The sequence below is a fragment of the Epinephelus lanceolatus genome, chromosome 12, assembly GCF_041903045.1.
Source record: "Epinephelus lanceolatus isolate andai-2023 chromosome 12, ASM4190304v1, whole genome shotgun sequence".
In the NCBI taxonomy this organism is placed as follows: Eukaryota; Metazoa; Chordata; class Actinopteri; order Perciformes; family Serranidae; genus Epinephelus; species Epinephelus lanceolatus.
The window spans coordinates 22,614,310-22,730,901 of NC_135745.1; the positions used below are offsets into that span (position 1 = coordinate 22,614,310).

Sequence of the window (116,592 nt, forward strand, 5' to 3'; positions counted from 1 at the left end):
AAGTGTTAAACACACAAGGCCTCTCCCATTTTCCAATTTCGCGTCAGCTCAACTCCTTAATCTGCAATTCTTCAGCTTGTGACCGTGAAATTGATCTTAGTGCTCCATCTTGAAGAATGTCTCAATTCCTAAATGCACCATGAAGATCAAGGAGGCCTGCTGGAGGAGCAATGAGTGAGGATCCATTGGCAAATCCTTTGTGAGAGAAAGAGAGAATGAAAACTTGTACAGATAGATGGACATGAGTGTGGTTGTGTGTGTGTGTGTGTGTGTGTGTGGGGGGGGGGGGGGTCAAACCTTGGGGAATGGGGAGCCCTTGCATGTTCTCCCCATGTCAGCATGTTTTCTCAGGGTACTCCGGCTTCCCCCCACAGTCCAAAGACATGCAGGTTATTTTGTGACTCTAAATGAGAAGTACTATATATAAAATGGAATATATAAGGCTATATACTAGGGATGAGCTTTTACTATTACTTGAATCTGTGTCTGTTCAACCAGCTACATTATCTATTATATTATTATTATATTATTATTATCTATTATACCGTATTCTGAGGGGCACTGGACAGATGACGCAGCCCTGCCCCACCTCATATTTAATTGACATCGCTCCAAAATGAAGGCTTCGATGCAAGGATGTCTTATTTTGTTAAATGCATGTTGCCTTGACTCCTCTCTCCTCGTGTCTCTTCCTTGAATCGTCCACTCACATCTCCAGTGGGCAGGACTAAGACACAAGGAGAGTAGCCGAGGAGGGGAATCAAACTGAGAGATCAGAAAGCTTTCCCGTATCTCTGTCTCAAACCAGAATGACTCAGAGTTTTATGAGCCCTCCCTCCTCTTCCTGCTCTCACACACAGCGAGCTCCACTTTGTCCACACATTTCCTTGTTCCCTCCCCTTCAAATCTACAGTTTGAAGATGGGTGTAACCAACATGTGGTGACATGACAGAGCTGACAGGCTCCATTCACTGCAGGAACACATGATGTTCAGTTCAGAGCTCAAACTAGTTTCACTTTTAAGGAAGTGAGAGTCAGACAGGAGTTGTCACTGAGAGGTGAAATGGCGCAGAAAGGAGTTGAGCTGGACCGGGAAACCATCTCTTGTTCCATCTGTCTGGATCTACTGAAGGATCCGGTGACTATTCCCTGTGGACACAGCTACTGCATGAACTGTATTAAAACCCACTGGGATGAAGAGGATGGGAAGAAAATCTACAGCTGCCCTCAGTGTAGGCAGAGCTTCACACCGAGGCCTGTCCTGGTGAGAAACACCATGTTAGCAGTTTTAGTGGAGGAACTGAAGAAGACTGGACTCCAAGCTGCTCCTGCTGATCACTGCTATGCTGGAGTTGAAGATGTGGCCTGTGATGTCTGCACTGGGAGAAAACTGAAAGCCCTCAAGTCCTGTTTTGTGTGTCTGGTCTCTTTCTGTGAGAATCACCTCCAGCCTCATTATGAATCCTCTGCCTTTGAAAAACACAAGCTGGTGGAGCCCTCCAAGAAGCTGCAGGAGAACATCTGTTCTCGTCATGATGAGGTGATGAAGCTGTTCTGTCGCACTGATCAGCAGTGTCTCTGTTATCTCTGCTCGATGGATGAACATAAAGGCCATGACATAGTCTCAGCTGCAGCAGAAAGGACTGAGAGGCAGAGAGAGCTGGAGGTGAGTCGACAAAACATCCAGCAGAGAATCCAGGACAGAGAGAAAGATGTGAAGCTGCTCCAACAGGAGGTGGAGGCTATCAGTCGCTCTGCAGATAAAGCAGTGGAGGACAGTGAGAAGATCTTCACTGAGCTGATCCGTCTCATGGAGGAAAGACGCTCTGATGTGGAGCAGCAGGTCAGATCACAGCAGGAAACTGAAGTGAGTCGAGTCAAAGAGCTTCAGGAGAAGCTGGAGCAGGAGATCACTGAGCTGAAGAGGAAAGACGCTGAGCTGGAGGAGCTCTCACACACAGAGGATCACACCCAGTTTCTACACAACTACCCCTCACTGTCAGCACTCAGTGAATCCACACACTCATCCAGCTTTAATATCCGTCCTCTGCGTTACTTTGAGGATGTGACAGCAGCTGTGTCAGAAGTCAGAGATAAACTACAGGACGTTCTGAGGGAGACATGGACAAACTTCTCACGGACAGTGACTGACGTGGATGTTTTACTGACAGATTCAAAACCACAGCCCAAGACCAGAGCTGAGTTCTTAAAATATTCACGTGAAATCACACTGGATCCAAACACAGCACACAAACTGGTGGTTTTATCTGAGGGGAACAGAAAAGCAACATTCGTTACAAAATACCAGTCTTATCCCAGTCACCCAGACAGATTCACTGAATATCGTCAGGTCCTGAGTAGAGACAGTCTGACTGGACGTTGTTACTGGGAGGTGGAGTGGAGCGGGAGAGAAGCTTATGTAGCAGTCGCATACAAGTCTATCAGCAGAGAAGGGTGGTCGAAAGAATGCGAATTTGGACAAAATGACAAATCTTGGGCACTAAATTTTTACAAAAACCATTACCCCAGAGTAGGGGTGTACCTGGATCACAGAGCAGGTATTCTGTCCTTCTACAGTGTCTCTGAAACCATGACTCTCCTCCGCAGAGTCCAGACCACATTCACTCAGCCTCTCTATGCTGGACTTTGGCTTCTTCTCTCATCTGCTGAGTTCTGTAAACTCACATAGGCAGAAGTCATTTAATGGAGCAATGGTTTACACAAGGCCACATGCTCACGAAGGGGGGGGGGGGGTATTTCACTGGTCTACCACTGGGTCCATTCAATCTAAATGTACAGTCATCAATTATTAGAAACAGAAATAAGGAACTAATTAACAGGGCAACAACTCGTAGCTGAAACTGTCGGTGCAGGTCAAAATAACACTGTTACATCAGTGCATAGATAGGGTCTATACTGCCTTAGAAACGAGAGTTTGAATGTAGTATCTTTTTGGCTCACTCCAAAGTGTTTGATGCTGTCAACCATGATGTATTACTTGAGATGGTTCTATCCTCAAATTAATTTTTAATAATTTATTATAGACAGCAATATGTTAATGTTAATGTTTGTGGTATAGAGTCTGAGAGAGCTGTGATACAGTGTGGGGTACCACAAGGGTCTGTCTTAGGACTCCTTTTGTTTCTCATCTCTCGATTAGAAGCCTGGTCTGGTTGCCAAGCAAGTATTTTAGAAGGTCTTTGGATGTATAAAAGTGAATTATTGGCTACAAATTAATGCTTTAGACTGCATATACAGATATAAATGTTTAAACTTTTGTCATTATGAAGATGCTACACATTGTTAGCTTGGTTGATTTCATTTTGACTCCCTACATTACCTCTGAAGCTGTCATAAAATCAGAATATGTGTCCATCCCTTGATTACCCTGTAAGTTATTCATATTCCTTTGCTTTGTAAGGGTCCACTGATAAAAAGAATTCAAAGTGTTTTTCATGAAAATTAATCCAAGTTGTGAGTATTGTTTTAACAGGATAAAGTGGTGTTGTGTCGGCTGCTGTAGTCCTTGAGTTTCATAATGTAACACATAACTGATATGTTATTTGAAGCCTAATTTTTACACAAGTAATATTTGTACTGGTTTAAATAGACAATTTGATTGTATTTCCCAATCTTTGCTGAGCAACAGTTTCATGTGAAAGGAATTAAAGGCCTGTCCCAAATGTAAGCTTATTGAGTTCAGTGAGTTAAGCAAATAATAGCCCAGGCTAATTGAAGTTTTACGGTACATACTGATGGTGAAGAAATTTCTTAAGTTACATCAACAAGATTTCTTGGAATCAAGAAACTCACTTCCTTTTGTTGCCTAAACCTAACCACTTCCTTTTGTTTGTCTGTTTATTTTAAAAGAGACTGTATGTAACTGTGAAATTACATACATACTGTGAAATTACATATGGACTGAGCTACTGGGGCGGCAGCAGCTTAGTCCATAGGGACTTGGGTTGGGAACCGGAGGGTCCCCTGTTCGAGTCCCCATCCGGACTAAATATGGAGCGTGGACTGGTGGCTGGAGAGGTGCCAGTTCACCTCCTGGGCACTGCCGAGGTGCCCTTGAGCAAGGCAGCCCCCTCACTCTGACATCTCTCCACTTTGTGCATGTATAGGTCCTGTTTGTGCATGTGTGTCTTTCAGACTTGTGTGTTAATGACAAAAAGAGTGAAAAAAATGAATTTCCCCTCAGGGGGATTAATAAAGTATATTAAATTAAATTTAAAAAAAAAAATTCCCGTGAAAACGGAAGTGTATTTTGAAAGAAGAGAACTTGACACAGTGTCCCAGAACATCAACAACCAACACACCCAGAGTACCTTGCACGTCATATGTGACCGTGGAAAGTCCATGACCAAACGTCTATATGTGACGAGGTCGGAGTGCGAATGTGTTGCCAAGTCATGTGCTGCAGCCTCTCCTCTTTAATTAGAATATAATACATTGACTATTTCTGATATTAACATTCTTCAAACATGTACTTTTATTTTCAAAATGAAGTATATGAAAGTTAATTTTTATCCGACCAGACAAACCGATAACCTTTATCTACCAATGCATCGCAAGAGGGCAGTATTCATCGAAATACGATACGAAGTCCAACTAAGGAACATGAACTTGAGCTTTTTAACTGGCTCTATGTCTTTGTCCCAGTACAAAAAGAGACTTAAAGCTGATTTGATGACAAAAACATTTGGTACTGTATTAATCATCACTGTGTTATGTGGCTGCTGTGTTTCTGCATAGTCCTGATTTATTTGATGTTCTGTTTATTTCTCCTCAGTATGTGTTCACTGTGTGGAAGATATGTGTATTTTATTCTTCCCTTGAGGCGAGGCACCAAGAAAAGCCTTTTCTTGGTTTCCCTCATCTGCACATGTAAACTGTTTTGGTATTGTTTTACTTTTTCTCAGTTATTTTACATCTAAATGTGCAAATAAACTTGTAGTTTGTGTTACAGCTCGCTTTGCCTAGTGTCATTTGATAAACAGACAAACACATGCAACTTTTAAACTCATGTAAAGTGCACGCACTCAGGCAAAAAATGAGGTAGTTTACAGTGTCTGGGTTTGTGAGTGGAGGTCATGCATCAGGGTCTGTAATCCAGGCTTGAGCTGCTGAGTCACATGGATCTATGTTATTTATCAGTTTGTCCAGATACTGTTGTTTGGCACTGCAGTTGAATTTCTCTTTCCATTTCTCCATCTGATTTGACCAATGTAGCAACTATTTAGCCAAACAAACAAAAGATAAACAGGCACCAGAGCACATGTAGCAGAGCATGTTCCTCACAAGATGGCGCCCTCGTCCCAGGAAGCAACACAGCACTAAGTACCTCAACGTTCCCTTCACTGCTCCATGTTGCTTTGGTGATGTTTTATTCTACTGGTAATTCTATAAGACTTGTCGGGTTACTTAATTTATGTGATGTCACAGTGCTTGTTGCACCCACCATGGTATCATATATACGTCTTATTTATTGTCCATTATTTTTGTTTAACTGTCTGAGTTTTGTCGTGTTTCTGGTGACTACTAGTGAGACAGCACTGGAGAGGGTAGTTGTATATTTGTCATTGATAATCCGCTTTTGCACTAGTGTGTACATTGACATTTAATGCAATGTATTTTGTTGCCTAAAGGTGTTCTTTAATATAACACTAGTAGCATATATCAACATGTCATTTTTCAAAATATAACATTTACTGTTAAGGGAGTATGATATGCTAGGACTCTTTTCATCTCAGTTACTTAATTAGTTTTAGTTACTTTTTGCTCTTTATATTTAATTCATATTTCTCACTTTGTTGTCTCTGAGACTTTCCTGTAATTTCACAAGCTGCTCTTATTACTGTCTGTGATTTCAAATCATTTCTGTCATTCAGATTTTGACACCATGTGACCATGGTGAAAAATAAAATACTTCACTAAATAACTCTAAAATCATTCAACTTTCTGAGTAGATACAATTTCTGTGTGGTTTCATTAAATATACAGTCAGCTCTGATTGTACATTCAAACACGGTTTCACAACACATTTTAAATTACTGACAGTTTCTACAGAGGATCCAGTGATGGCCAAAGGTTGAAATGGATCAGGAGTGCGTCATGTTGTTGGATAAGATAAGCTCGTTAGGCTCACCTACATTTATTACATAAAGACGCAGTATGCAGTTCTGGAGAGAGATCGTTAGTTGTTAGTCTCATTCCCAGGTTGTCAAATACAAACGTTTTAGGCTGGTAGTTGGACCGAACCAGCAACCCAAAGCGACCTGGGAGTGAGACAGAATTGCATCCTGCACTTTTTAACACACTCTGCTCACACCACTGCTGCAGAGACATTATATGATTAAAACATGTGAGCTTTACAGAGTCCCCCTCACACTGAAGACAGAGCTGTGCCACATCGTCAGCACACTGTAGGAAGGTCAGGTGTGAGTGCTGGACTTTAAACTCACAGGCGCACAAAGAAAATAACAAAGGTGATAAAATGTGGTGCACCTGTGTTCAGAGCTCTCGTCTCTAACACCTCACTTTATACACACGTTCCAGCATTTCACCATTTAAAATAAAAGAGCTGAAATCATTGTCTCCTTTGATTCAACTTTAACTCAACCATGTTTCACAAAAGTGTTTCTTATGGACTCATTTTACTTCATGCTCACCTGTTGAAGTTCAGGTTGACCTCAATATGTTTGAAGCCTTTTTAATTCAAAGTGATACTTTAATATGAAAAGCTTTCTGTCGGTGAAACTTGAGGTTATAGTGGCTGAAGTTTAACCAGAGCATCAAGTTTTATTACCTGAGAATACAGGCTGATAACGAAGTTGAAAGAGTGCCCAAAACAATAAAAAGACTGATGAAACTTTTGAGGTGTCTGTTGGGATCTAGGCCTTGACATGGGGCACCATTTCTTGTATCAAAATGGTTATAGGAAATAATTAATAATAATAATTATTTATGTCAAATAATGTGACTTAATTAACATTAAATCACCTCGTGGGGTACCATTCCCGAAAAGGAAAAATGTTAGCCAGTTGATATCAGTCTCATAAAATACGCTAAACTACTAATTTGGAATTTTGATTAATAATTAAATGTGTGTGTGTGTGTGTGTGTGTGTGTGTGTGTGTGTGTGTGCAAGAGAAAGAGAGAGAGAGAGAGAGACAAAAGGTGAATGTGTGAAACAAAGGGCCGAATCAAGGCTGGTGTCAGATCGGGGGTGGTCTGCCTGACCGTGTGATTAGGACAAAGACAAGGGGAAAGAAGCTTTGAGATGCCTCTTTGGGTGTAGCTATGTTGAAAGCCAATTTGTGAGTGAGTATGTGTGTGTGATATGTGTTGCAAAGGGTCTGGATTAGTGCAGAGATTGTTTAGTTGCATGCAAGACTCTGTCTGTGTGAAGCATTAGCAAACTAACATCACTTTTCTTTGGTGAAGCCAACTAACCAATAACCTAACTGCAAACAATCACAACAAATACTCAATAAACAGCATTAAATCACAACTGACAAAGTTAAACAGTCTTGCTTAGCCTGTACAGCTGTGATAAAGCTATGCCCAGTTGTTACTTAACCAATCTTTGAATGGATGGAGGGAAGAGTTGCTTTGCGGTGTGCTGCTTTTGTTAGCCGGCAGATGAAGGCTGTAAAAAACTGGAGTTCCAGGTGCAGTCTTTGCTGTGTCCTTGTTCTGAAGGTGCAAACCCCCGGAGGATGGTCACTCGGTGTCCTTGCAGAGTTAGACGCTGGGGTGCTAACTCAAATTGGTTCTCCTTGTTGCTGGAAAGTTAGTTGCAAACCTTTTGTTTGGCACACTAACTTTTCTGGTCTCCAGGTTCTGCTCCTGCTGTGAGAGAATGGGGAAAGGGCATGGCAGGTCCTCCTGTGCGATGTCCTAACTCTGCAGAGGTTTAGGAGCAGGAGCCGGCTGGAGCTCTGGGGAAAGAGCAGCAAGAGTCTTAGGAGTGAAAGTCGATCAGCGGCTCAGGAGGAAGAGCAGCAATAGTCTGTGAGCAAGTGCCCCCATCAATGGTAAAGATCAGAGCTTCTCCTAAAGTTTTCTTGGTGACTTCACAGAGTGACATGTCACTGTATCAGTAGTACCCAATCAGTTTTGAAGACTGGGGTCTCATTTAGATGTGAGAATGACAAATAATCTGTGGTCCAGTGAATCCCAACACTGCGTTTTGTCAATTTCTGAAGCCGCAAGTCACTGCCCAAGCACGATGACTTCGGACCGGGCTCAACAGGAAGAAAATGTTAGTGGTGACATTGAGATCGGAGCGCCGTCTCCAGTAAATAGTCCACCAGGATGTTTGGCTACACTCACGCAGGAGCAGTGTCAGCCGTTGGTGCGAGTTGTGAGCTGTAATTCAACAGCAAAAAATCAGCCCTGTGTGTCTGACTGTGGACGGTGGAGCGGCTGAAAACATTTGTGGAGTTTGTTAGTTGCAGTGGTGGCTGTTAGCAGCTACTTCCACTTGTCAGCTGGTGAACAGCTGCTGAGCAAGCAGTGTCCAGCCGCCAATGTTGTGTCAAAGTCTGTTTCCCTGTTGATATGTGTTTCCCCCGTCATGACTTTTCATCAACTAAAATTAGAGTAAAACTGTCAAGAATAAAAATGACCAAAATGTGACTAAAACGAATGAATGTCTTTGTCTAAAGACTGACACTAAATCTAAAACTACTGCCAAAATTAACACTGACTTCAAATGCTGGTTTGCTTCAGGGTGATATTCTGATATTTAAATGTTTTGTCACAAATGCTTCAAAGTGAATGACAAAACATGTAAGAAAATTTTACAGCAGGTAAAGTATTTTATGGTAGATTAGTGTGACAACTCTCTATTGTCAGTCATGGAACCATGACGTAAACCTGAAGAAGAAACAAGTACTTTACAACTAAAAACTTAAATGCTATCACACAGGGAGCAGGTTTTAAATGAGGCTTTATTGTAAATATGGAAACAAGGTTCAAATTCAAAGTGCTGCCCTTCTTCCTGGAATGACTCAAAGTTTTATGAGCCCTTCCTCCTCCTCCTGCTCTCACACACAGCGAGCTTCTCGCTGTCCACAGGTTTCCTTGTTCCCTCCCCTTTAGATCTACAGCTTGTTTAGTTCACAGCTCAAACTAGTTTCACTTTTAAGGAAGTGAGAGTCAGACAGGAGTTGTCACTGAGAGGTGAAATGGCGCAGAAAGGAGTTGAGCTGGACCAGGAAACCTTCTCTTGTTCCATCTGTCTGGATCTACTGAGGGATCCAGTGGCTATTCCCTGTGGACACAGCTACTGCATGAACTGTATTAAAACCCACTGGGATGAAGAGGATGAGAAGAAAATCTACAGCTGCCCTCAGTGTAGGCAGAGCTTCACACCGAGGCCTGTCCTGGTGAAAAACACCATGTTAGCAGTTTTAGTGGAGGAACTGAAGAAGACTGGACTCCAAGCTGCTCCTGCTGATCACTGCTATGCTGGAGCTGAAGATGTGGCCTGTGATGTCTGCACTGGGAGAAAACTGAAAGCCCTCAAGTCCTGTTTGGTGTGTGTGGCCTCTTTCTGTGAGAAACACCTTCAATTTCATTATGACTCAGCTCCGTTCAGGAAACACAAGCTGGTGGAGCCCTCCAAGAAGCTGCAGGAGAACATCTGCTCTCGTCATGATGAGGTGATGAAGATGTTCTGCCGCACTGATCAGCAGAGTATCTGTTATCTCTGCTCGATGGATGAACATAAAGGCCACGACACAGTGTCAGCTGCAGCAGAAAGGACTGAGAGGCAGAGAGAGCTGGAGGTGAGTCGACAAAACATCCAGCAGATAATCCAGGACAGAGAGAAAGATGTGAAGCTGCTCCAACAGGAGGTGGAGGCTATCAGTCGCTCTGCTGATAAAGCAGTGGAGGACAGTGAGAAGATCTTCACTGAGCTGATCCGTCTCATGGAGGAAAGACGCTCTGATGTGGAGCAACAGGTCAGATCACAGCAGGAAACTGAAGTGAGTCGAGTCAAAGAGCTTCAGGAGAAGCTGGAGCAGGAGATCACTGAGCTGAAGAGGAAAGACGCTGAGCTGGAGGAGCTCTCACACACAGAGGATCACACCCAGTTTCTGCACAACTACCCCTCACTGTCAGCACTCAGTGAATCCACACAGTCATCCAGCACCAACATCCGTCCTCTGAGCTACTTTGAGGATGTGACAGCAGCTGTGTCAGAAGTCAGAGATAAACTACAGGAATTTCTGAGGGAGACATGGGCAAACGTCTCACTGACAGTGACTGACGTGGATGTTTTACTGTCAGACCCAGAGCCCAAGCCCAGAGCTTGGTTCTTAAAATATTCACGTGAAATCACACTGGATCCAAACACAGCACACACATGTCTGTTATTATCTGAAGGGAACAGAAGAGCAACCGTAATGACTGAAGAACAGTCTTATCCCAGTCATATAAACAGATTTACTGAATGTTTTCAGGTCCTGAGTAGAGAGAGTCTGACTGGACGTTGTTAATGGGAGGTGGAGTGGTATGGGGAAGGAATTTACATAGCGGTTGCATACAAGAGCATCAGAAGAGCAGGGGGCTGGTATGAATGTAGATTTGGACTCAATGACAAATCTTGGACATTACAATGTCATGAAAGAAGCTATACATTTTTTTACAACAATGCTGAAACTCCCGTCTCAGGTCCTCGGTCCTCCAGAGTAGGAGTGTACCTGGATCACAGAGCAGGTATTCTGTCCTTCTACAGCATCTCTGTAACCATGACTCTCCTCCACAGAGTCCAGACCACATTCACTCAGCCTCTCTATGCTGGACTTCGGTTTTATCATGAATATGGAGGCACTGCCGAGTTGTGTGAACTCAGTTAGACAGAAGCCATTTTAGGGACAGTGGCTTAAATTTTTGCTCTCTATTAACCTCATGCTGTCATGTTTGTTGCTGAGAGCTGATTGTTGTGGCGTCTCTTCACTGCACTGAGATCAGTTGTCAGTCAAACATTATGGGCGGTACTTTGACGTCTTCTCCTGAGTTGTTGTGTAAATGTTTTTTTGGGTGGCTCTCCTTCCTGTGTGTGTTTAGTCATGGAGGCTGTCACTGCTCATCATGATGTTTGTTTAGCTGAACTGAAATTTCTCTGCAAGAAATTTGTAGTTTCAAATGTGTTTTATTAGAGCATGTCAACAAATAGCGTCATAAATAGATGGGCAATGTGTCAGTATCTAGATATAGTACATATAAGCAGTTGTCTTGGAAGATGCTCCTTTTCAGTTTTTCTGAACATATATTGAACAGACATATACATACTGTACATACATATACATAAGATGAAAATAAAAAACACAATGAAAAATGATTAAAAAAAATATGTTTGTTTGTTGTTGTTTTTTAAAAAGAAGAAGAAAGATCACTAAGCCACATCTTTGCCGGGGGGACTTTTTTCTTTTTTTCTTTGCTTAATTTCCTGACATCATCAGACATTCCTAGAATAATAATAATAATGAGGGGTTCGAGTTCTAGCTGGATTTGCAGTATTCTAGATATTACTTTGAAAATGGTGATCCAGTAGGTCTTAATTTTGGGACACACAGCAAAACTGTGGAGTAGAGTATCATTTGTTAGAAGGAATCTGTCACTAGCAGGAGAATTTTCAGGGTATATTCTGTGTAATCAGTCCTTGGAGTAATGAAGGCGGTGTCGAATTTTAAGTTTAATTATACAGTGCCTTGTGTTGTTAGAACAGCAATAGATGTGCTCCAGGCTCTCCTTCCACAAGGTGTTCGGGGATCTCAACTCCCATGTCCTCCTCCCATTTAGTTTTTACTACAGTGTGATCAACTGGGCTGACAGATTGTAAAATGTCAAACACATAAGATATTAATTTTCCTGAGTCTGATGTGCACTGAAGGCATCTGTCAAGACTGGAGCCTCTGAAAGTCGAGAAATTTTGCAGGTATTTCCTAACATAGTGTCTTATTTGCAAGTATCTGAAGAAGTGACTTCCTGGTAGTTCATATTTACTCTGTATTTGAGCAAAAGGAGCAAAGGTGCAAAGCATTATCTAGATTAGCTGGTGCAAAGGTTGGGATTCCAACAATGGGTAAAGCGTGGGATATGGGTTTCAGATTAAAACGTGATTTAATGTGTTTCCAGATTTGTTGTGTAGTGTGAATCACTACATTACAATTATAAAGAGATTTTTCAACAGTGTAAGGTGACAGAAGAATGCCAACTATAGAGTGAGGTTTACAAGCTTCTCGTTCCATTTTAAGCCAGCTTGGTGTCATCTAGCCAATATGTCATAATCCTCATATTTGAGGCCCAATAATATGATAGGAAATTTGGAAGTGCCAGACCCCCTTCGTTTTTAGATTTGCAGAGGTGTTTCTTGCCAATTCGATGTGTTTCGTAGTTCCATAAAAAAAGGGACCACAATTGAGTCTAAATGTTTGAAGAAGGATTTAGCGAGAAACACAGGTATATTCTGCTCTGCAAGAAATTATAAACTTCTCTGTCCTCTGAGTGTTTGAATATTTGTATGTTGTTGTTTCTCTTCTGCTGAATGGCTCTGAAGAGAGAAATCACCAGAACTCCTTTAGTGAAGACATTTTGTTTTCATCACTTTGCACAGTTTTAAAGAAATCTATAATTAAATTTTCATGTACTGATGTGGCAGACCTGTGAGCTATATAATTACTATAATATATGCACTATAATTATCCTGGTCATAGTCCATTTGGAGAGTTTGGACATGTCTTCCTGCAGTGAACATCACAGCAGGTTAACAAGTGAAATGTGGAAAGTGATGCACAACACAAGAGGGCGCCTTCATCCTGCTAACCAGGGATGTAGTGGAGGTTAAAGCACCTTAACTCATTTTGTCCACTGTTTTAGTTCAGAACGGACATTTAGAATATGGTTTGATTTAAGAGGGAGGATATGAAGAAAATAATATGTAGTTTGTAAAAACCTGAACAAAATAAATAAGAAAAATAAATATGTCTCTCACTGAACTGCAGAGTCAAATGATGTGGTGCATTCAGGTCCTGGGGGATTCAGAGAAGCAACAATTAACTCGTCATTTATTGGTTTAAATGCATCAAAAATTAGAATACACATTTTATTCAAATTTACATTTTGAATGTAACCAGTTTTCTTCAAAAGTACTTAAAGGACTTTATGAAATGAGTTGAAACAGTTTGATAATATTATTACAGCAGTGATTAAATTTTCTATTTTTTTTTTGTATCCACTGTATGTAAATTATTATAATCATGAAAAACTTTATTCAAACTGTAGTTTTGGTAAATGAGAAGAGCCCATTTTAAGGACTGAAGAGCCGTCTCCAAACCCTCTGATTCTGAGTTTACCTCCTAAAAGTTGAAGTGATCAGTGTTTTTAAATGAGAAATGAGCTTTACTTGAAACAAGTGTGAAACACACAGTATCTCTGTCTCAAACTGCTCCTCCTCCTGGAATGAAGCAAAGCTGGATGAGCCCTCCCTCCTCCTCCTGCTCTCACACACAGCGAGCTCCACTCTGTTCACACATTTCCTTGATTCCTACCATTCAGATCTACAGTTTGAAGATGGGTGTAACCAACATGTGGTGATGTGAGAGAGCTGACAGGCTCCATTCACTGCAGGAACACATGATGTTCAGTTCAGAGCTCAAACTAGTTTCACTGTTCAGGAAGTGAGAGTCAGACAGGCGTTGTCACTGAGAGGTGAAATGGCGCAGAAAGGAGTTGAGCTGGACCGAGAATCCTTCTCTTGTTCCATCTGTCTGGATCTACTGAAGGATCCGGTGACTATTCCCTGTGGACACAGCTACTGCATGAACTGTATTAAAACCCACTGGGATGAAGAGGATGGGAAGAAAATCTACAGCTGCCCTCAGTGTAGGCAGAGCTTCACACCGAGGCCTGTCCTGGTGAGAAACACCATGTTAGCAGTTTTAGTGGAGGAACTGAAGAAGACTGGACTCCAAGCTGCTCCTGCTGATCACTGCTATGCTGGAGCTGAAGATGTGGCCTGTGATGTCTGCACTGGGAGAAAACTGAAAGCCCTCAAGTCCTGTTTGGTGTGTCTGGTCTCTTACTGTGAGAATCACCTCCAACTTCATTATGATTTGGCGCAATTCAAGAAACACAAGCTGGTGGAGCCCTCCAAGAAGCTGCAGGAGAACATCTGCTCTCGTCATGATGAGGTGATGAAGATTTTTTGCCGCACTGATCAGCAGTGTATCTGTTATCTCTGCTCGATGGATGAACATAAAGGCCACGACACAGTGTCAGCTGCAGCGGAAAGGACTGAGAGGCAGAGAGAGCTGGAGGTGAGTCGACAAAACATCCAGCAGATAATCCAGGACAGAGAGAAAGATGTGAAGCTGCTCCAGCAGGAGGTGGAGGCTATCAGTCGCTCTGCTGATAAAGCAGTGGAGGACAGTGAGAAGATCTTCACTGAGCTGATCCGTCTCATGGAGGAAAGACGCTCTGATGTGGAGCAGCAGGTCAGATCACAGCAGGAAACTGAAGTGAGTCGAGTCAAAGAGCTTCAGGAGAAGCTGGAGCAGGAGATCACTGAGCTGAAGAGGAAAGACGCTGAGCTGGAGGAGCTCTCACACACAGAGGATCACAACCAGTTTCTGCACAACTACCCCTCACTGTCAGCACTCAGTGAATCCACACACTCATCCAGCATCAACATCCGTCCTCTGAGCTACTTTGAGGATGTGACAGCAGCTGTGTCAGAAGTCAGAGATAAACTACAGGACGTTCTGAGGGAGACATGGACAAACGTCTCACTGACAGTGACTGACGTGGATGTTTTACTGTCAGACCCAGAGCCCAAGACCAGAGCTGAGCTCTTTAAATATTCATGTGAAATCACACTGGATCCAAACACAGCAAACACACATCTGTTTTTATCTGAAGGAAACAGAAGAGCAACATACATCAGTCGACAACAGTCTTATCCCAGTCACCCAGACAGATTCACTGAATGTTGGCAGGTCCTGAGTAGAGAGAGTCTGACTGGACGTTGTTACTGGGAGGTGGAGTGGAGGGGGAGAGGAGTTAACGTCGCAGTGGCGTACAAGAACATCAACAGAGCGGGGAGCCCGAATTACTTTGGATTTGGACGAAATAACAAAACTTGGGCGTTAGATACAAATAAAAAATGTTATCACTTTTGGTACAACAATGTTGAAACTCCCGTCTCAGGTCCTCAGTCTTCCAGAGTAGGAGTGTACCTGGATCACAGTGCAGGTATTCTGTCCTTCTACAGCGTCTCTGAAACCATGACTCTCCTCCACAGAGTCCAGACCACATTCACTCAGCCTCTCTATGCTGGACTCTGGCTTCGTTATGCCGATGGGAACACAGCTGAGTTGTGTGAGCTCAAATAGACAGAAGTCATTTAAGAGTAAAATCCTGTGTATTAATTCTTATTCACTCTCCATGTTTGTTGCTGAGAGCTGATTGTTGTGGCGTCTCTTCACTGCACTGAGATCAGCTGTCAGTCAAACATTATGGGCGGTACTTTGTCGTCTTCTCCTGAGTTGTTGTGTAAATATTTCTTGCGGTGGCGCTCCTTCCTGTGTGTGTTTAGCCGTGGAGGCTGTCACTGCTCATCATGATGTGTTGTAAACTTCTTTGTGCTCTGAATGTTTAATGAACATTTCAGTGGATGTATTTGTATGTTGTTGTTTCTCTCCCACTGCATGAGTCTGAAGAGAGAAATCAGCAGACCTCCTTTATCTCAGATATTGTGCTTGTAAATTTGTACAGAAACGTATAATTAGCTTTTAATGTGTTGGTGTGGCAGATTAGTTAGCTACTAGAAACTGTAATGATCCTGATCATAATCAATAAGGAGATCATTCATTAATGTCTTTTACACAAACTGAAGGTTTACATGATGAATAAACAAACATGAACAAAGTATTTTCTTCTTGTCTTCATTCCAGGGTATCAAACAAAGCTGATGGAGAAACTGTGACACTGATATGAGAGTATAACTGAGGCAGTTTTCCTCCTGAAACACCACAAAGTCCAGTGTTCATGTTCAGAGCAGAGGAGCGTTTGTCAGTCAGTCTCTGTCCTTTAACTTTCCTCACTCAAACAGTTTTGTCACAGAGAAATGAGCAGAGTTTTCTATCATGTGTTGCTTTTTACAAGGAACATTTTCTTTGTGCACTGAGTCAAGAAAGAGGATTTATTACAGAGAGATATTTAGAGTTGATTCGGTTAAGTTCAGGTGTGAAGAGGGTTTTTTTTGTCCTGAAACACACAAGAGACAACAGATATGATGCAAAATACTTTTTACAACCTGAGAGCTGATGTGAATCACATTTGTAAAGTGGAAACTCTCCTCTCCCCTCTTTTCTCCTGGGAGGTCTCAGATGACCTATTTGGAAAGCTCCAGGAGGTCACATGTCAGATGTACCTGCCTTCCACAAACACAACTAAGGTTAACATGCTTCACTACCAGCTATTTTGTACAAGGCGTGGAGAAATAGACTCCAGTCAGCTTCCACCCTGTGAAGGTTGTCTCTACATGCATGCCTTACGAGCAAACTATCAGGCTGCTATATGGCGGAGGAGTCTGGAGAGCAATCCAAGTGTACCAAATCCAAAGGGTCATGGATGGAAGATCCATGATGGGGATCTGGCCATTGAGTTAGTGCGGGGGAACGCCTGCACCAGAGGCTGTATTGGACCTACTATCATGCTCCTGCTCACGAACATGTAAACTTTCAGAATGGCCATGCCTGCAAAACGGTCTGCATTGCACAGATATGTGTGAACTACAAACCTGCAGCAACCAGGCAAATGAGCTGGAATATTTTCCGGAGCTGAATGACAGTGATGTGGACGGTGAATGATGTGACAGAGTAAATGCTACACAATATAATGGCTCTAGATGGCCTAAATTCTAATTTGTGTTCCTAGCGTTGACATTATCTCTGTGCTCTGCCTTATGCCATCTCTCTGTTTTAAGGACTCACCAGCCACAGCTTCTGTTTCTTCTCACCTGATTCGAAATCTGCCATTGCTGTACTCTCCGATGACATTCAATTTCAGTATAGTAGCTCTGAGTGTTAGCTAGGATGAGGGCAGCAGGTGGGCCCTCCTATTTTAGGACGGCCTACAATGGAGAAATAAGGCACCTCCTTCCCTCTGCTAAGCTGGGAGTCCGCCTTAGGCAAGCAGTAGCACTCCCTTTGCCTCCTAGTTATGGGTCAAATAGCAACTGGGCAGCTCTGAGTGCTAGTAGGCCTACGGTAGGCTACAGTAACACTGAGTGTTAGCACAGTAACTGAGTAATCAATTTCCCCTCCTTGTGATTGTCCTCATTAACAAAATTGGTGCATATTTAAATAAAATATTTCAGAAAATTTATAATACAAAAAATGCTTGTCTTAATATGAGTGATCAACTGGGCAAGTTACATGGGGATATCTATTAGTTAATTTTTCATCCTATTTGTAGTGTTTTGCCTACACGGGTGTAAGTTTGTTTACAGAGTGATAACTGTAATTAAGCTACTAGATAGGCGGGGCTATCATATCAAAATATAAACTAGAGTAGAGATAAAAATGCCAAAATTCTTTGGTCCCCGTGGGTGATAGGGGCCTACTAAATTGTGAAAACTATCCCTTTAGCCCCTGTACTAATAGGGCCCCATTCTATTTGTCTGTTTGAAGTTCTGGCTGTACTAGTTACCTGTCAGTGGCTGGTGACATCAGATGGTGAGGTGAATAATCTAATAACCTACTTTTATGATAAGATGACATTCTTTGGTACATATAAATGCAATTTTGGGGTGATTGGCTTATTTACATTAATAATGGCAAACATGTATACATGCCTTTTGGATTTTTTATTCCTTATTCCATGTCCGCCTATAGTTCATGTGTGTTTAGATGTATACATGTTTTTTAAAAGGAGCAATGTACTGATAGAATATTTGCTGCATTGTGTGCAGCAACTGTCTGTGAACATTCAGTCCAAATTTGGTGACATTCTGATAATTATTTCCCGAGATTCATGTGATAAGGCAGACACCGTCCCTTTTGGAGAAGTTTCAATATTGACTGTTTTCAATTTTGGGGAGGACCCAAAGATCATCCGATTTTTTTTTTATTAAGCTACTACATAGTCAGGTCTATCATATCAAAATGTAAACTAGAGACATAGAGGAAGTCAAAAAATACCAAAATTGTTTGGTCCCTTTAAGTGATACCAATTTGTGAAAAATAGCCCCTTGGCCCCTGGACTATTGCTATCACTGGGAGGAAGTGCTATAGTGTTCAAAGGTATGTTGGTGATCCAAGACCTATAACTAGATCAAGTCAAGAGGAAGACATTATCTCTAGGATGAGATTTGGGCATACTGGTTTAGGCAGTATATTACTTATTTTAAAGAAACATGCTGATGGTAAATGTAGTGTATGTAATACTGCTGAGACTGTAGAGCATGTTATTGAGTACTGTTCCAAATTTGACCAGGAGAGACAGCAACTCATTCGGGAGCTGGAGTTAGAAAGTGTGCCTTTAAACATAAAGACTATCCTCCAGAAAAATTCAGGCGAGGTTTGCTTCAGGTTTTTGTTTTATTTCTTGAGTAGAACTGGTCTGATCAGAAGAATTTCGTTTTTGTTTGTTTTGTTTTGTTAATATTAATTTATCCAGACCCAGACTCCATTTCGGTAGGTGGCGGTAATGCTTCCATACGTTGTTTGCCAACCGCCATAAAATTAGAAGAAGAAGAAGAAGAAGAAGAGGAGGAGAAGAGAAGAAGGAGAGTAGAAAATTTGTTACAAAATTGACAAAAGTCACTAGTCACTAGTTTTTTCACCGTCACCACCAGCAACAATCAACCGGCAGCAACGACGTCGACATCCGTTCAGGAGGGTCCGTCGTGTGGAGATCGAGATGAACAACCAGTGAGTAACGTTATCAAAACTGTCCAAGGGGTCAATTTTTTCTATATTTATAAGTATTCCTTTACGTTATGCATTCAAAACATTACAGAGTATCTAAGTAAATTATAAACAACTACTCAATCTGCATTAAAATGATCCCTGTCAGTGTTAAAGCTTTGTATTATATATATATGTTATCTTTATTGACAGACTCAAGGTCCAGATATAAAAGACACATACAGACAAACATAAGATAGACATGTGTCCTCAATGGTTAAAATACATACAGATGATGGTTCCAATATTTACAAAGGCTGGAGGAATATCTTGTCTCACTTTTGGTAGGGTCAGTTAAAGACATAATAATCCCATTCCTGGACTCAATCTGCCGACACCTAAATTTATACTTAAAATTCCTGAGTAGTGCTTGATAGTGTTGTCACGATACCAAAATTTTGACTTCGATATCAATACAAAATTGAGTATCACAATACTCGATACCAAAATGATACTTTAAACCAAAACGATACTGAAACAATACGATTCAATACTCGATACCTAAAGGATCAGACACAGACTGTCCACATTGGTTGATCATATTTTCAAATCAGACTAAAAAACACCCTAAAAATCTCATATGTTAATATATATCGAAGCAAATTGCTATAGTTATATTTATTACATTATCATAGTAGCCTATTTCATATTGTCCTGCGCAGTGCGGACAATGAATGCATAGACTATTGTTCTACTGTTCCAAAACAACAAACCGTGATTATACAAACAGCTCATTCCCACTTAAACAGTAGTCTACTCCAGCAACCTAATCACATATTTTAGTCAGGCAGGGAGTTATTGTTCTTTATGCGCCATATGTGTTCACTAGATTAACAGTAGGAGACTAGGAATGTGCCTTGTTTTACTGTCCATTCTGGCTGCCTGCCACCGTAACATTATAGCCTGGCTAAGGCTATTACTCTAACAAGGCATAGCTAGATAGCTTAGGCTAGCTGACATTAATATGCTGTTCAGCTAAGCATTTTGAAAAGCACCACAGTGACACCCTCAGACAAGTGCAGTTTAATAATTTGTTGTTTTGGAACTCATATTTTTAAATAAAAGCTGCTACTTGACATAATTTAACTAGCCAGCTCATCTGCTAAGCTGACGTTTCATGTAGGTACTCCGTGTGCAAGTCGGTGTCTGTCACTCAGATGCAATCGCTTGTCTTGGCTAGTGCTGCCACCCAGTGGCCATTCAGAAAAACTAGTGTCGAAAGTAAAGAGCCATTAGTATTGAACCGTTTTCAACGTAAAAGTATTGAAAAAAGTATTGGATTTCAGTATATCGTGCAACACTGGTGCTTGAAAAGTGGGAACATTACGGTTCACAAACATCTTGCTGGCTCCTTCCCACCTTGGGTACTTTAACAAGATTCTAAGAGCATCATTATGCCACCTTAATCTTGGCTTTGGACGCATCTAAAAAACACATAAACATTGTTGTGTTGTGCCTCTTATAGTTAGAGACAAGTTCTTTAAATTCTTTCTTAATATCGCTTTAATGTGTGTTATAATTTACTGCTGTAGATGTTTAAGTTTGAGGAAAAAGGAAAAAACGAGAGAAAAGGAGAGGAAGATAACGAGAAAAAGGGACAGAAGAAAAAGGAGAGGGAGACAATGAGAAAAAGGGACAGAAGAAAAAAGAAAAAAGGGAGAGGAAGACAATGACTGCGGTCGAATAGTCTTTTTTGCTTAGGAAGGTTCCTAACTAAGTGAAATGACCCAGAAGTATCTAAGTGGCAGCCATGATAAGAGCTGGTCGAATTCTCTAAATTTTAAGGAAAGGTTCTTCAATGCTTCCTTTCTCATCTCCTTTAGCATAGGGTACACTGGACCATCCTTTACGGAGATAAAGGATATAGGAGATAATTCCGTCCCTTGCGGCGGCATTATTTAAAGCGTCCAAGTGACGCACCATTCACAAGCTCAAATGATTAGGAAAGAAATAGATCAACATGACTAAGAAAGGAAGGAGATCACCATGTAAGTTACCATTGTTTATGAAACATTATACATCTCAGTCCATAACTTGTTCATATGTTATATGTTTATGAAACATTAAACATCTCATGCCATAACTTGTCCATATGCTATATGTTTTCAACTTTCAACATTATGTTAAACTTAGATGTGACCTATGAAGGTTTCGCTACTATTGGTGTACCCTCCGTCCACAGCTTTGTTGAACTTGTTTTATAACAGGATAAACAAATATACAATGCATCATTTTAATTTTCCGAGTTTGGTGTGAATGAGAAAAAAACGGAAATCCACGTGCTTTTCCCGTTTTCGTCTTCAAATGGCTAATTGAAATAGAAATTAAACCAAAATCAGAAACCTACTTGTTTTTTGCCTTTATTGTTATATCTATATTATCTGCCCCTACTGGATCTCAAAACATTGGCATCGGCTATGCTTATGGCCTAGATAGATAGATAGATAGATAGATAGATTCAAGAGCATTATCTAGACCTGCTTTATGTGAAAAGTGCCCTGAGATAACTTTGTTGTGATTTGGCACTAGGGCTGGGCAATATGGCCTAAAAAAAAATCTCTGATTTTTTCACAAAAAATCCGATTCACGATTTAAATCTATTTTTTCCCCTCCTAGTTAAAAAAAAATATATATTTGCGGCCTGGTAGCACATACCTGGGGTCCAAAACTTTCAGCATGTGAATAAACCCTGACTTTTCCACGGTAGCTTATATATGGGCACCATATCTCTTGAAATATACATGGCAACTGCATCTGTGATCGCTTTCCACCAGACCCCCTTCTTATCATACGGCAGTGTTTCCCCTACCATCATATTGGATCACAACAGAAGTCATTTAAGGTTACCTTTCCTATAGAACAGGTCTCTACCTTGTCCTTTTATTAAACAAACTAAATAGCCTTATGTTACAGGCTGAGCCTGATGTGTCTGGCTTGTGTGTGTGTGTGGCTTGTGTGTGTGTGTGTGTGTGTGTGTGTGTGTGTGTGGAGCTGTATATGTGTGTAGTTGATGTAGGAGGTATGAGACGTTAGCGGGCCGGGTGTGGTGTGTGACGTCAGACGGATGCGCCCCAGGAAGAAAGTGAGGCATGTGCTATGTTGTTTACATCAAGCAGCCACAGTGAAGAAGCCTACGCAGTTCTGCATGCTGTTTTTGAGTTATTTCCCTCTATGTAAAAGTCAGACACTGATGACAGAGGCTGTGCATCATCCCTGCAGTGCTGAAAATAAAGTGCCGTTCTTTAACGCAGACGAAGTCCCGTTGTTTATGTGTTGTTGCCACAACGAGCTAACACAAGCTAAAGGAGCTAATGGTCTTCAGAGGTCCCTTCACTACGGTTCGGGGGTCTGCCAGCTTGGCGTTGGTAACACTTATTATCTTATTTACACAACGGCATGTCATTTATGTCCCTACATGGTGCGCGTCTAAAATCCTCCTCTGCTCTCTGTGTTGCGCACGGCGGAGTTCGGCCCTGATGCGCGCGCACACACACACACACACAGGTGAGCACACAAAAGCGCTGAAGAACTCGTTCCCTTTCTTAAGGAGATCTTCCTCGCTCGCTGCCATGTTGTTTGTGTATCAAGTGCGCGGGGGGGAGGGGTGAGCCCACTCTGAACTACGGGAGCCCAGCGTGGAGCTGCAGTGGCGGATTTTAAATAGAAACTCGATTTTCATTAAAACAAATTGGCCTAAACTACAAATTCGAATTAATCGATAAAATCAATTTATCGCCCAGCCCTATTTGGCACTATATAAATAAAATTGAATTGGAAAAAAAAATAGATCAATAATCAATGAAGTAACATTGCTGTGCCTCATGCATAAATTCAAGTCAAGTCAACTTTATTTATAGAGCACATTTAAAAACGACAACCAAAGTGCTTTACAATGGATACAAATTATGCACAACAAGAAAATATTCGACAAAGACAATAGAGTTTGCCTTGAGCAAATTCAGTGAAAAAGATGTGTAACAAACAATATGTTCTCATGATGAATCACCAAAAGCTAAGGCAAAGAGATCGTTTTTTAGCCAGGCTTTGAATATATTTAAAGAGGGTGAGTCTAACTGTGTGTGGCAGGCTGTTCCACAGTTTTGGACCAACAACTGAGAAAGCTCTGTCACCTCTGGTTTTTAACTTTGTAAGTGGGATAGAAAGGAGTGATTTGTCAGTGGATCTGAGGGGACAAGAGGTGGAATAGGGAGTGAGGAGTTCTGAAATATAATCTGGTGCTGGTCCATGGAGTGCTTTAAAAACAAATAAAAGAGTCTTCAAATCAATCCTATACTTTACAGGTAACCAGTGAAGCGAGGCCAATACAGGGGCAATGTGATCACTTCTCCTGGTACCAGTAATAAGTCTTGCTGCTGAATTCTGAACAAGCTGCAAGCGTGAGAGAGCTGACTGGTTGATGCCGGCATAGAGGGAATTACTATAATCTAATCGCAAGGAGATGAAAGCATGAACCAGAATTTCTAAATCTTTTATGGACAGAAATACTGAAGCCTGGAGTTTGTTTAACAGTGACGGATGGGGAGTCGATAATAATGGCAGACAATTTAGTCTCAAAAAAATCAAAGAATGCGGCAATATGGCAACACTTTGGCTTTGAGGCAGATGAAGGAGGCAACTCTACAGACTTAGATAATTCGAAATGCAAACATTGCATGAAAAAAGTTTCGGCTTCAGGTGGCAACACTTCTAACTTGAAGAAACACCTGGAAAAACAGCATGCCCTCATCGCTGCACGGCTCGGTCCGATAGGGTCTTCGTCCTCTGCAGGGACTTCATCAGCACAGCTCTCCATTGAAGGGTCCTTTGCAAAGGGCACAAAGCACAAGCGTGACAGTCGCAGATGGAGGGAGTGCACTGCAGTCGCCACGTACCTTGCTGCAGATATGGTTTCCTTACGAACTGTTGAGAAACCAGCTTTTAAAAGACTGCTACGTACACTCGACCCTCAGTATGAGCGCCCCTGTCGAAAGTACTTCTCAGAAACTGCCATTCCAAACTTGTACAATCGAGTGAGAAATTAAGTCCAAGCTGTACTGTCTTCAAATAGCCACTTTGCGCTGACGAAGGACATGTGGTCCAGTCACAGTATGACACCGTACATGTCACTTACAGTCCATTAAATTGACAAAGACTGGAAGATGGTGTCAAAGTGTGCCCAGACACACTTCGTTCCCAAAGACCACAACGCAGAAAACTTGGCTGACGCACTTGAAGAGCTTCTGAGTTGTTGGCAACTGGATCCGAAAAAACTGTCAGCAGTAACAACCGACAACGGATTGAATATCAAGAATGCGATCAGGGATCTGAAATGGCCGTGGGTCAATTGTTTTGGCCACAACCTCCACCTTGCCGTGAACAATACACTGAATAATCCACCGTTAAAGAACTCCATAGATAACACTATGCAAGCCTGTCACAGCATCACTAGCCAGTTTTCTCACAGCTGGAAGAGGAAGAGGGAGCTGATGAAGGCACAGAAAGAACTCAGCCTGCCAGAGCACCAGCTTGTTACGGTGAGATATAATTTAATGAAACAATACACGTATATACGCTAGGGCTGCACGGAATATGCGGTAGACGGTAGAAATGATATAAATTTGGCCCATGGTAGAGATTTGCGCTCTACCGTCCTATCGTCAATGACATCATCGCACCTGCCTCAGTGTGAAAATGGCTGCGAGGACAGAGACAGCGGAGCAAGAGGAGCTGGTTCATGTCCGTGATTTAGCGTAGCACGTGCAACATGTGTTGCTGGAGAACTTGTGAGTGAGTGAGTGACTCCTCAGACTCTTTTAGCGACTTACCACTCAGAGGGAACTCATTCAGCGGCTCCTCTGGCAGCAGCACAGCGTCTCTCCCTCTCCTCTCTCGCCGTGCGCACGCGGGAGTTGGTTTTTCGGCAAGAGAGTTTGTCATAAACCTTTGGTAATGTAAACCTATGTGACGCTAGGGGCTCCACAAAAAACTCCATATGTGAATGTGTGATAGTTGTGGTATCATAGCAGCCTGTCACAGGTTACAGCGTGATGATTAGAGGAGAAATGGCAGAGCATAAAGGTCCAGGTGGAAAAAACACAACTCAGTCATTTAGGATTTTGCTAAAAGAAGGGAATTACCTTTTGATATAGATCCCAGGGGACATTTTGCACCATAGAGTACTGGGTTTTAATTTTGAGTTTTGAGATCTGCATTCTGCACAATAAATGATCTAAAAATTACATTATATCGTTGCTTTTGTTGTTGTTTTTTTATCAATTCAGCTTTGCTAAGGGACTACAAAACCCATTCAGAAACACTTCTATTATAACTTTTACACTTAAATTTATACCGCGATATATACTGTTACCGTGAAGGGATTCGATTTATACCGTGATATAAATTTTAGGTCATACCGCCCAGCCCTAGTATACGCACGGGCACACAGGCGTTCGTACACACACACACATTATTATCAACGTTATTCATACATAATGTATTATTGCTATTATACTATTGCTACTATTATAGCCCATTATGTATTATCATCCAACAGGATTGTCCAACTCGTTGGGGGTCCAAGCACAAAATGATGGAGCAGCAAGACGCAGTAAATCGTGTTCTAGAGAACGACAGAAAGGCCATCACCAAGCTCAACTGGCAACACAAGGATGTGTAAGCCTCCCTCGACAAAGCCCTCAAGCCAGTCAGTGATTTCACTGACATTCTCGGGGGGGGAAAATATGTCACCATATCGTCACTCATCCCAGTGCTCAAACTCATGGAGACTGATACTTTGTGTGCTGCTGAGGGGGACGTAGATCTCACCAGGGGTGTGAAAGCTGTCATCTTAACGCGACTGAAGGGTAAGTACAACGACGACAAAGTCAGGGAGATTATGCGCATGGTCTGTTTCATTGATCCACGGTATCGTGGGACTCGTTTCTCCGGTGCGGAGTTGGAGGACACTGTGCGTAAAGTGGAGGAGGAGGCCGTCACCCTGGCCAAAAATGGAGCGACCGGAGGACGAGGTGCTGGTGGAGGAGAGCAACGCAGCGGCAGCAAGTGCACCGTCGCCACCTAAAAAGAGAAGAAGTTTGAGGAGTCTTCTCAGCGACACAGCAGCGGCCGCTCCTGCCATTCCAAAAACTACACAGCAGAGGATTTCAGATGAGATGCTCATCTACAAGCAAGAGGCAGTGGCTCACGGAGAAGAAAATCCGTTTGGATGGTGGAGGAAGAGCCAGTTTCGCTTTCCACTGTTGGCAAACGTAGCATGCAAGTACCTTTGCATTTGTGCAACCAGCACTGCATCTGAGAGATTGTTTAGCAAAGCAGGGAATGTTGTTACAGCTCAAAGGTGTCATTTGAAGCCGGAAAAGGTAGACATGCTGGTGTTTCTGGCTAAGAATCTTGAGTTTGATGAGTTTGAGTCTGACAACGACGAGTAAGCTATGCCAGTCAGAGAGACAGGCTTTAAAGGGCATTTAATTTGCAGTGTTTTATATATTATTTGATGTTCAGTGCAATTCTTTTATTGATACAATTGTCCTACATGATGTTTACAGGTTGTTTTCATGTGGACTTGCACTCACTGTGTAGTCTAGGCCAGCCGATTTATGCCCTGGTGAAATGGAAATTTTCTGAGGCTGCTGATTTGTATTTTTTTGTTATTATTATTATTATTATTATTATTATTTGTATACAGTTTACAATTATATGTTCATTTGCACTCATTGAGTAGGCTGGGCCTGCCGATTTATGTCATATTTTAAATGGTTTTTGTTGAGGCAATTTTCTATTTTGTACATGTGCATGTCATAGAGACATTTCGTTTTTATGTGTTCATTTGCATTCATTCAGTAGGCTAGGCCTGCAAATTTATGCCATTTGCTGTACAGTATTTACATGTTGTACATGTTAGAATACAAAGAGCACTGAGCAAAGAGGCACTGTTCATAAACAAAAGGATAACAATTTTTTTTATTTTCCTAGAGATGTTCATGTTTGTACTGACTGAGTAAGCTAAACCTGAAAATTTATTTGTAAGGAAGGAATAAAAGAAACGAGGTGTTACTGACACTCTGTTGTCCTATGGTCGTTTTTTATTTTAAATGAGTCAATTGCGCCCCCAAGTGGCGAAAATCCGGTATTACCGACTTAATCCAGTTTTTCACAAAAACCGGACCGCGCATTTACACACGAGGCACAGCAATGTCCCTTTTATTATTAATATTATTTATTATTTATCTGTCTATCTATGCAGTAGGGGCACATAATATTGATATAACAATAAAGGCCAAACACAAGTTGGTTACTGGTTGTGGTCTAATTTCTATTCCAATTCCCCATTTGAAGAAGAAAATGGAAAAAGCACGTGGATTTCCATTATTTTTTTATTCACACGGAAAAACAAAATAATGCATTTAATATTTGTTTATCCTGTTATAAAACAAGTTGAACACAGCTGCGGGTGGAGGGGACACGCACCCGTAACATAAGCTCAGTTTGCATCAGTCATTTATTCATTTGAGCGTTGTTGTATTGCCAGCCTTTAGTAATATCATTAATTAATTTCACTACTTGGGATTCAGATGGGTGAGAGTGAGCAAACATTCTCAATGTGACAATTTCGTTTCAGTTTGTGGCTGGCAGCCTATATTCCTTTTTTTAATTCAATTCCGATCTTAGTAATTAAATAATATCTTTCACCGTGTTGTCCACGTTTATATATCCTGCATGAAACAACACGATGAGAACGTACGGGACGCATTATCTAAGATGCGCTAAAATCATCTTTGTCACATACAGTCATGGAAGTACAAATTATCTAGTGAAATCATTTCTCTGTATTTGACCCATCCTAAATATTCTATCAGAGAGCCTGCTGGTAAAAATAATATGTGAATATTCTGTTAAAATGTATGTATCTGTATAATTAATCTGTTGTTGTTTTGTGTGTTATCTTCTCATTTCAGCACCACAGCAATAAAAGGATCAATAAAAGGATGTGGAGGGCCCCAAGTCTGTCTTCGCCTTGGGCCCCAATATGACTAAATCCGCCCCTGCTTGGAAGGAAGCAAAGCTGGATGAGCCCTCCCTCCTCCTCCTGCTCTCACACACAGCGAGTTCCACTCTGTCCACACATTTCCTTGATTCCTACCATTCAGATCTACAGATTGAAGATGGGTGTAACCAACATGTGGTGACGTGAGAGAGCTGACAGGCTCCATTCACTGCAGGAACACATGATGTTCAGTTCAGAGCTCAAAGTAGTTTCACTGTTCAGGAAGTGAGAGTCAGACAGGCGTTGTCACTGAGAGGTGAAATGGCGCAGAAAGGAGTTGAGCTGGACCAAGAAACCTTCTCTTGTTCCATCTGTCTGGATCTACTGAAGGATCCAGTGACTATTCCCTGTGGACACAGCTACTGCATGAACTGTATTAAAACCCACTGGGATGAAGAGGATGGGAAGAAAATCTACAGCTGCCCTCAGTGTAGGCAGAGCTTCACACCGAGGCCTGTCCTGGTGAGAAACACCATGTTAGCAGTTTTAGTGGAGGAACTGAAGAAGACTGGACTCCAAGCTGCTCCTGCTGATCACTGCTATGCTGGAGCTGAAGATGTGGCCTGTGATGTCTGCACTGGGAGAAAACTGAAAGCCCTCAAGTCCTGTTTGGTGTGTGTGGCCTCTTTCTGTGAGAAACACCTTCAATTTCATTATGACTCAGCTCCGTTCAGGAAACACAAGCTGGTGGAGCCCTCCAAGAAGCTGCAGGAGAACATCTGCTCTCGTCATGATGAGGTGATGAAGATTTTCTGCCGCACTGATCAGCAGAGTATCTGTTATCTCTGCTCGATGGATGAACATAAAGGCCATGACACAGTGTCAGCTGCAGCAGCAAGGACTGAGAGGCAGAGAGAGCTGGAGGTGAGTCGACAAAACATCCAGCAGGGAATCCAGGACAGAGAGAAAGATGTGAAGCTGCTCCAACAGGAGGTGGAGGCTATCAGTCGCTCTGCTGATAAAGCAGTGGAGGACAGTGAGAAGATTTTCACTGAGCTGATCCGTCTCATGGAGGAAAGACGCTCTGATGTGGAGCAGCAGGTCAGATCACAGCAGGAAACTGAAGTGAGTCGAGTCAAAGAGCTTCAAGAGAAGCTGGAGCAGGAGATCACTGAGCTGAAGAGGAAAGACGCTGAGCTGGAGCAGCTCTCACACACAGAGGATCACACCCAGTTTCTACACAACTACCCCTCACTGTCAGCACTCAGTGAATCTACACAGTCATCCAGCATCAACATCCGTCCTCTGAGCTACTTTGAGGATGTGACAGCAGCTGTGTCAGAAGTCAGAGATAAACTACAGGAATTTCTGAGGGAGACATGGGCAAACGTCTCACTGACAGTGACTGACATGGATGTTTTACTGTCAGACCCAGAGCCCAAGACCAGAGCTTGGTTCTTAAAATATTCACGTGAAATCACACTGGATCCAAACACAGCAAATGAATTCCTGTTATTATCTGAAGGGAACAGAAAGGTAACATTCATGAGACAACAACAGTCTTATCCCAGTCACCCAGACAATTTCACTGAAGAGTTTCAGGTCCTGAGCAGAGAGAGTCTGACTGGACGTTGTTACTGGGAGGTGGAGTGGAGCGGGGGAAAGGTCTGTGTAGCAGTCGCATACAAGAATATCAAAAGAGAAGGGACCTCTTATGGTTGCAGATTTGGATTCAATAAAAAATCTTGGGCGTTATATTGTCATGAGAACTGTTATGTATTTTGGTACAATAATGTCAAAACTCCCGTCTCAGGTCCTCAGTCCTCCAGAGTAGGAGTGTACCTGGATCACAGTGCAGGTATTCTGTCCTTCTACAGCGTCTCTGAAACCATGACTCTCCTCCACAGAGTCCAGACCACATTCACTCAGCCTCTCTATGCTGGACTCTGGGTTTATTATGTTGGAGTCATTGCTGAGTTGTGTGAGCTCAAATAGACAGAAGTCATTTAAGGGTTAAATCCTGTGTATTAATTCTTATTTAGCCTCCATGTTTGTTACTGAGAGCTGATTGTTGTGGCGTCTCTTCACTGCACTGAGATCAGCTGTCAGTCAAACATTATTGGGGGTACTTTGATGTCTTCTCCTGAGTTGTTGTGTAAATGTTTGAGTTTCTTGCGGTGGCGCTCCTTCCTGTGTGTTTAGCCGTGGAGTCTGTCACTGCTCATCATGATGTAGGGATGTAACGATATGGAAAATTTGATATCTCAATTATAGTGACCAAATTATCACGGTAAACGATAATATTGCGATATTTTTTTGTGCTGTAAAATGTCCAAAAAATAGATACATTGAAATAATTTCACTAAAACTTGTAACTTCCTTATCATACTAAAATGTTAACAGCCAAAATCTTATATTAAAGCAGCAACAGAAAGATTTATTTTAAATGAACAAAATATGTAAACAAATTACAGGAACAAAGCTTATTTGTCTGGTGCATTTTAACAGTCAGCAAAATATGTGAACAATTAGGAACAAAACTTGTTTTTCAGGAAAATTTGTGCAAGTAATAATGCAACTTAAAATAACTTTGAATAAAATAAACTTTAAACCTTAAATAAACATAAATGTGCAAATAAATAAACAGGCACTTAACAAATTAAGAGTTGCAATGCCATGTAAACAAGTCCAAACATTCATTGCATCATGTATGTTCATTTAAGATTGAAATGCAGAAATGTCAACATATTTACTTTTTCTGGTTTTAAAAGTGCCCTCAGAGGAGAAGCAATGTGTCCACTGGCACTGAACAGCCTCTCTGAAGGTACACTGGTTGCTGGAATGCACAAAAACTTCTTGGCAATCCTAGCAAGATGGGGCAGCTCTGATGCATGGCTCTTCCACCACTGTGATGGATCATCTTCTGCTGGAATGGAAGGTAGAGTCAAGTAGACCTTGATCTCCTCCTTCACTGTAGCTTCTGATGTGGCTGGAGCTGAATCCTCTGTAGCTCTCTGCTGCTTTGATGAAGCAATTCTTCTCAGCAATCCAGACAAGCCTTTCCCCTCTGGTGTCTCTGTGGAGGCACTGCTTGTGCTTAGTTTTTTGTCCTCAACCTGGACAGCAGGTGACAGCCTCAAGGCTTCTTGAACACAGCTCTCAACCACTGCAGCTTCAGCCTCACCCAAAAGCTCACTTTGAACCTGGGGTTATTGAAACAAGCCATCTGCATGACACTGTTAGCCTTCTCTGTGTATCTGCTGGTACGATCTTCTCTCATTACGCGTTTCATCTCTTTGGTCAGAGCTGGCTCCTCATCATTTTCCTGCAGGACATTATGGATGATGTGGTCAAGGACAGGCTTTATGGCTAATAGTGTGCCCATGCGCCCCTTTTTGCAGCCAGTGCTGCACAGATTGCTTGCTGTTGTTGAAGAAAACGCTCAACCATCTTGTTGGTTGATCCCCATTGGGTCACCACATCGTGGATCAGAGCCTTCTTTGGCAAACTGAGGGCAGCTTGGTTTTCTGCTAGTCCCCTCCTCCTCTTCCAGCTCTGAGAGAAGCCTTGTACCACATTTTGGCACACTTTGACTGCTGTTTTAACTCTGTTGAGTTTAAGAGCCTTTGATATGGCCAGGTTCAAATTATGGCCAAAACACCCGAGCCACAGGTCTGGAAAGTCTTTGAAAGCCTTGACCATATTTGTAGCGTTGTCAGTGGTTATGGAGACCAAGTCACTCTTCCTGATCATCCACTCCTCAAGCAGGTCAGTGGTTGCAGCTAAAAAGGTGCCTTCACTTAGACTCTTCATAACGTCAGCTCTGACCTCATTGTATAACTTGGGAATTTGTGTCTTGGAGAATGAAGTGCGTGATGGCACTTTGTATTGTGGCACAGCTACTTTCAACAGCCTCAAGAAACCTGGCCTCTCAACACTTCTGAATGGCATCATGTCTTTGGCGATGAAGTATGAAATGGCAGCAGTGAGGTCTTGTGCATTCTTAGATTCAGGTGCATAAGCTGACTTTTTCCATACATGTGAGTGAGAGGAGTGCCTGTATGAGAAAAGGAGCGCATGTTCTCGTGTGTGTGTATTAGGTCAAGATTGTGAGCAGTGAATTTAATTAACCTTATAAAACCGAGAGCCGAGAGGTTAAAGGTTAACACGGTAGCGTGCTATGTTGTTTCCTTGAGCTTATGTCGAGAAAGCATAACTGGCCGTCTATATCGATTCTAGCTCGCCATACAATAACCATAATCATAGTGATTCAATCATAGTTGATTTCAATTAGCGATAATATAAAATGAATATGTTTACATTACGTTACATTGGTATATATTCTGTCGGCTCCGCTCAGTGTTTTCAGCTCCATTTAGTTTCGAAACACTTAGCAACATAGCGGCTATTAGCTACTCAGCTAGTAGCTCGCTCCTAAGTGTCTTAAGCGAAAACGGAAAACCTAGTCACCATTTAGGAGGACAGATACGGCTCAAATGTCCCATATACGTCAAGAGTTACACATTATGACAATCTTAGTAAAACCGAAGTCCCTTACACAATAACTGACGTTTGCATAGCATACCTTGCTTTGGCTGTAAAGCTGTGGATGATGGTCCACCAGCTGTCCCTCTGCATTCTTCAGAAATCCAAAGTTTGCCCAGACCTCAGATTTTGTGCGTTTATTTGGGGGGAAAATGTCCTGAGTACCGCTATCACCACCTTCCGCCATGTTTTCATTCTTTGTGTTTACACATGCTACGCATTCACGCAGCGCCTGCATCACGAGACTTGGATGAGGCTGTTATTACACATCCTGATAATCCACCGCGATAATGCAATTAATTTAAACATAAATGGTAATTCTTACCATGTAAAAATTAACCGAGATTTACCGTAATATCGGTGATCGTTACATCCCTAATGTGTTGTAAACTTCTTTGTGCTCTGAATGTTTAATGAACATTTCAGTGGATGTATTTGTACGTTGTTGTTTCTCTCCCACTGCATGAGTCTGAAGAGAGACATCAGCAGACCTCCTTTATCTCAGATATTGTGCTTGTAAATTTGTACAGAAATGTATAATTAGCTTTTAATGTGTTGGTGTGGCAGATTAGTTAGCTACTAGAAACTGTAATGATCCTGATCATAATCAATAAGGAGATCATTCATTAATGTCTTTTACACAAACTGAAGGTTTACATGATGAATAAACAAACATGAACAAAGTATTTTCTTCTTGTCTTCATTCCAGGGTATCAAACAAAGCTGATGGAGAAACTGTGACACTGATATGAGAGTATAACTGAGGCAGTTTTCCTCCTGAAACACCACAAAGTCCAGTGTTCATGTTCAGAGCAGAGGAGCGTTTGTCAGTCAGTCTCTGTCCTTTAACTTTCCTCACTCAAACAGTTTTGTCACAGAGAAATGAGCAGAGTTTTCTATCGTGTTGCTTTTTACAAGGAACATTTTCTTTGTGCACTGAGTCAAGAAAGAGGATTTATTACAGAGAGATATTTAGAGTTGATTTGGTTAAGTTCAGGTGTGAAGAGTTTTTTTTTGTCCTGAAACACACAAGAGACAACAGATATGATGCAAAATACTTTTTATAACCTGAGAGCTGATGTGAATGATATTTGTAAAGTGGAAACTCTTCTCTCCCATTTCCCACGTGACCTGAATGCATCATCAGTGTTACAGGGTGTGACTCCTGTGACCAAACTGACACAGTGTGATATTACATATATTTAAATCTGTCTTTACTGATGTTGTTTGAAGCTGCCAAAGGCTCAGTGAAGTTTGGACATGTCTTCCTGCAGTGAACATCACAGCAGGTTAACAAGTGAAATGTGGAAAGTGATGCACAACACAAGAGGGCGCCTTCATCCTGCTAACCAGGGATGTAGTGGAGGTTAAAGCACCTCAACTCACTGTGTCTGCAGTTTTAGTTCAGACCATGTTTTTAGGCTGATAAAAACCTTTATAGTAAAAGTGCATTGTGTCATACATCATGGTAAAAGCTGTCAAACTGATATTAGTTCATCAGTTAGAGGAACTTTACTGTCAGTGATTTAACGCACCACCCTGCCAGCACGCTACGTGACCCAAATCAAACACACCCAAGATGTTGCAGACAGACGGGTGCATGTTGGATCTGTCTAACTTGCTAAATGCTCATGGTGGATCCTCCAGCTGTGACTTCTACGTTCATTGGGAAACTTTAGGTGTGTGAGGCCTTTGTTCTGTTTGTGACAATAATCCCTGATGTGACTGCAGAGAAGTTTCAGCTGGTTGCAATGTGCAGTCGTCACAGCTAGATGCCACTAAATCCCCCAAAATCTTACACACTAGACTTTTAAGCAAAAAATTTTTTTACCAACCATAACCAGGTGGTTTTTGTGCCTAAAGATAAACACAAGTTGTTGAGACATAAAGTTTATAACATCGTACATATGTAAGGTATCTGTGGTTTGCAGAAATGTACAATGCCAACATTTATTCAGCCGATTGGGTTGAAAACCGACGATCTTGACGGATTACTGTTAATTTATCATGTTGATCTGTTCTGTACGACATCTATTGCACGTCTGTCCGTCCTGGAAGAGGGATCACTCCTCAGTTGCTCTTCCTGAGGTTTCTACCGTTTTTTCCCCATTAAAGGGTTTTTTTGAGGAGTTTTCCTGATCCGCTGCGAGGGTCATAAGGACAGAGGGATGTCGTATGCTGTAAAGCCCTGTGAGGCAAACTGTGATTTGTGATATTGGGCTTTATAAATAAAACTGATTGATTGAGGCAGACTGACAGGTCTGATATGTCTTATTCACTCAGCAGCTGACTTGTTGAATGATGGCGAGTGGATTTAATAATAGTGATAATAATAATGATAATGATGCTCATCACAGTGACAGTGGCAGGGCTACAGACCATTCTTTAATTGCGACAAACTTAGGCAAATGACTCAATAACAATGGTAACACATGCAAAAGTGTGTGACCAAAGTCATGACGGTGGGGGGGGGTGGGGTTACGGCTTTGATCAGCGAATATAATGTGACTTGGGATGTACACCAAACGCTGGCTCCGTTATGCAGCAGATCCAGCTGCGCCGGCGTCATCAGAATAGGACGTCGCTTTACGTGATGCTTCAGAGTAAGGCCGTCTCATGTCTCTTAATCAGCAATCCTCGCTCCTCACTCCTGACTCCTGCATGTTTCCCTAAGTGGGAGGGACTAAACAGTTAGGTAAGGTGGCTAGATAAGGTGGTTAGCAGTAATTTTAAGAGACTTGGGATGCAGGCCTTGGATTTGTTTGACTGTTTTGACTGCCATCCTGTTTCCAGCCTGTGAGCCTGTTCCTCACTGTTACCTTCATTTCTTTGTGTTTGTCTGCATTTCAGTCGTCCTCCTCCTGCTGCCCAAATTCACTACTGTGACAAACTGCCTAAAAGAATATATCAACATATACTCCAAAAAAAAATCACACTGGACAGAGTCAATAATGGAAACATGTAAACAAAGACATACATGATGAGACAGAGCTGCAGTGACGGACATTTAGAATATGGTTTGATTTAAGAAGGAGGATATGAAGAAAATAATATGTAGTTTGTAAAAATCTGAACAACATAAGAAAAATAAATATGTCTCTCACTGAACTGCAGAGTCAAATGATGTGGTGCATTCAGGTCCTGTGGGATTCAGAGGTGCAACAATTAACTCGTCATTTATTGGTTTAAATGGATCAAACATTAGAATACACATTTTATTCACATTTACATTTTGAATTTAACCAGTTTTCTTCAAAAGTACTTCATGGACTTATGAAATGAGTCAAAACAGTTTGATAATATTATTACAGCAGTGTTTAAATTTTCTATTTTTTGTATCCACTGTATGTAAATTATTATAATCATGAAAAACTTTATTCAAACTGTAGTTTTGGTAAATGAGAAGAGCCCATTTTAAGGACTGAGGAGCCGTCTCCAAACCCTCTGATTCTAAGAGTTTACCTCCTAAAAGTTGAAGTGATCAGTGTTTTTAAATGAGAAAGGAGCTTTACTTGAAACAAGTGTGAAACACACAGTATCTCTGTCTCAAACTGCTTCTCTTCCTGGAATGAAGCAAAGCTGGATAAGCCCTCCCTCCTCCTCCTGCTCCTCCTGCTCTCACACACAGCGAGCTCCACTCTGTTCACACATTTCCTTGTTCCCTCCCCTTCAGATCTACAGTTTGAAGATGGGTGTAACCAACATGTGGTGACGTGAGAGAGCTGACAGGCTCCATTCACTGCAGGAACACATGATGTTCAGTTCAGAGCTCACACTAGTTTCACTGTTCAGGAAGTGAGAGTCAGACAGGCGTTGTCACTGAGAGGTGAAATGGCGCAGAAAGGAGTTGAGCTGGACCGAGAAACCATCTCTTGTTCCATCTGTCTGGATCTACTGAAGGATCCGGTAACTATTCCCTGTGGACACAGCTACTGCATGAACTGTATTAAAACCCACTGGGATGAAGAGGATGGGAAGAAAATCTACAGCTGCCCTCAGTGTAGGCAGAGCTTCACACCGAGGCCTGTCCTGGTGAAAAGCACCATGTTAGCAGTTTTAGTGGAGGAACTGAAGAAGACTGGACTCCAAGCTGCTCCTGCTAATCACTGCTATGCTGGAGCTGAAGATGTGGCCTGTGATGTCTGCACTGGGAGAAAACTGAAAGCCCTCAAGTCCTGTTTGGTGTGTGTGGTCTCTTACTGTGAGAATCACCTCCAGCCTCATTATGAATCCTCTGCCTTTGAAAAACACAAGCTGGTGGAGCCCTCCAAGAAGCTGCAGGAGAACATCTGCTCTCGTCATGATGAGGTGATGAAGCTGTTCTGTCGCACTGATCAGCAGCGTATCTGTTATCTCTGCTCGATGGATGAACATAAAGGCCATGACACAGTGTCAGCTGCAGCAGAAAGGACTGAGAGGCAGAGAGAGCTGCAGGTGTGTCAACAAAACATCCAGCAGAGAATCCAGGACAGAGAGAAAGATGTGAAGCTGCTCCAACAGGAGGTGGAGGCTATCAGTCGCTCTGCTGATAAAGCAGTGGAGGACAGTGAGAAAATCTTCACTGAGCTGATCCGTCTCATGGAGGAAAGACGCTCTGATGTGGAGCAGCAGGTCAGATCACAGCAGGAAACTGAAGTGAGTCGAGTCAAAGAGCTTCAGGAGAAGCTGGAGCAGGAGATCACTGAGCTGAAGAGGAAAGACGCTGAGCTGGAGGAGCTCTCACACACAGAGGATCACACCCAGTTTCTACACAACTACCCCTCACTGTCAGCACTCAGTGAATCCACACACTCATCCAGCATCAACATCCGTCCTCTGAGCTACTTTGAGGGTGTGACAGCAGCTGTGTCAGAAGTCAGAGATAAACTACAGGAAGTTCTGAGGGAGACATGGACAAACATCTCACTGACAGTGACTGACGTGGATGTTTTACTGTCAGACCCAGAGCCCAAGACCAGAGCTGAGTTCTTAAAATATTCACGTGAAATCACACTGGATCCAAACACAGCACACACACGTTTGTTTTTATCTGAAGGGAACAGAAAGGTGACATTAATGAATCAACAACAGTCTTATTCTGATCACCCATACAGATTCACTGAAGAGTTTCAGGTCCTGAGTAGAGAGAGTCTGACTGGACGTTGTTACTGGGAGGTGGAGTGGAGCGGGGGAATAGATTATGTGGCAGTCACATACAAAAACATCAGCAGAGCAGGGAGCATAAATAAATGTAGATTGGGATGGAATGACAAATCTTGGGCGTTAAGGTGTGAGAAGAGCAGTTATAAATTTTTGTACAACAATGCTGAAACTCCCATCTCAGGTCCTCGGTCCTCCAGAGTAGGAGTGTACCTGGATCACAGAGCAGGTATTCTGTCCTTCTACAGCGTCTCTGAAACCATGACTCTCCTCCACAGAGTCCAGACCACATTCACTCAGCCTCTCTATGCTGGATTTTTGCTTTACCCATCTCATGGAAACACTAGTTGGATTTACATCCAAAAGTAATGCAAATTTTGGCTGAATTGTCAGAAACACAGAAACACAACACACACAAAAAAAAAGCTAATAGTTGGGCCACAGAGCATTTTGAACAACTACAGCTCTGAGCTCTGTGTTCTGGTGAATAACTGGTATGCATACATAAGCATGTTGAAAGCCTTCAGAAACAAGGATTAGAGCTTGCAGTGGCCTATGCAATGACTGTACATTTGCTGAGTTTCCATTGCTTTAAGTTGCATTTACCTTTCATCAATACGACAATGTTTCCAAAACAATTTTGCAATATGTGTTTCAAATCTTATTCAGTCTCCATGTTTGTCGCTGAGAGCTGATTGTTGTGGCGTCTCTTCACTGCACTGAGATCAGCTGTCAGTCAAACTTTATGGGCGGTACTTTGACGTCTTCTCCTGAGTTGTTGTGTAAATATTTCTTGCGGTGGCGCTCCTTCCTGTGTGTGTTTAGCCGTGGAGGCTGTCACTGCTCATCATGATGTGTTGTAAACTTCTTTGTGCTCTGAATGTTTAATGAACATTTCAGTGGATGTATTTGTATGTTGTTGTTTCTCTCCCACTGCATGAGTCTGAAGAGAGAAATCAGCAGACCTCCTTTATCTCAGATATTGTGCTTGTAAATTTGTACAGAAATGTATAATTAGCTTTTAATGTGTTGGTGTGGCAGATTAGTTAGCTACTAGAAACTGTAATGATCCTGATCATAATCAATAAGGAGATCATTCATTAATGTCTATTACACAAACTGAAGGTTTACATGATGAATAAACAAACATGAACAAAGTATTTTCTTCTTGTCTTCATTCCAGGGTATTAAACAAAGCTGATGGAGAAACTGTGACACTGATATGAGAGTATAACTGAGGCAGTTTTCCTCCTAAAACACCACAAAGTCCAGTGTTCATGTTCAGAGCAGAGGAGCGTTTGTCAGTCAGTCTCTGTCCTTTAACCTTCCTCATTCAAACAGTTTTGTCACAGAGAAATGAGCAGAGTTTTCTATCATGTGTTGCTTTTTACAAGGAACATTTTCTTTGTGCACTGAGTCAAGAAAGAGGATTTATTACAGAGAGATATTTGGAGTTGATTTGATTACGTTCAGGTGTGAAGAGGGTTTTTTTTGTCCTGAAACACACGAGACAACAGATATGATGCAAAATACTTTTTGCAACCTGAGAGCTGATGTTAATAATATTTGTGAAATGGAAACTCTCTTCTCCCTTCATTCCCATGTGACCTGAATGCATCATCAGTGTTACAGGGTGTGACTCCTGTGACCAAACTGACACAGTGTGATATTACATATATTTAAATCTGTCTTTACTGATGTTGTTTGAAGCTGCCAAAGGCTCAGTGAAGTTTGGACATGTCTTCCTGCAGTGAACATCACAGCAGGTTAACAAGTGAAATGTGGAAAGTGATGCACAACACAAGAGGGCGCCTTCATCCTGCTAACCAGGGATGTAGTGGAGGTTAAAGCACCTCAACTCAGTGTCCACAGTTTTAGTTCAGACCATGTTTTTAGGCTGATAAAAACCTTTATAGTAAAAGTGCATTGTGTCATACATCATGGTAAAAGCTGTCAAACTGATATTAATTCATCAGTTAGAGGAACTTTACTGTCAATGATTTAATGCACCACCCTGCCAGCACGCTACGTGACCCAAATCAAACACACCCAAGATGTTGCAGACCTACATTTGCATGGTGGATCTGGCTAACGTGCTAAATGCTAACATGCTCATGGTCAGCACCGTGTCCTAGACATTTATATACAACTAAGTTAAAAGAAAAAATACACTTTAAGGGAAACATAACGCCGAGCAAATGAGGTTTGCTATTAACATATCGAGGGTGGTGATGCAGTGGTTCGCACTGTCGCCCAGAGAAAATGACAGTGTCTGGAAGTGTTTTTGCATATTACCGATGAGCTCACTATATTAGTCCTCTACACAGAACTCCTTAAATAGGGAGTCGTGAATGAGTGAAAACTGTGCAATTTCTCCTTCACTTTAATATGTTTTTGTGGCTGCAGCTTGTTTGATGGTAAACCTCTAGCATTTTTTCACAGCCCCCAAATGTTAACTAAAATACATGCATTATATTTTAGTGATTAGCATTGTCGCTTCACAGCAAGCATTTTCCTGGTTTGGAATCCAGGGTGGGGGTTTTGAGCCCTGGGGTGGAGGAGCCCTTCAGTGTGGAATTTGCATGTCTTTTAGCAATGAATCAGTTATGTTTGCTACGTTTTATTAACGTATACTAAGTACATTTTTACCCAGGTGCTTCTGCCTCTTTGTGTTGTTGTTTTGCATCTCATTGTAGTCATAATGCATCTTTTTATGGTTTTGTGTCTCCCTCAAGAAATTTTGTGTCTTTTTTGTGTCTATTTGTGATTGTTTTGACCCTTTTTTGTGGCTATTTTGTGTTTCTTTGCAGTTCCTTTACATCTGTTTGTCAACATTTTGAATCTCTCCCTGGTCAGTACGTGTTAATTTGAGTAACATTTTGCAACTGAGGGCCAAGGGGGCCCCTCTTACACTTTGGGTCCCTTGGTAGGCCTGTTCACTGATCCTGTAATGCTTCAGCAGCCACTGGCCACTTTAATTGCGCAGGGAACATAACATTGGAGTACTTAGAGGAGTGCTCAGATTTTACTCAGAGTACACTGTTCTTACTCCACGCTGTAAATGGCAGCTAAGAACACACCCTGCCTCTCATAAAAAGCTCTTGGTGGAATGAAGTAAAGCCTGAAAACTCTCCCCTCTAGTTCCTGCTCTCGAACACAAAGAGCTACACCCTATAAAACATTTGTTTGTTCCTCCCTTTCACAGATCTGCATTTAGGAAGAAAGCTGTAAACACGTTAAGTGTGAGAGCTGATAAAACTTATTTGCTGCAGAAAATGAGAGCAGAGATTTGTTTTGAGATAGTTTCTGTTTAGAGAAAGGGAAACAATTTGACAGTCACGAACAATCACTGAGAGGTGAAATGGAGCAGCAAGAACATCAGAGGGACCGAGCAAAATTCTGCTGTTCCATCTGTCTGGATCTACTGAAGGATCCGGTGACTATTCCCTGTGGACACAGCTACTGCATGAACTGTATTAAAACCCACTGGGATGAAGAGGATGAGAAGAAAATCTACAGCTGCCCTCAGTGTAGGCAGAGCTTCACACCGAGGCCTGTCCTGGTGAAAAGCACCATGTTAGCAGATTTGGTGGAGGAACTGAAGATGACTGGACTCCAAGCTGCTCCTGCTGATCACTGCTATGCTGGAGCTGAAGATGTGGCCTGTGATGTCTGCACTGGGAGAAAACTGAAAGCCCTCAAGTCCTGTTTGGTGTGTGTGGCCTCTTTCTGTGAGAAACACCTTCAATTTCATTATGACTCAGTTCCGTTCAGGAAACACAAGCTGGTGGAGCCCTCCAAGAAGCTGCAGGAGAACATCTGCTCTCGTCATGATGAGGTGATGAAGCTGTTCTGTCGCACTGATCAGCAGTGTATCTGTTTTCTCTGCTCGATGGATGAACATAAAGGCCACGACACAGTGTCAGCTGCAGCAGAAAGGACTGAGAGGCAGAGAGAGCTGGAGGTGAGTCGACAAAACATCCAGCAGAGAATCCAGGACAGAGAGAAAGATGTGAAGCTGCTCCAACAGGAGGTGGAGGCTATCAGTCGCTCTGCTGATAAAGCAGTGGAGGACAGTGAGAAGATCTTCACTGAGCTGATCCGTCTCATGGAGGAAAGACGCTCTGATGTGGAGCAGCAGGTCAGATCACAGCAGGAAACTGAAGTGAGTCGAGTCAAAGAGCTTCAGGAGAAGCTGGAGCAGGAGATCACTGAGCTGAAGAGGAAAGACGCTGAGCTGGAGGAGCTCTCACACACAGAGGATCACACCCAGTTTCTTCACAATTACCCCTCACTGTCAGCACTCAGTGAATCCACACACTCATCCAGCATCAACATCCATCCTCTGAGCTTTGAGGACGTGACAGCAGCTGTGTCAGAAGTCAGAGATAAACTACAGGACGTTCTGAGGGAGACATGGACAAACGTCTCACTGACAGTGACTGATGTGGATGTTTTACTATCAGACCCAGAGCCCAAGACCAGAGCTGAGTTCTTAAAGTATTCACGTGAAATCACACTGGATCCAAACACAGCAAACAGAGAGCTGTTATTATCTGAAGGGAACAGAAGAGCAACATTAGTGAAAAAGCAACAGTCTTATCCCAGTCACCCAGACAGATTCGACAAATGTTGTCAGGTCCTGAGTAGAGAGAGTCTGACTGGACGTTGTTACTGGGAGGTGAAGTGGAAAGAAGCGGGAGTTTGTGTCGCAGTCGCCTACAAGAACATCAGCAGAGGGGGCTCAGATGACTGTAGATTTGGACAGAATGACAAATCTTGGGCGTTGCAGTCTTACCGAAATCATAGTTATACCTTTTGGTACAACAAAGTCCAAACTCCCATCCCAACTCCTATCCAATGTCGAAAGTCCTCCAGAGTAGGAGTGTACCTGGATCACAGAGCAGGTATTCTGTCCTTCTACAGCTTCTCTAAAACATGCATGACTCTCCTCCACAGAGTCCAGACCACATTCACTCAGCCTCTCTATGCTGGATTTTGGTTTTATTACATTGATGACACTGCAGAGTTCTGTAAACTCAAATAGACAGAAGTAATTTTAAGAGTCTTCACTGCACTGAGATCAGCTGTCAGTCAAACATTATGGGTGGTACTTTGACGTCTTCTCCTGAGTTGTTGTGTAAATGTTTGAGTTTCTTCCGGGGGCGCTCCTTCCTGTGTGTGTTTAGCCGTGGAGGCTGTCACTGCTGGGGAAATCTATAATTATATTTTCATGTATTGGTGTGGCAGGCCTGTGAGCTATCATAAACTATAATTATAATGATCATAATCGTTAAGGAATGCATCATCAGTGTTACAGGATGTGACTCCTGTGACCAAACTGACACAGTGTGATATTACATATATTTAAATCTGTTTTTACTGATGTTGTTTGAAGCTGCAGAAATCAGTTATTTTCCTGGTGGTAGTTTGGCTTATTTCACTAACTAATAGAGACATTTACTGTATGTTCTCCTACATTTTAATAAAATAAAAAAACAAGTGTTTTAAATGTTTTACTTTTTGTTTGTTCCTCCAGCTACTGAACTGATTTTAGTCAAGTGTTGGAAGGTTGTTTTCATATTAATGCCTATGTGTGGAAAAATTGAATCAACAACTTAATAATAATAATAATATTGATAATAATAAACTTTATTATTATTATTACATAGCACCTTTCAAAACACAGTTACCAAATGCTGTACAAAAAAACACAATTAATACACAAGGAGAATAACATAAATAACATGCAATAAAATGTAATCTGAGTAAAAGATAAAATAAGGCCAAAGTTAAAATCAAGATAATAAATGGGAAATAAAATCAGATAGACAGACGGCTCAGATAAAGTCAGGATGCTTTCAGATAGAAGTATGTTTTTAGGAGAGACTTAAACAAAGACAGTGACTCAGACAGCCTTATACCCTCGGGCAGGTCATGATTGCAAAAGCTCTGCCCCCTCTGGTCTTCAGTCTGGACTCTGGGACAAGCAGAAGACCTCTGCCCATGGATCTCAAACAACGTGAAGGTTCATAAGGGGCTAACAGGACTGAAATGTAGTCTGGAGCCAGGCCATGAAGAGCCTTAAAAGTCATCAGTAAGGTTTTAAAGCCAATCCTAAAACAGATAGGGAGCCAATGTAAAATGGCTAAAATTGGTGTGATGTGGTCATGCGTCTCGGTGGTGGTTAAAAGCCTAGCAGCTGAGTTCTGAGCAGTCTGAAGTCATTGCAAGGTTTTTTGATTAAAACAGGAATAAAGACTGAAGAGTTAAGAGGTGAAGAGATAAGAGCATGTTTAACAGTTTCTGTATCTCTAAAAGTTCAAATAAATCTTATTTTAGCAATGTCTCTGAGGTGATAAAAACATGATTGGATGAGCTTAGTGACATGTTGTTCAAAACATAAATTACTATTGGACACCACAGGACACCTTTATGCTTTATGTGTTGAGACAGGTAACCAGTAGATGGCAGTATTTGTTTTGTGATATGCTGTGACCCAATTACAAGGATTTCTGTTTTTATATTATATTATATAGACAGTCCTGTAGAGAGCTCAGCATGCTGAGGTCAGTTGGTTTAACAAGGAGGTACAGCTGAGTGTCATCTGCGTAACAGTGGAGAGAGACTCCATGACGACAGATGACATCACCAAAAGGGAGCATGTATAATGAGAACAAGACAGGACCAAGGATTGACCCTTAAGGTACACCATACTTGATATGGGAAACGGATGACATGACATTGTCTGACAAGTATGCGGCAAACCAGTTCAGAGCAGTACCAGATAAAGGTCCAGTGTGTTGGATGTAGGGTGGATATATTGGCAGGGAATGGAATATGATATAAAAGGTATGTTTTCTTTATTGTTTAATCATCTGAAAATAAGAATCCTTGTGTTTTCGTTATCTTAGAATGAGCCGTTTATGTCTATATAGGGAGTGAGTCCTTGTTTATGGAGATTGCTATGTTTCTACAGTAGCCCAGAACGGACAAACCAAACAGTGGCTCTAGATGGGGACATTTACGTTTTCATGTTGGACAAGGTAGTTAGCAGCCCCTCCGTGATGTGTTATAAGACAAATTTTGATTTATAATGTGATGCTGCTTTATTCAGTGTTTTTACTGATTTAAATCACCTACGGTCTCATTTATAAACATTGCATAGGGGAGAGTGGGGTAACACCTAATATATTTTACCTTTGGCTAAATGTTATTAAAACTATTTGAGATATAAAAAAAATTGTGAACAGTTGTTTTTTTTTCTAGTATTTACCTTCCTTTTACAATAGCAAGATGTGGCGGAAATGAAAAGTTATGACGGACCCCATGGGTGGGGTTATATACTTGCTAAAAGTGTCTGAAAGCAGCACAAGAAAAGTGATTTTTTAATTGTAAGAGGGAGAGGGTTAGCTGTAACACCTGCTGGAAACGTCTGTTTAACACGATTAATTCAGTACAATTCTATCTATATATATAGGTTGATACTGTTTATGGATCTATGATGGATATCCAAACATATCATCTAACCACCAACGCTTTATGAATGGAAAGATGTGTGGATGTTATATATTTTTCTCTAGTCATCTGTGATAAATTGATGGATACGTATGTAGATACCTATCTTGCCATCTATATCAGGGGAAGGACAGGTATCCGTACAGGTATCCATCCATCTGTTAGTCTATCATTCATATTCAATGGCTGGACTGATAGATGTACATAGACTGGGTAAACTGGATCCACATGTCAAAATATGAGTACTGATAAATGAATATTGAGAAGACTGAAACTGTGTGTCGATAAGATACCTGACAAATTAAAAACACAAAGTATATCTCATTTAAATAAGGACATTAGTTCAAACTGAACATAAGTTTGAAGTGCTCAGTTGTAACATTGCGTTACATCTAATCCTGTTGTGTGGAAATTTCATCAAGCCTTGTTAACACCTGCTGCGAGTTGGTTACATGGTTCAAAATTGTGCTGTGTTTTAGGCAATAGGACAGTTGTTAAGATGATGTATGGTTGGATTCAGTGACTTACACGGACAGCTCAGTAATCGGTAAACAGCTCGGAATTTCGCAGGTCACTGTTTGGTTAGTATTGTGGTCAACTGGCTGGAAGCACGAAAGGATTGACCCTGTGTAACCACCTTAACAGTCTGTGTCACAATTTGTTGTGTTAGGTTATGCCCCGCTCTCCCCTACGCACAAATCGAGGCCCGAAGGAGGCGTAAGGCACTTCCCACCCACAAGTTGTGATCTATAAAAACAGACTTGATGGGAGAAACTTTGACCCGTGCTTATGAACGTTTTGGAGACAGGAGATAGGTGGCGCAGACAGTGAGATTGGAACATGATTGTAGAAACTGGTGAATATTTCTTGGCGCACACCATTTTTGGCTTTCGTCCGTACGTACATTTTCTAACACGTAATTTATAGTTCTGCGTTGAATCGATGCGTAGGTTACGATGTAGGCTCCACGTCGATTTGGAGCCTACGTCGTAACCCGCTGTAGCCATACATGCACCTCCCCAGAACTGTAGCTACGCGTCACAGTGACGCAGACCTCCTGTCTGTTGCTGTATACTGACACCATTTCCCTCAGTGGAAACGGAGCTTGTATTTACTTTTAGTTCACAGATAAGAAACAATAAATTGTGAAGACAGTAAGGCCTCCACTAAAATAGCATTTTAAGTCTTGAGTGTGACTTATCCTTCAGGGATTTATACTTCGGGATTTATCCAGGTTTCATATGAGAAGAGGGAAAGATCGCCGGCCGCTAGGCTAATCAATACAATGTAAAATACCATGAGCTTGTGCTAATAAGGTTAGCATGTTGTATTTGTTTAAAAAAACATGTTTAGCAAAGGACAGTTGTTTTGTCAGTGAACCTTGTGAGCCGTTATGGAGCCAAACTGTTACCTTTGTTAAATGCTGCTGTTGTTCCTGGTTTTATATGAGAAGAGTTTAGTTCAGTTCAGTTTTATAATGTCCCAAAGGGCAAATTAGGTTGCAGTGGCATAGAGGCACAAAAATACACACATAAAAACATGGTAAGACAAACATGGTGACAATAACATGCACACAGACAGCAGTTACCGAGCAGTATGCTAGCACAAACCAAGCCAACAAGACTGCCAGCTGACTCCCATTAATACACTAAATAAGCTAGAAAAAGCTAAAAAATAATAAATATGATACGAGGAAAAGATTGCTTGTTGCTGGGCTAAATATGATGTAAAATGCCATAGGCTTGTGCTAATAACGTTAGCATGTTGTATTTGTGGGGAAAATGTGTCCGGATTATCACAAATGTTTGTCTGTGAATGCTGCAAGTTGTAGTGAAGCCAATCTGTGTACTTGTTTTTCAAATTGTCTCTATTAAGCCATATTTAATGTGTTTTGAATCAACTAAACTTAACAGCACCTCACAGAAACCTCTACCGCCGACTAGTGTTTAGGAGGTGTAACTGCAGAGTGACACAGACACACCACCGCAGAAGTAAAAATGCTCACAACGGCATAGGCAACGTGCGTAAGCCACGTGCGTAGGGTCTCCGCACAACCATACACCCCCTTTAAGCAGTGTTTTATAAATGAGACCCCTGGTCTGTTTGTTTTGGAGAAGAACGATAAAAGAAACCCTGAACGGGGCGTCGGTAGCGTAGTGGATAGTGCCGGCGCCCCACGTACAGAGGCAATGCCTCGCCGCAGCGGCTGCAGGTTTGATTCCACCTTGCAACTCTTTGCTGCATGTCATCCCCCCACTCTCTCTCTCTCCCCATTTCACACTGTCTTGTCAATTAAAGGCAAAAAAGCCCAAAAAATAATCTTTTAAAAAAAAAACCCTGAACAATGAACACTGATGGAATTATAATCGGGAAAAGTTTCAGCTGGTTGCAATCTGCAATCCTCACCACTAGATGCCACTAAATCCCCCTAAATCTTAAGACATCAAGTTTGATGTATGCAGACTGTACGATGACAGCGCCTACTGAATCGCATTCTATGTCATACGATGCAACAGCCTTGCAGCAAAGGTGTCAATAAATAAATGAAATATAAATTATAATAAGGTCTAATGATTCTTAATTACAAGAGTAGTGACATAAGTGTGATTTAAATATTAATGGCTTTTTACAGACTTTCACAGAAGCTAAATTCTCCTTATCAATACTTCACTAACAGTTAACAGGTGGGCATTAAAATATGCACTGATTGGGGCGTCGGTGGCTTAGTGATAGAGCAGGTGCCCCATGTACAAGGCAGTTCAGGTTCAAATCCAGCCTGTGGCCCCTCGCTGCAGTCACCCCCCCCCCCCTCCCCCTGCTTACCTGTCCTGTCCATTAAAGGCAATTAAATTAAATGCCAAAAAACATCTTTAAAATATGCAATGATTAAGATCAGTATACATGATGAAATAGTGGCATTACATTTGCCATAAAATTTGGGCTTTTTAGGCATTGTGATTGTGAGAAAGAGCTGTTCAGACTACTTTTTTTCTGGTTATTCTTTTTTTGGCTCATTATTTATCCTCTAATTCATACTTAAACCCTAATTATGTTTTTTTTATATTGTTTGTTTCACATATATATATATATATTTTGACTTTGATGTTGTTAAAAGATGCTGGACAGATAAAGTTGCCATGCATAAAGCACAGGGGGGTTACCTCAGCATCTCCTGCAGTGACACTTGTTATGCTTTTAATTCGGAGTGTTTCCGGTGTTCTGTGAGAAGATGTCTGGAGCTGAGATTTTTAACATGAACGTGTTTTTTTGTCTGAATGTAAGCGCCTGTCCTCTCGGAGATTGTGGTGTAACTCGGACATGAAGATTTAAAGGTGCGTGTCATCGCCTCGGAGTGTCAGGTTAGTGAAGCGCAGTGTCGCCATCGTTGTTGTCTCTTTCTCCATCGGCAAACATTATCTCTGCAGGTTAGCTGCTAGGCGTGCAGCTAGCTGGGACGTTAGAAGGACTTCCGGTTGTCCTCTTCAAAGTAAAGCCTAGCGCCAAACTCCATTATAAAACATTGGCGAACTGACGTTTTGCTGAACTGTAACGCTTTACACGTCACGGAGCAGATTTAACACTTTTTTTGAATGCATCTTTGTTTACTGGAATATTCGGCATATATTAATTATCTATTTGCGGTTTAATAATAGGCCAACGTTAATAAATTGTTGCCCTCGTCCTCGTTTGGTCTACCTAGCTAACATAAGCTACCACAGTGGGCATCCTCTTGGTTTGAGCCTGAATAATTGACTTAAAATTGACCAGTGGCAAATAAAATGTAGGCCGAATTTATCAGTAGACTTCCTTGATTCAGCATTTTGTAAAAGTTTGATCAAATATAAATGTTATATTGAGCTACACAGAAAATATTCTTACTTTTCGAAATCATTAATGGGATTCGGTGTGACTTTCTCCGTGTAGGATAAATATCACGATACTTAGTTCACAATACAATATTATTGCGATTTTTTAATGGTTTGAGATAAGCTGAGCATTGCGATAAGAGATATTGCAATACCTTTTTGAAGCTGCAAATGAAGGATAAACTTCATCATCATGTTATCTCAAGGCAATTGAATCGAACGCAACTGGATTTGGTTTTGTCTTAGAAGACGTTTCACCTCTTATCCAAGAGGCTTCATCAGTTCATCATCATGTTTTTTCTAATGAGAAAAAGGTTTAAGTTCTTTTTCAATTCACGTCAATCAATTTTTAATTGCAGCAAAATGTATATAATGGACTGTAACACCAATTAATTTTATTATACTGGTAGGCTAACAAAACATTATTTGTATTTGCATTATTAATAATTTTTTTTATTTAAAAAATTGATATGTGGCATCTTTGTATCAATACAATATTGACACACAAAATATCCCGATACTATGCTGTATCAATTATTTCCCCCACCTCTGTCCCAGTGTAAAGGCAAATGTGGGAAAACAGTACAACGACTACTGCTCCTACTTAGGGACTGTTAGTTGCAAAATCCTTTTTATGGACTAACCAGCATGCATGACAAGAGTGAAAACCAAAGCTTTTTTGAACTCCAGGGTTTCATCTTCATTTTTAACTTTCAAACGTCAAAGGTTAAGTTTAAAACATCTAATAACTAATTATGGTGGAGGGAGGGTCGTGCATTTTCCACCAGTCACTCAGGGAGGCTCAAGAAAAAATATTTGTAGCTTCGTGGGGGGTCAAAAGAAGATAAATAAAATAAAATAAAATAAAATAAGTCACATCCAGCTTCTCCTCTCCTCTGATAAGTAAAGAACAGTCCCTTAGATATGATATGATTCTCTCTTGAAATATAAATGAACAACATAGTATTCAAGGCATTGTGTTTTTGTATATCTTGCCACACACTTAAAATATTTTGTGTGCTGATTTTTTACGCTTTTATTGTGAAGTGTACATTTCCGGTTTCCGTGTGATTGTGTCTGCAGCTTGACGCAGTGTTTTCAAAACAGCAGCTACGAGCAGCGGAACACTGCGGTGTTTCTGAGCGGCATTATTATCCGAGCAGCCCGTCACCAGACCCCTCGGACTTCTCCCGTTTCACGCTCGTTTTCCTCGAGGACTCGTCGCTTCTGTTGATTTTTTATTTTTCATACAGATCTCCAGGGATTTACACAGAAATATGATCACTCAATGACAGCCCGCTGGGAAGACAGCTGGTGCGGTGATAACATCGGGAGGGGGGGTGATGCCCTTGACTTGGGGAGGAGGAGTTAGAAGGAGAAGGCGGGGGTGGGGGGGGGTGGGGGGGCCATCATCATCTAATGTACCAAAAGAAGTGACATTGTGACTGTGTGATCTTCACTGGCAGGGGTGTCAGGGATGCGGCGCATGCTCTGCAAGTTCATTTCATCCCTGCCTGCCACGGAGCAGCAGCGTCCTGCTGAGAGAAGCCATCAAGTGGAAATGTTGTGCATCTGCAGGGAGCCCTGGTCCCGGAGCTCCGCCGGGCAAGCTGAGGAGGCCTGAGCGGTCTCCACCTCCGGATTAGATGGTGGCAGAAAGCAAGTGTGCATGAGAAGATAAACAGAGGCTGTCCAGCCTGCGCTGCTGATAAGCAGGAGCTGTGAGTCCACTCTCCCTTTGGTTGACATTGTTGCTTTTTTGGGCCTCTTTGTGTGCCAGACTGTGTTTGTGGGAGTAGATGTACCTATTAATAATACATGTAATGGGCAGCAGCCCCTGAACTGTTGATGTAGGCTTGGAACTGGGGCGGGTTTGACTGGGAATAATGGCTGACCACGAGGAAGCGGAGTTGTCAGAGTCCCTTCAGAAGGAGGACGGGTTTTCCAGTGAGCTGGAGGAGCCAGGTACAGACTTCAAATCTAAAAGTTTGCCTATTTTAAATGAAGAAGCGCCCCAAGAGGAAACCTTACTGGCTGGTTCTGTGTCCATAACGGCAGAGGAGAGCGCAGAATTTATCCAGCTCCCGACCAAGACTGAGTCCTTTCAGGCCGAGTCCCCGACAAGAACAAACTACCTGCCCAAGCCGGGGAAGTCGGCGCTGAACAGGCCGAGCTCGTACATGGAGAACACGGAGATCCGTAGGAATAAAAACATGGCGAGAAGGAAGCCCCCGGGGTTTTTTGCTTCCAGGCTGACTCGGATTCATCTGCCCAGTCGGAAGTACCTGAGCGTTATTTTACAGGACTCCCGCTGCTTCCTGTTCTGCATGTGCTACCTGACGTTCATCCAGTCGCTCATGGTGTCGGGCTACCTCAGCAGTGTCATCACCACCATCGAGAAGAGGTACAGCCTGAGGAGCTCAGAATCAGGCCTCCTCGTCAGCTGTTTCGACATAGGGAGCCTCCTGGTGGTCGTCTTCATCAGCTACTTTGGCGGGCGGGGCCAGAGGCCTCGCTGGCTGGCGGTAGGCGGGGTCTTCATCGCTGTGGGCGCCGCCCTCTTCTCCTTACCTCACTTCATCTCCCCGGCCTACCAGATCCAGGAGGTCAACTCGTCCTCTGCCAACGAGGGCCTGTGCATGAACAGCAATGCCAGCGGCAGGGACCGTGTCGACATCACTTCCTGTCCCAGAGACCAGGAGGGCAACGAGCACAACCTGTACGTGGCGCTGTTCGTTATCGCTCAGATCCTGGTGGGCATGGGGTCCACGCCCATCTACACGCTGGGACCCACCTACCTGGATGACAACGTCAAGAAGGAGAACGCCTCGCTGTATCTTGGTAAGAGTTTGTGTCAGTGTGTGAGTCAGCGCTCAAACACGAGCCGCCATCATCCAGCAGCAGCTGATGTCACGGAGTGGTCATTAGCTACCTGTCTAAGTAGAAACCAATCAGTGACATCAGTTCTGCAGTGTCTGGTTTGAATAACGGCAGGTGTTTGGGCAGCAGTGACTTCTGTTGTCTTCATCTTGTTAGAATCAGCCGACACTCACATCCAGCATGATGCAGAAAATGTGTGTCAGTCTGAAGAAGCTGCGTTATAGCTCAGTAGACGCATAAAGCCCCAAAATACAGTGTTCATATTGGTAAAAGCAGACAACGCTGGTTCCGTCATGAACAAAAAGCCCAGCAGAACAACATTAAGTCTTGTTTGATGCTCATATTCAGATATTTATTCAGGTGTTGTCCAGTGAAAGAGAGCAGGATTAAGCCACAGTTCCTGGTATTTTGGCGGAGAGAACAAACAGAAACCATAAAAGCAGAACCATACAGTAAGATGTGAGAAAAGAAAGTTTCCACAATGCATCAGATGGTGATGGGAATCGAGAACTAGTTCCAAACTGAGTGGCCCACTTGGACCCTGTCTTCCCATGTTTTTGTGCCTAAGGGTGTTCCCACATAAAGTCCTTGTAAAACAAACCAAACTCAGTACTCTGAGGTCGCATTCACACTGGCGTCATTTAGTCCACTTTAAACGAACCCTGGTCCGCTTCCACGGATAGTTTGGTTCATTCAGAGTGGTGTGAACGCTCATTCGAACTCTGGTGCGGACCAAACGAGTGAACCCTAGTCCACTTGAAAACTGGGGGTCTCGGTTCACTTGCAAGTGAACCCCGGTGCAGTTCACTCACAGTGAGAAATGCAAACGTCTATCCAGCGAACCAAAGAGAGGACGTGACGTAGAGTGCAGTGCATTCTGAGTAAAAAAACAACAAAGCCATGGCGCGAACCGGGAGAAGGAAAGGTAAAAAAGAAAAAGTTGGAAAATGTCTCGTGGGCAGACGTGGAGTAGTGACGAGGTGCAGGCGCTTATTGATGTATGGTCAGAGGACTATAGCAGTTGCTGGCTGCCGGCTGAAGGGGATGGATTTCCATTTTTGGTCCTGGCTAAACAATGAGCTATTTTATCTTCCTGGTCAGCGGTCGTTTCAGGCAGCTGTTGTAAGTGCGTGACGTTGTCCAGGCTGATTGGTCCGCTTTGAAAAGTCTAGTGTGAAAGTGAACCGAATCAAATGACGGTGTGAAATTTTTCGGCATTCCCTGCCCAATCGAACCAAGTCCCCCAGACTATCCTGGTGTGAATGCGTCCTTAAAGTGGAACAAAAAGTGGACCAACAGAAAAGGGACTCAGTTCTTTTTGTGTTCACATTGTCATTTCATTTAAAAAAGGACTCAGTTCTCTTTCTGGCCAACTTCAGCCCTGATGGGGCCTCAGTCCTCTTTCTGTTCACACTATAGTCTACATATAAAAATATAAAAATATTGATATAGTTTTGTTTTGTTTTGACTTTGACGTGTCACTGCAGTGCGGTTATGAAGCTCCTCCATTTCCGATAAACCTAAAATTGGAGGAAAACCTTAGCGTTTCTGTGCTGTAGACTGTTTGATGTATTCTACATTCCACCAACAGCATATGACCTAGAGGGCTGAATACAATGGCAAAGAGCTAAGCAAACCTGGAGCGCGCAGGTTAGGTGAACCGCACAGTGGACTTGAAGCAAACCGAACTCAGACCAACTCGTGAGGTGGTCTGACTTCAGAGAGGTCTGAGTTCTCATATGCACAAAAAATGCAGAGTCACTGCTCTGAGTCTGTTTAGAGGGCTGAAAAGGACCAAGTGTGAGAACACCCTAAGTGACTGTTGGAGACAGTTTTTGAAATCGGCGCAGTATTAATTGAGAGCGCTGCAGCCGGCAGCTGCGAAACAGGCTGCCAAGTGATGGTGATGGGGAATTGTACACTGTCAGTGTACTAATAGCGTTTGTTTTTGCAACTGACAGGCTCAAATTATCACTGTAAGTGTTTAACCACAATGCTGTAAGATCCTTTTTGTTCAAGTAGAACCCCCTGAAATCACCATAGCTAAACCCACCAGACTCCATTGAAATAAAATAAACATCATTTTATCATCATAAAATAGACTTCATTCAAATTCGACTGAAACAAAATAAAACTCACAGAAAATAGTCTTGGTTTGTCTTTTCATTGTTCCAACAATCACCAGCTCTGTTTGGTTGAAATAAACCCTTAATTCACCCAGTTAGATGTTAAAACATGCTGCCTCTATACAAGCTACAATTTGTGTTTATTTAAATGGAGTCTGGTGGGTTTGCTGCTAGCAATTCCGGGGCTGTTTCTAGTTAAACAAAAAGTATGTAATACTTTAATGGAATGGCTTACTTTAATGGAAATACATGGGGTCTTTTATTCAACACTGGACCAGTTTCAAAAATTGTTATCTCCATTAGTCATATAGACACAAAAACATGCGATAATGTTGTCTATGTTGAAAAAAATCACAAAGCTGAAAATGAAAACACATCACAAATTATTTTTTGATTTTGTTTTTTTAAAGAAAGGTAGCTAAAATACATCCTGTTTATATTTTATGTGGTGTAATTTCTATTTGTGTGATTGCCAATTTTGCTGATACTGACGTGGGTCAAAGTATGTGGACACCTGAACATGGCACCCACATGTGATTGTTAAGCACGTCGTTCCAATACTAGGAGCATTAATCTGCTGCTGTGACAGTCTAGGGAACCAGATGTTGGAGTCTGGCTGCAGGGATTTGCTCCCATTCAGCTACAAGAGCATTACTGAGGTCCTGTGGTGATATTGGGTGATCAGGTCTGGCTCACAGTCGATGTTCCAGCTCATCCTAAAGGTGTCAGATGGGGTTTTTGGTCAATGCTCTGTGCAGACTAGTCAAGTTCCTCCATACCAAATGTAGAAAACCATTTCTTTTTGGACCTGGCTTTACAGGAGAGAGCCAAACACAAAGTGTTTCCTCAAAGTTGGAAGCACACCATAGTCTAAATCATTGTATGCAGCCCAAAGATACACAGTTTGAATATGCAACTGCATTGAGCATTCAGCACCACCTTTGTCACATCACCGAACATTTGTTTCGGAGTAGGCTCCAGTGCTTTGCTCAACAGGAGATCAGCAGAAAGATTGACAAGCAGGAAGTGAAAAACAACGCTACTCAGTTTCTGTAGTCCCAGTTTTTGCCACCGCCATGGTCTACATGTCAGATGCTTGTTCTACAGGCAAATCAGTGGTGTAACCGTTGAACTGCCCCCTTTTCCACTGCCCTTCCCTTTCACTTGCTTCCCCAGAAGTTCTCGCCCCAGTGGACTCAAACAAGGTAAAGCCTAATTAAACCAACAAATGAGAGCTGGGTTATGAAAGCAAGTAGAGGAGGTGGAGGGAAGAGGGGAAGGGCTTATGTGCATTCCTGACGTCGGGGTAGAAAAAACTGAAAGTCCTGCAGAGGCTCGGCTCTGGTCCGAGAACCTTTTTTTCTTCTTTTTCAAACAACCAGAGGAGCAGACAGAAAGTCTTTGATCTGTGGAGCTGCCGGTTGGTGGTACAGTGTCACCTGCAAGGAGTTAAATGTGATTTCACACTTTCCAGGTTGTAGCATTACCCTTTTTTGGCTGTAATTTGCGAAATGCTTGAGGTTATTTGTCCTAAGGTGACAAAGAAATTTGCCATAAAAAACAACAAATTCACATGAACAGTACACTACACAGATTGCAGCAATTAACGCAAATTCAGCCAGTCCACATGCATTCTGAGTGACCTTGCAATTTTGTCCAGTCACTGCAACTTTACCCCAAATTTTACAATTTGAAATGGGTAAAATCTTAGTTCATTGTAGAGCTGCATGCAGCATATTAATTCACTCACGCCGGATTTCCACTGGATGCGTGTCCTTTGCGGAACGGCAGCACTGGTTATCCGCTGCGTGCTCCGCCGTCCGTCAACACCCACCGGCTGCGTTTGCTGTGTGGTGCGGTGCAGCTCCGCCGGAAGACATCTTGGTGCACTGGCATGATTAATATCTCCTCGTCCATGGTGTTCACGGGGTGAAATGACGTCTGAAAACCTCTGACCTGTTGACTTCAGGCAGACCATTATGTCGTTTTTAAGGTGTAGTGCAGGGAAATATGACCCGCCGTTAACACTGTGTATTTTATTTTGAAAATTAACCGGCTGTTTTATCGTGTTTCTGTGCACCACTTCCTGCCCTGCACGATCTGCTCTGTGCTGAATTGCTGCGTTGTGCTCCGGCGTCCGGCAAAAATAGAAGTCCTGCGTATCTGTTGCGGAGGGCTCCGGAGTGCTGGAGCTGAGACGGAGCCGGAACGCAGCACAGCCGCAGCCGGTGGAAACACACACATTGACTAGAATGGAATCCTATCGGCTCCGCTGCCGTGCCGGAGCACAGACGCAACCAACACGCATCTGGTGGAAATTGGCCTTCAGCCTTCTCTCTCTGTTTATTATCAAACTGTTGCTGTTGGACCGGAGCTCTGTGCCTGGGACTGATTCACACACGCGCACACACACACACACACACACACACACACACACACACACACACACACACAGTGACAGCACTAACTGTTAGCATCAAATGGCTAACATTACCCAAGGTTTAATGACACAGTTGAGCCATGTCGATGTTAACAGCTCGGCGTCGGATGTTAACTGCTGTTGCGGGGCTTCTGCCCAAGTAGCAAAATGGTATGGATGAGGTCATGTTGTGATTTGTTAGCTCATGCTAACAGGGCAGAGAGCAGCTTATGGGGATGGTCTGTCATGGCTGCATCAAACGGCAGCAACAGCTGATCGTCGGTGATTGTAAAAGACTGTTAAAATGTTGGTTTATGGGAAAAAAGTGATACCTACAGAATTAGAATGTATGTGTGGCAGTAGCTGACGACGCCGGGGGGGCAGGGGCTGGTGCTAACTTCAGAAGTTTTCGCGGGTCTGTGAATGCAGGCTACAAATAAATGAATATGTGGGCAACCCTTAAATTATTCTTTTGGTCTGCAGGGGATTTTTTCACTGCAATACCATGAGTGGCCACTGGAAAAAATTTGGAAGCAAGACTGGGCAGCTTTCCTGGGGGTGTGGTATTTTTACATTCTTTAAAATGTGTCCGGAGGAAAACTTTAAATAATCATGAGGAACTCTGGCAAAAGTCTGGCTGTAGTTTGCCACCGTTTTTGAAGCATGTCCCACACTAGGAACTAAGATCTATGTCTCTCTGTTTTCCTTTTCTCCCGACTTTATGGAAGTGCTGCACTAAACTACTGAAGAGCCCCTAGATTTTTTCAATATTATGACCAAGGTGTACAAAGAAAAAAAAGCATTTCTAACATTTACATAAATGTTAAAGAACATTTTGGGCGAGAGCATTGTGTCCTTGAATTTGCAGAAACTTTAGAGTCACAATTAGGCGAACGTGATCTTGTCTCAGTAAATTTGAGTGTCATCGTGTTTACACTGTCGTGGCGTATTCATGTCCAGACAGGACATCTCTATAACTACTGGTCTGGTCTTCAGCTTGTGTGGAAACAGTCAGTCAATTAATCTTCTGGTTAATTGTCAATTAATCAACAACGATTTTACCAATCAATAAATTGTCATTTATCAAGAAAAAAGCACCATTTTCTTATCAAGCCTCTTCGAGCGTATTTCTCCTTTTCTCTGTTTTAAATCCATTAAAATCAAATATCATATAACAGTACATTTGAAGATGTCACCTTCAGTTAGTAAGAAATACGTAAGAAAAAAGCATAATGAAAATAACTGTGAGTTGCAGACCTGCCTGCAGCACTGATCATAATTTCCCTGCACTGAAATTTATTGGGCAACATATAAAAGAGAGTTGAGGAATTTTAAATTAAAATCAGTGTGAACAAAAATTAAAATAACCTTGAAATGATCTGTAGTTGTTGCTGGTTGTAACTTGATCTGCTCTACTAGCCACTTTGGCAAGTAACCAAAAAGTGTTTGTCTGCTGAGACCCACTCGATGAGTAAACTCTGGTATTCAGTTGCTTTTGTGACTGCTGAATGACGACATTTGTTTGCAGGCCTAAACAGTCTCTATGGTCGCCAACGGCAGGACGGTGCAGAGCACAGCAGAGCAGATCAGGGTGTCCCAGCCAACAGGAGCAGAAACTGTTTGGCTGCAGAAACATGTTGGCGTAGCCGGTTAGATTAATGGCAGCTGACAGCTCCTCTGGTCACTGGAATAAGGACACCATCACAGTTCGGTCTCGTATCAGGGACAAACACAAATCAGCAATGTCCCGCCAGTTTGATGATGTCAGTGTGTAATAGCTTATTTGCACTTGCTGTTAATTTCCAAAGCAGTTAGAGAAAGTGTGTTTACCATGGATGGCTGCTGCATTGCAACCGACTTTTTAACATTTCACAATTTCCAATTTCCAATTTTCTGTGTTTCTTTTCTGCATAACAGCATAGCACGTAAATAAACTTTTTAGGCAAATGACTCAAATTCAACTCAAAAATATCAGAAATCCTGGAGATGAAAATAACCTTGATGTCATCCCTTGATTTTTTTTTAAGCCACTGTGAGAGGCATTACGTTTTTGGGTGTGTTCGACCATTCGTCCATCCCAGTCTTGTGAATGTAAAATCTTAAGAATGCCTTCAGGGATCTCTTCAAATTTGGCACAAATGTTCACTAGGGTTTAATGAAGAACTGAGTAGATATTTGTGATCAAAGGTCAAGGTCACTGTGACCTTGTGTCCCTCTCATTCTCTTGATTGCAATATTTCAAGAACACATTGAGGGAACTCTTTCAAATTTGGCACAAACGTTTTAGTTGAACTCAACGATGAAGTGATTAGATATTGGTGGTCAAAGGTCAAGGTCACTGTGACCTTGCGTCTGTGTCATTCTCAGGAACACAATATCTCAAGAAGGCCTTGAGGGAGTTTCCTCAAATTTGGCACAAATGTCTACTTGAACTTAAAGGGGTATTTCACCGCTGGATGGATGGCCTTTTTATAAAATTACGCAGCAGAAAGACACAGATACTTTTGAAATTGGTGCTACATAACCAGAGAAACCAAAACAAACGACGTTTTCGCTTAAGAGGAAGAAAACCTCCATCTATCAGAATGCAGTGCGCCGCACCACACCATTGAACACACCGCTGGTATATGATGTAATGCGAACACATCTGTTTGAAACAATGGCAGCTGACTGGCAAGGAACAATCTCAATCTCTTGAGACAAAAGATCGACAAGAAATAGGCAACTCAGTAGAAGAATTTGTTTTTATTTGATCAGCGCTGCCTAGTTTTACTTTTTGACCTCAGTTTTTTTTGGCCTTCATTTTCACTGTGCCGGAAACAGCATGGCGCCCACTTTCTGTTCACAAACTCTCATAATTACAGTATTAAAATATGTTTCTATAAATATTGTATGTAAGAAATAGGCAATACAGTAACATAATCTTGATATAGATTTGGTCAGCAGTGCCTCATTTTACCATTTGATTGGGCTTTGGTCCGAGTTTGAGAGAGGGAAAGAGAGGGGCGGGTCAGTCTCATGATCTGCTTCTGTCCTTACTGTGTCCCTGGTGGTGGCATGGGTGGTGGGCAATACCACCCAATAAAAATGCAGAAGTACACCCCGTAGTTTGAACAACAGCCCGAGAGTTATGTTATCTGATTGAGTTTTGATGGAGGGTGAGGTGGAAAATCTAGGCACTGGTTAGATGGAGGGTAGTTTACCACAGTTCATTTACATATGCTGCCCACAATTTTTTGATACAAAGCTGGTTAAAAATTTGCTAAGTATCCCTTTAAGAGTGAACTTATTAGAATTTGGTTGTTAAAGGTCAAATAACAAGGTCACTATGTTCTCACACAACATGTTTTCAGCCATAGCTCAGGAATTCATACTCTAATTAAGACAAAATTTCACACAAATGTCTAATAGGATAAGATGATGAAGTGATGACATTTTATATCCAAAAGGTCAACTTGACGGTGACATCATTATGTTCCGCAAAAACACTTTTCTGGCCATTAATAAACATCATATCTCAGGAACAGAAGGGGAGACATTTTGTTGGATACTGAACTGGTGACTCTAATCTTGGGTGTCCACCTTGAAACTGTGATGATTGTAAAGATCTTCTGTGCTGCCAGGTTGAAGATGTGTGTGTGAAGCATCCATGTTTTCACAGACATGGATGTAAACTTTAACTGTAACTTGACGGGTTTGTGGAGCCATACAACTGCAAGGCAGTGTTAACACACCAGTAGCGTGGCCACAGTTGCCACTGAAGTGTTGCTCAAGGGCTTGTTAACATAGTTGTGTTGTGTTGGGCTTGTGTGTGTCTGCCACTTGCAACAAAGCACCTCGATTGAACATCATCTTAAGTTTGCATTTGGTCAAAAATATTTGCTTTTGTGCTTTTCATCAGTGTCTGAACCCTATTTTAACATCACATTTCGGCGCCCCATAGCATCCCCGTGTGCATCGCTATGCAAAGAAGGCTAGCATAGTGTCAGCTAACTAAGCTAAGTAACACAAACCCATATGATTGGTTGATGCTTTTTCTTTTCTTGTTTTTTGTGATTTTTAGTTTCATTATAATTTTCCAATACATTACAGAGTCTTAGGGCTGCTGTGAAACTGCGCCTACTTAGGGCAACAAAAAAGGTTCATCTTGGGTGCGTCGGTACAGTGGACAATCAAGAGAGGATGGCAGAAGAAATACCCTCACACCAATTCAGCTGAGCTGGACAACCACAAAAAAGGTTCACATGCTGAGATCAATACCAAAAAATGTCAATTTATTCAGAACATCCATGCACAAAAAGAAGAGTGCTCAGAGTGCAAGAAATAATAATAAAAGTGATAAAAACAGCAGCAAATGTTTCAGTCCTTGACTATTATCAGAAGAATGGTACACAATAAGATGGAGGACAAGAGGGTTTACATATGAGTCAAACTTCCATATGGGACCTTAATGTGGGTTTCCCAATTGTTCCATTTCAACGTGTAGAGGTCTACATTATTTATAAGTCTGAATGTCAGCTTTTCCAATGCCGCCAGATGACCAAGCTGACTAAACCAGGAACTGACCGAGGGAACATCGAAGGCCTTCCATTCACTCATAGTTAGTTAGCGTCCCAGCATGTGCGCAGTCTGAATCCACTGCTTCAGTGAAACTAAGATCTCTAAGAAGTTAAGGATCCTCGACGACAAAGAGACGAGGAGAAAAGGGAGTTTTGTGTTTCTGACTGGTTCAATCTGGGCGCTAATTCCCATCCAAAATTCCTGTATCTTCACGCAGTCATTGACTTGTAGCCTGTTGCTGAAATGCTTCTAGTGTGAACACAGCATGCCCTGCTCTAGAGGAAGTATAATGAAGGCTCTATAGTTTGCAATTTGTTTAAAATCCCTTTCAGGCATTTCAAATTCCACACAAAGTAATTTGGGGCATTTGTTTACAGATTTGACTATCCCCTTCTCTGTTTCCTGAGCTGAGATCTATAGTGTGTCTGATTTTAACCATGAAGTGTGCACAAAGGGCTGACTGTACACAGATATGCCTCTTATGCTACTTAGCCTACTTAGATTATTATGTTAGTGGCAGAACACGAGATGAGCGGAGACAGATGACGTCTTGAGTAAATCTGCAGCTGTATTGTGGATTCAGTAGGAACGCTGCATGGAAAGACCCCTACTGTATTCATTCAGCCCGCTGCTTTATCTCTGCAGACATTTTTAAACACAGATTGATCGAGCGCTTCCAAAAGCAGAGGGAGAATTTCCTGGAACGGGCTTGCGCTAAACGCAAAGCGAAATCAATCGGCGCAATTTGTCTCGTAATCCCCTGTCAGATCAAAGGTGTCTCCTGGTTTATCTCGGCTGTTAATGGAGATAAAAGGCCGACTGGGAGGGAGATTTTAACTTGAGGTTCTGGTGAATCTTAAGTCAGATGGCCGTGTCGACTGGGAACAGTGCCAGCCCAGCAGCAACACAATAAAACATATTCTGTTTGGGCCCCGCCTTGAATAATAAGAACAAGGGACGTCATTCTGGGACAAAGATGGGGTTTATTCCTGGTGATCTGTTATTAATCGGGGAATCCAAGTGAAGACAAGCCCATATTCACACAAGGCATGAGCTGTAAAGCTACTTGATGCTGCTTATGCTGCTAATAGCAGTGGTAACTGAGAAGTACGTGGACACCTATCTATTGCAGCAGTTGAACATGTAGGCAGTGACCTGCTGCTGTAACACCCTTTTGGTTCAGTCTTCTTCAGCTGTTTTAACCTGGCTTCAGGGATTTGCTCCCATTCAGCCACAAGAGCATTAGCGAGGTCCAGCACTGATGTTCCCTCAGAAGGTCTGGGTTGCAGTTCACGACAAAGCCAAAATGAGATAAGATCAAGACAGGGAAGCTCCTAATTTGTCCTACTTTATGACACTACCACACTGTATTGTGCCAGTATGGGTGCAGTGCACTCACAGCAAGCATTCTGGTCCATTTTGGCCCTGCTTTGCGTTAGCCTACATATGAGATCATGCCCAAAGGCGTAACAGACATCCATTAGAATAATTCAGCACAGTATTGCTTTGTAACCCCAATAAGAGATGCTCTGTTTGGCTCTCATGCGAGGCAGCAGGCCACGGTGAAGCCACTTGAAATTTTAATGTGCCAGCTCAGAGATGCAATATGGTCCTCTCAGGGTCTGACTGCGCCAGTTTGTGTTTGGCATGCTGTATCATGTTTGTGTGTGTGTGTGACCTCAGACCTGTGGTTTTTGTCGGGTTTTACTGACTGTAGGTTGTGATTAAGAGTCAATTAAACTGACCTATACAGAACCAACCAACCACCCAAACATGGTCTGTGTCCCCTTTTCTGGTGAAGATATAAAGTCATTTCTGCATTTCTGATTAATCCTGTTTTTGATAATGTTGCTATCCTATTAGACTGTGTTTAAATCCTGTGATCGTGGCAGCTGTTTTCTGTTTGGGTGGGTAGTTATTTTGTTGCATATTCGTCTCAATAAACGTCAATACAGACGCCCTGGTAGAGGTTGTTAAGAGCAGTTAACTTAGTCAGTGTTTGCATGTTGATATTTCTTGTGTCAAGTTACAACAACCTGTGTAGCTCAGGCCCCCAGGAAGTGTGCCAGGCTTTGAAGCCAGTGAAGGAGGAAGTATTCAGATCCTTTACTCAAGTACTAATACCACACAGTAAAAGTACCGTGTTACTGGTAAAAGTCCTGCATTGAAAATGTTACCGAAGTAGAAGTATGTAAGCAAAATCAGGAAAATGTATTCAAGTATTAAAGTAAAAGAACTCAGTGAAGAAAATTTTATATCAATTCGATAAATAAAAAAGATGAAAAGGAAAAGCAAGTAATCCTGTTTTGAAAAACTGGAGCTGTAAAATGTTTTTGCATGAAAATAACTTAAATGATTATTGAAATATTTCTATTTTATGGTTTGTGCGCAAAAATGTAAATTTGTAAAGTAAAAAAAAAGTTACCAAATAATTGTTGTGGAGTAAAAAGAACAGTATTTTTTTGTTTTGTGGTCATTCAGACCTTCACTTCCTTTGAATGAGCTCAGATTTGATCGTACACATTTATAAAACAACCTTTAAAATATCTCTCTCTAATATCTAATTTAAATTGTTGTAAAAACATCAATATGTTTATCTTTCAAACAGCTGAATTTATTCAAATCTCTCGCCAAAAACTACATTTTTCAAGATTACGTTTGAGCACATCATAACGTCATCATTTATGTTCACCCAGTATTCATTCTTACTGAATAGAACTTGAATGCATCATAATGTCACTCAGTGCAACCTCTGTCAGCTGCTAGTTGCAGCCACCAGCTGCTAACAGCTAACGTTAACTAGCTCTCCTCTTGCCAATTTTAACACAGACTCATTGCTCACAGTGTAGCATCATCAGCAAAAAATAGGGTGCGTCCTCTGACCAGTCAATAGTGAGTTAATGTGTCTTTTTGTCCTGAAAGTGCCCTGGGGAAGATCTCTGTGCGTCCCATACATTTTCTATAATCGGTGAGACGATGGAATGCTGTTAAAAAAATATTGGCCACTGCCATTGGTGAACTCCATCATGTTGGCTAATGGAAGTCAACAAGGGGAATATTGGACAATACCACTTTGCAGCTGCTAAATCAGTGCATCTCAAGCCACAACAACCACAAAATGACTCATTTTACTTATTGGGATTTGATCTAACATTTGAAAAGTCTAGAAGAGTCACATGATTGAATCATTTTGTCCGAGGCCCCCCCGGAAGTCCGCCAAGCTTTGAAGCTAATTTTCTTAGTGGCCAAACTGTAGTACTGCAATTTTTAGGGTCCGTCACAACCCCGAAAAATGACTCGTTCTTTCAGTCTGATAACATTTGGAAAGTCTAGAAGAGCTGCGAGATTAAGTCATTTTATCCCTGTTTAAGTAAGCGGAGGTAGCTGTCTGTATGGTTCAACTTAGCCACACGGTCGCACTCGTCAGAGCTCGGTGCAGCAAGGCTCTAGTGTGTTTGCTCTAAAGGCTGCACAGTGCAGAAGTAGTGCCGATATTCCTTGAATCATCCGGGTACTTTTATATGCGGCAGTTGAACCATTTTTGCTTTATGCGCCACTTAGCAACTCTCTGAACGTAGCCCAGCCTTCATCGCTGTATCCATCTCTCTTTATACATCCATGGTGTGGCTATGTTAGTCTCATCTGTGCTGTTGTTTCCTGCCGCTGTGTTTCATGGTTTAGCTGTTTTTCAGGCTGCGGCACAGGAGGATGATGCACCCAGTTGAAATCCTGCCCAAAAAAGCTCTGATTGGTTTGTTGTTCCAACTGGGGAAACAGCAGGCCATCATCAGAGTGGTTAGTTTCTCACATCCAAAGCGGACGTGCGGCGTGTATGTGGTTGCGCTGTGCACCATTATAAGTGACTGGAAACAATATTAAAAAAGGCTCCACCTTGAAGAACGTGGAAAACTTTGTGCTGCAGCTAATGATTATCTTCATTGTCAGGGCTTTTTTCATGCATTAACTTTGAGTTTATATAATGTCAAAAAAATGTTCTGTGTCCCGAAATAACTTTAGTTCAATAAACACCAACGTTATTCATTAAATTGAATGTTCAGCATTTTTGCTCGATCTATAACTGAAACAATTATTTACTCTCAATAATTAATCAAATATTAAAACTGTTGTCATTGAATTTTCCGTCAACCAAATAATTGTTTCAGCTCGCTCAAGATGACAGGTTTGGTCATCATGCTTTCTGGTTCGTCAGGGAACAGTTTGTGTTCACAAATATTGATTGAGTCGGGTCATCAATACAGAGAGCGAGAGTGAAAGCGTCTTTACACTACTCTGTTCAGTTCGGAGGGCTTTTATCTACCGGTGTGAGCAGATGATGAAATGAGAAACAGTTAAAGCAAAGCTCTTCCACAGGCAGAGTCTGTGGTTCAATACCTGATGGGGTCACTAACAACATAATGTATGCACTCATGGTGTTGCCAGGTACTTTGGATAAAAGCATTTACCAAATGGTATAATTTTTGTGGAAATAAAAACCATTAAGGCCATAAATCCATTTTGGTCCACTTGTAAATGCTGCTGTGATTTTTCTCTTTGCACTTCAGACTGAAATGTTATTTTATGATCAATCCAGCAAAACGTTGCACAAGGTGCTGAAACAGTCAGCTGGCTGATGCCGTCACCTGCAACTCAACTGGTCAAATCGATATTCAAAGATGACATTTGCTGTTCCTTGTATGTGCTTATGCAGGTTATGTGTAATATTTTCTTTAACTAAGCAACCAACTGTAGGGCAGATAATCTGCTTCCTGTTAACATCGGCATGCCCACAATGCGAACACAAGACAACATGAAACAATGCTAAAACGCTTGTGTGTACGGAGGTCGTTTGAATTGTAAAACACTGTTTTACAATAAAAACCTATTAGCGTGGAAGTGGTCTGGGTTCCCAGTGGACACAAAAAATATCTACAGTAGAAGCAGACACAGGTATACCGATGCCAAAGTGTGTTTGAAAAGTCAGTTACTATCAGCTTTTATCCCAGCGTCCTGCTTCACCATGCCACCCTTTCCACCAGACAAGCCTAACAACGTATTTGTGATATTTTGGCTTTTGACAGTATAAAAAAGATGACTACTGTAAGCCTTCACATGACTTCATTTGTTGTCGTTCAGAACGTTTAATTCTTTACAAGTCTGAGTTACGTATAAGCAGCCTGAGCTCCTCAAACAGGAAACTCCTGTATCCCTCCACTTAAATTCATATTTGCTTACTGAAACAGCAAAAGTGTTTAAAAAGTTAGCTTCCTGTCGGTTCATGTCTCTAGTGTGTACAGGAAAAGACAGATATAGATCAGTAGAAGATGGAATTTATGTGCTTGGTGGTATTTTTTTAACCACTTTGCCTGGTTTGGCCTCATTTCGTTTCAGGTCAGATTTGGTTTCCTGTTGTTTTGTACCTGATCGTCACCAGTGGTTTGTATTGATGCCATTACTCATTTCAGTACTTTTTTCCATGCAGAGGTGGTGAAAAACTGACCGCCAAGTCTCTATTGAAAAGCAGTTGTAGTCACGTGTGTCCTGAGCTGAAAAAAAGCCCTCTGACAAATGATCAGAGAAAAGTAAAATCAAACATTGATTGAAGAAATTACTGCAAGGTATTAAATCATAGTATCAAATCAGGTGTAAGCAAATATTTTTTTTCTTCTTTATTGATTGAATCAAATATTGGTCAGATTGTGTGCAGAACTGAAACAGTGTAAACAGTTTGTCAACGCTCAGTTTTCCACTCAAACCTAATTTAGAAATTTAAACTGACAAACAGACTGTTTAGGGACACCAGTATGCAGAAATATTTAAATACACCATTGTGAAAAATGGCAGACAAGATAGCACAATGTGGTTGGTACTGATGGATGCCGTACGTCATCTCGTTTAATATGATACACTGTAGCTTTAAAACTAAGCCAGGTACAGCAGGTTTGCTTACGAAAAACTGCCTCACTTCTCACCTTCAGCTCCGCCTATCATACCTGGAGCTTCTTCACATTTTGCAGGCCTGCGCCCCAGTGTTTCCAAAAACGTTTACCGTCTCTGTTACAAGGCGGCTGATCGTGTCCTCTGCTCGAAGGGAAATGAGCTCCTGAATCTCATTGTTTCCTGATTTGTGGACATTTACAACTGCTGTTGTCTTTAAGTTAGCTGCTAACTGCTATCAGCTACTTTTTAAATCTTCTGCGGTGGGAGCATGCATAACATGTTGTCAAAATGTTGTGCCTGTGCTGTCCATGGTCCCGCCCTGCTGGCTGGCCTGTTTATACAGAGCTCATTTCAGCACTGTTTCTGCCTCTGATGCTGGCTTAAAGGCAAGACAACTCTGTCTACCCATCCCATGATTGCTCCTTTTATAAAGGACGGTGAGGCAGCATAACAGTATGAAAATCCCATCTTTAAGTGACAGTGTAAGAGGGGCTAATAACACCTTACTTGGGCTTTGGGACTTAAATTTCTTTACAAAGTAGGGTTGTAGGGTTTGAAGTTCATGTTATTTATCAGACACAGAGGGTCTGATAAAGAGAAGCTATCAAGTTGCGTTATGGGAAGTGAAGATCCAGGGTTTCCAGAGTTTAAGTCATACTGGTCATGAATTTGCCTCTGCCGCTTCAATTTTGAGTACCCTATTTAAAATTGTGTTTGTTGTGAGTCCCTCGTCTGTATGGACCTGGAATGTGTTGTTGTCCAGCGTCACTGTCAGCAGCAGGTTAAACACAGACAAACTGACGACCAGGAAACTATCTGAAGTTAAAAAAAAAAAAAGTGCCCGTTCACAGATTTCATGGAGGCAGGGAGTCTGGTGTCGGCACTGGCAGCCCATTGGGAAGTCGGAATGAGACTGTGCTGTGTCAGCAGGTTGCCATGACTACGCCGCCAGTCATCCCATAACATTTCATTGTGTCTCCCCTCTTACATCTCGCCGCGGCCCGGCCTGGCCTCAGCTGTGTCTGTCTGTCTGTCTGTCTGTCTCGTCACATGGCTCCCCTCTCAGCATTTACCTCTGCTGTCGTGTGGGTGGGACGAAAAAAAAAAGCCTGCAGCTGCAGCTCTGTAGCGTTTAAAAGGCTGTATGTCACAAATAAACCCAGCCGGCAAAGATTTAAGGAAACCTGGAATAAAACTTGGCAACTCCAATACTGATTTATGTTTTTGATCTATGTTAGATGGATTGAAAGCTTACGAGCGTTTTGCTTGTTGATTCATGTTCCTGAGGCTCCTGAAGCCATGCAGTCATTTCAGAATTACATTTTACATTCATTATTTGTTTTAGTAGCTTTTCCTTTGATTTACAGCTGTCATCGATCTCTTCTACGGCCGTGTTGTGGTGTGTGTCGCTGTCCCAGCAGGTCCAGACTCGTGTCATCAGGGTGGTAGAGAGGCAGATGCAGTAACACCTGAGACAGCTCTCATTATGTGTGTGTGACGGTGATGCAACACCTTGGCAGCACTAGGGTGCCCATAATCTCTGTGCGGAGTATTATTCAGCAGTTACCAACACATTGTTAGAGTAGAGAGCTACCTCACAGTTACGCGCCCAGAGAGGAAGAACAAAGTATAAAATGAAAGCCAGCTAATGGGCTACCTGCTCACTACTAAAGCTGCTGCTGCTGCCAGTAAAACATGACTCACAGCGCAGATCAGAATGTGTCTTAAACCAGATCTGACCAGATCAGACTGCTCAGCTGAATCTACCTGTTGTATAACAGACAACACATTAAAAGGCCCACTGTGTAGCTCCAGCACACTGGATGACAATAATGCAGGGATCAGGAGATGTTACATTTACTGTATGTCCTTTGAAATCATCACCAAGGACCCCCTGTCTCCTCAAAGCCATTGATGATACAAATAAAGCCGTTCTATACAATCTGAGCCTTCTCCATCACCATCACCATCATCATCGTCAAGCCATTGTTTATTCAGGGAAATGTGACATAGCATTAAGCTCTTTTGCAGCAAGGCCCTGAGTTCACAGTCAATGGATAGAAGGAATGTATATTAAGAATTATAATTGGCAAAAAAGTTATAAAAAATAAGAATTAAGTCTGCCATAAATGACGGATACATACATAACAAGAATTTTAGAATTTATTTTGGTCTGCAAATAGAAATGATAACATCACATATTAATCTACAGCCTCTCACATAAAACTGTAGATACTTAAATACTGCAGTGCAAAACATTACAATAAACTAATTTAACACAACTTAGGCGGGCCGCAGTCCGAAAAAGCTGCAGGCTGAAGCTACAGCTTATAACACCAACCCTTTTTACAGCACGTCATATTTACCAATCGACAACAAAACAAACCACAATGGGTAAACAAGGCAACATAACAAAAAAAACAACTTCCAAATGCAACTTACACACAAAGTTCCTGTACCCTGTTCTATGTTAGTATTACAGTCTGATCATCCATCCACAACAACAACAATAACAATCAGATGTAGAAAATGAAATAAAAAAGTTAGTCATTGTAGCGGTGACTTTCTTCTCACATCAGGAGAGCTGCAACTTTCTTTAGCAACTAAATATGCCAGTTAGTCTCTCGAGTAATTGTCAAATTATTTGTTTTGTCCAAGTAATAGTTCCAAACCCAAAGATGTGTAAAGGGTTGGATCAGATCTTTTAAGTAGGTGTGTATGAGGTACTTAAGATTAAAATTAAAGTTCCACTGATTGTCTCACACCTGAGTGTGTGAAATTTGAGCAGCAGCGGTGCCGCGCTCGGGAATCATGTGGTGATCTAACCCCCCACTTCCAACCCCTGATGCTGAGTGCCAAGCAGGGAGGCAATGGGTCCCATTTTTATAGTCTTTGGTATGACCCGGCCGGGGATTGAACCCACGACCTCCCAGTATCAGGGCAGACACTCTACCACTAGGCCACTGAGCTGAGCTGAGATGAGCTTATTTGTAGAGAGTATATTACATACAATAGATGTCAGTCAGCACGCCCCCAGTTCAGAGAAGCAGACTTGAGTTCGACACAGAAGCTAAGCAATGAACTGCTGCGGACGGAGGGAGGCAGCAATATGTATTTTAGCCACCTAAAATATCAATATCAGTTAGCGTACGCCATATTCAGAATATTTTCACTGCTTTACTTTGATGTCAGACAGCAATTTCAAAATGGGAACTGGTGCTATAATATCACTCTCTGCAAAGCCAGACTCCATTGAGAAAAACAGAGAGTTCAACATCACTGAACACAGGAGCTGCTGGTCTACCACTGCCTCAATCAGTCAGTTTGTTTGTCTTATTGTGTGACTTTGGTGTTTAAAAGGGTTAGTTCAGATTCACCAAAGTCACACAATAACACAAACTAACGAAATAATCGAAGCAGCAGTAGACCAGAAGCTCCTGTGTTCGGCAAGGTAAAATTACTGTTTTTCTCAATGGAGTCTGGTGGCTTTGACGAGAGCATAGTTGGGAAACTTAAGCCTTTAACGACTTTCCCCTTGGAACAAGCTGTCCGACAGAAAGGTTAAGTGTTGAAAATACTCTCAATATAGCTAACAACTAAACTCATACAGATTTTATTTTAGTTGGCTAAAATATGTTTTGCTGCTGGCCCACATCCACAGCAGTACACTCTTCCACTCTTCCAAAAATCACAGACTCTGGTTTGGTTTAAATAAACCCCTAATTCACTCAGTTAGATGTGAAAATATGCTGACTCTATACACACTAAAATGAGTCTGGTGAGTTTGGCGATGGCAATTTTGAGGCTGTTCCTGGTTAAAAAGAATCTTACTAAAGGTCTTTCTCTGTAGGGATCCTTTCTATAATGCTGTCAGACACTTACAATAATAATCTGAACTTGTCAGTGGCAAAAACAAACTCATCCAGTGGATGTAAATTGACGGTGAACGTGCTCTGAATGGTTACGTTGCAGCCTGTTTAGTGACTGTCGCCTGCAGCCCTGTTGCTCAATACCAGACCAATTTTAAATGTTGTTAAATGTTGAAAAATGTCGGTCTGTCTCTCCCAAACCCCAAAATGATGTCATCTAATGTCTTGTTTCATACTCACGCCAAAGGGTTTTAGTTTACCGCCATGGGAAAGTGTGTAAAGCTGCCAATATCTGAATGTAAGAAGCTACAGTAAGAGTATTTTGGGGTACTTTTATAGTAGTTTTCTATGAAAAATGACTCAAACCGATTAGTCGACTACTAAAATAGTCACTGATTATTTTAATAGTCAATTAATCATCGATTAGTCAACTAATCGTTGTCCTCTTAGAGTATGAAGGCAAGGCTCCTGCTGCCACAACTCCACAAGGTTTTCCTCTTTGCTGGGATCCCACACATTTATTTTAACATGTTTTGCCTCCATGGCGAGCTGCTATCTGTCTGTTTGTCTTGGTTGAGTGCCAGTGCTTCATTTCATACTGCATTTCTTTTGGTTGGTTATTAGACGTAGGTGGTAACAGCAGTCACACAGATATATGGTCATCCCAAATTTGTGTCAGAATTTTATCCCAGGCTGTCTTTGATCACAAGACCGTCACAGCTGCCATCCTTGAACCTCTCTCACTGTGACATAGGACCACCGTTTTAGAGCCACAACCAAAGATATCGCCCATTTCCTTCACGTTGGTCATGTTACGTCTGGGACAGCCCAGAATCATGCAGTGTATACCGGGTTTTAGTCACACTAACGCAAGATCTTGGGAAAGTAGGGTCCAGGAAACTACCAGACTCACCCTTAGAGAGCTGAAAATAAGAAGTAGGTTTCTTTCTTTTTTTTGTGCCATATATTTTCATTCCTGGATCATATACTGCCCATGTAAGTTTCCATTAACAGAAGCCTAACATTAGAGGATTGGACTGCAACAGGCCTCAGTCTATGGATTGGTGGATTTGCAGGATAAAGATGTAGAGGAATCAAAATCGTGGCCTGCTTTCAGTAAAGAGGCTGAAACGCAGAGCGGTGATAGACGGGAACGACGAGGTTGAAAATCTCATTTCCCTCCATCAGCACAAACTCTGCTGCCTCAACACAGGCTCGTGTCCACGTCCTCCATCTCTCTGTCTTTCTACTCCCCTCTCTCTCCATCCTGTCCCATTTCCCTTATTCCTTGCCTTCTTTGTTCTGCCTTCACCTCGTTCTCTTGTTCTTTTTACTGTCAGTCTTTTCTAGATTTGTTTTCATGCACTTGTGTTATGCGCATTTTCAGTTCAGTTCAAGGAAACCTGGACTTAAACGCAACATCCGTGGTTTAATTTCGGGTTACATGTGGATTACAAGTCCATTTTTTTCATTAAGATGAAACATGAAAGCTTCCCTGGGCAGCGTGAAAGCGAACCTGCATCAGTGTGGTTCGGAAACATTTTTGTGGTTGCTGTCTTTTCTGTTTTTAACCCACCTCCTGAAAGCTGGTTAGATGAACCAATCAACTTGTTAGACATGTTGCATTGCTAGGCTTTAGGCAGTGTGTGCTTTGGCTCCTCTCCAAACATTTGCAACATACCCATAACACCCCTCTGTATGTAGATCCGCAGAGAAATTATGGAAAGTTTTGCAGAACTATAATTCCAGCTTTAAGTGAGAAGCAGCGCTGAATTGCCAAGATGTTTCTGAGATACTGTGGCTCAATGAATTATGTAATCTTCTCACATTCTCTTTAATATATTTGCTTGTGTCCATGTCTTTGACTAGGAAGGATCTCTGATTTCAACACACAAAACTCTGAATCTATGTCGTGGTATTTGATGTTCTGCACGTGTCCACAGATAATGTAGTCGTAAGCATCTAGTGACTTGTGTGCTCGTACTTTCTCCGCTAGGTTTCTCAATCAAATAGGTGTATATATCAGGCCACTGAATATTGGGCCACTTAGTAACGCCCTCTACCCAGTCACTAATACTGCACAAATCTGGAAGTTGTTTGCCACTTGCCAAAGTCAATTTGTTTAAGTAGCATTCGGGATCTTTGGTGGATAGTGCCCTTGCATAGCTTGACAAGCTGTTGTGGTCTGCCATACTTCCGTTGCACCTTGTCTACGTTATCATCGTTTACGAACTGCAAAAGGGTCTATCAGTAACTTTGGTATTTTTTAATCTTGACCCTATTTTCCCATGTTTTTGTGTCTAAGTGACCGAAGAATCCCCACAGAGAAAGACCTTTTTGTTCATGAGTAAAATCCTTTTTGTTTAAACAGAACTGCCCCAAATTCGCCATCTACAAACCCACCAGATTCTATTTAAATAAGCAGTAATTTAAGCATATATAGAGGCAGAATATTTTCACATCTAAGTGGGTGAATTAAAGTTTTATTTAACTAAACCAGAGTTGGTGATTGTAGGAACAGTGAGAAGGCAAACCAAAACAACTTTTTGAACTTTATTTGGCCTCTGTTGAATGAATTGTTGTTTGAATGAAGTGTGTTTTATGTTGATAAAATCACTGTTTATTTAAATGAAGTCTGGTGAGCTTAACCTGCAAATTCAGGGCTGTTTCAGGTTTTAAAAAAAGGATTACTCTTTCACAAAAAGATCTGTCTCTGTAGAGATCCTTTCCATAATGTTTTCAGACACTTAAAATAGCAACCTGAGCCTGTCAATGGCAAAATCATAAACTGACGGTGTGAACATACCCTGAGTGGTTACATTGCAGCCTGTTTAGCTTCACTACTCACGTTTCTGTCCTTAATATATATTCTTATAAAGGCTGTTGATGGAAATTTTTTGTTGTAACTTCAGAAATTTACCTGAAATTTATTCAACATTTTAATGGAAATGTAACATTTCTCTCTTCTGTCTTGTTCTTTCTTTGAACCGTCTACCATCTCCATCGCTCTCATCGTCTTTCTCCATTTCCTTGTTTTTTTTTTTTGTGACACTTTCTTCTTGGCTTCTCATATGTAAGCGGTTCCCGGTCGCCCGCCTTACCACCAGCAGCCTGGTCGTCTTTTATCCCTCTACTGATGGTCTGCATCACGTTGCGTAACACGGCAGCCTGCCAGCCGAGGGTTTTCCCTCTTCTCCAGCTAGATAAGGGATTATCCGCCATGCCGCTGGGTCCCCTTGGAAGCCCAAGCCTTCAATCCCATCCCAATGCTTTATCATCCCAGGCTCTGGCTATCCCAGTCAGATGGTGTAATAGTCTGGTGGGGGAGAGTGGAGGGTCAGAAAATATCCCTCTGTGAAGATCCTCTGCAGATGACTAACTGCAGTGCTCATGCTGGTGCTGGCATTTAGTGGAGTATCTTGGGGGTTTGACGGGAAGGGCCTCTGAAAATTATAAATGTTGAGAGAATTTTATTCCTCTCAGAGAGGAGTTTTTTTTTTTTTAGGAATATCAGTAAAACATATTAATCACTTTTCATACATTAGAGCAGGGCAATATGGACAAAATCTAATGTGGTGTTTTTTATTGGTCAATGGACAGAAAATTAATCAACAATTCTGACAATAAATTCATTGTTAAAATAATTTATCAGAAAAAAAGGGACACTTTGTTTTGACTTTTGCTGCTTTACTTGGCTTTATTTCATCGTAAATTTTATATTTGTGGGATTTTGACTGCTCTGACATGAACACAAATTGTGAAAATAGGGATTGCAATCTGTCTTCTTTTTCTCCATTTTATATTTTAAAAAGAACTAGAAGGCCACTTGGGGAGCACAGACCTCCGCTAAAGCCCAATGCCCTATCGCGCAATGCCCCTCCTCCCTTTAATGTCCTTATTGGCTAGCTAATCACCCCTGATTGGGCGGGCGTGGAAGAGTGGCGCTCATACAGCAGTGCTCATACAACAGTTTCCGCTGATAACGGCATCCTGACCCAAGGTGGTGGGACTCTGTCGTGGAAACAAGTGCTCACACTCAGGTCCAGGTCACCCAGCTGAGTCCAATCTTCTATTGGAGTCTTGGGTACCGAACTTTGGATTTTTAAGGATGCCAACCGAGTTTTCTTGGTACTACCAAATACAAATTCTTATTAAATCCATTGAGGCCAATTTTTGGTACCTCAGACTACATCTGGATTCAACTTCAGACAGGAGGCGGAAGCACCTTGGCCACCTTGGCTGCTCTTATCAGCTGCTCCGCCGAGCGCTCCTTTTGGCCACGCTCCGTCGGCCACGCTCTGTTGGCCTCTCCTCTCTGTCAGCTTCCCAGCAGGCCAGAATAATATCTCTTGCACCAATCTGCCATGATAATTCTGGCATCTGGTCTTATTCTTTTTTTTTTCTTATAGTAATGGCCAAGTATCGCTGCTAGACAAGCAATCACACACACACACACACACACACACACACACACACACACACACAGTAAAATACACACACAAGCAGGCAGACAGACAGACAGACAGACAGAAGATCAGTTCAGTGGGTGATAAAGAAAAGCAGAGAAGAAAACTTTTAAGTCTGGCTTTTTGGCTCGACTGTTTCCAACATGGCAGACGGGTCACAAATGTTCTCATTTTACAGCTAAACAGTACACCTAAATATGTTTCTGAACACATTCGGAAATGGCAATTTTATTTAAATTAGCACATTTTATTACACGTAAACTCACAGTATTCTTTACATTGAAAGACAACACATAGAGGAAAATACGAGAACGTAAGTCGCATAAAAATACATAAAATACAGTTTGAGTATGAGTCATCGACATAATAAGGCAGAGAACACAAAAACATCAACACAATCAAACAGAAACTGGACCTATTTCAAGAAATAGACTATGCAGTAACAGAATCTTGATTCATATTTGATCAGCGCTGCCTGGTTTGACAGTTTGGCCGCAGTTCAGGAGCAGTGGTTGACATGATTGACAGCTTCGTTAGAGACTCCTCGGCTCTGATTGGTTGTTTTTGTTCACATGAGGTGGATTCTTGCAAATGCCACCATGAGCAGTGCGAGGAGGAACATGATTTTTTTTTTGACATTTTCTGTCTCATGTATTACAGTGTGGATGTAGTGACAGTTTCAGCAACAAGTTACCAACTACAGCCTCAGCTTGAGTTATGAGTATGACTAAATCAGTCCATACGAGTTCTTCCACCAAAAAACACAATAGTTTATTTTTACAAAAAAGAGAAGATTAGTAAAAGACGCCCCGCACTCTGCTGCTGAGGAATCACTTGTCATTTTATTTTGAAAAACCCAGTCTTGGAAACTACTCCTGACATGAACCCGGCGCTCCCTGTGAGTTCCCAGGACTCTGACAGTTAGATAACGTTCAGTCTGGTCCGATGCCTGACCCAGCTTTGAGTTTTTAAGTCACGCCACCGGATTTTTGTGTTTCTGCTTTCAACTCCGGCCAAAGAATTTAAGATTTTAATTCCCTCTAATTGGAGAAATCTTATTCTCAGCCTCATGCAGGCCCCTTATTACACGGTCATATGATCTGAACACATGACCCACACACACATGGCCTTTTGTACCCCGCTTCCAAAGCTAGATTAGTTTGATTTGAAGTGTTACATAAGGGTTAAAGTTTGGCGCTGAGGTTAGATAATTAAATAACCTGACACAGAATTTGACAGACCTTTCTCTTAGCTTAAATCATGTTCATAAGACACAGACAGTCGAGGGAAGTGATCAGGATGACACACGGCTAAATGCTGAGCACAAACCAGTGATCACACCTGCTGGTTAGTCACTCCTCTCTTGCTGCTGCGTGTTTTCATGATCACATCTTTTACTCTGTGGAGAGAAAAGGAGGGACAATGCAAAGCGCACAGGTCAGCTCTGTAAGTGGGAGGAAACCGGCAGTTACTTTGAGTTCATCCTAAGTAATCAGGTGACTTTTTACACAGAGGAAGTCTATAAGATAGTTTGGATCGGGCAAAAGATAGTTTGGATCGGCTGATATCAACCCCCCACTCCGCAACCCTCCAGTGGGGAAAAAAATGGCAGTGACAGTGACCGGTAGTTGTCATTTAGGGCCATTAGTTCACTAGTCGCCTGCATGTTTACGATATTAATTTAATTATTAAATTATATATTTTGAGTGGGGCAAGACAATGGTTTGAGTTGAAGGTCTGAGAACAGTGTTGCCCTGTGACTGCTGGATGTGGAAGAAGGCGATTTTCTCACTATGCTTCACTCTTTTCTCCCCTCCTCAGCCATCATGTACGTGATGGGAGCACTGGGTCCAGCCGCTGGTTACCTGCTGGGGGGAGTCCTCATCGGCTTTTACGTGGACCCCAAGACTGTCGTCAACATCGATCAAAGCGACCCCCGCTTCATCGGCAACTGGTGAGAACAATTTTGCCACGGTACCAGAATTTTTAACTTCCATATAATATTCAAAACTATACTCAATATTTCTTTTGATACCACAGCAAAAAAGCAAGAAACTGATAGTCACACAAATCATTGATTATTTATTTCTTATTTTTATGACTCTGCACACAGTGCTGCTACAAAAAAAGTCACTGAACACATACCAAGACATTTGTTGACTGTAGAGCTGTTGTTATCAGTACTCGAGTTGAGGGGGGATGAGGGGGGATGGCATCCCCCTTGAAATAAAAATGGTCAAAATCATCCCCCTTCTAAAACAGCCATCCCCCCTTTCCACCCCTTGTGTCATTTTTGAATGAATGTGGTATTACTGCTATTTCAACATTTAGTTTTACCTTTGGTTTTATGCATATCAAGTAAAATACTGTGGGCGAGGGCATGCATGCAAAGATATTTATATATCGTATCTCAGCAAGCTGCGCCGTGGATGTTATGCCTGTGCCCTATAGAGGGCGCCCGAACGACGCATAGTGTATCCAAATCACATAAATCACACAAATTGTTTTTCTCTATGGATTTTCTCCGCAACCGTGCGTCGTACCGAGAAGACACTCATATCACGTGAAACAGCGGAGGGAGTAGTAAAAAATGTGAAATAGGTCATTCCAGCACCCACACTCCATGGAGGATATGCTATCTCACTCTTGTGTGCAGTGTCTGATTTTCACAGACATGAAATGTCGCGTCAATCAGCATCCTGCCAGCACCTTCATGTTGCGCAAAGGTGCAAGGGCCCGTTCATCGCTGTTTGCAGATTTTAATTTTTGTTTGTAACTGTTGCATAATCGTATGCTTCACTTGAGGGGGAACTTTACCGTGACTATTGGCATAACAGGGTGCCAGGGCCTAGGTGCTTTCACACACTCTAGGGTAATGTTTAAGATTAGGGTAATGTTTTCGTTTAAAGTAATGCGAATTAAAGTGGTTGTAATGGTTAAATGTGTGCTTGTGACACTAGCAGCACAAATGCAAACTAGATCAAGCAAACTAACCTGCTGGTTATATAGATATAAATGGCCCATTCTGTAGGATTTAGGGTCATCTATTGGCAGAAATGGTATGAAATATTTATAGCTATGTTTATATTATTGTATAATGACCTGAAAATAAGAAACAGTGTGGTTTCGTAACTTTCGGATTAGTTTGCATACTGAAATTGCTACATTGTGCCACAGTTCCTAAATGCAGCACTCAATCATATACAGCAACCTTGAAGGCAGAAATCTGATGAGAAATGTACGACCATATCTACCACCTACTGTAGCTCTACATTTCAACCGAATGTAGTTTTTCTACTTCAAAAAAAGTGATTTAACAGCAGTATTAATGCTGGCCTCTAATTGAAAATGATATGCTGCGTAAATGTCTCCATCATTCAAGTAACCCAAAAGTTCAGAGGAGATTCTGTCCACTTTTAGGCATTGCGGCAGATTGACGAGCCCACCTCATATTTAAACATGGCAATATGTGTGTCATTTAATACGGGCTAGTTCATGCAGTGCTAAATAAAACTCTTAAAACATACATTATATAGTTTTGATTGTTTTTATTTTATTTTTTCCAAATTAACCGAATCTTATATTATGATATGTGGGAGAAACCGGAGCACCCGGGGAAAACCACACATGGGAAAACAGAACCTCCCAGAGACATCAGTGCTCACCACTGAAAATGAAAATAAAGGACTGTCTCACAAATCCAAAAGCTAGAATGCTAAAACTCACATTTGTTGTGTCAGAGGGCATGTAGCCTGGAGCTACAAACAATACAGAACAATCAGGTCACCAAAGGAGATAATGTAGTGTATCAGAAAGAAAAGAAGCAAACAATTATATTTTTCTATGTGGCATGGGGTTACAGTAGTCCATGGGTGGGGGATGAAGAGGGTGGGAGTCTTTCCAATGTTAGTCAATTCAGTCTAGATAGGGAGTGGGGAAGGTGTCTTGTCAGTCAGTCCATAGGGCACAAACAAGTCAACGGCGGGAAATGATAAAAGGGTTCATTAGCGTTGATATCAGAAAGGGAGTTTCCAGAGTAACCTAGTCAGTCTTACAACATTAATTGACATTAAAAATTCATCTCAGTAGTGAGCAAATAAGGGAAAAGAAAAGAGGCATTATTCGATACCATTTTTTCGCTTACATATAATAGCCATTTCGACCAATACTTCTGGGCCTTATTACCATTAAATCTTAGGGAGAAGGTCAGCATTTCCATTTTGTATATTTCTTTTACAGTGGCCGTCCATTCTCTCACCATCGGTGGTTCCCTGTTAAGCCATTTTCTTGTTATTGATTTTTTGCTGGCTGTCAGCAGTATTTTCAGTAAGTACTTATCCTGGGAACTGAGATCAGTTGGCAGATTACACAAATATATAGTTTGAAAGTTATACTCAATTTCAAAACCAAGAATTGATTTTATTTCTTTAACTACATCCAGCCAGTAAGGTTGGATTACTGGCCAACACCAAAAGATATGATAGTGGTCAGCCATCACATTACTACATTGCCTCCAACATTGCCCAGATTCAGTTCCGCCACTCTGTAGATATTTTCTTCTCGGGGTTGTAAAAAACCTGATAACATTCTTCCACGCGAACTCCTTCCACTGCCCTGAACTGGTGGTTGAGGAATTAATTTGACATATGTTTAGCCACTCGTCTTCTGTCAGCGTTATATTGCTTACTTCTCCCAAGTACATTTAACATAGGATGTTGACATTTTTTTGTAAGATTGCAGGCATAAGTATATTCTAGAAACCACTCTCTTATAGATTTTACCTTTATAGGCATCAATGATAATGTTAATGAGGTCCCTGTCACATTCCTCTAGTATTTTAATGTTTCTGTCAAAATGATGCCTAAGCTGTAAGTATCTATAGAAATCATGTTTGTCTAAATCATATTTTTCCTGCAGTTGTTGGAAACTGTCCAAGCCAGTATTGGATGAAATTACACAGTATGAAGTAATGCCTTTTCAGGTCATTTCCTTAAATCTCAAATCAAGCTGTGCTGGTCTGAAATCTTTATCATATTCAACCCACCTTAATAACCGTGCATTCCTCTCTAAGTGTGAATTGCAGACCTCTTTGAACCAGATGTTAAGGGGGACTTTTGTAAGGTCACTTAAATTACTTGAGTGTATAGTCTTGAGGCTTTTATCACCTATCAGAGGTTGAAGAGGGATATCAAGTTGACTCAGTTCTATTTCTTTCCATTTGGCATCATATCCCTCTTCACACCAGTAGACAACATACTGCAGTTGTGCTGCTTTGTAGTAGCTCTCCAAATATGGGAGTGACATCCCTCCTTTGTCTTTTGGTAAGTGTAAAGTTTTATATCGTACCCTTGGTTTCTTGTTCTGCCATATAAACCTAGAGATCGTCCGATTCCACTCGTTGAACTGTTTAAATGGTATTTCCACTAAAATGGACTGAAAAAGTAATAACAGTTGAGGTAGAACAATCATTTTTATAGTTTCTATTCGGTTATGCACATCAAGTGTCAGCAGAGCCCATCTGTCCAAGTCATTTTTAATTTTGTTTGTAGTAATACCATAATTTGCGTCATATATGTCCTTTCAAGTCTTGGGAATATTAATACCTAAGTATTTCATAATTTTAGTTTTCCATTTAAATTTAAACATTTTATGTATGTCTTCTTGAGGTAAGTAATTAAAAGAGAGGGTCTGAGTTTTCTCTATGTTCAATTTATATCTCGAATAGAGACCAAATTGATCAAGGCAGGACATGAGTTTAGGAAGACTGGTATCAGGGTCAGACAAAGTCACCAAGATGTCGTCCGTGTACAGACATGTTTTATATTCTCTTCCCTTAAGTGAAATTCCTATAATTTTTGGGTCTTCCCTGATTTTTTGAGCAAGTGGCTCTATAAATAACGCAAATAAGATGGGACTTAATGTGCAGCCTTGCCTGCATCCCCGTTCCAGAGGGATTTTGCTTGAAAGACTGCTGTTTATTTTAATGCGGGCCGTTGGTGAATTGTATATGGATTTAAGACATCTTATAACTTTATCATTAAAGCCGAAACGTTGTAGAGTCAAGTACAGGAACTCCCACCGCATGGAGTCAAAAGCTTTTTCTGCGTCAAAACTAATTGCTAAAGACTTTGTATTACTTCTGCTCATAATGTCCATGAGCTGTATTGCTCGCCTCATGTTGTCTTGGGTGCGTCTGTTTTTAACAAAACCCGTCTGGTCCGTGTCGATCAGGTCTGGGATGATATTTTCTAGTCTGTTAACAATTATTGAGGTGAATATTTTATAGTCAGTATTTAAAACAGAAATAGGTCTATATGAGCTGCACTTTGTCGTCCTTTCCTGGTTTTGGAAATACAGATATTGTGGCCTGTTTCCAGGATGGTGGGATCTCGCCCCCCTTTAAGTACATAATTAAAACATTTTAGTAACAATGGTGTCAGGGAGTCCCTAAAAGTCTTATACCACTCTGCCGGCAGTCCATCTCCCCCAGGTGCTTTACTCGTTTTCAGTTTTGAAATGGCCTTATCAATCTCTGCTTTTGTTATGTCTGTGGTTATTCGCTTGTTTTGTTCTATGACAATAGATGGTAAGTCTAGGGAGTCTAGGAAATGCTTTACTGTAGGGGGCTCTGCTAATTTGGGTTGACTGTGTATGTTCCTGTAGTATATTTCAAATGACTTATGTATATCTTCTGGCCTATGACACATCTGGTTGGTGGCGGGGTCTTTTATTTTGTAGATGGATCTTTCAGACTGTTGTTTTCTTAATCTCCAGGCCAATATTTTTTTCGCTCGAGGTCCATTCTCATAATAAGTTTGTTTGATATACTTAAGTTTGAGTTCCCCCTTGTCATTTAGTTTCTTATTTAGTTCTGATTTCACAACCGATATTTGTTCCAATATTGCAGGATCATTAGTCTCTATATGCTTCTGTTCCAGTGTGTCTAGTTCATTTATCAGGTCATTGAGTTGCTTAAGTTTTTCTTTTTTCTTTTGTGATGACCACATTATAATTTTTCCTCGCAATACTGCCTTTGCAGCGTCCCATAAGGTACTCGGTGTCACTTCCATGTCATTATTAAATTCTTCATAGTCCCTAGTTTCTTTTTTAATAAAATTATTTTATCATTTAGCAGAGTAGTATTGAGTCTCCAAATGGTGTTTTTGAGTTGAACATTTAAATGTAGTTTCAAATATACTCCGGAGTGGTCAGATATGTCCCTAACACCGATGTTGCAATCTAATACTCTGTGTCTGTCTGTTCTAAAAATAAAAAAATAATCAATTCGTGAGTAAACTGCGTGGGGGTGGGAAAAAAAAGTATACTGTTTAGTAGGGCCGTAACGGTACATGTATTTGTGTTGAACCGTTCGGTACGCGACTTCCGGTTCGGCACGACCCTGTACCGAATTATTGGGCGCAGGATATTATTTTATTTTATTTTGTTTTATTTTAATTCCGTTTTTACGAGCCGAACCATTTAAAATATCTAGTTCCCCGACGGACATAATTGAGTGACAGACCGAGTCCCGTAAATCTCCGCTTTCACTTTGTGCAGCGCATTCTCGCATTTTGACAACATGGCAAGTGAGCCTGACGAACCTGAAGACCCACCCACAAACCATAAGTCCTCCGTTTGGGAACACTTTGGTTTCAAGGTAAAATACAAAGATGGAAATAAACAAGTTGACAAGACAAAAGCAGTGTGCCGACACTGGAGAACAGCGGTCGGGTATGTACTTGGAAACACGTCTAACATGCTAACGCATCTAAAGCGACACCACCTGAGTTTGAACGTTAACCGGCACGACTAGAAAAAGCAATCTGGTGCAAACTACGATATCGTCGTCGTTTAAAAAGAAAGAGCATTTCCCTGACCATCGCGCTAAAGAAATAACCAACGCCATTAGAGTTGAGTAAAATTGTTTAAGATGCACTTTAGATATAAGCATGTTTTGTCTACTGCACTTTAATAAAGTGGGAAATCTAAGTAAGTTCCTAGTAAAACTGAATCTGAGCAGGCTTTAAAGCTGACCAGCTGCACTATACTTTTTATTTTAATTGAGTAAAACTGTTAAAGCAGAAATTTATATTTATATTTTTCATTCAAAAAATGTGTTAAAAAAACAGCAGGATTTTATTTTTCACTTTTATATTTCTATTTTCATTCAAACAATGTGAACAAGCAGGATTTTATATATATTTGTTTCATTCAAAAATTGTGTAAAAAGAGTTAACTGCTGTGGTGGTATGTTTTAATAAGGTTACCAATAAGTAAAAGATATTTAATAGTTGTCTATTTTTTTCATTACTGTACCGAAAAAAAACGGAACCGTGACTTGTGTACTGAGGTACGTACCAAACCGAGATTTTTGTGTACCGTTACACCCCTACTGTTTAGCAGATGGGTGAAAGTCCCTCCATACATCAACTAGGCCAAGCCTTTTAATCATTTTCTTAATATACAGTGACTCAGAGTTAATTTTTTTTGTTGGGTTTGAGGAGTCCATGGTGGGATGCAACTGTGCATTCCAATCCCCACCACAGATCAAGACACCAGAAACCTCTGCAGCTATAAGATCAAATATTCTATTAATTAGTGTCCTGTCTTGTCCTGGCGGTCTGTAGACGTTAACTAATGTTATTTCCTTTGAGTCTAACGTTCCTCTCACCAAGATGAAACGCCCTTCCTTGTCCGTGATCTGTTTGGAGAGCTGGAAATCTACTTTATTTGCAATAAGTATTGCAACCCCTCTTGCATGTCCACTTGTATAAGAAGAATAGAATGTATTTTTAAAACCCTTTTTTTTTTTTTAAGTTTCTCATGGTCTGTTTTTACCAGATGAGTTTCTTGCCAAAAGATTATATGTTGTTGTTCCCTCTTCATCTTAGCTATGAGTTTTCCTCTTTTAGTTGGATTTTGTAACCCATTAACATTAAGGGTTATGATTCTATATTCTTGCTGAGACATAAATTGTTTAATACAATTTTTCCCTCCACCATGCATACCCCAGATGACCTTAACATTTGAACTTGAATAAAAACAATAACAAAGAACTTGTAACTTGAAAACACCCAGATAAGGGAAATGAAAGAAAAAACAGCTTCCAAAACAAAATGTCCCATAAAGGAGTCCTCATTGGAGAGAAAAGCCTCCAGTAAATGAAGGGTCTCTCCAGTGCAAACTGACATAGCTCAGTATGAGTATAAGTCCAGTGCACACACGGAGTGAAACAGGCTCCCAGATCAGCAGTCTGATGCTTTGATCTATTTACAGCAAACTATAGCATTAGTAAAGGTTACAGAAAACGGGCTTATAACATAAAAGCCTGACACAGAGTCCCATTTTAAATAGGGTCAGTTCTTAGCTCTTATGCTGATTTAACTCACTGTGTTGGCAATCCTACCACAGAGATGTCAAATGGTTATTTGGGTGGTGTTCATCTTGATGTGGAGGCTGTGTCCTCAGCGTCGCGGCGAAATCCGATGAGTTTTTTCTGAGCCCTCTCTCCGTGCGTGTCCGAGTTCCGTCGCTTGGCCTCCACTGTCTCCCAGGATAATTTATTCAACCTCTCCATCGGTGACGCCGCCGCGGAGGCTCCCTCGGTGCTGCCACTGCCCGGTGTGAGCCCCCTCTTCCTCAGCTCCTCCATGGCGTCTGATGCGCTGTTGTATAACAGGGTATCCACGGGGTCTTAAAAAGTCTAAAAAAGTCTTAAATCCAATAATTTGAATTTAAGGCCTTAAAATGTCTAAAATTCTCATAAAATCTCATAAAAGGTCTTAAATACGATTTTGAAAGGTCTTAAAAATCTATTGACGTTACTTTTATTTAAAACATGCATAAACTTCAGTCTTGCTTTTAAATGTTTCGATGTTTGAGGACGCTATAACGTAACTACAAAGCGGAACTGAAGTAGGCTACCTGTGCTGCCCGGTCAGAATTTATCGAATTTATCAATGTGAAATGGGTCTTAAATTGTATTCATTATGGTCTTAAAAAAGTCTTAAAAAGTCTTAAATTTGACTTGTTGAAACCTGCAGAGACCCTGTATAAGACGGGGCCGACCTCGAAAAACACCCGAAGCTTAGCTGGTGGCGGGGTTTGAAAGCGGAGACCTTTTTCTTTTAGGAGCTTTCTGATGGGGGCGTAAGCTTTTCTCTTCTTTTGGGTCTCCGCTGGGTAATCTTGGTCGAAGTATACCCTCTGTTGTCCAAGGCGGATCTCTCCTTTTTTCCACGCGGAGTGAAGTACCAACTCTTTGGTTCTGTACTCCAAAAAATAAATCACCACGGAGCGGGGGCTGACATTCTGCGGTAGTTTGGGACCCAGAGCCCGGTGGCAGCATTGAATGCCAAGATCAACGTCCTGCAGCGACAGCTCAGCCTTAATAAAACGCTCAATAAATTCCTGCAGGCTGCTTCCCTCTGTGTCCTCAGGAATCCCGTATACACGGACGTTGTTTCTCCTTGAGCGAGCTTCCTAGTCAGTCAGCTTGGCTTGAATTCTGTCTTGATTGTTTAAAGTTTGAGACAGCACCTCTTTCGCCGCCACCGTCCACTCCTCCATATCTGCCACATGCTGTATTGCCTCCTCGGCTCGGTCTCTGGTTTCTTTCATGTCGGCCATAATTTCGTTCAGCTTTCCATTAACGTCTTCTCTAAAGCTAGCCAAATCCCTCTTCATGTCGCCAGAAAGGTTGTCACAGACGCAGCTTAGTTCATCCTTAACGTCTGAGCGAATGGCCAATATCTCTTTGTGGATGGCCCCGATGCTAGCTTGCAGGCTATCCACAGCCATGTGTTCGTCGTGCGCGTCTTCGTTGACTGTTCCTGTTAAGTGTTTCTCACTATTTTCTTGTGTCTGGGTCAGTTTGCCGGTATTTTTTCGCGGCCTCCCCCTTCTCATCATATAGTTTAAGACTCAAAGAGGTTGAAACAGCTCTAATTTGGGGGATTTAGCAGACCATGCAGGGAGCGCCTGTTAAAACGTCCGTTCACCTTGACGCCATAACCGGCAGCGACAGTGTATGGTTTTGTAATTACAGTTTTCAGATTTGGGATTTTGTGTGTTTAATCAGGAAGACTTTCTTTGTGCTCATCCATTCACAATTCTCTCCATCTCACCCCCACTGCTTCCTCTTATCAGCTGACTATGGGTATTCACTCTTCTAGTTATCCAATGAAGCTTTGCCACGATCTCCATCAGCCAATCACGATGCTACTGCAAAATTTTAAATCTGCTCTCTCTTGGAACCGCAACTTTCTGACAAGACCAAACAGTTGTCGGTAGTCCAATGTTTTAACAGCGAAAAAAAAGTTAAACTAAAATTATGTATAACAGAGCTTTCATACAGCTCTTCACACACATTACTCTTGGATGGATTACTCACAAATGCAGGGTTGCACTGAAATGCCATGCATATCACATGAAAGCGCAGGACCAAAGCTTTCCAATGATACCACACACATCATTGTGCTGTCATCCCATCATGCTATAAATACAGATTAATTGTCTACAAAATAAAAACCTGATGAATTTCTTTACAATCCATTATACAGATCTTGTTATCAGTCACTTCATATAGTGAGGAATAATATTATTACTATTTTTCTATGATCTTAGATGTAAATATTGCATGTTTCTTTCGGATAAAACATATTTTTGACTTGTGAATGAGTCAATGGAATTTCTTGCAATAATGAAAAAATACTGGCAATCATGTCCACCTGGCACAAACCACATGTTTTGGACAGCTGTGAAGTGACAGAATGTCCCAGCATCATGGTTCTTATATTGCCAGATTCCAGAGAGTCTCCCCTCTTCATACATGGCAGAATATGTCTTTTTCCAACTTGCTATGGTGAGATACATGTAAAAATGTAATAATTTAGTCACACGGATTTGTTTTTTTCATTGATATAAAAATTAATATAAAATATAGGCACATAGAAGGACATAAAATGATGGCAAATCTGGTTAACATGTGTATGTAGCCTTTATAATGACTGTGATATGAGCTTAAAAGTAAAGGCAGGAAAAATACCCCAAAAAGACCTAACCTACAATATTTGTATTTGTATCAATAAAGTTCAACATTTTTCCCAATTTCTTTTTCATTTTTTTCATGAAGGGGTTCTTGTTTAATTTATATGATTTAATTAATCACAATTAAAAATTAACTCTTAGATACCAGTTTCGATCATATACCACTAACTGCTTTTTTGAAAAATACTCTATAATTCAATATTCTAAAAGCAAAATTGACTTTGATTATTATTGGTATCATCGGTTGATCCAAGTAGAAGAAAAAGAACTGATTTTGCACTTGTCCTGTGCATTTGACCCTAACAATGTAGGAACAGTGGTGCTATGGCAGACCCTCTGCGCTGTCATCAGCACAAATTATGTCCCCATGTGATAAAATCCACCATCCCCCCTGATTTTATTTTACAAATTGAGTACTGGTTGTTATATATTACAGCTTTAATACTTTCCATACAAGTTAATTTATAGTTAACACAGATCAGATCATCGAGAACTGTTTGGCTGCTTTTGGCTTGATGAAGTGTAATGTGTGTGTGTGTGTGTGTGTGTATCAAAGATAGGGCTGGATTAGTGCCAGTATAATATCTGTGTGCCAAAACCTTACGTTTTCCAGTTTGTAGTTTAGAGAATATAAAGGATAACTTCACTGATACTCTTTAGTTTTCATCTTGGCAACAAATCCCATAAAGAAAAACTAAAATCTGCTCTATTGTTGTCCAGAAACCTTCAAACACATCAGTGACTCACACTGTTGCAATACAGGACATGATCCTTCATTTGCATTAGCACACACACACACTGCAGTTTTTTTTTGTTTTGTTTTTTTTTAAATTTATGTTTATAAGATTTTCTCATTGAACCAATTGGCTTGGAGCTGTGACAGTGACTGCCAGAGACAGTGTACAGAGGTCAGACAGTAGTATGTTTATATGCACAGTTAAGTGGAGCTACAGTTACAGCTCAGCTAGGCCATTTAATTGGACTCCTGTCCTTGTCCCAGTATACAAGCACGGGAGGGGAATTGATTTATTGACCAAAGTATGTCCGACTCTGCTACGATAGGTGAAGATATGCCCCCTTTCAGCTTGTTTGTATCGGACCTTTTTCCTGTTGACCTATTGCGTCACAGACCAAACAATGTAGCTACAGTTAGCTAGTGTCAGACTGGTACCGTGGTGGACAACTTTACAGCTCTGTACATTTTGTTCATCCAACAATGCACAGCTCTGGAATTAGATTTCACCATGTTGTTACCGACTTCTTCTTTTGTTGCGCATTTAATGCTTTTTGACTTCCGGGTCAAAACCCAGCTGAAATTGTGGAGCATGCTCAGAGTGCCTCGGCCAGTTTGGGTCTGATTAACTGTATACATGGAGGAGGAATTCGACTCCCAGTCACATTATCTGGGTGTGTTATTCCGACTTTGAGAAATTTGATTTAGTATGATTTCAGTCATACTAACATGATTACATGTATTTTAAAAGTCCGGTTTTAGTCGGACTAACACAATAAATCGATTTTCTCTGATGTCATGTAAACGTACCGAGTGTTGGTTATGGTCTCTTCACGGGATTTGTTGACAAAAACAAAACACTACAATTTATTCCAAATTGCTCACTAGTGGCAGAAAACTACATCAATCTGATTTTGATATATCGATTCAGTGATCAACGATCCAACATCCTTGATACATAGTGAAAACATTGATACATATCGTCATATCAGTCTGTGATATTATGGATGAGAAGTTGATCATATTAGTGCAGGGCTGCAAGAGCTTTACATCTGTCCCACGGACAGTATGTCTGCACACAAACAACACCTGGAAGAAGATCAGCTCTGCACTCAGGATTTCAGGTAAATTTGCTATGATTTGGTGCTTGTTAAGGTTACTTAGCAACCTCAGACGCAACCTGCTGCCGCACTATTGAAAGCTGGCACGGAAAAGGCACAAGAGTAGCACCCAGCTTCCAGCCTCGTGTTTTCCAGCAGTTTAAAGATGCGGCATGTGTACGGCCCCTTAGAGCGCCATCTTCAGGGACTTTTTTAACTCCTGTTACAGAGTACAGGAGGAACCTAGAGTCACGTAATTGCTCAGTGATTGGTTGAACACAAGAGCCAACGCAGCACCAGCAACCACCATTTTTTAAAATTTGTCAACAGAACCCAGAAACACAGCATTAAGGAAAAACTCTATGACAAATGTGGACAAATGGACCAACAGTGACGTCGGCTTCATGGAGCATATATGCAGCAGTGGCTAAAATCCGATTTTAACTTGTCAGAGTGAAAGTGATGGTGCTTTACGAGCTGCTGGATGGTTTACATTACGTTACCTCAACGTTCTTTTTGGCGGTGCAGATGCGAACAGAAAAAAAGCCCCTGAAGGTATGTAGGTAGTTCTCGGAGGAGCTCCTCAGCTGGCAGCTCCTCTCAGGGAATCCCCGAAACTGTTTGGTCTGAAAGTCTTAATTTTAAAAAAGTCCTCGGATTTGGATCAGGAAATATAAAACATGAGTAAAGCCTGAAAATCTGACAAGATATTTGATGCCACTTTTAGATACTGAGGCTGGACACCAAGCCCAGTTTGAAGCTAACTTTCGATTGAATTTTGGATTTTTAAATGTACTATTGTCCCCATTGTGTACTCCACCTGTATTATATATATACTTTATAACACGAACAGAGACATACCCTTCCCCAAAAATGAGTAACTGGACTCAATAAGGGCAGAATACACCTCACTCCTGCCTGTTTCTGTGCCAATAGTTATTGAAGCGATATTAATGTGAATCAAGAGGAGAAAAACTGCGACCGATAAAGACAGTCAACCACATTATAAATTATACTTTGTGCTGAAAGCTCATCAAACCAAGACTCTACCAAAATGCAGCATCGCTCTAAGTACATAAGATACATGTTTGCTCTTTGGGTCACGTTTTTCTGTACATACTTTATATCCATCTGTAAATGTGCTGCTGTGTATGAGATGTGGTTATTCATCTATTCACAGCTCTCAGTGATGCCATCTTCTTACTGACAGCATAACTAGTGAGTCACTAGCTAACAGCCACAGGCTTCCTACATGAATTATAGGTGATGATAGCAGAAAGAGGTTGGATGAGTGTACCAGTGATTTTGCACAAGCCTGACGACGGTTAATTTTATTTATTTATGTGCACAGTAATGAGGCACAGAAATAAAATTATACCAAGTCCAGAGTGATAATCTTTGATAGCCCGGAGAGAAGAGTCAAGTGTCTGGTCCATGACTGGCTCGCCTGAATTCACCTCTTGATTGTTTTTCCGGCATTTTTGAAAATTTGATTTCAATCCTCCCTCGTCTGTCCAGGTGGAGCGGGTTCCTGCTGTGTGCCGTGGCCATGCTGCTGGTAATCTTCCCCATGTTCACCTTCCCCAAGAAGCTGCCGCCCCGACACAAGAAGAAGAAGAGAAGGAAAAAGCTGAGCCTGGACGACCTGTCCAGCGATGACGACGTCCTCAAGGAGAAGAGCAACAACAACAAGAGCCAGGCGGTCACCTCGTCCATGGGCTTCGGCAAGGACATCAAAGGTACCAGGAAATAGTGTGACGAGTCAGCGAAGGCTGCTGATGTCACTGATGATGTCAACTCTAAATGGAGGGTCTCCAGAGTTGTGGAGAAAACGGTCTAAAAAACAGTCTAGAGTATGAGTCCATCTGTCTCTTAACTTCAATGTAGCACAGAATGCATTTAGTAAAAGTACGGTTGGGTTGCAACAGTATGAGATTTTGGAGGTATGATAACCATCTTAGAAAATGCATGCATAATATTATGTTTATTCCACTACAGAGGAGAGTTGATGATGACTTAAATTAGGTGGAGAAAAAAGTGGATATATCGATATTGGTATTGGTTATCAGTCAAATGAGTAATTATCTACATATCGGATATCAGCAAAAAATCCAATATTGCGCATCCCCAGTTATTAGTGTGAAATTGCACTGATAACCTCATTACAGAAACCAAAATGTAAACCCTTTCTCTTTGTCCACTCATTTTCTTCTCCTCTTTCAGACCTGCCCAAAGCAGCAGTGAGAATTCTCAGCAACGTGACCTTCTTGTTCGTCAGCCTCTCCTACACAGCAGAAAGCGCCATCGTCACCGCTTTCATCACCTTCATCCCCAAATTCATTGAGTCGCAGTTTGGCATCCCGGCCTCCAGCGCCAGCATCTATACTGGTGAGCTGGATTACATCCCATATTGCACCAAAGCAGCAAAGTAACCTCATCACCCGATCGAATCTCTGAAATCTTTGCTACTAATCGTCATTCACACACTAAAATCTAAAGTTTCAGAAGCAGGATTTATTTCTCATGAAAGTAATTAATTTGGGATGTATGTGCGCATCTTAAAGGCCAAACCGTTCCCTGCCTTCTTCTCTGAACTGCCTTGTAATGTCTCCACAGCAGCACAGACAGGATGCAGACAGACCAGAATATTCAAACAACACCCAGGACTTTAAATTTCTGCCTGTTCAGCGCTGCTGGTTTTATCTTAGAGCAGAGCAGGAGAGGCTGTCGACCCAGAGCTGCAAGCCAACACACATTAATAATAAAGAGACTGCTGGTCTTCAAATGAAGGGGGCACCTGGGACACAGAGCTGGAGCACTCAGTGCATTACACACACACACACACACACACATACACACACACAAAATTAGAAACACACAGATACAAGCAAAAATGCACTCCGCACACACTCACAAGCACATGCATGCTTAAACAGGCATACAGGCTAATATAATACATGTTCAACCACGGTGCACTAACAAGCTAGCAAGGTAACATGCTAACATTTACATATAAACAAACAAGATACAACATATTATGTTTAATCTTATGCACCAGCACGCTGAGGGAAATTCCTTGTATGTGAAAAATTATAAAACGATAAACCTGATTCTGATTCTGACGTCGTGTTTTCCCATTAGCTGAAGTTTAATGTTATGGACATGATATTGTTTCATTATGAGGTTAACAAAGCACCTTTTCAGACTGTCTCTCCTTGAAGACATTCATAGTGTTACACTTGCTAACTTTTTTTTTTTTTTTTTAATTCTTGCCTGTGTGTTCTTTTGCATCAGACTGTCTGTCTGTTTGTCATGGACACTCCATGTACGCGTATGGAAGGGCAGAGAGGTGTGCTCCGCCGTAGGTTTTCCATGTAGGCCCAAAGAAAGGCAGAGGGGTCCCAGAGCAGCGCCATAGCACCTTATATAATACTGCAAATGGAAATAAAATGTAATAAAAATGAAATAAAATATAGAAATTATAAATAGATAAAAATTCAGTGTCCACAATGTACACATTGACTGCCACATTTTGCTTTTTACTATTTAAAATGGGTGAAAACCTGTTTGATTGTAGAGCTGGTGTCTCTCTGTTTATCATAAGAAATCCACTCCGCACCAGGGACAGTTAGTGAGATGCAGCCCGCACACACACAGTGACAGGGCTAACTGTTAGCATCCCTCGGCTAAAGTGTTGGTGTGAATTTGTTGGGACAAATGCTGCATCTAACCTGTGTAGAAACAGAAGTTTCAGAAACACTGAATGTTAAGAATGTAAATCTCAAACCTTAGATTGGTTGGAGCTATTATGCTCTCTCTGAGCTGCTTCTGTCTCACGGCGCTTTGTGAGACATTACCTCTGAGTCAGAGCCTGTTATCATGAGCATTTAAGTTCAGCAGCAACCCCCAATCAAAGAGCCAATCAGAGCTTTCCCTCTGCCTTGTTCTGATAAGTGAAGAGGCTGAGAGGAAAGTTCTGCTCAAAGCTGATGGCCTTTTTTAGTGATGGTGGCTATTTTGGTATCCTGTAGCTCAGGGGTGTCCAGATGTTTTTGAATGGGGGCCAGATAAGATAACTTGAAAATGCCTGGGGGCCGGCTGCTTTTTGCATCATAGGGGTTATTAAAAAATTCAAAGTGTTCTTGCTTGATTAACAAACAAAGAGTGGTGGGCCACATATAGTACATTTTCAAAGACAAGCCATGAGCCGTTTAAATTCAGTCCCTGGGCCACAATTGGCCCCCAGGACATGCTTGCTGTAGCTGTTGATAGCAAAATTATTTGGAAGTTTAAGTGGCACCTTTGCTTGTCTCTTTAGACTTGATAGGCTAAAACAATATATATATACATATATATATATATATATATATATATATGTGTGTGTGTTTGTGTGTGTGTGTGTGTGTGTGTGTGTGTGTATTATTTCACTAACATGACACACACTTCTCTGTTTTCAGCTGGCCAATGTTTCTTAGCACTTAAAGACTATTTGATTATGAGGACTCTGACATCCTGGTATTAGGATGGACTTAAGATACCTTTAAATTTTGACTGCCTGCTCACATTATTCTTTACTGCAATTTTCAAGAGTGTAATTACAAATAAGACGCTCGCCTTTTGAAAAAAAAAAACAAGATTGATTACAAAGTGCTCTACGTCATTAGTCACACTTGCTGGCTCTGAGTCATCTGAACTTTCCACACAGAAAGCTGTTATTGATGGCTTAAGTTTTTAAGCACCGAACAAACAAATTTCATCTAGCAAAATATTTATTTGTTTAGCTTTTTTAAAAACCTGATAGTCATACTCGCACTGGTAAGATTTTGTCCAAAGAAATTCCATCTTGGGATACTTTTGTTATCAGAAATGTTTAGTTGCATAACTGTCTCAGCTGTAGGAGGAGTGGGCTGTGAAGCCTCTGATCAAAACTGCCACTCATGCATGTTTTCATATTGTGCCAGCCTCTTGTGGGTGAAATCAAAATATTCCTTAGAAACCTGCTCATAGACTTGTGAAGGTCACAGGACCCCAGTTTGAAATTAAATAAAAGTCTGTTGCTGTTGAGTGACTGTGGAGTATGGCTGTGATTTAACTTGAGTGGGTAGAGCAAGGCACTGACAGCCCAAAATGACAATCATGACTATTTTGATCAATACTGAGATCACAATTATTTATAACGATTACACATTGATTTTTGGGACAAAATATTTTTTATTGCACTTTTACATTTTAACAAACTGAGCACTGCTCTCACTTCCATGTTGTGCTACATTCCTGCTCATTTACAAATCTTTGCATCAAGGCTGGGCGATATGGACAAAAATTCATATTGCGGTATTTTCTACCGAACAGGCTACGTTTTCAGTTGCACGTCAAAGCCACACTTAAGATGTCACAAGCAGTTTTATAAAAACAGACTGTGATCAAAATAAAATGCAAAGACAGGGATTTTTTTCCCTGTTTGAAAATATGGAGTTGCACAACAGTTACACCTCCAAAACATTAGTCAGCGGTTCTTCTGATTCCTTTCTATGCAACCAATTGGCAAATCTCATTCAGGGGCCCTATTTAAACTGCTCTGGCCTGCCTACTGTTGCTGCTTCCTCTGCAAGCTACTTCCATGTAGGTGCATGGAAGGGCAGGGAGGTTTGCTCTCTTGGAGTCATGTTTGTGTCCACCTGATGAGTGTTACTCTGATATTCACTCTCCTTTTAGCTCTAGTTTGGTCTCCACCAGCTCCTGAGAAGAAAAAGCTAGCTCTTTAGCTTTTGAATACTAAACACTTTTTTCACTAGGTCATCACTTGATTTTGTCAGTCTGCTGTTTGGTGCTGGGCAGGTGGTGTGCAGTTGGTTTATTAGGGCTTGTTTCCTGAAAACAGCTGTCTGCTGAAGAGTGTCCTGAGACCACAAGTGGGAGGTGAAAAGGCTTAAAAAGCTCATTAGAGCTGCAGACTTGGGGCAGATATTCTGTGGGTTCACCAGTGTGAATGACAGCAAAGTAATTAGATTCATTGTTATTACAGAAAATAGTGATTTGATGAGTTTTTAAGTGACACAAGGGACATAAATCTTAAGGTACATTCTCTTTCTCTGTCCTGCCTCCCGCTGTTACTCCATCACTTTCAGATTTAACTGTATATTAGTTCAGCAAGCAGTGTTTATATCAATTTGTAATACGTGCGTTTCTCTTCCTCCTCAGGTGTGATTATTGTGCCCAGTGCCGGTGTGGGCATCGTGCTGGGTGGCTACATCATTAAGAAGCTGAAGCTGGGAGCTCGTGAGTCGGCCAAGCTGGCTATGATCTGCAGCGGAGTCTCCCTGCTCTGCTTCTCCACACTGTTCATCGTGGGCTGCGAGAGCATCAACCTGGGAGGAATCAACATCCCCTACACCACCGGGTGAGGAGGGGGAACTGGGAGGGTGAAATTCAGGGGAAGGGCTGAGTTTTTATGCATCACTGCCGACGAGGAAGCGTCACGTCACTGCAGCATCGAGGCTGTCTGTTTAGTGTCTAATCTGAATTGAAGATTTACGCCGGGGGTCGAGTGTTTGGTGTGCGGTTTCCACAGTGATGTGATTGTGGAGGATGGAGCGAGGCAGCCAAAACACACTTTATGAGAGGAGGAAGGTGGAGATAAAGACAGGAGAGAACAAGCAGACAGAAGTAAGAGATAAACAGACTGCGGAGGAAGAGTTAAAAAAAAAAAAAACACCCACAGAGAAAAACACAGAATTATGAAAGAGAGAGGCCAGGTGGAGAAAGAGATGCAGCCTTGGTGACCATTGTGACGTCATCTCAACATATAAATAGTCTGTTTCTCCTTTGTCAGCCTTTTTCTCTGTCTCTATCCGATCCTGTTATGTTGATCCAGTTAAACACACTCTGTTGTAACCTTGATAAAATGTAAATGGGTGGGTTACAAAAAAATTGGCACAAACTTCCACATAACAGAGAACTGATTAGATTTTGGTGGTCAAAGGTCAAGGTCACTGTAAGCTTGCATCTGCTGCATTCTAGTAAATACAATATCTCAAGAACACCATGAGGGAAATTATCTTTAATTTTGGCACAAACGTCCATTTGGACTCAGCAATGAACTGATAAGAATTTCATGATGAAAAGTTAAAGGATACTGTGACCTTGTGTCCTGCTCTTTCTCATGCATGCAATATCTCAAGAGGGCCTTGGGTAAATTTCTTCAAATTTGGCACAAACTTTCACTTGGACTGGACAATGAACTGATAAGAATTTGGCGATCAAATGTCACTGTGACCTTGTGCCCTACTCATTCTTGTGAATGCAATGTCTCAAGAGGCCCTCAAGGGAGTTTCCTGAAATTTGGCACAAACGTCCACTTGGACTCAAAAATGAACTGATTAGATTTTGGTGGTCAGAGGTCAAGGTCATTGTCAGCTTGCATCTGTGAGGGAACCATAAGGGAAATTATTTTTAAATTTGGCATAAATGCTCACTCAGACTCAACAATGAACTGATTAGAATTTTGTGATGAAAAGTGAAGATTTTACCTTAAATTGTGGGCAGTATTTTATGTGCACATTTTTATTTTCAAAATGACTAATGTATTAATCAAGGAAATGAGCAGCAGATTAAAAAAAGTTAATTGTCGCCTTAAACATCAAAATTGAACCTTTGGTAAGAAAAAAAAAACTATTTTTTTCACAATCTCATGCAGGGTAGTTTTAAAATGTTTTGGTTGATTGATTGTTTGATCATGTTTGAGTGTCATACATTATGAGCAGTGACAGAAAAGACAAGCAAATAACTACAAATAAACTTTCATTGACTTCTGGCCAAAATACACAGAAGCAGTGGTCAGCCATTAACATCCACTAAAGTCTGCTCATTCTGTTTTTTTTCTGTGACAGCCAAACTGTCACATTTTGATGCTTACAAATTCAACCATCTGTGATTTTATGATTGTATTGATGGACACAGGTATATTTTTTGGCACAGATTTTTGATGTCTAGATTTTTTAACGTCCTCCCTTGCAGTCACTCCTCTCAGGTCTCATTTCAATGGCGGGAGTAATCGGGGTCCTTGAAAGCTTTCACTTACATCAGAGACAGCCGTTTGCTGACTGCAGTTTGGCCTTTCTCGTATGAAATCATTTCCCAGTGTGACGGAGTCAGTGGTAGTTTTTATCGCCCCATCTGTGGCCGACGTCGGGGAGGAAGCGAGTGTTCAGATTGGTGCAGGATAACAGATAGGGAGCCAGTAAATGGAGGCGTTTTCTTTTGGACGGAGTGTCCCTGGGAGCGATTACATGGCAACGATGGAAAATGTCCAAGGACAGCTTGGAAGAGACGATCTCTGGCTGACTGCCTTGTTTTTTTCTCTCTTGTGTTTCTTTTTTATTTCCCACTTTCAGTCTGTGTGTCTGTCCTTCTTGCCCTCTCTCCTCATCTTTGGCTGTTTTTAATGCTCTTTTCTTCATCCCTCTGTTCTTTCATTTCTTTCAACATCTTTGTCTCTTGTTTTTTATCCCTTCTATCGTCCTCATCCATCGTTCCTCCTACTTCTTCTAGTCTTTTTTTTCCATAGTCCTTTTCTCGTCATCTCTCGTGAACACTCTTTTCCCCTCCTTTTTCTGTTACCCTCTAATCTCTTATCCTTGTAGCTCCCTTCTCCTCATCATCGTCCTTTTCCTTCCTGTCTTCCTCCATCACTTTACTTTCTCTTTCTTCTTTATTCTGCCTTATCTTCACTCATTTCCTCTTCTGCTGTCCATCTGTCTTTTTTTCCTCACAATTCTTTTCCTTCTTTTGTTTCTTTTCGTGTGTTTTTTTCCCCAGCCATGCAGTGTTGGTCGCTCATTAGGTGTGTTTGTGAATTCAAAGTATTTCTAAGATTGACATGAAATGTGGTGCAGATTTTGTGATCTACAGGTGATGTAGCCTGACTTTTCATCAGGCTCTAACTAGTTTCAAAATGTCCACTTTCCTACATGTCAGTACATGACAGCATTTAGAAAAAAATTGTCCCCAAATTTTTCACTAATGGTAACACAACATTTCATATGTTAGCATTATTATAGCATGCAAGACATTATTATTGACAGGTAATAAGGGGAGGATGTGTGTGTAACATCCATGTTTCGCCAAAAAAAAAAAACCAACAACAATATCTTTTATTAAATAACTTAAAAGTCTTCACCACATATTGAGCATAGCGTTACAAGCTCAGCTCACATCCTAGCTACATTGGCAGATCTCAACTGCTCTGGCCTGCCTACTGTTGTTGCTTTCTCTGCAAGCTGCTTTGCAACTCGTCTCCACCCCAGCTCCTCCTTTTCATGTTGTGTCTGACTTATCAGTGTCATTTGTGTTTGTCATTGATGCTGCTCTGTTCTGTTCCTGGGGGGTCTTTGCTGCTGCTCTCCCTGCTTTAGGCTTTCCATGTAGGTACATGGAAGGGCAGGGAGGTTTGCATCTCTGCCTCAGGCTTTGCTTGTTTGCACGTGGAAGGGCAGAGAGGTGTGCTCTCACTGCCTTATGGCTTTTGACGCAGGCACGTTGAAGGGCGGAAAGGTGTGCTCTCTTCGCCTTACGCTTTCCACATAGGCCCGAGGAACGGCAGAGGCCCCGGAACAGAGCCATACTGCCAAATATAATTGACTAAAGTGTTGACTGACTGAGTTTGGACAGACATGGATGTAAACTTAATCATAACTGACTGGCGGAGGCTTACAGCTCTGAGGCAGTAATTGTAGTTCTTTAAATAAATGCACCTAAGGAGTCGAAGTTGACTTCTTTCCTTCAGTCTTTTATGGCCACTGGTTTCAAATACCAAAATTTTTCATCACAGCTTTTTATCTTTTTAACAACCAGGAGAATTTTATGTCCAGTTTTGTGTCACTTCACAATTATCATGCAGAAAATTACCCTAATTAATTCTTTAAATGTGGCTATCAGTGATCTAAAATATACAGTTAAAATAAAAAGCATATAAATGAATTGAGTTATAAAAAACAAACCTAAATATCCACTGTGTGTTTTCTCTCTCCAGACCAACTCTCACCATGACCCAGAGGAACCTGACAGGGGGTTGTAATGTGAACTGCGGCTGTAAAATCCACGAGTACGCTCCAGTCTGCGGCTCAGATGGCATCACCTACTTTAACCCCTGCCTAGCCGGCTGCAGCAGTGTGGCCAACGACAGCACCGGGGTGAGCATCAGGGATAGTGGATGACCTGGACTCGTTAAAAAACTTTAAAAAGCTAAAAAAAAAATTTTTTTGATTGTTTTAGATGTCAGTGGAACTAGAGATTGTTAAAAATAAATTGTGATTTCATGTGAGGCTTGAAGTGTTACATACTTATCAATAACTACTCTCCAGATCCGTAACTACTCGGATTGCGCCTGCGTCCAGAGCAGGCAGGTCATCACGCCGTCGTCCAGCGGTCAGGGCAGCAACCAGCTGCAGCTCGTCATTGTCAAGACCTACCTGAATGAGAATGGCTACGCTGTATCGGGGAAGTGCGACCGCACCTGCAGCACCCTCATCCCCTTCCTCATCTTCCTCTTCATCGTCACGCTCATCACTGCCTGCGCCCAGCCCTCCGCCATCATCGTCACACTCAGGTACGACCTTCTAAAACAGTGGATCTCAAACTTTATCCAATAATGTACCCCATGACCAGCGCTAGGGGTGGACGATATGACCCTAAAGTAATATCACAATATTTCAGGGTATTTTTGACGATATTCTTGAAGATATGAGAAATGACAAAAATGATTTCTCATTTCTTTAGTTTGTAAACAACAGTGAGCAGAGTGAGCTTCAGATTCTGTATACAATATTGATAGTTTAATGCTAACATTATTAGCGCCAGCCTATGGCATTTCACATTGCATAAGAGGAGGAAATTTCCTCTGCTCATATGAAGCCAGGATAAATCCCGAAGTATAAATCCCTGAAGGATAAATTACACAAGACTTAAAATGCTATTTTAGTGGAGGCTTTATTGTCTTCAAAATGTATTGTTTCTTATCTGTGAAATGAAAGTGAATAAAAGCTTCGTTTCCACTGAGGGAAATGGTGTCAGCTTCCAGAAACAGTCAGGACGTCTGCGTCACCACAACGTGTAGTTACAATTCTGGGGAGGTGCACGTCATAGGCTCTACGTCGATTCAACACAGAAGTATAAATTCCCTATTACTCGAGGAATCGTTTCAGCCCTAGACTCAGGGTCGCGGCTAGTCTCTTAAAGGGGAGGGGCAGTGGCAAAACCCATGTGACACAGATACAGGAAATGAATCTAAAGTGAGCCGTCTTGGTTTATCAGTGGTCTCTGTTAAGTACAAGTGATTTGGTGGTGACTTAGCAACAATTTAAAAAAGAAAAGACGCAGCAAGCTGTAAAAAGCACTCTGCCTGATCGGGGCCTTACATTCCACTTCCTGTTTGGTTTACATCATCCTCTTTTACCGTGATGTCCCTCAGTGATGACATCTCTGTGCGGTTCTGCAGGTCTGTAGCAGAGCAGGAGAGGCCGTTCGCTCTGGGAATGCAGTTTGTTCTCCTCAGGACTCTCGGTGAGTAAAACCACACGATGAAATAAAACTTCTACTTCCTTTTGTCTTCACACAGTGACAGAAGATTTCTAGTATTTTTTACCAGGTTTGTTTTTGACATGAAAAGACTCCAAATGAAAGGGTTGAGTATCAGCAGTGTTATCTGAGGACTCTTGTAGGAGGAAGAGAGGAGCGTCAGCTAAACGCATTGATTGTAAATGCACTGCACGTTCTGTAACTGCTGACCGTGGAGCTGATTAAGCGCCAGGAAATGAGATGTTGTCTCTTTAATGCCTCAACATCACTGTTCCTCTGAATAAGGAGTAAAGAGCTAAATTGGATTTGATACACAGGGACCTTCAGAAAGCGGCTGTCGGTATGAATCAGTCAGAAAAGAAATACAAACTGGGGATGTGGAGTTTAAAAGACGGGTGCATTAACCAGGCAGGGAGGGGAAATACAAGATGCTTTGCATCATGGGAATTGTAGGATCCAGTGTGTTTGGAGCCAGGATGTGATAGCCAGGATGTGATACCTCATCTGCTACTGTCACTCTGACATTATTTTTTATATGTGTTTCTCACAAGTTAAATAACTTAACTGAAGTGAATTAAACAGGAAGTAGATTTACAGTTTAGATTTAGGATCTGTGGTTATTTCTGTGCTCATGGCTTTTCTCTTGTCGTTTTTTCTCCTCCACCACCTTCCTGTATTTTTACCATTTTCCTCTTCTTCACATCTCTTTTCCTTTCACTCTCTTCTTTGCCTCCTCTTTTCCTTTCCTACTTTACCTTCTCTTGTTTTCTTTTCCTCCCTCCTCACACTTTTCTCTCCTCTTCCCCTGTCATATCGTCTCTCCTCCTCATCTTCCTTCCTTTTCTCTCATCTTTTCCCTCTCCTTTTTGCCTCCTCTTTTCCTTTCCTACTTTGCCCTCTCTTGTTTCCTTTTCCTCCCTCCTCACTTTTGTCTCTCCTCTTCCCGTCATGTCTTCTCTCATCTCACGTCCTTTCCTTTCCATCTCTGTCTTTTTACTCTCTTCTTTACCCACTCTTTTCCTTTCCTGCTTTACCTTTTCTTCTGTCTTTTCCCTCCCTCCTCTTCCTGTCATTTCTCCTCGCCTCCTCTCATCTCTCTTCCTTTCCTCCTGTCTTTTCCCTCTCTTCTTTGTCTCTAATTTTCCTTGCCTACTTTACCTTCTCTTGTTTCCTTTTCCTCCCTCCTCACTCCTTTCTCTCCCCATCCTCTGTCATCATGTCTTCTCTCCTCTCATCTCCCTTCCTTTCCTCCTGTCCTTTCCCTCTCTTCTTCTTTTCCCTCCTCACTCTTTTCTCTCCTCTTCCTGTCGTGTCTCCTCTCCTCCTCTCATCTCTTCTATTCCTCCCCTGTATTTTCCCTCTCTTCTTTACCTACTCTTTTCCTTCTCTTGTTTCTTTTTCCTCTCTCCTCGCTCTTTCCTTCTCTGATCTTCCTTCCTTTCCTCTCCTGTCTTTCCCCTCTCCTCTCCACTCAGCCTACATCCCGACGCCCATTTACTTCGGCGCCGTCATCGACACCACCTGCATGTTGTGGCAGCAGGACTGCGGCATCCACGGCTCCTGCTGGGAGTATGACGTCACCTCCCTGCGCTTCGTCTACTTCGGCCTGGCCGCCAGCCTCAAGTTCTTCGGCTTCCTCTTCATCTTCCTCACCTGGTACTCCATCAAGTACAAGGAGGAGCGAGTGGAGCGCTGGCTCAAGCGCCACCTGTCACCCGTCGACACCGTGGGCAGCCTTGTCTGCCACCCGGGCGGCCACAAGGGCCACGCCCGCACCCGCTCCTGCCCCGTCAACATCCCTCGAACCGACCCCAACGGTCTGCCAGCTAATGCACCACCACGTGCCGGCCCCCTCAACCGCGGCGTCAGCACCCAGAGTTGCCCCGGTAATGAGCTTAAAGCAATAACTCCTCCCCCTGCAGCCACGCCATCACCTGCAGTGCCCCCCGCCCCCGCCCAGGCCCATTCGCTGGAACATGTTTCAGTCCGAGTCTGAGTTTCGGGAAGGGCGAGGGTGACAAGGCAGGTCCCACCCACTCTGACGTTTTATTCTAAAATCCAGCTGAGTGGATTTTAGCCGCTGTCAAAGGCACCAATCATCAGGTCCTGCTCTCATCTCATAACTCCGGCTGGTAAAAACTCAAAGTGGCTTTTACGTTTTGTCTGCACCACCAACCATCAGCTGGAGGACCTGATTCATTCAGCAGCTCCAGACCTGTGGTCGAATGATGGAGAGTTGGACTAATTTGGGGACCAACCAGCCCGGAGTCCCTCTGACACAAAAAATCTGCTTGGTCGGTGAAAACGTTGAAAGCAGCCGGGTGTTTTCTTTGCGATCCATCGGCCGGTGCAGGTGGACAAAAGCTTAGCTCCCCCACTTTGGAGGGAGGAGAGTTCATCACTCAACCTAACCCCAACACCCCCCCCCTCACCTCGGCAATATGTGCCTTCTGTCACCACTGTCGTCACATGTACAGTATACGTGCAGACACACTGACACGGTGGACATCCCTCAGACAGACTGTGGTCACCCTGTAGGAATAAGAGTCACCTGAACAGATACCTCAGCTTCGCCAATCCTCCTGCTTCCCCCTCGCCTCACGTCTGCGTGCTTCTTCTTATCTGCATTTGTGTTTTTATTTCCTTCACCGTCGTGTGTGGATTTTTGTTTTTGCATATCAGCGCTCTCACGGAACAAGAAAAAAAAACCTACAGAAATGTGATACACTGCAATTAAGTGTTAAGAACTGGAAACCGATGGCATGGTGCTATGTGAAAAACAATGTTTAGTGTCCATTTTTTTGTTCTTTTTGGTCATTTTGTTTTTTAGGGTTAAAAACACTTGAAAAGAACCCAACTGGACAACTGGACAGGTCACTGGGCTAAGCAGCTTGGCGCGCACAGAATGCATTCCTGTCCGATGCAAGGCCTTTTGTTGCTCCCCTGACACAATGACACGTAGTATTACCGCTGGAAGTCGGATTGTTTAGCTTGTGCCAGCTCCATACAATGCATCCATACATCCGAGCTGTTTTCCCTCCTGACTTGGCACCGTGATAAGTGGTTTAACCTAAAAAGAATAGGATCAGCATTTTCCTCCTGACCACATTCCTGGCTGGACGAGTCACCAGGGATCCTCCACACGTCTGGAAGAATACGGAAAAGAAAAAACAATGCTTGGAGTTTTTATGAGATTGGACCGGGAAAGCGCTCTGGCACTCTTGACGTACTGTATTTCTATCAATGAGATGCAGCCAATCATTTACCCACAGTAACATCAACATTTGTACCGAACACGTAGGCAGACAAGTAGTCGACCACCACGTAGAGCTCATAGTGTAGTCATCTATTCCTCGTCAGCTCCGGAAATGAAAGCTGCTGGTGAATTCTGGGATGTTACCCTGAGTGGAAAGTTAGTTTCTTGCTCTGCGTCCTGTTGGTTAATTGTTAAACTGTAGTCCCAATGATTTATGGGTAATGATGACTGAAAATGATTGGCAGTTTTCTTTGCCACATATCAGACAACAGTTTGCATACATGCAGGTTAAAGTGTGGAAAGTAAGGTTTCCAGGGCGTGGAAAGTTTAAGAGTTTAGCAAAATCACTGGAAAAATACAGAAGAAGCTGCTGTTCACTGTTGAGCTGCAGCTGATGATTGTTTTCTGTGCCTATAAATCTACTGATTATTCTTTAAAATTAATCAATTCTTAAAAGTAGTGGAAAAATGCCCATCACAGTTTCTCAGAGCCCAATGTGACATCTTCAAATGTCTCAACCCAAAACCCCCAAAATCCACAGAAAAGCATCAAACACTCTCTCATTTGAGTAGCGGCAACCTTTAAATGTTGAGATAAATGACTCACATGGATTAATCAGAACTGTTGATTAAATTTCTGTATTGTTGATAATTGTTTTAGCACTAAATCAGTCACCGGACAGGTTGTTTAACAGTTATGGGCCAGTAGTTAATGTGCAGTATTATATTTGGCGGTATTGTTCTGGGGCCCCTTTGTCTTTCCGAGGCCTACACAGAAAGCCTAAGGTAGATAGAGCAAACCTCTCTGCCCTTCCATGTGCCTATGAGGAAAGCCCAAGGCAGGGAGAGCAGCAGCAAAGACAAACAGAAATGACACTAATAAGTCAGACACAACATGAAAAGGAGGAGCTGGGGTGGAGGCAGGTTGTAAAGCGGCCTCTTCCACGTGCCTACGTAGAAAGCATAAGGCTGAAAGAGCACACCTTTCTGCCCTTCCACGTGCAAATGAGGAAAGCCTGGGGCAGAGAGAGCACACCTCTCTGCCCTTCCATGTGCCTACATGGAAAGCTTAAGGCAGGGAGAGCAGTAGCAAAGACCCCCCAGGAACAGAACAGAATAGCGTCAATGACAAACAGAAATGACATTGATAAGTCAGACACAGCATGAAAAGGAGGAGCTGGGGTGGAGGCAGGTTGCAAAGCAGCTTGCAGAGGAAGCAGCACCAGTAGGCAGGCCAGAGCAGTTTAAATAGGGCGCCCTGAATGAGATTCACCAATTGGTTACATAGAAATGAATCATGTGATCTATCATCTGACTCCCTTCCATCTATCAGCTGCTCCATCAGTTGATTGGCTATTTGAGATCAGCTAATGTAGCTGGGATGTGAGCTGAGCTTGACGTTGTGTCCTGCCTGAACTAACAAGCAACAACCAAAAAACACCAGTAAAGTGTCGAGAACCTGAACTGATGTAAAATTATAGCCCAGCCCACCGGGTTGGGTCCCAGGTGGAGGTTCAGGCCATATTGCGCTCAGGCAGAGAATGAAAGTTCAAGTTCCCACAAGATATTAACTTGTGCACACAAGAAAAAAATGTCAGGCTAGAAAATTGATTGCAACCTTTAAAATGTCAGTTAACTTTTAATATAATGATCTCACCTCAAACTTCATGTCGTAGCTGCATTGGAGCTTTCTATCACATCAGACTATCTTCATCAGTAGGTGGAGTTTGCCAAGTTAACATCAAACTGTAGATGTTAAAATTTATTTTGTTCTCTTAACACTTATGGGACTTCTCGTCCATCTGACGTTGGCCGAGGTTCATTATGACTTTGGAAACAGCAACTGACAAAACAGTCCCACCACAAGGTCCATCCAGTGACTGTGTTTAGTCACATCGTATGAGGTTGTTTTGTCAGCTGCCAATTCCAACGTCACAAATGAACTTTGAAGCTCAGAAACATGTTTCAGAAGTTTTCGACAGATGAGTGTCTCCATTTGAAAAGAAGGCAGAATAAGGCATCAGGACGTTTGCTGAAACCACACCGGCAGATTTTTTCATTTTTTTGAAGTAAATGAGACTCGGTAACAAACAAACCACCATAATCCTCTAATCTCATAGTATTTCAAAGCCTCTCTGGCATTCTGAAGAGAAAAATGTTAAGAAAAAAGTAACTATTTTTTATTTTTCTGTAGTCATGATTTATAATACATTTAAAGATTTTATTTTTAGTTAGTTCATAAAGTAATTAAAGTTTGGGATTTAGCTGTGTATGGAAGAAATTAAATGCTGTAGTAATTACAATTTTTACAAGCAGCTGAATTGTAACATTTAACCTCTAAACATGTAATGTTGAAATATAAATGATGTTTTACTTTGAAAACCATCTGTTTGATTTTGAAAATAGAATTTATTTCAGATCAAATCAAACTAACAGCAATTTTTCACGCATTTTTTTCATGTTGAACCTTGATGTCCTGATTTCCCCAATCTCCAATTCAAGCAACGTGATTTTGACTGTAATTGAACCTTAGTAAATTAGGTTGAATTTTTAGGTTAGTTTTTTTTAATACTCAACAATTTTTTAAACCTTAAAATCATCCGAAAATAATTATGGCTTTGTATGTTTCTGCAAACCACGGATACGTTACATTTGCACGCTATTATGTAGGCAGATACCTTTGAGCTTTAAGAAGAAGAATATCTTTATTAAACCCCAGGGGGAAATTATTTTTTTTTGTTGTCATATACACACAGGTCCAAAATACATACACAAACACCAACAAAACCTATACATGTCAGGGTGAGGGGGCTGCCCATGGGTGCTCCGAGCAGTTAGGGGCTTGGCGCCTTACTCAATGGCACCTCGACAGTGCCCAGGAAATGAACTGGCGACCCTCCAGTTCCCAACCCAAGTCCCTATGGATTGAGCTACTGCCGCCCCATTTCAAGAACACTGTGGATAACGTGTGGTAAGGTAGTTTGTTGTAGTTGTTGTTGTAGTTTGTTGGTCTCACAGCGGTCTGCAGCTTGGCAAATTCAGCTTGTGTACTTCTTCACTTTTGAAACGTGCAAATGTAACGTATTTCTTGGTTTGCAATATCGTACAATACCAATATTTTCTTGTGGCAACTGGTCTGCAAACAACTGCTGCACTAAAATTTGCCATGTGAAAATTTCAGAGCCCTTCTGTGCAGAGTTTGCATGCTCTTCCCGTGTCAGCGTGGGTTTTTTCTGGGTGCTCCGGTTTGTCCCACAGTCCAAGGACATGCAGGTTAATTGGTGACTCAAAATTGGCTTCAGGTGTGAATGGTTGTCTGTCTCTATTTGTCAGCCCTGTTTTAGTCTGGTGACCTGTCCAGGGTGTACCCTGCCTGTCACTCAGTGTCAGCTGGGATAGGCTCCAGGCCCCCACGACCCCCAATAAGATATGTGGCATGGAAAATGAATGAATGAATGAAACATTTTAGAGAATTTAAACCGTATAAACTCAGATGAATGGTTTTCAAAGTAAAATACTGCAATGCTATAAATTTTAATTTCAACATTAAGTATTAACCAATGGTTTCATCTCACAGTTAGACAATCAGCTACTCATAAGAATACAGATTATTATGGAGATAATTTCCTTCCTCTGTGGTTGTGGGGCTGAAAAATTCCACACTCTACAAAGTTAAAGGGTCAGTCCGAGGCATTTCTGGATAAACAGTACACACTTTTCAACAACTTAAAGCAGTATTATTATTTCCTAAAGAGCAACCTTGATGCTTGTGGCAGTGTTACAGCAGTGTGACTGAACACCCTGTGATTGGGAAGGTCCTGCTGCCTGTAGAGGCTCAGTGTTACATGTATATATATGACACGTATAAGATGCAGTAGTGGTGAGCTGTCACGTCAGCTGCTCTCCTCTGAGGACACCTGCTGGTTAGATGTGGGACAGCATGTAGAGACAGGAAGGCTTGAATTTGACAAACATCACGTCTCAGATCAGGACAAAAAAGAGAGGGGATGTGATTGTGATAGACCAAACAAACCAAACAGTGTGATAAGAGAAAAAATAAGTCCTAATTTGCTGCTCTACACACAGATCACAATCAGTGCTTTTACATTTGAGACTTCTGAATTGAAGATTGTTCAATATTTTCACCATCATTTTAATCTGCTGATTATTCACTGGATTAATGGTTAATAGTTTTGTGTGTAAAATGTCAGAAGAGAAAAATGCCTGTTACAATGTCCAATTGTTTAAAAAAAAAAAAAAAAAAAGTATTGTTTTTATACAGAGGGGTTTGTTCATGTATCATTCAAAAACATGGCAAAAATTGTTTGTTTTTCACTGTTGGCAGTATTTTCTGATTTATAGAATGATAAAAAAAAAAAAGATATTTTAAAAAATCCCTCTGTAAAAACTTTGACTTTAGTATGACAACAAAGTTAAACAAGAATTTTGAACATGGCTTTATCCATTGTTCAGATTCCTACTCTCAAGTTGGGGTCGGAATCTGAGTTCAATGCAAAATCTCAAATGTAAAAACGACTCTAACATCAGAGGCACAAACTGGAGCTGATGTTTTAACGAGCTTCAAGGCTCCAGTGAAAGATAAAATGTAGAATGTGGTGCGCAGACAAAGATTAGAGCTCTCGTTGTTTATTGTGTGGTATCTAGATGAACTTTTAAGATGACAAATTGAAGGGGGAAGAGGATAAATATCGTACATAGCCGCTCAGTCAGACACGCCTTTGAAGAGAAAAGTCCGATGGACACAAAAGAACCACTCTCCGATGAATAAAAAGGGGGGAATGTAGTCGGTGATCACCCGCCAAAAAGCAGCAAAGAAGAAAACTTGACGCATGGTTTCAGTAGTCAACACAGTAGAGACAGTAGACTAGAGTAGAAACACACAACACGACATTCCATTTTCATGTAAAGCAAGAAAACAACAGATACAAAACACGACTAACTCCAGTGTGGATCTGTGTAGTGTTAGTGAAGCACTGAGATACTCATCCACCCACGTCCTGTTTCTCTGTGCCTACATTTCTCTTTTTAAACTGCTGTTTCACTTTGTTTCTGTGACGCTCCCGATCAGCCGGGGTTTCAAATCATCAGCGACGCTGAGAGGATGAAATGTTGAGTCCACCTTCCTGAGAGTTTCTCTGTGAATCTTCATCTTTTATTCAGTAACAGTAGCTACCTTTTTTTTTTCTTTAATTTGATTTTGTGAAAATGGTTTTATCGGACATAGTGGTGTTATGAATGTTTCTTACTGTCAACACATCCCATGAAAAGACCAAAACCATGTGTTTGTCTGTCTGAATATTTTCTGACTTCCTGTTTGTGGCTCTCAGCTCTGAGCCCATTGGTTCCTACTTAAGATGTAAATCTCTAAAAACATAAACATATAGTTTCATCAGTAGTTTTCTTCTCTTTAAATTAAAAAAACAGAGGAAATAATGGATTTGTTGGGGACTTGTTGTTTTCAGCAGCGGATTAATCCACATTTGGATTCAAAAGTCAGAATCAATGACTGTACGTAAATATGGCCGACCACTTTCTCCCAGCCAAAATATTCTGGATATGGCCACTACCAGTTGGGACTGGTGATGTCATTTGGAGCCAGAGACTACACAGTTAACGATCTCCCGGGTATCAAGTTCTCGCCGTCCAACCAGTGAGCACTCCATTGGCACACCAGCTGTCAATTATGACATCACACCCTTTTTAAAAAATGTAATGACCATTTAAAACCAAACTAAGAACATCAGCGTAGGGCTGCACGGTATATGCGGTAGACGGTAGAGATTTGCGCTCTACCGTCCTATCGTCGATGACGTCATCGCACCTGCCTCAGTGTGAAAATGGCTGCGAGCACAGAGACAGCGGAGCAAGAGGAGATGGTTCACGTCCGTGATTTAGCGTAGCACGTGCAACGTGTTGCTGGAGAACTTGTGAGTGAGTGAGTTAATGTTTTATGAACAGCCCTGGACTTCTCAGACTCTTTTAGTGACTTACCGCTCAGAGGGAACTCATTCAGCGTCTCCTCTGGCAGCAGCACAGCGTCTCTCCCTCTCCTCTCTTGCCGTGCGCACACGGGAGTTGGTTTTCGGCAAGAGAGTTTGTCATAAACCTTTGGTAATGTAAACCTATGTGACGCTAGGGGCTCCACAAAAAACTCTATATGTGAATGTGTGATAGTTGTGGTATCATAACAGCCTGTCACAGGTTACAGCGTGATGATTAGAGGAGAAATGGCAGAGCATAAAGGTCCAGGTGGAAAAAACACAACTCAGTCATTTAGGATTTTGCTAAAAGAAGGAAATTACCTTTTGATATAGATCCCAGGGGACATTTTGCACCATAGAGTACTGGGTTTTAATTTTGAGTTTTGAGATCTGCATTCTGCACAATAAATGCTCTAAAAAATACATTATATCTTTGCTTTTGTTGTTGTTTTTTTTTTATCAATTTAGCTTTGCTAAGGGACTACAAAACCCATTCAGAAACACTTCTATTATAACTTTTACACTTAAATTTATACCGCAATATATACCGTTACCGTGAAGGGATTCGATTTATACTGTGATATGAATTTTAGGTCATACCGCCCAGCCCTACATCAGCGTAATAAGAACTATGTAAAACAGCAGAAACCATCTTCAGGAAGAATTTATTTGACGTGTACTTTGGTCATTGAGGGTGCTTTCAGACCTAGAGTTGCTTTGGTCCGAATCAGAGACTAATGTTACAAAGTTGTATAATTGCCTAGAGCTGGTTCATGTTCTCACGGCAGCATTTACAAGTGGACCAGATCAAATGCTTGCGCGAGACAGCTGCTCTTGATTGGTCAGAATTTCCATGTGGGAAAAATCCAGGAAGTAAACCAAACGATGAAGAAGAGTACACTTGTAAGATAAAATGTCACAATGGAGGGACAACTCCACAGGTTGATTTTAGCACTGGTTATCGTGTACTGTCATGTTTCGTGTTGCTGTCATTGCTGTCGATCTTTACATACAGTCTACGGTCAGAAAAAACAACAGGGTGATAAGATAAAGAAAATACACTCACTGTTGGTTTTTGTTATTTCAATGGGATTTGTTGATGATTAAAACAACCACTACATTTATCCTTTAAGGTCTGGTCCACATAGACACAGGTACTTTTTAAACATAGGTTTTTCTAAGGGTTTTGACCGTTCGTCCACATGCACGCTGCCTCGTTGGTCGCTGAAAACAACCTTCATCTAGCGTGAAGATGTTCAGAAACTCAGTTTTCAGTGTTGAGTTTTTGGCTCAAGATGTCAGAGGACGTGACCAATAGCGCTGGCCAAGGCCAAGTAGCCTTACAGAATTAGCTCCTGATTGGCTAACATTTTCTTTTTGTGGCTTCAGGGTTGCGGTTATATCCCTGCCTGTTGATTTGACATGTTCTTGACTGCGCTGTGTGTTTGCGTTTTCCGCTGGACAGTGCCTGTGGGGATGGGGATTTTTTTGGAGAACGAAGAAGAGAAAAACCGTGATTTAAAAATGTATTTATACAAGTGGACCAGGCCTACGTCTTGATCCAGGGCCTCATTTGTGATGTAAAAACGGGCAAAATGTGGCCCAACTTGGTGAGCTTCGGAAAAAAAAAAAGAGTACAGTCATATTTACATATCTGTTTTACAAACATCCTCCATAGCTCCATAAACAATTAATATCCATCTTCTCATCTCATTCTCGGAAAAATCAAGCAAATGAATTACCTAAATGCTGAACTATTTCTTTAAAAACACCAATGCATCAGACATAACCCTGTTATTTCTTTTTTTTTTGCCTCCATCAACCCAAAAGTAATTTATTTTTGTTAAATTACATGCTACATTAATGACATAATTCCACATTTGGTGGCTCAATAATCGTTTTGAAAGCTGAAAAAACGCAGTATTTTGGACAAAATCTGTGTTTTTTTTAACAGGTTAAAGGACCTAAAGTATTCTGAAACTCGCTCAACATGTAGTTTAAAAATGCTAGAAATAAACATCTTAAACCTGTGCTTATGAGATATTCAGTCTATCGTGCAGGTCATCTCAGTATTTCATCCTCACGTTGTTGACTACACTGACATCTGTGGACACCAGCTCCAGGGTTTTACAGTGTCACTCATTTTATCCCCCTTTCACCTCCACTTTGGGACTAAGGAGTCGTTTACCTCCATGTGTCGTGCAGTCGTTTCATGTAGTAATGTGGCATCATTTTCAGACTGTGACTACAGACAAAGACTCTGGATCTGTATGAACTTCTTCAGGCAGATGTAGGTTAGAATATAATCCGTTTACTTTCTTTTCTTTTTTAAAATCAGTATTGTATTTATTTCAGAAGGACAGTGTTTTTGACTGACTGAAAGGCTTCACTGATGAGGCAAAATGTAGATCTGTGGACACACTGTTTACATATGCCTTGGATAAAAATGTGAAAAAATAATAAAACAGTATTACAGAAACTGCTGGTTTGTGGGTTTATTTCTGTGTCTGTTTTTTTCTGCAAAGACAACCTGTTGCTCTGGTGGTTTACTTTAATTTAAATGCGGGTTCTTCTTTAATGAAATTAATTATCAAAAGAAAACCATCACCAAAAACAGATTATTTAACTGAGAAATTGAATCACTATTAAATGTTATCAAAATACGTTTAGAGATATTTTTAATCTGACATTTGTTTTATGGCAAAAAAAAAGGTGTAAAGAAAATCATAGTATAGTGAGTCACAAAAATTTCAAAAAAGGTCACGCCATATAGTATGTCATAAAAATTTCATTAAAACAATCATAATATAGTGTGTCAAAAAATTTAATTATAACGGTCATAGTATAGTCTAGAGAAAGTCGGCGTATTATGTCATCAAAAACCATGATAAAACATCATAGTATAGTATGTCATCAAAAAGCATGAAAAAAACGTCATAGTATAGTACGTCATCAAAAATTATGAAAAAAACTTCATAGTATAGTATGTCATCAAAAATCATGAAAACATGTCATAGTATAATATGTTGTCAAAATGATGAAAAAACTTCATAGTACAGTACCTCATTAAAAAATATGAAAAAATGTCATAGTATAGTACGTCGTCAAAAATGATTAAAAAAAATGTCATAGTATAGTATGTTGTCAAAAATTACGAAAAAATGTCATAGCATAGTATCTCGTCAAAAACCATGAAAAAATGTGATAGTATAGTATACTTCATAGTATATGTTGTGAAAAATTGTGATAAAACGTCATAGTATAATATTTTGTCAAAAATCATGAAAAAATGTCATAGAAAAGTATGTCATCAAAGATTATGAAAAAACGTCATAGTATAGTATGTCGTCAAAAAACATGAAAAAATTTCATAGTATAGTATGTCATCAAATATTATGAAAAAACGTCATAGTATAATATTTTGTCAAAAATCATGAAAAACCATCATAGTATAGTATGTCATCAAAAATCATGAAAAAATGTCATAGTATGTCGTCAAAAATTATTAAAAAACGTAATAGTATAGTATGTCTTCAAAAATCATGAAAAAATGTCATAGTATAGTATGTCGTCAAAAATTATTAAAAAACGTAATAGTATAGTATGTCTTCAAAAATCATGAAAAAATGTCATAGTATAGTATTTTGTCAAAAAACATGAAATAATGTCATAGTATAGTACTTTGTCAAAAATCATGAAAAACCATCATAGTATAGTATGTCATCAAAAATTATTAAAAAATGTCACAGTATAGTACATCATCAAAAATTATGAAAAAAACTTCATAGTATAGTATGTCATCAAAAATTATTAAAAAACGTAATAGTATAGTATGTCTTCAAAAATCATGAAAAAATGTCATAGTATAGTATGTCGTCAAAGATTAAGGAAAAAACATCATAGTATAATATTTTGTCAAAAAACATGAAATAATGTCATAGTATAGTATTTTGTCAAAAATCATGAAAAACCATCATAGTATAGTATGTCATCAAAAATTATTAAAAAATGTCACAGTATAGTACGTCATCAAAAATTCTGAAAAAAAACTTCGTAGTATAGTATGTCGTCAAAAATCCTGAAAAAATGTCATAGTATAGTATGTCGTCAAAAATTATTAAAAAACGTCATAGTATAGTATGTCTTCAAAAATCATGAAAAAATGTCATAGTGTAGTATGTCATCAAAGATTATGAAAAAATGTCATAGTATAATATTTTGTCAAAAATCATGAAAAAACGTCATAGTATAATATTTTGTCAAAAAACATGAAAAACCGTCATAGTATAGTATTTTGTCAAAAATTATGAAAAACCATCATAGTATAGTATGTCATCAAAAATTATTAAAAAATGTCATAGTATAGTACGTCATCAAAAATTCTGAAAAAAAAGTCATAGTATAGTATTTTTTTTAAAAAAAACATGAAAAAATGTCATAGTATAGTATGTCGTCAAAAATTATTAAAAAATGTCATAGTATAGTATGTCGTCAAAAATCATGAAAAAATGTCATAGTATAGTATGTCATCAAAGATAATGAAAAAACATAGTATAATATTTTGTCAAAAATCATGAAAAAACGTCAGTATAGTACGTCATCAAAAATTATGAAAAAAAGTCATAGTATAGTATTTTTTAAAAAAAAAACATGAAAAAATGTGATAGTATAGTATGTCGTCAAAATTATTAAAAAACGTCATAGTATAGTATGTCTTCAAAAATCATGAAAAAATGTCATAGTGTAGTATGTCATCAAAAATTATGAAAAAAAAGTCATAGTATAGTATTTTTTTAAAAAAACATGAAAAAATGTCATAGTATGACATCAAAAATTATTAAAAAATGTCACAGTATAGTAGGTCATCAAAAATTATGAAAAAAACTTTATAGTATAGTATTTCGTCAAAAATCATGAACAAAATGTCATAGTATAGTATGTCGTCAAAAATTATGAAAAAAATGTCATAGTACAGTATGTCGTCAAAAAACATGACAAAAATATCATAGTATAGTATGTCATCAAAGATTATGAAAAAACGTCATAGTATAATATGTTGTCAAAAATCATGAAAAATCATCATAGTATAGTATGTCATCAACAATTATTAAAAAATTTCACAGTATAGTACATCATCAAAAATTTTGAAAAAACTTCATAGTATAATATTTTGTCAAAAATCATGAAAAAAGTCATATAGTACGTCATCAAAAATTATGAAAAAAAACATCATAGTATAGTAGTTTTTTAAAGAAACATGAAAAAATGTCAGTATAGTATGTCATCAAAAATTATTAGTATGTCATCAAAAATTATGAAAAAAACTTCATAGTATAGTATTTCGTCAAAAATCATGAACAAAATGTCATAGTATAGTATGTCGTCAAAAATTATGAAAAAAATGTCATAGTACAGTATGTCGTCAAAAAACATGAAAAAATATCATAGTATAGTACGTCATCAAAGATTATGAAAAAACGTCATAGTATAATATGTTGTCAAAAATCATGAAAAACCATCATAGTATAGTATGTCATCAACAATTATTAAAAAAATTCACAGTATAGTACATCATCAAAAATTTTGAAAAAACGTCATAGTATGTTATGTCATCAAAAATTATGAAAAAAAAGTCATAGTATAGTATGTTGTCAAAAATTATTAAAAAACATCATAGTATAGTATGCCTTCAAAAATCATGAAAAAATGTCATAGTATAATATTTTGTCAAAAATCATGAAAAACCATCATAGTATAGTATGTCATCAAAAATTAGGAAAAAAATGTCATAGTATAGTATTTTTTTTAAAAAAAACATGAAAAAATGTCATAGTATAGTATGTCGTCAAAAATTATCAAAAAACGTCATAGTATAGTATGTCATAAATTATGAAAAAAATGTCATAGTATAGTTTGTCACCTAAAATTATGAAAAACATGTCACAGTATAGTATGTCGTCAGAAATCATGATAAAACGTCATAGTATAGTATGTCATCAAAAATTATGAAAACACTTCATAGTATATGTTGTCAAAAATTGTGATAAAACGTCATAGTATAGTACGTCATTAAAAATTATGAAAAAATGTCATAGTATAGTATGTCGTTAAAGATTATGAAAAAAACATCATCGTATAGTATGTCATCAAAGATTATGAAAAAACATCATAGTAAAGTACCTCATTAAAAAATATGAAAAAATGTCATAGTATGTCGTAAGAAAGTGTGAAAAACATTATAGTATGTCGTCAAAAATCATGAAAAAATGTCATAGTATAGTACGTCATTAAAAATTATGAAAAAACTTCATAATATGGTATGTCATCAAAAATCATGAAAAAATGTCAGTATAATACGTTGTCAAAAATTATGAAAAACCTTCATAGTATAATATTTTGTCTAAAAATCATGATAAAACGTCATAGTATAGTATGTCATCAAAGATTATGACAAAACGTCATAGTATAGTATGTCATCAAAGATTAGGAAAAAACGTCATAGTATAGTATGTCATCAAAGATTATGAAAAAACGTCATAGTACAGTACCTCATTAAAAAATA

At 41.0% G+C, this 116,592-nt stretch overlaps 6 protein-coding genes and 1 pseudogene across 9 annotated transcripts; all 7 read left to right on the forward strand.

The window, feature by feature from the left end:
- Positions 1–561: 561 nt before the first annotated feature.
- On the forward strand, positions 562–3,688 carry LOC117271913 (tripartite motif-containing protein 16-like). Its single transcript, XM_078173108.1, has one exon. The coding sequence runs from the start codon at positions 1,064–1,066 to the stop codon at positions 2,687–2,689; it is 1,626 nt and encodes a 541-aa protein (XP_078029234.1). The 5' UTR covers positions 562–1,063; the 3' UTR covers positions 2,690–3,688.
- A 5,403-nt stretch (positions 3,689–9,091) lies between these two features.
- On the forward strand, positions 9,092–11,369 carry LOC117271909 (tripartite motif-containing protein 16-like; annotated as a pseudogene). The gene has a single exon (XR_013492437.1). The product of XR_013492437.1 is annotated as a tripartite motif-containing protein 16-like (transcript).
- Positions 11,370–13,544: 2,175 nt separating this feature from the next.
- On the forward strand, positions 13,545–15,945 carry LOC117271908 (tripartite motif-containing protein 16-like). The gene has a single exon (XM_033650450.2). It carries the CDS (start codon positions 13,734–13,736, stop codon positions 15,408–15,410), a length of 1,677 nt encoding a protein of 558 aa, XP_033506341.2. The 5' UTR covers positions 13,545–13,733; the 3' UTR covers positions 15,411–15,945.
- Positions 15,946–18,771: 2,826 nt separating this feature from the next.
- On the forward strand, positions 18,772–33,221 carry LOC117271911 (tripartite motif-containing protein 16-like). Of its 2 annotated transcripts, XM_033650453.2 has the most exons (3): positions 18,772–18,953; positions 25,543–25,852; positions 27,965–33,221. In XM_033650453.2, the coding sequence occupies exon 3, from the start codon at positions 28,315–28,317 to the stop codon at positions 29,986–29,988; it is 1,674 nt and encodes a 557-aa protein (XP_033506344.2). In that variant the 5' UTR covers positions 18,772–18,953; positions 25,543–25,852; positions 27,965–28,314; the 3' UTR covers positions 29,989–33,221. The 2 variants fall into 2 exon arrangements, with proteins under 2 accessions (XP_033506344.2, XP_033506343.2); XM_033650452.2 differs by lacking the exon at positions 25,543–25,852.
- Positions 33,222–36,170: 2,949 nt separating this feature from the next.
- LOC144465088 (tripartite motif-containing protein 16-like) lies at positions 36,171–38,837 on the forward strand. The gene has a single exon (XM_078173110.1). The coding sequence runs from the start codon at positions 36,370–36,372 to the stop codon at positions 38,044–38,046; it is 1,677 nt and encodes a 558-aa protein (XP_078029236.1). The 5' UTR covers positions 36,171–36,369; the 3' UTR covers positions 38,047–38,837.
- Positions 38,838–40,910: 2,073 nt separating this feature from the next.
- Positions 40,911–43,180, forward strand: LOC117271915 (tripartite motif-containing protein 16-like). Its single transcript, XM_033650458.2, has one exon. The coding sequence runs from the start codon at positions 41,039–41,041 to the stop codon at positions 42,722–42,724; it is 1,686 nt and encodes a 561-aa protein (XP_033506349.2). The 5' UTR covers positions 40,911–41,038; the 3' UTR covers positions 42,725–43,180.
- Positions 43,181–48,392: 5,212 nt separating this feature from the next.
- Positions 48,393–103,213, forward strand: LOC117271905 (solute carrier organic anion transporter family member 5A1-like). Of its 2 annotated transcripts, XM_078173111.1 has the most exons (10): positions 48,393–48,554; positions 50,528–51,902; positions 77,140–77,272; positions 90,718–90,938; positions 91,423–91,587; positions 95,401–95,599; positions 99,230–99,389; positions 99,561–99,805; positions 100,694–100,758; positions 102,249–103,213. In XM_078173111.1, the coding sequence occupies exons 2-10, from the start codon at positions 50,948–50,950 to the stop codon at positions 102,767–102,769; spliced, it is 2,664 nt and encodes an 887-aa protein (XP_078029237.1). In that variant the 5' UTR covers positions 48,393–48,554; positions 50,528–50,947; the 3' UTR covers positions 102,770–103,213. The 2 variants fall into 2 exon arrangements, with proteins under 2 accessions (XP_078029237.1, XP_033506336.2); XM_033650445.2 differs by lacking the exon at positions 48,393–48,554 and having other exon boundaries at positions 50,193–51,902.
- Positions 103,214–116,592: the final 13,379 nt, after the last annotated feature.

What these genes read in the sequence shown, in the direction of transcription:
- LOC117271913 (XM_078173108.1), top strand. Translation starts at nt 1,064, where the DNA reads ATGGCGCAGAAAGGAGTTGAGCTGGACCGGGAAACCATCTCTTGTTCC.
- LOC117271908 (XM_033650450.2), top strand. Translation starts at nt 13,734, where the DNA reads ATGGCGCAGAAAGGAGTTGAGCTGGACCGAGAATCCTTCTCTTGTTCC.
- LOC117271911 (XM_033650453.2), top strand. Translation starts at nt 28,315, where the DNA reads ATGGCGCAGAAAGGAGTTGAGCTGGACCAAGAAACCTTCTCTTGTTCC.
- LOC144465088 (XM_078173110.1), top strand. Translation starts at nt 36,370, where the DNA reads ATGGCGCAGAAAGGAGTTGAGCTGGACCGAGAAACCATCTCTTGTTCC.
- LOC117271915 (XM_033650458.2), top strand. Translation starts at nt 41,039, where the DNA reads ATGGAGCAGCAAGAACATCAGAGGGACCGAGCAAAATTCTGCTGTTCC.
- LOC117271905 (XM_078173111.1), top strand. Translation starts at nt 50,948, where the DNA reads ATGGCTGACCACGAGGAAGCGGAGTTGTCAGAGTCCCTTCAGAAGGAG. An exon ending in CAGCGCCAGCATCTATACTG is followed by an intron (nt 91,588 to 95,400) that starts GTGAGCTGGATT and finishes CTTCCTCCTCAG; the next exon opens with GTGTGATTATTGTGCCCAGT. An exon ending in AACATCCCCTACACCACCGG is followed by an intron (nt 95,600 to 99,229) that starts GTGAGGAGGGGG and finishes TTCTCTCTCCAG; the next exon opens with ACCAACTCTCACCATGACCC.